At 40.0% G+C, this 144179-nt stretch overlaps 2 protein-coding genes and 1 pseudogene across 9 annotated transcripts in view; 2 read left to right on the forward strand and 1 right to left on the reverse strand.

The window, feature by feature from the left end:
• Positions 1–55191: 55191 nt before the first annotated feature.
• On the forward strand, positions 55192–120955 carry ELF2 (E74 like ETS transcription factor 2; the record flags this gene model as incomplete). 7 transcript variants are annotated; one of them, XM_079702798.1, is made up of 8 exons in its annotated part: positions 55192–55263; positions 69160–69325; positions 110204–110317; positions 111700–111873; positions 114472–114558; positions 117893–118085; positions 119245–119595; positions 120328–120955. In XM_079702798.1, 8 exons carry the CDS (start codon positions 55192–55194, stop codon positions 120953–120955), a joined length of 1785 nt encoding a protein of 594 aa, XP_079558924.1. The 7 variants fall into 7 exon arrangements, with proteins under 7 accessions (XP_079558924.1, XP_079558925.1, XP_079558926.1 ...); XM_079702799.1 differs by having other exon boundaries at positions 111736–111873; XM_079702800.1 differs by lacking the exon at positions 114472–114558.
• On the forward strand, positions 56223–61930 carry LOC307069080 (large ribosomal subunit protein uL4-like; annotated as a pseudogene). Its single transcript has 3 exons — positions 56223–56249; positions 59267–59429; positions 60608–61930. The product of its transcript is annotated as a large ribosomal subunit protein uL4-like (transcript).
• Positions 120956–131939: 10984 nt separating the features above from the next.
• The window catches only part of NOCT (nocturnin), a gene marked incomplete at its 5' end in the record, with an annotated part of 20897 nt that continues 8657 nt past the window's right edge, over positions 131940–144179 (reverse strand). Inside the window, 2 exons of the mRNA XM_079698742.1 lie at positions 131940–133920; positions 135024–135296. Of these exons, the coding sequence (XP_079554868.1) occupies positions 133097–133920; positions 135024–135296 (1097 nt within the window). The 3' untranslated portion in view covers positions 131940–133096. The remainder of the gene's footprint in view (positions 133921–135023; positions 135297–144179) is intronic.

Here is a 144179-nt window from a genome sequence, read left to right on the forward strand (position 1 = left end):
TGAATTCCTTGAAGATGAAACCCTTTTATAGGAACATTTTTGCAAAAGAATCAGAGTACACCCAGAACTGTCTGTAAATGACAAAAGACTTAAAAAGAGACAACTACTTTCTATAGACGAAAATAGAGCATAAAGAAGCTGTACATATTTTCAATTTCTGCTAAGTATGACTTTACAATTTTTAATGTGTTGTTAATCCCAAAGACATTAGGCTCATTTAAATATTCTAAAAGTAGTGAAAGATATGCACAAGGACGTTTATCTCAGCACTGCTCATAGTAGCTTCACAAATTGGAAACTGGTACGTGAATTATGATATATATATATTCAGGGTAATACTGTGCAATCATTAATAATGATGGTGATCCCCCATGTTTACTGACTTGAAAAGATTTCAGGCTTATGGCTGAGCAAAATAGGTCACAGAATACATGTAGAAGCTCGTTTACATAAAATCATTTTTATACATCTATGATTATGACAATGGCTGTCTCAGTAACAAGTGACTAGAGGATTTCACTTTGTGCTTTACACTTTTCTGCATTTGAATTCGTTAAAATGGGCATAAAAAATAAAAACAGTAAAGCTTTTCTTAAATGTAAATGATCCAATAAATTCCAAGTACTTTTTGCTCTGCCATTTCCACCTGGGCTCTGTTGGCAAAGACGTCTGAAATCACTGTACCTAGAAATGAAGAGAAAGCAGAGACTAGAGCACAGCTGTACTTTCTCCTCTCTTGTAAGCAGTTGAGTCTGCAGTCTAGAATAGGACCTCAACATACACAAAAATGTGTAATGTATTCTTCTTATCTGAAAGTTGGGAATATGTGGCCTATTTCTGTCTGGCTAGGAGATACACACAGAGAAGGGGGTCATCATTTCCCTGGTCCAGTGAAAAAAGGGCTCCTTAAGGCTCACTGCCACTAGATTGGAAAAGCAGCTGTGATCAAATAAGTACCCTAAGGCTATGGAACTCAATATCAAAGAATTCTTCTCAATCCCTTGACTCAAAATGACCCCTCCCTTCACATTCTTTTAATATTGCACCTAATTCATCTACCAGAAAACTTTCCAGTTCCTTCTCAACAATTCATTCCCGTCTTTTCTAAACCTGGCACTAAGGCACTGCTTCCATCAAGGATTTAGCAAAGTATGCAGATGCACATGTAAGATTTGTTGAGTTATGAGATCCGGGTGCCTCTTGGCCCAAAGATGCACAAAGGTTTGTAGGTGTTATAGGAAATGTATCTGAGAGTCTAAAAAGCATTTAATATCAAAATGTGTGTCCTGAGCTAAGTGCCTTAGTTGAGCCTCCTGTTTGTACAGTTATGAACATTTATCCAACTCTGGAGGTTTGCAAAGTCCATTTTCAAAATATAATATAGATTTGTAAACATTAAACTCCTGGTGGGAGTGCCGAGTAGGTACTCTCAAGCACTTCAAGTGGGAGTATAAATTTGTACAATCTTTCTGAAAGACAAAAACATTGCTATGGAGGAAATTGTGTCTCCTGTTGAAGCCCTCACCTTCCCCCTGCCCCCCAAGTGTGTCTGTATTTGGAGACGGGCCTATAAGGAGGTAATTAAGGTTAAATGAAGTCATAAGTGTGGGGTCCAATCCAATAAATCTGGTGTCTTTATAAGAAGAGGAAGAGACAACAGAACTGTAAAGGCCATGTGAAGACACAGGGAGAAGGCAGCTATCTAAAAGCCAGGAAGAGCTCTCATCAGAAACCACATTTGCTGGCACCTTGGTGATGGACCTCTGACCTCCAGAATGTTCTGTTGCTTAAGCCACCCAGTCTGTGGTATTTTGTTATGGTAGCCTGAGCAAACTAATACAGGTACCAAAACTTTTTAAAAAAATGCTTAATCTTTCACACAATTCTACTTCTAGGAATAATCTCTAAAGAAATCATCATGAATATACACAAGAATGTAAGTTCAAGGAGAGTCTTTGCAGTCCTATTTATAATATGAAAAAAATTAGAAACAAATATCCAGGTTCATGTGATTGAATAAATAAAGGTAGATTGAATAAATAAATGATGAAACTCAGTCTTTTAATATGCTGTGGAAAGATATTTAACATGGAAAAGGAGTCATAAACATATTATTAGGTGAAAAAACAAGGTTATAAAATAGTGAATACAATCCAACTATTAGGAAGAAATATTGTTACGCATAGAAAGAAGTGGAGATGGATTTATTTATATAAATATTTATTTTTATACCAAAATATTAAGAATAATAAGGTCAGGATGATAAATTAACCAGCAATTTTTAGTTTCTTCTTTTTGTTTATATATATGGGTTTTCCAAAAAAATCACAGTGAATACGTATTAATAATTTTTGGAATAAGAAAGAAGCCTACAAAGTTCATTAAATTCTTGCAGATATGAGCTTGATAGACTGAAACATCAAGCTGAAAAAATAGGTTGCGGGCTTCCCTGGTGGTGCAGTGGTTGAGAGTCCGCCTGCTGATGCAGGGGACACGGGTTCGTGCCCCGGTCCGGGAGGATCCCACATGCTGCGGAGCGGCTGGGCCCATGAGCCATGGCCGCTGAGCCTGCGCGTCCGGTGCCTGTGCTCTGCAACGGGAGAGGCCACAAAAGTGAGAGGCCCGCGTACCACACAAAAAAAAGGTTGCGTTTAGAGTCAAAACTGTAATTTTTCTGAAGGGAAACAAACTACCTGGATAGCAATCCTCAACTTTCAGGTGATGATAAACTCACCGAGAGCCATCAGTGTGATATGACTGCTAAAAAAGTTAATATAATCTTGGGTTGCACAATAGAAGTACAGTTTATCATACTTTGTTTAGTCCACACCTAGAGTATTACCACATTTAAAAAGGATGTCACAATTTAAAAACAGATAAACTGCGTCCATAGGAAAACAACTAAAACAGCGTAGGAACACATGGAGGTTGAATGAGGGTGCTTACTTCTCCAGAAAGAGAAGAGGAAGGTTGGACATGGAAGCTGGCAAATAGAGGGCTAGCACATGGAAGATGGAATTGATTTTGTTTTCTATTATGCCCTTGAGAGAAGAACTAGAATAAATCACTATTGGTTATAAGGGGGTAGCTTTCATATTAAATACAAGAAAACTTCCTAACAGTCATTGGTCTATGGTAACAGGATGGGCGGGGGTTGAGTAAGGGGTGAGATAAAGAAGATGTAGAAAGTTGTATATCCAGGTGGGAAATTAGACCAGGTAACCAGTCAGGTTCATTCTACACCCAGGGGTCCAGGTTATTTTTATTTTTTAAATTTATTTATTTTTTAAATATTTATTTATTTATTTGGTTGTGTCAGGTCTTTGTTGCAGCATGTGGGCTCCTTAGTTGTGGCAGGCCGGCCTTTAGTTGTGGCATGCATGTGGGATCTAGTTCCCGGACCAGGGATCAAACCCAGGCCCCCTGCATTGGGAGCATGGAGTCTTAACTACTGCACCACCAGGGAAGTCCCCCAGGTTATTTTCAGAGCATGCCTCTGAACCCAGGGGATGGGTCTGTGCTCATAATAAAGAAACACATCTCATACTGCTCAACAGTGACCAGTCAGGCAGCCCAACACCTGCAACTTCAGGCTGTCTCTCCCACTCCATACTGTCAGGCCTGTTTCTGATATATTTGTTTCTTCTTTTTTCCTTCCCCCATAGAAATATTTTTACAAAAATGATTTAAAAAGTATATATATGATCACTCCAAAACCCCTGCAGGCTCCTTTCTACTCTCCATTTCAGTATTCTTATATATAAGTGATACATCCTATCCCCAGTATGGGATAATTCTTCACTCAGTAATTATATTGGGTGCCTTTCAATGTTAGTACACATACTGGGTGTCTGAAAAGTTGGGAAGTCTAGGATAAATTTATTTTATTTTTTATTGTGCTAGATACACATAAAATTTACCATTTAACCATTTTTAGGGGTACAAGTCAGTGGCATTAAGTACATTCACAATGTTGTGCAACTGCATTCATGAAGATACATTTATTCTTAAACAGTATGCTAGTTACAATTTCAAAAAATATGCTCAATGCGTTGTTTTCAACCTTCAGACACCTTTTCAGGTACATTTAAAGCAATAGGTCGAAATGTCAATCTGAACAAACCAACATAAATCTGCTGTTTTCCCTGTGTTTCCAAGCCTTGTAAACACTGTAGTGCCAGAGTCAGGCGGAAGGTAGAAAGGAGTGAACAAGTGCTCTGTAGTCTTGGCTCAAACACTACTGCATATATGACCTTGGGCACATTATTTAACCTATTACTCTATCATTGTTTGACTCTTTTTTCTTCCGACATCCTAGTGACCTTCAGAGAGCTTTTCTCTTTTCTCTACTCCAGTAAATATAGCTTTACAAGTGGTTTCAACAGAGACTGGCCTGCATGGCATAATTTGAAAGATAGCAAGAGAATCACCCATCCAGACCATCTTCCCTAATGGTCTGCTGTGGTGCTTCACATTCCAACTTGACATCACTGCTTTGCTGAGCTGGCCTCATAAGAGTGCAACCCGTGCAGCTGCAGGGTCCTCACAGTTAGAAGGGCCCTGTGCTTGGTCTGATGGTCTGCTGTTCCTGTCTTGAAACTCTTAATTTTGAACAAGGTGCCCTGCATTTTCATTTTGCCCCGAGACCCACAAATTATGGAGCAAGTCCTGTTCCTTTGGGTGAAAGTGCTGTCCTCAGAAGGGCTTTATTTTAAGAGTGAATAATTTACCTGAAATGCATACCATATTGACACCAGTTAACGCACATTTTGTCACTTTAATTAATATGTTAATTAATTAATTAAGACAGCAGAGATCTGAAGGATTGAAGCATTGAGCCTCCAATTTTTTTTTTTTTTTTTGCGGTATGTGGGCCTCTCACTGTTGTGGTCTCTCCCGTTGCGGGGCACAGGCTCCGGGCGCGCAGGCCCAGCGGCCATGGCTCACGGGCCCAGCCGCTCCGCGGCATGTGGGATCTTCCCAGACCAGGGCACGAACCCATGTCCCCTGCATTGGCAGGCAGACCCTCAACCACTGCGCCACCAGGGAAGCCCAAGCCTCCAATTTTTGATGTGGAGAAGAAGCCTCCATAGGTCCAGAGCATGAATACTGCCTGCACAGGATACCATCAGGGCCTCTGAGAGGCGGGTGGGAGGGGCAGATGAAGGCACTAGACACCGAGGACTTGATGCATTTTTGTTGAATGACAGTACAATTAAATGAGTGAATGAATGAATGAAGAAATGAAGAAATGAATGAATGAAAGGTGCTAAGGGGAAGAATGAAGGAGACATGGAACTCAAGTTTGGATGTATGTATGTACGTGTTCTATGAGGCATAAACTCAAACACTGGCAGCTCCATCCCCAAGTCAGAGACTTAAACGGTTGCCTCGTCTCTGAGCTATTCTGCCTGTGGCGCGAGCTTCGGGAGAAGCTAAGCGTGCTCCCCTAGTCACAGCAGACAACATCCAGGGCTGGAGAACAAGCTGAAGACAGTGACCGAAGGCATGAGGAGGTGACCTGCCTCTGCGGCCGTGTGGCCAGCATGCTGCCCCAGGATCATACTCCACCGTAGGTGTGACAAACTGGCTCAAATAAAATCTCTCTTTGGGTAACTATAAATGCTAGATATCCCCAAAAGAAGGTGAGTCATTTTAGCTAAGGTTGCTGCTGTGAACACAAGTCCTGGTTCCCGTAGTTCCTTTGACCCAGTCTCCTGAAGCAGAAGCAGCTGGGGGAGGCAGTATCCAGAGGGACCCTCCTTTCTTGTCCCCACAAGTTCCCACACATGCTTACACCACGTCTTCTCGTTCGTTGAAGGTGATCCGTGTGTGGGTTCCTTTGATCTTAAACAAGCGAACTAATTCGGAGCACCCTACTGTTATAACAAACACCTTACATAGACGAGGTGGAAGCAACCTGAATGTCCATCAGCTGGTGAAAAGGATAAACCGAATGTGGTATACACGTAGAGTGGAATATGATTCAGCCTTAAAAAGGAAGGAAACCTTGTCACAGGCTACAACATGGATGAACCACGAGGACATTACGCCAAGTGAGATGAGCCAGTCACAAAAAGACAAGTACTGTAGGATTTCACTTACCCGAGGGATATAAAGTAGTCACACACACAGAAACACAAAGCAGAATGGTGGTTGTCAGGGGCTAGTGGGGAGGGGAAGTTGTCGAATGGGTACAGAGTTTCAGTTTTGCTGGTTGAAAAAGTTCTGGAGGTCTGTGCACAGCAATGTGAATGTATCAATACTTAACACTACTGAACTGTGCACTTAAAAACAGTTAAGATGGTAGATTTTCTATTATGTATTTATTAACACAATTTAAAAATTTAAACATTATTAGAAAAAAATCTTACATAGACCCTTCAGATCCGGGGACCATTTGATTTCACTGCAGCTGAAACTTTTCTCCTTATACATCTCGATCTTGATGGTTTATACGGTGTCTGTCTCTAAGCCCTTGGGGACAGTTATAGTGGTTACACTGCTGCTAAGCTTTTATAACAAAGAGAACCCTTTTTACTATGTCAAACATGAAATTGGGTTCCCAAATGGTTTCATTTTCAAATCCAAAAGGGATGGTTTAATTTTACATTTGGTTAGTAACACCTTTGGCTTTATAGTTTACAATCATTTTTATATGTTATCTCATTCGATCCTCATAACAGCAAACCTTGGGGAAGATAAGGTAGATATTATTATTTTCACTTCACAGATGAGAAAACTAAGGCTTAGAGAGTACATGTGGCTTGTCATAAGTCACAAATCCAGTTAGCAAATCTGAGTATGGAAACCTAGATCCCCAAACTCCCAGGACAGAGCTCTATGCTATGAAAATAATGAACATAGTAGGTACCAGTTCACATTCATTTTGGCGTCCTTAAAGCTTATATTTTGGTAAAAATCACAATTTCATGAGGAAGCAAATTTATCTCTTCACCATGAGAATCATATCTCTGGAACTTATCAGTTTGGGGAACATGAGAAATAACTAAGACACCTGTGTTCCACTGGTCCCAGTATAATTTAATTGGGGTCAAGTCAAGGACACTTTACAAACTTTTGTAAAGTGATGGCTAATTTACCCTCACTTCTCACAGTACAGAAGGTCAGATCTGGGAGTCTGGGACTGGGCTTTGTCCATTTGAGTCTGGGTCACAGGGAACAGGGCTAAAGTTGAGGGTCATGCTGGGCAAGAACCCTGAGTGGCCGTTCACAATGTGGCCTTGATGCTACCCTCATTCTCCATTCTATGAGTGTCTCTGTCCCAAATGCTGCTTTTTTTTCTTTTTCTAAAAAAATTTTATTGAAGTATAGTTGATTTACAGTGTTGTGTTAATTTCAGGTGTACAGTAAAGTGACTCAGTTATACATATACGTATATATATTCATTCTTTTTCAGATTCTTTTCTCATATAGGTTATCAGAGAATATCGAGCAGAGTTCCCTGTGCTCTACAGTAGGTCCTTGTTGGCTGTCTATCTTATATATAGTAGCGTGTGTATGTTCCTCCCAAGCTCCTGATTTATCCCTCCCCCACTGCCCGCCTCGACGGTTCCCCTTTGGGAACCATAAGTTTGTTTGCGATATCTGTAAGTCTGTTTCTGTTTTAAAAATAAGTTCGTTTGTGTCATTTTTTTTCCAATTAGATTCCACAGATGAGTGATATCATATGATATTTGTCTTTCTTTGTCTGACTTACTTCACTTAGTATAATCTCCAGGTCCACCCAAATGCTTCTGAACTGGCATTTTCCCCCTTCCTACCCAGTTATAATCAGATTAGAATGGAGAAAGTTATCCTCTGTCCCTCTCTGCCCCTTCAGCAACTAAAGAAGAAAGCAATGGAACTGTCATCAAGGACAGGGTACAAATTTAAACAAACATTCCCTTCTGTTAAAACAACTTAAAAAAATGTCAACATTAGCGTAGCGAGATAGATATACCCTGTGTAATGAGAAAGCAAGCGAACTTGGTTTTGTTGACTTTTTAATTTTTTTTTTTTTTGCGGTACGCGGGTCTTTCACTGTTGTGGCCTCTCCCGTTGCGGAGCACAGGCTCCGGACGCGCAGTCTCAGCGGCCATGGCTCACGGGCCCAGCCGCTCCACAGCATGTGGGATCTTCCCGGACCTGGGCACGAACCCGTGTCCCCTGAATCGGCAGGCGGACTCTCAACCACTGTGCCACCAGGGAAGCCGCCGGTTTTGTTGACTTTTAAAAGAGTGTTGATGTTCTCTAAATCAGAAATATTGGGAATTTAAAAGGTATTAGACATAGTTTGGGAAAAGGAAAGTGAGACAAATCTAATTTTCACAAAGTCCTTTAGAATTTGTTTGTTGACCCCGCATTTCTCAGAAGCTTCAGTTTACAAAATTTTTGACCTGCACACAAACCTACTAGATTTGCTCCCAATAATGTCAAGCTCTTCCAGAGCTGGTTTTCTTTGAGAACGAGGTAAATTGTTTGGATGCGCACTGAAAGTTTTAAACAGAAGAGGCCACTAAGTCAGAGAGCATCCAACACCACGCTCACCAGAAATGTGAGAGAGCCAGAGAGAGGAGAGGGAAGGAGGGGCGCACGTGGAGGAGGGAGAGGGAGAAAACCGAAGCGGAAGGATGGAGAGACAACTGATTGGTGGGGATTCATAACCAAACCCAATTGCAACTACAAGTCAGGAAGGAAGTGAATATTCATGTGATTTCTCTTTCATGCTAGAAAGCAACAGGGATTTGGTGCAAGGCTTGGGGCTTGAGGTTTTGTGCGTGGTACTCTGAAGAGAAGAGGGTGGCTTGAGAGGACTGAAAGAGGTAGATAGCGTGCTGAATCTAAATGCTACCTGTGAACAAAGTGTTTCTGTAAATTTTGTAAAATTCTATCCTAGAAGGAAAAATACTATACTGTTTTTGTCCACATTGGAATATTCCTTTTCAAATATTTTGGGTAAATTATTGGGAGAAGTGTCAGAGGATTTAGCTTTTCTGGTTAAACCTAAAAAGTAAAACTTCATAAAATGATGGCTTTGGAACAGATTTTGGAGTCATACAGTTCAAGACAAATATCCCAGTATCCCATCATAGGAATAATTTCTTGATTTTTAGGTTGGAGGTTTTCGTTTCCTGGGAAAATTGCCCACATTGTCCTTTACCCTCCTCTCCCCAGGATGTGCAGAAAAGGGTTAACTAAGCTCTTCCTGCTGTAAGAAAGTCTGTCCAGAGCAGCACTGACCATCGAAAATATAGTGCCAGTTATGAGTGTAATTGTCAATGTTTTAGTAGCCACATAAAAAAGTAAAAAGAAACAGGTGAAATTAATTGTCTTAGTATATTTTATTTAATTCATTATATCCAAAATATTATCAAGGCAATATGTCATCAGTAAAAAAACCTATTACTGAGCTATTTTACTTTTTTGGTATAAGTCTTTGAAATCCAGAGTATTTTACACTTACAGCGTATGTCAGTTTGGACAAGCCACAGTGAAAGTGCTCAAAAGCTGCATGTGGCTAGTGGCTACTGTATTGAATAGTGCAGATCTGGAACATATTATTTTTTGGTCATGAAAAAATAAGCAACCAATCAGTGAAGTGGCAAATTTAATAATGTGTCTAAAAGATGCACTGCCAGGACTTCCCTGGGGGCACAGTGGTTAAGAATCCGGGACACAGGTTTGATCCCTGGTACGGGAAGATAACACATGCAGCGCAGCAACTAAGCCTGTGCGGCACAGCTACTGAGCCTGTGTTCTAGAGCCCTCGAGCCACAACTGCTGAGCCTGTGTGCTGCAACTACTGAAGCCCGCGCACCTAAAGCCCGTGCTCCACAGCAAGAGAAGCCACCGCAATGAGAAGCCCGCGCACCGCAACAAAGAGTAGCCCCTGCTCGCTGCAACTAGAGAAAGCCCGAGCGCAGCAATGAAGACCCAATGCAGCCAAAAATAAATAAATATAAAATTTTATTTAAAAAAAAAAGCGCTGCCTATCTATAAGTCTAATTCTACCTTTTTTTCAATTGTTTTTATTGTGGTAAAATAAACAGTGTAAAATTTAACTATTTTTAAATGTACAGTCTACCTCAACTTTTAAAATAGTTTGTTGCGTAGTTACTAGAATACCAAATATCCTTTTCACTCAGAACATTTACATAGGGAGCTTCCCTGGTGGTCCAGGGGTTAACACTCCGCTCTTCCCATGCAGGGCGTGGGGTTCGATCCCTGGTGTGCCGCAACCAAAAAAAAAAAAAAAAAAAAAAAAAGATCCCGCATTCCGCAACTAAGATCCCGTGCAGGCAAATAAATAGATATTAAAAAAAAAAAAGAATGTTTACATAATTTCCCCCCTCCTGTGCATATAAGAACAAGAAAGTAAAGTTTCAATGTGAAAGTAATATTTTTTTCATTTTCAACAAAATTATTAAACTACTTTTGAAATACAAATTTGGGGAGTCATTTCCCCACTGTCTAAGAATCTCATAGACACCAAACTCAAAACCACTAAGGGAAAAGTCTAAGAGACGGGTATCTGAGGAACAATAGCTGCTTTCTAGACTAAAAACAGACGTTAAGGAAAAAATTTATATTAGTTTTGTAAATATTGAAATAGTATTTTAATTATATTGATGATGCTGTTATGGATCTTACATTTCTCTATAAAGATCAACATTTCTTTCACTGATATGGGTTCCTCTATTCTTCTTAAGTAATTAAATACAAATGGAACTAGAATATTCAGAATAGTATAACTCAAACGATCCAGTAAACACATTTTTTTAATTCTATTTTTCATTTCATCTACAATTTTACGTTCAGAACGGAGCGAATTGTATATGAATAATGTGGTATTAACCCTTATTGGAAAAACTTAACTTTTATATTTTCTGAGTTGTATGAACTTAACTTTCCTAAAACTTTTGTATTTTTGAGCCATCTCTCTGTAATTTTTGCTACCTCATGTTGCTCTGTACAGATGACTACGGTTTTTATGGATTCTTTGAACTCAGAATGGTGAAGCAAAATAAGAAATTATTGAACATGCTTGTCTGCTGAGGACACTTTGGTGGTTGCCCCCCCTGCTCCCACCCCAGTCCTTTACTCTGGGCACACCTAGAAGTCAGGTCGCATCAGATTCTTCTGCCCTAGTTACTCCGCAGCCGGGATCGCTGGGTTAAATATATTCTCCCGTTATCTCATCTGGCTTGAAATAACCTACTGAACTTACACCTAAATACCAGAAAAGTCAGTCTGGAACCAAATAATTTCCTGTACGGTTGTGCATCTGCTTGTCTTTGCTGCTAAGTTACCATGTCTCCTTTTTTTCTAAGATGATCTTTAGATACTGGCCATTTCATGGGTTTGCTCTCTTTGTCAATATTTATACTTACCAATGAGTTTTTATATTTGTTACTTCATAAAAATAAAGATTTAAAAAATTTTGCCTAAAGATTTCCCTCAGTAAAGAGAAGGGTATCCTACTCTCCCTTTAGGAGTTTCTTTACCCTCTACTCAGATCTGCCTAAAATCCTGCATTCAGTAAAATAATAAAGTGTAAATGCCTACTGTAAAAGACAGCAAGTGCTTCTTTCCTTTGCAGGTCCTTCTTCCCTCCCTCCCTCCCTTCCTTTCCTTTCTTTTCTTTTTTAAAATTTATTTTTAATTTTATTTTTTCCAGTTTTATTGAAATATAATTGACATATAACATTGTATAATCTTAAGGTGTACTACATAATGATTTGATATATGCATATATCACATCTTTCTTTTTCTACTCTCCATTCAATTTAAATGCCACTGAGTTCAATAATGTCCAAGCAGCCCTGGCAAAATTTTGGGCTCAGAAAGTTACCACGTGGAAACAGCAGCAGTTGTACCCTATCTATAAACTTACAATTCTGCCCATTCAACTAGGATATTTGTAGACACACAGAGCCTTAGTGGTACCCTCTACAAAGCACCCTCCAAGGTTCAATGCTTTAAGTCTACAGACTTGCTATCCCTGTCCAGGAAGAAGTGGTCTGTGCTCTGAGCGTTGCTTTCTCAGTTTTCCCTTTTGAACATTCCTTTTGAAAGAATGTTTATCTTATTTCCCCCCCCCCCCCATTGTATATTTAGGTGCATTGAGGAGATTTAGGTTTATTGTTTATTTGTAAGTTATAAGGAAACGAGGCCCCCTCATCCATCCTGATGGTGAATTGACATAACATAAAGATCCTGGAGCTGGGACAAGGATATGCGTGGCTACATAGCGGCTATACAAGGACATTTTTGGAATTGTATGTATGGGAAGAAGAGTATGTGTATTAGTGTATGTGGTAGGGAAGGCAGCAAAGGATATACTGAAAACGTTTTTTCTTCCAAAACTTTTCTATTCTTCTGGAAATAGCACTCGTGTTATTGGTAAGAATTGGTCCACTCTCTTATCTATGAGGCCCATGCACATGGTGAAGATGTGAGCCTGAAGGCCACAGTATCTCTCATGCAGCAGCTGGTTTGAGAGAATGAACTGAAACTGGCAAGAGAAGCAGAGAAGAAAGATGGAGAGGGAGCATCCTGAAAGTAAGAGGTTTTGATACAGTTGTCCTTCCCTGTCCTACAGTTCGACATGTGAGCCAATAAACTTATTGCAAAATTATGCAATAATTCTTATCATTCCCTTCTTATCATTTATTTCTGCTCTCATAAAAGTGGTCTGCCTGGCTTTGTAGGCAAAATGCTCTACTGTTTGACTTAAAAGTACTTAAAAATGTTTTTTTCTTATTTTCCCTCCATTTTGTTTAAAGATGCATAATATTTGGCTAAGCTGGCTCAAGTCAGCTTCTGTCTTGTGCCACTAGGAGTCCAGCTAATTCAATGTGTAAAGTGAAAAGTTCTTTCTTCTTTTATTTTTTTTTCCTGAAGCTACAATGACAGTTCTATAACCTTCACCTCTAACTCACCCTCAGCATACGCTATTCCTACCATACTGAGAATGATCTTTGCATTTCATGGAGGCTGGAGATCAATTTACTTTATAATTTTAAAAAGGCGTGGACTTCCCTGGTGGTGCAGTGGTTAAGAATCCACCTGCCAATGCAGGGGACATGGGTTTGAGCCCTGGTCTAGGAAGATCCCACATGCCACGGAGCAACTAAGCCCGTGTGCCACAGCTACTGAGGCCCGTGCACCTAGAGCCCGCAAGCCACAACTACTGAGCCCGTGTGCCACAACTACTGAAGCCCGTGCACCTAGAGCCCGTGCACCGCAACGAAGAGCAGCCCCCACTCGCCGCAACTAGAGAAAGCCCGCACGCAGCAACAAAGACCCAACACAGCCAAAACCAAACAAACAAATAACTAAATAATAAACAAATAAAAACTTCCCTGAAAACCATGAGGGACTTAGGGTTTTGGTTTTGGTTTTTTTTTTTTTTTTTTTTTTGAGGTATGTGGGCCTCTCACTGCTGTGGCCTCTCCCATTGCGGAGCACAGGCTCCGGACGCGCAGGCTCAACGGCCATGGCTCACGGGCCCAGCCGCTCCGCGGCATGTGGGATCCTCCCGGACCGGAGCACGAACCCGTGTCCCCTGCATCGGCAGGCGGACTCTCAACCACTGCGCCACCAGGGAAGCCCGGTTTTGGTTTTTTTTTAATAAAATTTATTTATTTATGGCTGCATTGGGTCTTCATCGTTGGGTCTTTTTTTTTTTTTTTTTTTTTTTTTTTTTGTGGTATGCGGGCCTCTCACTGTTGTGGCCTCTCCCGTTGCGGAGCACAGGCTCCGGATGCGCAGGCTCAGCAGCCATGGCTCACGGGCCCAGCCGCTCCGCGGCATATGGGATCCTCCCAGACCGGGGCACGAACCCGTATCCCCTGCATCGGCAGGCGGACTCTCAACCACTGCGCCACCAGGGAGGCCCCATCGTTGGGTCTTTGTTGTTGCATGCGGGCTTTCTCTAGCTGCGGCGAGCAGGGGCTATTCTTCGTTGTGGTGCGCGGGTTTCTCATTGCGGTGACTTGTCTTTGTTATGGAGCACGGGCTCTAGGCGCACAGGCTTCAGTAGTTGTGGCACGTGGGCTCAGTAGTTGTGGCGCATGGGCTTAGTTGCTCCGCAGCATGTGGGATCTTCCCCGACCAGGGATCAAACCCGTGTCCCCTGCGTTGGCAGGTGGATTCTTAACCACTGAGCCACCAGGGAAGTCCCAGGAGTTTGGGTTTTTTAAAAATAATAATAATAATTTTAAAAGGTGTGTATTTATCCTCTTGTGTTTTAAAACTTTAAAAATAGCCATGTGTTATTTTTGTAATAAGAAAAAAGCTAACTTTATTCTAAAAAACTAAATCTTCAGATAAGAAAGGATAAAATTCAAATATCTGTTTGAGGACCCTTGATTTCTGGATAGGTGTTAGAATAAAGTAAAACAATCTCTGTTTTAAAGTATTTTCCCACACTTTGCTCAAAATTGTTAACACAGCAAGGAAGTTCCCTTCTTATCATTTATTTCTGCTCTCATAAAAGTGGTCTGCCTGGCTTTGTAGGCAAAATGCTCTACTGTTTGACTTAAAAGTACTTAAAAATGTTTTTTTCTTATTTTCCCTCCATTTTGTTTAAAGATGCATAATTTTGTAAATAAGCTACCTTTATCTTACTATTACTACTAATGTAAACCAGATGGGATTGGGGCCTTCCCACCCTTCAGAGACTTAGGAAAAGTTGGTGCTGGCACCCACGTAAATTTATGGACTGTGTGAGTCCAGATCCAGCTTTGAGATTTCTGTGAATCCCTGGAAGCTTGCTTCCTCAGGGCTCCCTGTGTTGCTGCCTTAGGCCAAGATGGACGTTAGAAGCACTCTCTTCACTGTTTCCACTGAACTCCTTATCTGCCAAGTACTGCGTGAGGTTAATAACTTTGCCAAGGGTTTGTGAGGTCGCTGGACGGATGCATCTCACAGGGCACAGCCAGCTTTCTGTCATCTCAACAGCTCCGCCTCCCCAAAGCCTTCTCCATTGCAATCAACAAATCCCTCTCCTTGTTCTAGGCTGGGCAGTGCTTCCTCACACTTAGGTCTCAGCTTCCAAGCAGGCTCACCATGGAATTTTCCCAACAGAGGTGGGTCTCATTCCTAAGAGAAAAGATCACACAAGTTGCTAGGAGAATAATGTTTTCCCATTTGTTAAACTAAGACAGAGGAGTATTTGACACCTACCTGGGTCAACAGAGCTCTATCTGGCTGACACCTCTGTCATCTATCTCATTCACTGGAAAGGTGATTTCAGTGATGCTGCTGTCTGAGAGTCTCCCTTTCTCTCTCTCCATGTGGTCCCTTTGAAAGATGTGAGCTGTAAAAAGGGAAAAACCTTCCTAATAAGTACACGTATGGAAAGAATTATCTCTGATAATGGAGTCTTTTATTTTTATTTTTAAATTAATTTTTACTGGAATATAGTTGATTTACAATGTTGTGTTAGTTTCTGCTGTACAGCAAAGTGAATCAGCTACACATAAACACATATTGACAATGGGTCTTTTAACTAATAGACTCTAGTCCTCTCGTCACATTAACTTCCTAAGCATCATGTTTATTATTCGTCACCAAGGTTTTGAGGTCAGTTGGTATTATTATCTTTATTTAAAAGACAGGAGACCTAAGATAGAAAAAAAATTGTAATCAGTTACAAATCTAGGATTATATATTTCTTGGTGTCCTGGAATCATTTCCAAGGTGGTTTCAAACCACAGATCATGAATTACTAGCTTTAAAGATCAGTTTTTATGGTACAAATGTCCTCAGTAAAACTCAGAGAAGCCAAAGTCAACATTTACCCCCAAGTAATTCACATTCCAACTCTGGTACGTGAATAAGTCCTTATTCAGGAAGTTCTTCAGCGCCCCCTGGGGGAGTTCTTGCGATGAAGCGTTGTGCCCAAGACGGTAAAGACCGTTTCAGAGGGTAGGAGAGCCATTCAGGTATTCATGAATACACACTTCGTTTATTTCTTTATGAACTTGTAAAAATTAAATCCATGTAACGAGAATTTGGAGGGGGAAAACATTATCTGATTTTCGACTATCTTTTGAGTGACATATGCACCAGGCACTATTTTGAGTCACTGCAAGGACACAAAGTTGTGAAAGATAATGTCCCTGCCCCCAAGAAACTTGCAATAGGGAGGACACAGTAGTGAAATGATAATAATGATAATAATAATACCTAACCCTTACAGAGTACTTGCTCTGCGATAGTAAGTGCTTCTCATCTAATCTTTTACAAGCAGCAGAAGAAAGTAAGACAGAGAGATAAGTAATAATAACAGGTAATATTTATAGAGAACAGACTTGCGGTTGCCAAAGGGGAGGAGAGTGGGGGAAGGAAGGACTGGGAGATTGGGATTAGCAGATACAAACTAGTATATAGAGGATGGATAAACAACAAGGTCCTACTGTAGAGCACAGGGAACTATAGACAATATCCTGTGATAAACCATAATGGAGAAGAATGTGAAAAAGAATATATATATATGTAAAACTGAGTCACTTTGTTGTACAGCAGAAATTAAACACAACATTGTAAGTCAACTGTACTCCAATAAGATTTTTTAAAAACTTTTAAAAATAGGTAATATTTATTGAGCACTAACATATGCCAAGACACTTTTCTAAGTGCTTTATATATGTAAGCTCATCTAATTTTCATTGAAAGCCTAGAAGGTAAATAGTATTATTTTACAGGTTAACTATCAATAATTTAACCCTTACAACAAGCTTATTAATTGGGCCTTCTTACTGTTCCTTTTTGCAGATGTAAACTGAGGGGTAGAGAAAATAAGTGATTGAATAACTTGGCCATGGTTACATATCTAGTAAGTGGTGGAACCAGAAATCAAAATCCGATCACCTGTGCATTTAGTTTACAGGAAGTCAGCCACATGCACTGAGACTAAGAGAAGAATTTAAATGGGGAGTCACACGCTTCTCAGCTGCCACCCGCTTTGGAGGGATTGTGTTATGGGAGATGAAGAGCTGTCCTGGGAATTGCCTGGCGGCCCAGTGGTTAAGGCTCAGTGCTTTCACTGCTGTGGGCCTGGCTTGGGGAACTAAGATCCCACAAGCCTTGTGGCACAGCTAAAAAAAAAAAAGAACTGTCCTGCTCAGTTCCTGTGTCTTTCACAGCTTGGACATTTCGCCAAGCCATGGCTGACTTTAGCTTTGTAGTGCTGAAGGAGAGTGCCGTTGACCTAGGGAGAGCAGTAATTGCTCTCTAAATTGGCACCTTAGGAAATTTTGAGAGATTTTTTGCACTATAACATTTTTTGTCCTTGCTCGCTGACTTTGGAGCCTAACTCCTGTGTAAGATGTAAGGCTGCTGTATACAATGATGATAAACTGAGGACAAATATAGCATCACTAAGGAGGTAAGAACCCAAAGCTATGGTGAGTCAAAGCGGGGCAAAAATCGCACTTTGTCTGGGGGATGGAGGTTTGTTGGAAACTCAGGAAAAACTTCATGGAGGAGAGGATATTTGAGACAGACCCTGAAGGATCTGTACTTTGACAGCTTGAGCGAGAGAGGAGTTTCGTGTAGGAGGAGCATCCTGAGCGAAGGCAGGGGGGTGGGAAAGTTCAGGGCGCGATCCTGAGCTGCCCGCTGTGGCTGGTGCGAGGACTCCCTCGAGCAAGGCGGTGGCAAGTGAGCCTGGGAGCCGCCGTGGGTCCTTGCACAGAGGCTTCTGTAGGGGAGGGAAAAGTTTTCCTCTGCCCTCTTAGGCTCCCTGGCTGGGTCTGAAAAGTAAACTGACAAAGACAGATTAACAGGGGAAAAGTATACACATTTATTTAATATAAGTTTTACAGTACACGAGAGCTTTCATACAGAAATGAAGACCCAAAGAAACAGACCCGAGTGCATTTAGGCAATGTGGGATGAGGACTGGACAGTGGTGGAGCAGTATGACTGGGTAAGGAATGGAAGGTAATTGTAAGGAACAAGGGGAAACTTAACAAGCCCTCTGGTTATTATTCCTCTTGGTGTCCCTTTGTCATTGGAGATAAGGATGCTCCTTTCCGAGGGACACAGAGAGGGTACCTCTCATAGGAGGGTTTTATGGCCTGTTTCAGGAAAGAAGGGGTGGGAGAGAGTCAGAGTGACCATCTTGCTTCTGCTATTTAATCAAACTCCTTCGGCTTTACAATATTCAATACCATATTGAAGATTTTGGTGTCGTATTTTGGGGCAGTGTGTTCTGAACCCCACCACCTTCAATGCCAAGTTGATGAGTCTGTACTCAGAGGTTGTGAGCAATGACATCATCAGGACTCTGCTATAGGGAGATTAATCTGGCAGGGATGCATGAAACCAATTGGAATTGGGAATAGCATTTAGCATACTAGTTACAGGTCTAGTGCAGTAATCTGGGAAAAACGGAATAGAGACTTGTAGGAGATACTTTGGTTTGCAAAAAATGGGAAACAACTTGATGTAGCCTAAGCTGAAAAGGAGACTGTATTATAAAGGAACTGAGTGATTCAGAGAACCTTGGGGCAGGTGGGCAGCTGGGCCTCAAGTTAACAACATAAGCCCCAGTAACATACTCACATGGTCAAGTGTTTTGTAAAATCTGTTGAAGTAAAACATTTCAACCACAGTTGGTTAAGATCACTGTCTTCTCTACTCACTCACAACTGGATTCTGCACCAGCCCCTGCTGGCTGTTTTTTCTCTTGGGAGAGGGTTGCAGGCAGGGAAAGCTGCCTCAGCTTACCTGAAGCTGTGGACTACTTCAGTGTTTTGCAACAGTTACATGTTTCCTTTTTAGGTTCCTGTGTCAGATGAACCATCTCTAATCCTTTTATGGAGCATTTAAACACACCTGCCAACTTGGATTTCCCTTTAGGCTCTCCGTATAACAAGACAGTCTGTCCACTGTAAAACTGTTCAAGCCTTGCAGTCTGGGTACAATGACAAGATATAAAACATATTTTTTGAAGATTCAGAAGAGAAACTCATATACAAACAGGCTGTAAAATATTTATTCAAAAGGTTCATAAAGTTTGAATGTGCATTTTAACTGTAATTTGAAAAGACATTTTGGAACATTTCAAGAGAACAAATAAGAACTAGATTCCTGAGTTGAATAGATATGATGGGTACCTTTTTATCATTTTAAAATTTATGTATTGAATTTGTCTGTTTTTGAATATATATTTTTTATTTAGATAAAAATTAAAGGACTACGAGACAAAAGTGATAAAGATGATGGTTACATCAAAAATAGAAATTCAAGGGCTTCCCTGGTGGTTCAGTGGTTGAGAGTCCGCCTGCCGATGCGGGGACACAGGTTCATGCCCCGGGCTGGGAAGATCCCATGTGCCGCGGAGCGGCTGGGCCCGTGAGCCATGGCCGCTGAGCCTGCACATCCGGAGCCTGTGCTCCGGAACGGGAGAGGCCGCAGCAGTGAGAGGCCTGTGTACCACAAAAAAAAAAAAAAAAAAGAAATTCAAGATCATAATTTCAGATCATACCAAACCAAACATTCAAAGGAAAAGATAAATTTGAAAATAAGTAATGAGGAAGCTTTGGATTATACCAGAGTTGACAGAGAGGAATGAATTATACGGATACATTGGCAAAATATGTAGATACATGGCTGATATTACCTTAAATAGTGACATCCATAGAGAAAATATAAGACTCATCATCACTACTCACTGAACATCAAACAGCAACTAATTTTTTTTTGAGGTCCAAGAGGCTTTTAAATAATTTTTATTGAAGTATATTTGATTTACAATGTTGTGTTAATGTCTGCTGTACAGCAAAGTGACTAAGTTATACATATATATTCTTTTCCATTATGGTTTATCAAAGGATATGAAATATAGTTCCCTGTGCTATACAGTAGGACCTTGTTGTTTATCCATCCTATATATACTAGTTTTCAAATAGTAACTAATTAATGAGTGTTTTCAAGTCAAAGACTATCTAAGATTAGTCACTGCATAAGAAAACTGGAATACGCTGCAATCTTACTTCTATAAGAAAACTGGAATAAGCTGCAATCTTACTTCTATATGAAAGAAATGTGATAGAAGTTCCTGCAAATTGAAAACTATCCTAAAACTTATATGACATTATCAATAACAAGATATGAGGCTAATAGAAATTTCTCTAAAGTATCAGTAATAAAAACCAAATTTTAGGGGTTTCCCTGGTGGCGCAGTGGTTGAGAGTCCACCTGCCGATGCAGGGGACATGGGTTCGTACCCCGGTCCAGGAAGATCCCACATGCTGCGGAGCGGCTGGGCCCGTGAGCCATGGCCGCTGAGCCTGCGCATCCGGAGCCTGTGCTCCGCAACAGGAGAGGCCCGCGTACCGCAAAAAACCCCCAAAAACCAAATTTTAATATTATAAGCTAGAGGAGAAAATTCTTTCTATTCTCTCCATAAAAATAATATTGCAAAATCATCACATGAAGAAACGAGAGAGTATGTGGCCAATGAACTAAGAAAATTATTTTAGAGGCATGTCACGCAGTTGATTAATTAAAAATAGTACAGTATGTTTTAATTTTCTTTCTCCACTCAGGCAACCAAATAAAAATGCAGACTTTGTAAGTGGGCTCTGGAATTCTCTAGTGGAATATAAGCCACTTTTGGGCTTGTTGAATTGTGCACTGTGCTCCTTTGCCGACCTCGAATCACAGGAGAGCACAGAATAGGGAGAAGCCAGCCTGACCTCGCCTTCGGCCTTGGAGATGCTGTGGAGGAGAAGGTACTATTTGTGAAAGCCAGCTTTCCTCCTTGAAAGGAGGATAGCAATCCCTACTGCAAGGCCCAGACTGTGGGTTTCATGTGAGGGAGAGTTTATCCCGGCAGGCTGAGGAAGCTGAGCAGAGTGTTGAGAGTAGGGAGTCTGGAGCCAGCCTGCTTAGGTTTCCTGCCTGGCTCCACTATTCACTTGCTGGTGGTCTTGGAAAAGTTGTTCTACCCTTTCAGTTGTGTCAGTTTCATAATCTGCAAAATGATGATAATACCTTTCTGATTGGGTTGTTATGAGGATTAAAAAAAAAAGATTAAAAGGAAATACACGTTTGCTCAACACTACCTTTAATTAAGATGGTGCCAGATTTCCAAAGCATTTTGTTGGTATTTAGGACTCTGATCACATGTAAGTACAGATATTAGCAATTACTGTACTTATTCATAGACTCTTGAATATTAATTTGAACCATAGAACTATTTTTATTTCCCTCTCTCCTTTACGTTATGGGAGTTTCCAGTCTTTCCTATAGGTTCGCAGTATTTTAAAACTCTCAATACCTCTTCCCATTTATTCCATTCTTTTCTGTCTGGGATTCACTTTTTTTTTTTTTTTTTTGCTGTACGCGGGCCTCTCACTGTTGTGGCCTCTCGTGTTGCGGAGCACAGGCTCCGGATGCGCAGGCTCAGCGGCCATGGCTCACGGGCCCAGCCGCTCCTTGGCATGTGGGATCTTCCTGGACCGGGGCACGAACCCGTGTCCCCTGCATCGGCAGGCGGACTCTCAACCACTGCGCCACCAGGGAAGCCCTGGGATTCACATTTTAATTATGGTTCTCCTGTGACCTTTTATCCTCCATATTGATTGGCTTCTTATCCTGGCCTTAAATTTCCCTCTTTCTTTTTGCTTAGCAGTCAGTGTCATCAGCAGATATGGAAAGCCTACTCAGACACAATGCGGCAGACAGGAAGAACAGGAGCCACAGGGTGGAGTAGAGGGAACATGCTGGCAACCAGCGGAAAAGGGAGTGTCTGGAGAGGCAGATAGGGAGTGCGGCCAGAAACACTCAACCATCTGCAGCAGTGCCTGCTGTCACAGGCAGAACAGGGATGCCAAACAGAGGGGAACAGGGCTGCAAGGTGGCAGCAGTACCCGACGAATCTGGGGGGGAATGGGACATGAAGCTGGTGTCAAGGCTGAATCAGAGAGCAATACTTTCCATCTGTGATGTTTGAACATGAACAGTTGAAACAAGGCTGCATTTTATGTACGTGGTCAAGAGCACAGGCTCTGGAGAATTCAATCTCCAACTCCACTGTCTATTGTGTAACTTTGAACAAGTGGCTTAATGTCTCATAACTTCAGCATGAACTGTAGGATGGGATAATTATACAGAATTCATAAGATTTTTTTTTAACATTTATTTATTTGGTTGTGCCGGGTCTTAGTTGTGGCTTGCAGGCTCCTTAGTTGTGGCAGGTGGGCTCCTTAGTTGTGGCACGTGAACTCTTAGGTGCGGCATGCATGTGCGGCATGCATGTGGGATCTAGTTCCCTGACCAGGGATCGAACCCGGGCCCCCTGCATTGGGAGCTCAGGGTCTTAACCACTGCGCCACCAGGGAAGTCCCAGAATTCATAAGATAAATGAACACAAAGTATCCAGTGGTATACTAATAGGGGCCAATATTATAGTTATTATTGCTGTTATTGTTTACTACTGTTAAAATAATGCTACTCACTCTGATTAGCTGACCAGTAGGAAAAATCCCCAGAGAGGAAAGCAAATAAATAATGGGAAAAGCAAGGCCTTTGGTGTGCTTTTCTAATCTTTAGGGTGATCCAGGAAATGAATGGAAAGAAAAATTTCAATTAACTCATTTTGACTTAGCAGCATGGAAGAAACAGCTAAATGGCCTTGAAAACTAGTCAGCCTGCAGATATGGAAATTTATTTCAGATCTTTCTCCATGGAAGATATTTATCTTTGTGTTTTAATTAACTACTATAGCATTTATCCTGAATTTTATTAAGAAACCAATTTCATTCAGAAATTTTAAAGATTAATGTAATCTTAAATCACTAATAAAATGTCTTCATGTACATTTCATTTGGACTTTTAATTTTATAACAAAGATAAGGAGGCAAAATCTGCTTACAAAAATTGGTTTTGACATGGAAAATATTAGAAATCCTAACTAGAATAAAGTGTAGTCCATCTTAAACACTTCAAATATTTTTAAAAAGCAATAAAATGTTCTTTTTTTAAAAAAATATTTTTGGCTGCACCGTGTGGCATGTGGGATTCTAGTTCCCCAACCAGGGATGGAAACTGCGCCCCCAGCATTCGAAGTACGGCGTCCTAACCACTGGACCGCCAGGGCAGTCCCAAAATGTTCTTTAAAAGTAATTTATTTGTGGATGGAATTAATACAATGCTTCCAACTAAAGCACTATTCTAAAGAGACGACTGCTTTTTAAATATATCAAGAACTTAAATTATGAAATGACATTAAGTACTTATTTTACTAGAAAACATTACATGGTAAGATTACACCTGAAACTCATGATGATTTGGCTTCCCTTCTATATTAAAAACTTCATACTTTCTGCTTGTTTTACCTGATTGCATTTGATGGTACAACTGTCATTCTCAAGAACTGTTTCACTGGATTCTGGAAACTTAACATGTTCCTCCAAAATTATTTTGGTTTTCATCATTCTCTCAGGCAGGCCTCTTATAATTTGTTTAGTATACAGTGTTTAAGAGATTCTGACTCATAAAAGGCAAGATGGTACCTAAAACAAAACATGAGTTTGGGGACTGGGTTCTTTTGCAGACCCAGAATATGGGAGAGTTATGAATAATTATCTTTGGAGACGCCCAGAAAGGGGCCGTGAGAGGTGTGGATACAGTGGCTCACAAATAAGGTAGGTTAACACCGTAATATAACTGGATAGTTGCCCAGAACCGCTTATTCTTTAAAGAGAGACAAAAGAAGAGATTTTTCTGGCTGTCCTTATGAAGTCTACATGGTTATTGGTAATCTGGGATTTGCCCACCTGCAGTGAGGGAATCCAATAAGTTTAAAGCCTGTGTCAGTCACTCAAAATTCACAGCTGTGGCAGGGCCTTGTGACACACGGCTTCCAACACGGCCCTACTGATCCTCATCTTCTGGTGTTCACGTCTTTGTGTAGTGCCCTCCCACGCTGACTTACGAGTGCTTTGTATGACCAGTAGAACAGGGCATAATGAGTCATGGTGTATGGCTCCTGAGGCTGGTCAGAAAAGACAGCATGGCATTTCTTTGTTCTCTTGGGTTACTCACTTTGAAATGTTATAAGGGAATAGAGCCTTATTTAATCAGCTATAACTCAAAGTGCTCAAGGATTTGCCCAGAAAGAGAATTTACAATTTGGGAGGGACAAATGATTTATTGGCTACCACTCAGAGAATTTAGTCTTCTCCTTCATTCCTCGTGTTGAGTATCACTCCCACCCTTAAGACAGGTGCTAAGGGGTCCTTCTCCCACTTAATGTTCTGATGTAAAAGTGGGGACAGGGCTTCCCTGGTGGCGCAGTGGTTGAGAGTCCGCCTGCCAATGCAGGGGACGCGGGTTCGTGCCCCGGTCTGGGAAGATCCCACATGCCGCAGAGCGGCTGGGCCCGTGAGCCATGGCCGCTGAGCCTGCGCGTCCAGAGCCTGTGCTCCGCTACGGGAGAGGCCACAGCAGTGAGAGGCCCGCGTACCGCAAAAAAAAATGAAGACAGGCTGAGTAGTCCTAGAAAGATCTTAAAAAGAGACTTTCTTAGATAGAGAAAACAAAAGGGAAATAAACAGAGAAAAATACAAAATTACTGTACTTAGTACATATATTATATAATCTTACTAATATTTGGTCTCTCTCTCTCTCTCTATATATATATGCATGCATATGTACATAAATGCACAGAGAAAAGTCTGGAAGCTTAAATGCTAAACTATCATTTACGGTTACCCGTGGAACAGGGGAGGTATGGGATGGCTGGGTATGTGTGGAGGGTGAGGCATGGAAAGAAAAGCAGAGAAGGAAAGGAGACTTGGCTTTTATATATATATATATATATATTTTTTTTTTTTTTTTCGGTACGCGGGCCTCTCACTGTTGTGGCCTCTCCCTTGCGGACTCCGGACACGCAGGCTCAGCGGTCATGGCTCATGGGCCCAGCCGCTCCGTGGCATGTGGGATCTTCCCGGACCAGGGCACGAACCCGTGTCCCCTGCATCGGCAGGCGAACTCTCAACCACTGCGCCACCAGGGAAGCCCTCACTTGGCTTTTTTAAAAGTCTATTTTGTATTATCTGAAAATTGATGATGAGAATGTATCAATGAATCACTTGTATAATTAAAAAATGAACTGTGTAATATAAAAAACAGAAGTAAAAGCAATCTAGTTACCACATAGAGCTCTCCTATTCTGTGATTATTCTAGGACTACTGGCCACATCAGCCCTTTCCTACTGAATTCTTTAGAATGCTTTGCTACAAACTTTCTGGGTTTCTTTCTTCACTGGCTTCCAGAAGGGATGTGCCTTTCCAAGACCCACTGTCAAAGAGACATCAGAGACATCAAGTTTGGCACCTTCAAGGTCAAAAGAGTGGATTGTGGGACTTCCCTGGTGGCGCAGTGGTTAAGAATCTGCCTGCTAAGGCAGGGGACATGGGCTCGAGCCCTGGTCCGGGAAGATCCTACATGCTGCAGAGTGACTAAGCCGGTGTGCCACAACTACTGAGCCTGCGCTCTAGAGCCCGCGAGCCAGAAGTACTGAGCCCGCACCTGGAGCCCATGCTCCGCAACAAGAGAAGCCACCGCAATGAGAAGCCCGCGCACCGCAACAAAGAGTAGCCCCCCACTCGCCGCAACTAGAGAAAGCCCGCGCACAGCAACGAAGACCCAACGCAGCCAAAAAAAAAAAAAAAAAAAAAAAAAGGCAGATTGCTCCATTTCCTATTGTACCGGTCAGTGAGAGCAACACTAATTCCGGGTAGCAAAACACCCCAAAACACAGTGCTTAAAATAACAATCTTTTTTTTTTTTTTTTTTTGCAGGTCACTGGCTTCAAGCTGGGGGTGGTTCTAGACCTGCCCCATGTCTCTCATTCTTCTTGTACTAGCAGACTTCCCAGGCATGTTCTTCATATTGTGAAAGGCACGTGTGAGAGAGGCAAGCAGCAACATGCAATACCTCCTAAGGTCAGGCTCAGAACTGTCACACTATCACCCATATTCCTTTGGCCAAAAGCAAGTGGAACGATCTAAGCCCAACGTCTGTGGAGTGCAGAAACAGTCTGTCTCTAATGAGAGGAACTAAAAAACCACATTTCAAAGGGCGCGCATGGAGCAGTGAAAAATCGGGAAACCTAATGTTATTTACCACTGTTTCTTCCTGGGACTTTCCAGCTTACTTCCAATTGATGGTAGAGGAGATATATTTCTTCTCATGTTAGCTGCAAACAGGAATGATTTGACCCAGCAGGTGAGATCTGTTCCTAACTATAGAAATCAGGCGTTGTTGTTGCATGCTCCTTAATATGCCATGCTAGGGTCACGGAGATGCAGTAGTGCTGATTATTAAGTCCTTACAAATATCAAAGTGGACAATGGTTCCCTTAAGTGATAGGTTTTTTGTTTGTTTGTTAGCAGGAAATAGGGGATTAGGAATACTGCCCTAGAAAGGGTGCTGTTTGTAGTATTCTGTTTAATGTGCATAAAAGGTTTCAATGTTATAAGGCTTTATAAATTCTTTAGTTCAAGAGTGGCAAGAGTCGCTATGTTTTACAACTCAGGAATCCATAAAACTTCATCAGAGTTCAGGGGATCTCTCTGACTAACCCTATTTGCTATCCAGGTTTCCCCTACGTTTAAAAGTAAAAATCTCTTAAGAAAAGAAGTACCCAGAGTTGCTTTTTAGGATAGGAAAGAAAGAATCCCCCTCCTCCCCCCAACCCCCGCCTCCGCTCCCCGGTAAATAAACAGGCATTATTAGCTTTACAAAAGAAAGAGAAGATCATTAAATTCTTCGGCTCTTCAAGGACTTCAATCAGTAGGGCCTTTGACGTTTGAGCCCTACTCTAGGGTTATCTCCATGGTTCCCACGTCACTTTCAAGAACAGATACCACTTGTATTCCTCAGGGTTTCTTCTACGCTCAGGACTGGCTGTGGAGACGCAAAAAGAGTGAGTTTGGAGCCGGAAAACGAACCTGGCGAATCAGTACTGCGCCAGGTCCACCGGAGGGCGGCTGCAGGAGCCCGAAAGGGGACCAGAGTCGGTCCCCACGCGCACCGGGACAGTCACTGCTCTTTGTTAAACAAATACAAGCCAATGCGGCGGCGGCCAAGTGTAGTGGTGGGGGAAGAGATTGAGGCGTTTGTGTGCAGAACTGGGCGTAAGAAAGATCATTGAGGCGCTCCAAATGCAGGACAACCCCGGGCACCGTGTCACTGGCTTTTGTGCACTTGAAGGCGCGTGAGTGCCCTGCTCAGAGGTTCCCCTTTGTGTGAAAGTGGGGAAACCAGAAGCATGAGGCTACAGCTGGGTTTTCATTTTCGAATTCGCAGGCACCAAAATCCTCCCGCTCTCACCCACTCCCTCATTCTCGCACCGACGATCCTCGGACTTGGGGTGCTTCTCCGTCCGTCGCCGACCGAGCGAGCAGCGACAATGGCCCGGGGCGGGCGCCCGCAGCTCTCGGGTCAGAGCCAAGGGACCGCCCGCCGCGCTCCGCAGCTGCGCGCTGAGCCCCGCCGCCCGCCCGTCAGCAAACGCGGGCACCAACCGCCGCGCGGCCCGGCCGTTGGGCGGGTGGTAATTTCTGGGAATGGGGCGGGGTCCGCGGGGGTACGAGGCCGGGCATTTGCAAGCGAGCAGGAGAAGGAGGAGGAGGAGGAGGAGGCGGTGGCGCGGAGGGGCGCGAGGCGGTCGGGGCGGGGCTCCAAGAGCGTCACGGGCCGGGGCGGGGCCGGGGGCGGGGCCGGGGGCGGGGCCGGGCGCGCGCTCCGGCCCGCCCGTGGCCCCACCTTCTACTTAGCCCAGGCTTTGGAGTCGAGACAGGAGGGACCCGGGCTAGGAGTTTCAACGACCTCCGGCCCCCACTGACTGTTAGGCTGCCCGAGTGCAGAGCAATCCCTTGAGGAGAAGGGCGGGAGTCCGGAGCTGGGGATGGGGTGACAGCCGGCGCCCGCGTGGGACCTCAGAGGGTGGCGAGGGTGTGTGCGTGCGCTCCGGGCCGGCGGCCGCTGCAGGTGCACGCGCGCCCCTACACGCCTGCCCGCGCTTCGGAGCCCCCGCGCCAGTCCCGGGCCGGGGCCGGAGTCGGGAGCAGGATGGGGGAGCCCCGAGCAGGGAGCGGGACAAGTGGCGAGAGTCTACCTGAGAAGGCGGGCTTGGGAGAAGTTGGGGGCTACAGGGCGGGCGAGATTCGAGAGAGCCACCGAGGCCTGGTTGGGGGGCTGGTGAGGGCCGAGGGCGGCGGAGCCCCGCGGGGTATAAATAGACGGCCCGGGTTTGACAGGCGCGGCGGTGACTGGCAGTGCCGCCCCCCTCGCTGCGTGGGGAGGGGAGGAGCGCTCGGAGCGGGCGGGGTGGGGGAGGCGGACTCGACTGTCCTGTTGGCGGCGGTTGGAGGCCGAGGGGGAGGAGCCGAGGCGGGGGGTGGAGGGAGGGGGCCGGGAGCGGGGCGAGGGCGGGGGCCACCATTGCTCTCCGCGCCGGGCTCAGTGTCGCCGCCGTCGCCTCGGCGATTGTCGGGGGAGTCGGCGGGGCGGCGCGGGCGGGGGGCTCTGCGCGGGGCGGCGCGCCGCTGTTTTGTCTCCTCCTCTCCCAGTGGAGCGGCTCGGGCAGCCGGGGAGGCCCCGGCTCCCTCCGGACTCCCGGCCAACAGCGGCGGCGGCGGCGGTTAGTCCGCGGCCCTGCCGGGAGGGAAGGCGACGCGGCGGTCTTCCCGGGCGACGCGGAGAACAGGTAAGAGCGCGCGGGCCGCCGAGGCTGGTGCGAGGGAGCGCGGAGGGTGCGGCGAGAAAGCCTCGCTGTCCCGAGTGCCACCGCCTCCCTCCGCGCCCCCGCCCCACGCCTGTGTTATTGGCTCCGGGGTTTGCGGAGGGTTTTCCGGAGGCTGTGGCGGTGACACCGGCCGGGAGCTGAGGAAGCAGGCTGAGTGCCCCCGGGCAATGGTCGGGGAGCGGGACTTGGAGAAAGGGGAAGGCGGGCGGCGCGCCCGCCCGCGGAGAGCGCGGGGAGCCGGGCAGAGCTGCGCGAAGAGGTTACGGACCCCGGCGGGGGGGATGGGCCGCGCGCAGCTGGTCTCGCAGTGTTTACACCGCCGCGCGAGTCACCTCTGCCGAGAAGCGGACTGAACTGACCCGCCTTATCCCGCGAGGAGGCCAGGGCGGGGGTCCGGCTCCGGAGGAAGCGCGTCCTGGGAGGGTCGGGGAGGGCGGGAGGCTGCGGCCGGCGCCGGGGCAGGGCGGCGAGCCCGGGGCGGGACCTGGGAGGCTCCGGCCGCGTGGGGTGGCGTGGAGGGCTGGAGACCAGTTTCCTTCCCCGTCGGGCCTCATCGCCGCCTCTTACCTTTCCTGCCCTCCGCTGTTAGCTGGCACGGCAGGTTGTACTCGGTCATTCTTTTATTCTCGCTCTGCACGCCGTCCCCCTGCTGCCACTTCCCCCTATCCCCCCGGGAGTGGGGAGGCTGGGCTCTGATAGGAATCTGCTTTTTAAACAAAACAAAAACGGGCTCTGTAACACGCGCGTCCAGTGACCGCCTTCTGGATCCTCTCTTCGCGAAGCTGGCCCTCAGGGACCTTGCTCCTGGATGTTGGCGGGGGGTGGGGGGGGAGGACGCGGGAGGAGGACGGTAAGGGCTCGGCCAGGGCTGGTACTGACTGCCCGAGCAGCTTTGCGAGCTTTGCGAGCAGGGCAGCCGAGTCCCCTCTTGCTCTACTTGGGCATTTTTATTCCATGTCAATAAAGGAAAATATTCCACTACCCCAGGAGTAATCCAGATTGCATAGTTTCTAGTGTTTCCCATGTGCCAGCATCCCGGGCGCTCTTTTTTCTAGGAGCTGGCTACGGTGCAGAATAGCCTTTCTTTACGTTCTTAGTACTTCATTAAAGGAGTAAGAGGGGAACACTTTATTGTAAAACTGAATTTCACCCCCTTTTTTGTCTTCATGAACATTTATTTCAGCCGTGTGGTTTAAATTTTAATCCGGTGACGATAGAACAGTAATCTGGTGTTTGGTAATCAGATTTGCTTTTTCTTTTTATCTGTGGGTCTGTATGAGAGGTAAATGATGTACTTTGTCTAGTGCCATAATCACAGAATAGTGACAGAATGCACAGAAGAATGTATGCTTTACTAAGATAGGTTTGGATATTTGAGCTTCAGAGTTTCTTCCTTTCTTCCAAAGGTAGAATGACTTTATATAAGACTGGAAACTATTGAATTACATTTAAAGGGGTTTAGGAATAAAGTTTAAATATGATGTAATACAGTTTACACAGTGAACTCATATGAATATTATTGAGGTATCTCCTAGTAAACACACGAAGTAGAAAACTGATATATCTTGGGCATTTGAAATTTGAAAATTTAATATCAATCTGTTTTTTAAGCTTAGTGACTGAACTAATTGCTTTGATAAATCATTGCTTTTCATTTCAGACACATAAACTCATTTACGAAATAATCACAGTAGGTTGGAAAGAATTTGTAACTTTGAGATTTTTCTGTCCTAGGTAGATAGGTGGGTAACTGCAGCTGTGGTAGGGCGTTACCAGCGCTGATGGTTTCACCTGCTCACAGATCGTACACCGAGGTTTATTGCTGTTGTTGTTGATAACAGCTTTATTGAGATATAATTCACTTACCATTCGATTCACCAATTTAAAGTGTATAGTTCAGTGGTTTTTAATATATTCACAGAGTTGTGAAACTATCACCATCATCAATTTAAAAACATTTTCATCACCCCCCAAAAAGGAACCTCATACCCATTAGCTGTCACTCTCAATTTCCCCCCAGAACCCCCAGCCCTAGGCAGCCGCTAACTACTTTCTGTCTCTATAGATTTGCCTACTCTGGACATTTTCTATAAATGGAATAATACAACGTGTGATCTTTCATAATTGCGTTCTTTGATTTAGCATAATGTTTTCAGAGATCATCCACATTGTAACATGTCATTATTTCATTTCTTTTTACTGCTGAGTAATATTCCATTGTATGGATATACCACATATTATGTATCCATTAATTAGTTGATGGACATTTGAGTTTCTACTTTTTCGCTGTTACAAGTAATGCTGCTACGCACACTTGTGTACAAGTTTTTGTGTGGATATATTTTCATTTCTCTTGGATATATACACTTATAAAAAATAGCTTTTTGAGTTATCATTTAATATCAAAAAATTAATCCTGAGAGAAAATTCAGTGATTTTTTAATAAATACATTGAGTTCTTAAATTATCACCACAAGCCAATTTTAGAACGTGTCATCACTTCTGAAAATTCTCTCTAACCTCTTTGCCGTTAACCCTTATTCTCACTCCTGGCCCCAGGCAACCACTGATTTGTGTTTCGTTTCTGTAGATTTGCCTTTATCTTTTGTATAAATGGAAACATACAATATGTAGTCTTTTGCATCTGGCTTCTTTCACTTAGCATAGTGTTTTGGAGAGTCATCCATATTGTAGCATGTGTCAGTATTTTGTTTCTTTTTATTACTGAATAGTATTTTAATGTGTGGTTATACCATATTTTATCTGTTGACCAGTTGACGGACATTTGGATTGTTTCCAGTTTTTTGACTGTTGCAAATAATGAAGCTTGAAAGTTTGAGTGCGAGTCTTTATGTGGACATATGGTTTCATTCTCTTGGGTAGATGCCTAGGAATAGAATTGCTGGGTCATCTGTTTAACTTTTTAAGAAGCTGCCAAACTGTTTTTGAAAGTGGCCTTACATTTTATATTCCTAACAGCGATGTGTGAGAGTTAGTTTTTTCACACCTTTGTCAACACTTGTTATTGTCTGTCTGTTTTATTTTAGCCATGGTACTGGGTGTGAAGTGTTTAAATCATAGTGATTTTAATTTGCATTTTTCCTAACGATGTAAGGTGTTAAGCATTTTTTCATATGATATTCATTCATATATCCTTTTGGGTGAAATAGCTATTCAAATCTTTTGCCAGTTGTCTTACTATAATTTAGTTATAAGAGTTTTTTATACATTCTGGATGTAAGTCCTTTCTTAGATACATGATTTACAAATATTTTCTCCCAGTCTATGGCTTTTTTCTTTTTTTTTTTTTTTTGCGGTACGCGGGCCCCTCACTGTTGTGGCCTCTCCCGTTGCGGAGCACAGGCTCCGGATGCGCAGGCTCAGCAGCCATGGCTCACGGGCCCAGCCGCTCCGCGGCATATGGGATCCTCCCAGACCGGGGCACGAACCCGTATCCCCTGCATCGGCAGGCGGACTCTCAACCACTGCGCCACCAGGGAGGCCCAATGGCTTTTTTCTTTTCTTCATTTTTACTGGAGTCTTTTGAAGCACAAAAGTTTTAATTTTGATGGAGCTTAATTTCCCAATTTTTCTTTTATGGATCATGCTTTTGTTGTTTTAAGAACTCTCCCTCATCCAAGATCTTGAGGATTTTCTCCTTTGTTTTCTTCTAGATGTTTTATAGATTTTGCTATTATATGTAGATTTGTGATCTATTTTGAGTTAATTTTTGTGTATGGTGTGAAATAAGGGTCTAAATTCACCTGTTATATATGGGTTGTCTTAGCACCGTTTGTTGAAAAGACTGTCATTTCTCCATTGATTGTAATTGTAAATATTTAATTCTGGACTTTCAATTCTGTTTCATTATCTGTATGTCTGTCCTTTGGCTAGTACCATCCTGTCTTGATTACTGTGCATTATGGTAATTTATGAAACCAGGTAGTGTAAGCTCTTAAATTTTGTTCTTACTTTTGAAAATTGTGGCTATTGTGGGTTATATATAAAAATTTTGAAATCGACTTGTCAGTGTCTGTGAAAAAAGTTTTGGAATTTTGATGGGGAATGCATTGAATCTGTAGATAGTTTGGGATGAATTACCATCTTACAATATTGAGTTTCCTAATACATGAAGATGAAAATTTTTTTAAATTTATTGATCTTTAATTTTTCTAAGTGATGTTTTAAAATTTTCAGTGTACACATCTTTTACTTAAAAATTAAAAAAAATGTTATTGTGGTAAGAAAACTTAACATGAGATCTACCCTCTTTTTAAGAATACAGTACAGTGTTGCTAACTATAAACAGAGTTGTATAGCAGATTTCTATACATGGTAGAAGTTTGCTTTTTAATTCTGTTTTGTTCAGAGTTTTTATCATGAATGGGTATTAGATTTTATCAGATGCTTTTTCTGCATCTCTTAGTAAGACCAGCTGTCACGGTTTGCTCATGACTGTCCTGGTTTTAATGCCGGAACACCTGCATCTTGGGAAACCCTTCAGTCCCAGATAAACGAGAATGGTTGGTCACCTTAATGTCTGAGATGATCATGTGGTTTCTGTCCTTTATTCCACTAATATAGTGTATAATATTAATTGATTTTTAGCAAATAAACCAGCCTTACATTCCTGGGATAAATCCCACTTGGTCATGGTATATAATTCTTATTATATGTTGCTGGATTTAGTTTGCTAATGTTTAATTGAACATTTTTGTGTCTATATTTATGTAAGATACTGGTCTGTAGTTTTCTTGTGATGTCTTTGGATTTTGTAATATGGTAATACATATTAATCCCAGAATAAATTCGGAAGTGTTCCCTCTTCTATTTTCTGTAAGAGTTTGTGAAGGATTAGTATGGCTACCTCCTTGAATATATTTGATAGAAGTTGCCAGTAAGACATCTGGGCCTGGATTTTTCTTTTTGGGAGATTTTTAAACTACTAATTCAGTTTCTTTACTTGTTATAGATCTATTCAGATTTTTTACTAAGTTTTAAATTATTAGTTTTGGTAATTGTGTTTCTAGGGATTTGTCTATTTCATCTAAGCTATTTAATATTTTTGGCATATACTTTATAATATTCCTATATATGCTTTTAATTTTGCAAGCATAGGTAGTGTTGTTGCTTTTTCATTCCTAATTTTGGCAGCATGTGTCTTCTCTCTTTTTTACTTGGTCATTTTAGCTAAAGGTTTGTCAGTTTTGTTGCTCTTTTCAAGGTAAAAAGTTTTGGTTTAATTGTTTTTTTCTCAGTTGTTTTTCTGTTTTCTACTTCACTGATTTCCATTTTAAGCTTTATAGTTTTCTCCCTTCTTGCTTGAGATTTTGTTTGCTTTTCTCTTTCTGGTTTCTTAAGGTAGAAGCTTAGGTTATTGATTTGAGATCTTTCTTCTTTTCTGATATAGGCCTACATTTCCTTCCAAACATTGTTAGCTGCCATATGTTTTTATATGTTCTGCTTTTTAAAATTTTCATTCATATTTCCTAATTTCCTCTGTGATTTCTTCTTTGACCCATGGGTTATTTAGAAATGTATTGTTTAATTTCCAATTATTTGGGGATTCCCTAAATTTCATTGTTGCTGATTTCTAATTTAATTCCCCTGTAGTAAGAGAATATACTTTGTATTTTTCTCATTTTAAATTTATTGAGACATTCTTACTGCCTAGTATGTAATCTATTATGAAGAAAGTTTGGGACTTCCCTGGTAGTCCAGTGGTAAGTAATCCGCCTTCCAATGCAAGGGATACGGGTTCAATCCCTGGTCGTGGAACTAAGATCCCACGTGCCGTGGGGCAACTAAGCCCGTGGGGCAACTAAGCCCGTGTGCCTCAACAAGAGAGCCTGTGTGCCACAAACTATGGAGCCGATGCGCCCTGGAGCCCATGCGCCACAACTAAAGAGAGAAAAAAACCCACATGCCGGGCTTCCCTGGTGGCGCAGTGGTTGAGAGTCCGCCTGCCAATGCAGGGGACACGGGCTCGTGCCCCGGTCCGGGAAGATCCCACATGCCGCGGAGCTGCTGGGCCCGTGAGCCATGGCCGCTGAGCCTGCGCGTCCGGAGCCTGTGCTCTGCAAAGGGAGAGGCCACAACAGTGAGAGGCCCGCGTACCGCAAAAAAAAAAAAAAAAAAAAAAACACCCCACATGCCGCAACTAGAGAGAAGCCCGCATACCACAGCTAGAGAAGCCTGTGGGCGGCAACGAAATATCCCTCATGCTGCAACTAAAACCCGATGCAGCCCAATAAATAAATAAATAAATAAAATGAAAAGAAAGAAAAAAAGAATGTTCTATGAGTGCTAGAAAGGTTTTGTTGGGTGGAATGTTTTACAGGTGTCAAGTCAAGTTGGTTCTTTGTGCTTATTTTCTGTCTAGTTATTAATTATTGAGAGTGAGATTCTAAAATCTCTATTATTATTAAACTGTCTGTTTTTCCTTTCAGTTCTGTCAAATTTTTTTAATAAAGTTATTTATTTTATTTATTTATTTTTGGCTGCATTGGGTCTTCGTTGCTGCGCGCAGGGTTTCTCTAGTTGCAGTGAGTGGGGGCTACTCTTGTGGTGCGCGGGCTTCTCATTGCGGTGGCTTCTCTTATTGCGGAGCACGGGCTCTAGGTGTGCGGGCTTCAGTAGTTGCAGCACGTGGGCTCAGTAGTTGTGGCTCACGGGCTTTAGAGCGCAGGCTCAGTAGCTGTGGCTCACGGGCTCTAGAGCACAGGCTCAGTAGTTGTAGTGCACGGGGCTTAGTTGCTCCGCAGCATGTGGGATCTTCCCGGACCAGGGCTCGAACCCATGTCCCCTGCATTGGCAGCCAGATTCTCAACCAGTCCACCACCAGGGAAGGCCAGTTCTGTCAATTTTTGCTTCATATTTTTGGGGCACTGGTGCTAGGTATGATATACATATATAATAATACACATACATACACCTTATAGTAGTATTTTGTCTGGTGTTAGTGTAGCTACTCCAGCTCTGTTGTGCTTACTGTTTGCATTCTGTATCTTTTTCTGTCTTTTTACTTTCAACTTATTTGTTTTTGAATCTAAAGTGTATCTTACAGTATATAGTTAAAATGCCTATTTAGGGCTTCCCTGGTGGCGCAGTGGTTGAGAGTCCGCCTGCCGATGCAGGGGACACGGGTTCGTGCCCCGGTCTTGGAAGATCCCACATGCCGCAGAGCAGCTGAGCCCGTGAGCCATGGCCGCTGAGCCTGCGCGTCCGGAGCCTGTGCTCCGCAATGGGAGAGGCCACAGCAGTGAGAGGCCTGCGTACTGCCAAAAAAAAAAAAAAAAACTATTTAAAAAAATAGTTTGACCACTTCTGCCTTTTGATTGGAAGGTTTAATCCGTTCACATTTAATGTAATAGTTGATATTCAGATTTATGCAGTTTTGCTAGTTACTTTCCATACGTCTCATTTCTTTTTTATTTTATTTTATTTTTTTAATTTTTTAAAATAAATTTATTTATTTATTTATTTTTGGCTGTGTTGGGTCTTCGTTTCTGTGCGAGGGCTTTCTCTAATTGTGGCAAGCGGGGGCCACTTTTCATTGCGGTGCGCGGGCCTCTCACTATCGCAGCCTCTGTTGTTGCGGAGCACAGGCTCCAGACGTGCAGGCTCAGTAGTTGTGGCTCACGGGCCTAGTTGCTCCGAGGCATGTGGGATCTTCCCAGACCAGGTCTCAAACCCGTGTCCCCTGCATTAGCAGGCATATTCTCAACCACTGCGCCACCAGGGAAGCCCTCTTTTTTATTTTTTTGATTATCTTCTACTCCCTGTTCTGGAGTTACTAGATATTTTCCAGGGTATCATTTTAATTCCTTTGTTAGTTTCTTAACTGAATTTTTTAGTTATTTTCTTAGGTTGCTTTAGGGATTACAGTGTGTGTCTTAATTTATCACAGTTTACTTCAGAATTGACTAATTTAATTGTAGTAAAATATAGAAAATTTGCTCCATTTTCTCCCCCCTCCTGTCTGTTAGTATTGTCACGCATATTAAACTTTTATGTTCTAGAAGCCCAACAATACAGTTTTATAATATTTTAATGCAACTGTATGTCTTTAAAGATAGTTAAGGGAAGAACAAGTATTTTTAAAGTTTTTTTTTTTTTTTTTACCATGTATTTACCGTTTATGTGATCTTTATTTCTTTTTATGTATTTGAGTTATGGGCTGGTTATTCCTTTCAGTCTGGTGGACTTCCTTTTGGATTTCTTGTAAGGAAAGTCTGTTATTAATGAATTATCTCAGTCTTTGTTTCTTGGGATTGTTTTTATTTTGCCTTTATTTTTGAAGAATAGTTTTGCTGGATATAGAATTCTTTGTTACATTTGTTTCCTTTTAGCATTTTGAATATGTCATCTCCTGCTTTCTGGCCTTCATTGTTTCTGATGAGTTATTTTTCTTTTTGTGCGTTCAAGATTTCCTGTCTTTAGTCAACAGTTTTACTGTGGTATGTCTAGGTGTGGATCTCTATGTGTTAATCCTGCTTTGGATTCAGTAAACTTAAATGTAGAGATAACCATATTTTAAACATTTGGTAAGTTCTAAGTATAGTTTCTTCAAGTACTTTTTCTATCCTTTTCTCTCTTTCCTTTTCTTCTGGGACTCTCATTACATGTAAGTTGGCATGCTTGATGGTATTCCTAAGTCTCTGAGGCTCTGTTCATTACAAGATTTTTTTTTAAAAATTCTTTTCTGTTCTTCAGAATTGGTAATTTCTATTGGTATATCTTCAAGTGCATTGGCTCTTTCTTCTGTCATCTCCAACCTGCTTTTTGAACTCTGCTAGTGAATTTAAAATTTTGGTTCTTAATACTTTTCAACTCTAGAATTGTTATACTTTTCAACTCCAGGATTTCCATTTTATTCTTTTTTAAAATAATACCTGTATCTTTATTGACATGAGTTATATGAGTTACAGTTGTCATACTTTCCTTTAATTCTTTAAACGTGGTTTCTGTATTTGGAGATAAAATTAAATTTTAGATAGAAGATGATACCTAAACTATGTGTTAAATCCTAAAATGGAGTTTGCTTTATTTCTAAATTATATTCAATATTTTCATCTGTATTTCATGATATGTATGAAAGTATATTACTCATAAATGCTAAATTTCATCTGATAGTTTCTTTTCAAACATAATTAACAATTTACTTATAATTACTAGTGTTTATTGGAAAGTAGGATCAGTGTACAATTTGAAAGACATGCCATTAATTCTGAAACCTTAGTTCATTCCCTGAACTGATCATACAGTATAAAGTCTGCTTGTTTGTCCATATTTCTTGCTGCTTAATTCTCTCATGGTAAGTGCTAATTGGTAGGAAAAAATGGAAGAAGCCTAAGAGAGCAATATAATGAGTTAGAATGGTTATAAGATATCAAAATCTTCATATGAGCCTGTACATTTAGTAGTATAGTATTATTCATTTTAGGTCCTTGAGAGATTGTAGTAAATAAGATAAATGCAGTACTTGTTCTCATGGAACCTTATATTCTGTTAGAGGAGACATGCATTAAACATATAAACAAGATAATTTTAGAGAATGATAAATATAGTGAACAAATAAAATAGGGTAATGTGATCTCAAATAGAGAATGATGGGGCAGCTACCTGGAAATGTGATATAATTTGGGGGAGGAGAGCCATGAAGGAAATGTCTCTCTGAAGAGGTGGTATTTGAAGTGAGATCTGCATGATGTGTGAGGAGGATTCAGTCTGTGGATGATCTGGAAGACCCTTGTAGCCTAGAGAACAGGAGGTGCAGAATAAGCTTGGTGTGTTGTAGGAATAGGGCCAGTGTGGCTGGAGCTCAGCAAGCCAGTGAAAGAGAAATGAGGGATGAATGAGATCACAGAGGTGGGGTGGGCTACCCCTGGGTTGAACTTTATAAAGACCATGTTAAAGAGTTTAGATTTTTTTCTAAGTGTGGTGGGAAAACAGTGGAAAAATATTTCAGCGACTTCCATTCTTGACGCAAGAGTTAATTTACAGCCCAGTATATAATTTTATTCTTTTTTTTATTTTTACTTTTGGCTGCGTTGGGTCTTTGTTGCTGCGTGTGGGCTTTCTCTAGTTGCGGCGAGCGGGGGCTACTCTTTGTTGCAGTGTGAAGGCTTCTCATTGTGGTAGCTTCTCATGTTGCGGAGCATGGGCTCTAGGCGCACAGGCTTTAGTAGTTGCAGCATGCAGGCTCAGTAGTTGCAGCGTGTGGGCTCTGGAGCACAGGCTCAGTAGTTGCGGAGCACGGGCTTAGTTGCTCTGTGACATGTGGGATCTTCTTGGACCAGGGATCGAACCCGTATCTCCTGCATTGGCAGACGGATTCTTAAGCACTGAGCCACCAGGGAAGTCCTATAATTTTATTGTTTAACAGCTTCTGAGTGTGAATAAATATTTCTAGGGTTTTCTATGAATAATTTTAGCTTTATAAAGAATAGAAGGGAAAATAACTTCTTCCTTGAAATTTAACTATCTAAAAATAAGACAAAAACCCAATATCTGTAAAACTTTGAATTTGTAGTACAATTATAGCAATGGCAGAGATTCTTGCCCAGTGATTAGAGTTGGAGGTACAATGGAGAAGATGATATTTAGTCCTTTAAATAAAAATAAGCATGCATTTGTTCATTGATCTATTCATTATACATTCTACAGGCCCTGTAAGCACCCATGATCCAGGGCCTGTGGGGAAGGTATAAACCTTGGCTTAATTAGGTAAAGGGAGATAATCTTGTAAATAGTTATAGTTTAGGCCTCAGAGTGAGAGACTGGGTGCACATTTTCCCCCAGTTGCTTCTGCAGGGGCCTTTTTATTTAACATTATGAGAAAGTTTATATTTTGGTTCCAGGTAAATATGGGTAAATCTTAATTAGCATATAAAGTCTATACCTGAGAATCTTTGTTTCTTGCTAATACAGAATTACAGTCCAACATTTCTTTCTAAAAAACAAATAGAAAATAAGCTCTGAAATAAGTCAGAAAGAGAAAAACAAATGCCATATCTAACACATATATATGGAATCTAAAAAAAAAAAAGTTCTGAAAAACCTAGGGGCAAGACAGGAATAAAGATGCAGACATAGAGAATGGACTTGAGGACACGGGGAGGGGGAAGGGTAAGCTGGGACGAAGTGAGAGAGTGGTATGGACATATATACACTACCAAACGTAAAATAGATAGCTAGTGGGAAGCAGCCTCATAGCACAGGGAGATCAGCTCGGTGCTTTGTGACCACCTAGAGGGGTGGGATAGGGAGGGTGGGAGGGAGGGAGATGCAAGAGGGAGGAGATATGGGGATATATGTATATGTATAACTGATTCACTTTGTTATAAAGCAGAAACTAACACACCCTTATAAAGCAATTATACTCCAATAAAGATATTAAAAAAAAAAAAGTTCAACCCTAAAGAGACCAAAGGAGAAAGAATTTCTGATACTGCCACTTTCTCCCTAAGGCCTACAGAACTTATATGAGAGAATTTGTGAGTTAAATAATTAATTCCCTCCTCCTGCCACCCCCTTTTTTTGGAAAGGGAAAAAAGATATGTATGCTTATGTAGATAAGGGAGATGTAATTCCCATTTAGCATATTTTAAGCCTTCTAATCAGCTCATGTTATGAGTCAATAAAGGAAGTAGGTAGAAAAATCTCCCAGGGGTGGGATGGGAGAGGTTCTATATGATTCGTTCACAGTTACAGTGTTAAAAACACTTGTATAATCATGAGGCAGAAAAACTTTAAGAGCACAGAGTCTGGAGCCAGACGGCTTAGGTTGAAATTCTGACTTTCTCATTTGTTTGTTTGACCTTGAGTAAGTTACTTTAAAAAAAAAAATATATATCGCCCGGTGCCTCAGTCTCCCCAAATGTAAAATGGGGAATTATACCTGTTTTGTAGGATTGTGTAGATTAAATAGATTAATACATGTAGTGAGTTTAGAATAATGCTGGCATAGAGTAATTGCTCTATAAATGTTAACTACTGTTATCCCTTCATTGTTTGGAAGAAGAAGAAAATGTACTCTAAGCTAAGCTAGTTATCGAGTTACCTCTAGGATAAATTCACATTAATGAATTCATATCCTGTCAAACCAGATTATTAAAAAAGGTTGTTGTGAAGAGCAGTTCTTTGCTTCCTTTTAAGTCACGGTAGTGAAGAAGTTGGCGAAGGTTTTAGAATTATCTGCACTAGGGTCTTTTTTTTAAAAAAATAAATTTATTTATTATTTATTTATTTATGGCCGCGTTGGGTCTTCGTTGCTGCACGCGGGCTTTCTCTAGTTGCGGGGAGCGGGGGCTACTCTTCGTTGCGGTGCGCGGGCTCTAGGCCTGCACAGGCTTCAGTAGTTGTAGCTCACGGGCTCTAGAGTGCAGGCTCAGTAGCTGTGGCACGTGGGCTTAGTTGCTCCACAGCATGTGACATCTTCCCGGACCAGGGATTGAACCCATGTCCCCTGCATTGGCAGGCGGATTCTTAACTACTGCGCCACCAGGGAAGTCCTGCACTAGGGTCTTGAGGATGGCAGTTGCTGGACTGGCAATTTATCTCTCCTTCAAAAAGAAAACTTTTCCCAGTTTGCTTTGCTGAATAGAACCTAAGTAGATTTTAGGCTTCTTGATGACTGGGGATCTGCCATATACCCTGATCATCTCTAGCTTCAGCTTCCTGTAAAGCAGTTGCTTGACTACCTTAAGCCAGTTGAAACAAGTCTTTTAAGTCTTTTATGTGTCTCTCTTTGGATGTACAAGAGGCCATTGTGACCATATTTGAGACTTCTTAAACGTCTGTGCAATGGTCAGGGGATGAGCCGGTGACTTTGATTTTGCTACTTTTTTCCTAACCAGACCTCCTAGTACATATTCTCCTGTCTGATTCTTACTTGATTTGGAAGTGTGCTTATTCACAGAATATACAGGCTAAACATTTATTTCCACCATTTAGTATTTCTTACAAATAGTTCATAGAATAAGTCTAGAAATGAATATTCATATAAGTTTAGGGTTACTGATTAATAATGAGACCTTTGGGGACTTCCCTGGTGGTCCAGTAGTTAAAGCTCTGCTTCTGCTACAGGGGGCGTGGGTTTGATGCATGCTGTGTAGTGTGGCCAAAAAAAAAAAAAAAAATCAGACCTTCGTTGCTTATCTTCATCCTCAAGATAGGTTGGATTCTAAGATGTGCTTAATGTGATCTCTTCCTCCATATACTTATTATGGCCTTTATTATTACTGCCCTACAATTTGAGCCTGTATGAAATGGTAACAGATTAGGAGGATAAAAATATTAAAGGAGTATAGATAGCTAGGCAGCAGTATCATTTTTAGCTCCAGTGGTAATTGTGGGTAGCGCAGTCAGGTTGATTTTGTCTTGCCATCTCTTTGCTTATCAGTTCTTTAAATAACCCTAATGTTTGATTATTCAGAGTATTTTAAGATGATAATTCCCTCTTAGATTTTCACCATCACAAAATAAATTGAACAAACCAGGATTTGTTAGGTTATACCCAGGAACCTGGCCATTGTAGTTCTTTGGATGATGAAGAAAACAACCAAAACATGCCTGGCAAGAAAAGCATCAAAATACCTTAAACAGAACTTAGATGAAATCACAGATTATCTAAGTTCATTTCTTATCTATGTGTTATTCTATGACTGTGTGTCAAAACTCAGGGCCATGAGTAAATAAGGATTTTAAGATATTATTATCCATGGTATGGGACTCCTGAAATGCAGAATTGTTTTATGGTTGGCAGGTTATTGATATTTTACTTAATTTTCCAGTTAGCCTCTTCAATCTATTTATTTTATAAAGTGAGCTCTAAGATCTCTTCCAGTAATTTCATGTAATTTCTCTTATACTGTAAATTTCTAGCATGCCATTTAAAATATCTAGATCAATCACCTTGCCCTAAAGTAAGTCCCATGACATGACCACTTGCTGCCCAAATAATTTCCAGCCCTGACTTGTGGGCCCAAATATTTGTCAATTGTATACTACTCAGACTTAGTTCCATTTTCAGAGGGGGATTCTTCTTTCTTTAAAAGATTCATTAGTTTACTTTTTATCCCTTTAAAATGTACTAATTTTTGTTTTAACAAGTTAGAAGAATGAACATCTCAGTTTTGCATGAGGAGCAGTTAGGTTTTAGGTATAATCATCTGTTACTGCTTTATTCTTAATAGGAAGCTTTGGCAATATATACAGCTCTGATTGATCCTATCAAAGACATAATAATAATAAAGTTACATTCATTCAATACTCATAGTGTGCCAGGCACTTTATGTAAAGGATTAAAAGAACTAAACACACTGACTTCCTAGAGTTGTTTTACTATCTTATTATGGATGAGGATATTGAAGTTTAAAGAGATAAATAACTGCCCAAGATTATGTAGTCACAGGTAAAGCCAACATTCAACAAATATTTATTGAGCACCTACTGTATTCTGGGGATACAGTTGTCAGTAGGCTCTTAACTGTTAGTCATACTAGCTCTTAAATATAAAGCATACTGTTAAAATAGTCCTCATGTAATAGGGGGAATAATTATACCTATTTCACAGGGTTATTGTAAGGGTGAAAGGACAATGCATAAAAATGCTTGATTCAGTAACATAGAAATAGAAGAATACATAGTTGAGACTATTGAGGCTATTATTATATTAGCATTATAAACTACATATATAATTCCTGTCAGACTTGGTAGATAATTAAAAAAATAGAACAATGAAAATATGAATCAGAAGTATTTCAGGAATTGAGTTCCAAATTTAAAAGCTTTAATTTTACCAATAAAGTGGCTAAAGAATAATAAGGCTTTTTAGGGGGAGAATTTTCTGATTCCACAGGGAGGTACTAGTTGTGAGTCAAACTGTACATAAGTTTAGATTACAAGCTACAGTTCTTCTTAGTATGATGATAATGTTAATATTGAATAAGAATCTCTTTAATAGGTTAAATTCTAATTTGCAGCATTGTCCTCTCCTTCTTTTAAAGCCAAATTTATTGAAGTTTAGTTTACATGTAGTGAAATTCATCCTTACATTTCCCTGATTTTGACAAATTCATATCATTATGCAGTCACCACCACAGTCAAGATATAGAACATTGCTGTCACCCCCCAAAAGTTCCTTGTGCCCTTTGAGATAACGCCTTCCCACTGATTTGTTTTCTGTTCCTATAGTTTTACTTTTTCTTGAAATGTCCTGTAAATGGAATTGCTGTTCCTTTTTCTGATCCATTAGGTTGTTTAGATATATTTGCTGCAATAGCAGGTAAGGTAACTGTGACCCCCCTATGCTGACACAGCTTTCTTACAAATTAAGAATTGCATTAAGAAGCAATTAAGTCAAAAAATGAACACAACCTGTTGGAAAATTGTAAATAAGTTTGTGAAAGGATTAGTAAATATTATTCAATTTACAAAACATATTTAAAAAGAACCAATTCATGTGAATGGATTTCACACTTTCGATGGGAAACTAATAAAATCAGTTTTCAACCTCTCCTTGGACCCCAGTTACAAAATTAGATGAATCATAATCCTTGATTCATGACACAAATAATTTGCCCAGTAATGGCTGTTGTTTGTTTATTTTTAATAATATGATAAATACACATGAGTGCACATTCAGCATGAGAACTAGAGCATTTTGTTTGTTTGTTTTTGGCCGCGCCTCTCGGTTTGCAGGAGGGATCTTTAGTTCCCTAACCAGGGATTGAACTCTGGCCCAGGCAGTGAAAGCACTGAGTCCTAACTACTGGACCACCAGGGAACTCCTGAGAACTAGAACCTTGACAATAATTTATATCACATTTAGCCATGCATGCCTTAATATAATTTATTTTAAAATCTTTAATAGATTTTGGTTGTGTATATTTCTTATTAATTAGTAGGAGTTCTTTTTTTCCCGTTTTGGAGGGAGAGGAATTACTTTTCCTAGTGTCTTGTCTTTTGGTTTTGTTTTTGGTTTGCATTGTTATGAATTTTTAAAAAAAATTGGTGTAGTCAAGTTTAGTCATTCTTTGTTTTTTTTGCTTTCCATGTATTTAGTAATTTTTCCTTAACTATGAGTTCATGAAGATATTCTATATTTCCTTCTAATTTTGGAAAAAGTTTGTATATTTAGGTCTTTAGTACACCTGTAATTTATTTTGTGAATGGTGAGAGATGGTGATTTAATTTTTGTCTTGTATGGATAATCACTTGTCTCAGCATCATTTAATAGTCTTTTTTTCCCATTGATTTTAACACTGCCTCTTCCTACATTAAGTTTCCAATATGCATGGGCCTTTTTCTGGCCTCTATATTCTGTTCCATTGGTATATTTGGTTATGTCTACACCATTACTTATTGTCTAATTACCATAGACTAGACTAGGTAGGGCAGTTCTTCTCCAGAGGGTTTTGGCTCACTTTTGCCCTTTGTTCTTGTATATCGCCCCCCGCCTTTTTTTTTTTTTCTCTTAACTATCTTTGTCAAGGTTTTTGTAAAACTGTCTTGGGATTTTTGACTGGAAATATATTGAATTTGTTAGATGAATTTGTTGAGCATTGACATCTTTAAGATATTGAGCTTTCCTATCCAAGACTGCCAGGGAATTCCCAAGATTTCTTTAATTTCTTTCAATACATTTATTTCTCTCCGTAGAGTTCTTTGTTAGATTGAGTCTTAGGTATCTTCACATGGCTTGCGGGATTTTTTTTTCCCTGACCAGGGATTGAACCCAGGTCACAGCAGTGAAAGCGCTGAGTCCTCACCACTGCAGTTCCCTAACTGCCGGGGAATTCCCAAGTCTTAGGAGTCTTATATTTTTGTGGTTATTGTAAACGATATCCTTTTTAAAAATTACATTTTCTGGGCTTCCCTGGTGGCGCAGTAGTTGAGAGTCCGCCTGCCGATGCAGGGGACACGGGTTCGTGGCCCGGTCCGGGAGGATCCCACATGCCGCAGAGCGGCTGGGCCTGTGAGCCATGGCCGCTGAGCCTGCGCGTCCGGAGCCAGTGCTCCGCAACGGGAGAGGCCACAACAGTGAGAGGCCCGTGTACTGCAAAAAAAAAAAAATTACATTTTCTGTTTGTTGCGGGTACATAGAGAAACAGTTGATTTTTATATATGGTAAGTCCCCTACATACGAACGAGTTCCATTCCAAGTGCGTGTTTGTAAGTCCAGTTTGTTCGTTAGTCCAGCAAAGTTAGCCTAGGAACTCAGCTAACACAATCGGCTGTATAGTACTGTCCTGTAATAGGTTTATAATACTTTTCATATAAATAATACATAAAAAAGAAACACAAAAAATAAAACATTTTTTAATCTTACAGTACAGTACCCTGAAAAGTACAGTAGTACAGTACAACAGCTGGCATCCAGGGGCTGGCGTCGAGTGAACAGGCCAGGAGAGTTCCTGACTGGAGAAGGGAGAGGAGGTGGGAGATAGTAGAGCTGAATCAGGATGGTCCGCAATAAGAGATGGAGCGCAAGCTGCAATTTCACTCACGCCTGACGCTGATGGCCCAGGTTCTATATCTACCCTCTTGAAAAAATAATCCAGTGATGTCTGGGTGGTAGCTCTTTTTTTCTCGTCATAGATGACACGGTAGCACTGGATTGCATTCTGAACGGCTGCTGCAACCTTTGTGTACCGTTCTACATTTGGGTCCTGGGCTTGAAATAAAGATACCATACTACTGTACTCTGTACAGTACTGTACAGTAAAGTACACAAAAGCACAACCACTTGTAGAGGATGCACGCATGTGACAATGTACGCCAGACATGTGAACTAACTTACGTGATTGGACATGTGAATGCACTTTCTCATCTTTGAAAGTTCACAGCTTGAAGTTTCGTATGTAGGGGACTTAATGCATTCATCTGTATCCACACATCTTGCAAACCCTCTTCTAATATCTGAAGGTTCTTTTGGGTTTTCTATGTAGAGAGTCTTATCATCTACAAACAGTGGTAGCTTCATTTCTTCCTTTCCATTTCTTTTTTTTTTTTTAATTTTACTTAATTTTTGGCTGCGTTGGGTCTTCGTTGCTGTGTGCGGGCTTTCTCTAGTTGCGGTGAGCAGGGTCTGCTCTTCGTTGCGGTGTGTGGGTTTCTCATTGCGGTGGCTTCTCTTGTTGCGGAGCATGGGTTCCAGGTGTGTGGGCTTCAGTAGTTGCAGCACGTGGGCTCAGTAGTTGTGGCATGTGAGCCCTAGAGAACTTGGGCTTCAGTAGTTGCAGAGCATGGGCTCAGTAGTTGTGCCTCGCGGGCTCTAGAGCACAGGCTCAGTAGTTGTGGCGCGTTGGTTTAGTTGCTCCACGGCATGTGGGAGTCTTCCCGGACCAGAGATCGAGCCCTTGTCCCCTGCATTGGCAGGCGGATTCTTAAGCAATGCGCTGCCAGGGAAGTCCCTCTTCCTTTCCATTTCTTATGCCTTTTAATTTTCCTTATCAAACTCTGCTGGTCAGGATTGCCAGTGTGGTTTTGAATTGAAGTGGCAATTGTAGGTATATTTGCTCTGTTCCCAGTATTGGGGAAAAGTTTTAAATATTTTGCCATTGAGTCTTGGCTGCTTTTTTCTTTTAATTATAAAATGTATCCAGTGATTTTTATTGCATCTACCAAGATGATGTGTTAATAATTATCTATTGCTGCATAACAGATTACCTACAACATGGGTTGATGGGGATGTCGAGAAATTAGAACCTTCATACACTGCTGATGACAATGTAAAATGATGTAGTTTGGCATTTTCTCAAAATATTAAGCACAGAGTTACTGTGTGTTCTAGCAATTCCATTCCTAGGTATATACTAAGAGAAAAGAAAACATATGTTTACACAAAACCTTGTACATGAATTTTTATAGCAGCATCATTTTATAATAGGCAAAAAGTGGAAACAACTTTGCACCAGCTGATGAATAGATAAATAAAATGTGATATATTTATGCAATGGAATATTATTCAGCAGTAAAAGAATTGAAGTACTAACACATGTTACACATAGATGAATACTGAAAATGTACTAAGTGAAAGACACCAGTCACAGAAGTCCACATATTTAAAATTCTACTTATATGAAATGGCCAGAACAAGCAAATCTCTAGAGATAGGAAGTAGATTAGTATCGCCAAGGACGTGAGAGTGGGGGAGGGTGGGGAGTGACTGCTGATGGACGTGAGGGTTTTTTTTTGGGGGGGTGGCGTGCTGAGAATGTTCTAAAATTAGATTGTGGTGATGATGGCACTTCATTCATATACTAAAAGCCTTTAAATTATATGCTTTAAGTTGGTGAACTGTGTGATATGTGAATTATATCTCAATAAAGCTGTTTTACAAGGTAAGTACATATGTAGTTTTGTTAGATATTGACAAATTCTCCTCCCAAAGTGTTGTGTCACCTTGCTTCCCACCAGCAGTGTATAAATGTACACAGTTTTACCAACAGAATATAATGTTATATACATTTTAATTTTCACCAATCTGATAGATGAGAGAAATGGTATTTCAATTTTTAAAAACTTGCCTTTCTCTATGAGTGAATTTGAACATCTTTTCTTATGTTTAAGGGCTATTTTTGTATCTGGTTTTGTGAATTGTGTGTTTGTGTTTTTCATATTTTCATATTTTTTATACCACAGTTGTTTTTTATACCACAGTTTTTCATATTTTTCTCGTTTTTTTTTTTTTGGTCTTTTATTCCTATTTTAAGCATTCCTTATATATTAGTAATAGTAGCCTTTTGTAATATAGTATCATATTTCTAATATCATAGATTGAGTTTTCCTTGTTTTTGTACTTTGTGTAAATAAAATCATACACGTAAACTGTTTTTGATGAGAGTGTGATCTGTATTCTAAGCAACTAAATTATAGTCTGAGCTGCATTTACTTCTGAGTGATACTTAGGTTTGCTATCATTTCTCAGTTTTTTTCAGTCCCGACAGTTCACTTAGTATTCATCATTCAGAATTGTTTCTCTTATTGTTATGCCAGTTTCCACCCCTTCTTCTAACCCCAGACCAAGTGGTGGCTCCTTTCTGAAGTCTTTTCTAGAATTTTCCCATCCCCCCCCCCCCAGCCCTCCCCAGGGCCGACTGGGTGTTCTCTTTTTTAATGTTTCCACTGTACTTTGTAGTTTCCTTTATGGCGTTTACATTATGGTAATTGCTTCGAGTGCTTCTCCTTACTAGACTCTAAGCTGTTTGCAGGCTGAGTCCTAACTTTGTTTTTGTGTTCTTGGCATAGTGCTGTATTTGGTATACAGTTAAGTGCTTAATAAATGTTATTGAAAGAACTGGTATAGTAAGAGAGAGGAAAGAGGTGATGTTATTATAGGGGAAAAATTGTCCATGAGGGGCAGGTAGAATCTGAATAATCAAAGAAGAGGGCATTCCTGATGAGAGAAGGGAACCAGCAAAGGGATAGGTATGGGAATGAGCGTGGTCTGTGTAGTGAACAGTGAAGACATTTGTCTGATTGGAACATGTTTGTTTATCCTCGTATTCATCACATCTTTACTGTTTTTCTGCTATAGGAAAGGCAGTGGTTTAGGTGGTATCAACCACAGATTTTTAAAACCTGGATACACAGATGTTTAAAACTTGGTGCTTTGAGAAAATGGTAAGAAGGTAAGAATATTAAGAAGGTAAAGTGAAGCAGGATTTTAGGGAGCACTCAAGAAAGGCATAGGTGTTTGGCTTGCTGTGGTTGATGCGAGGTGGCACCTGGAAGCTGTTACTTCCCTGATGTTTGTGTGAGGGAAGTATATAATGTGGATTGGGGGAAGAGCGTTACAGAAAATGATACTGAGCCCTTCAGTGATGAGGTTGCTTTAGAGCTGAGACCTGTAAGACAGCTAGGAATTGGCCAAATGGGCAAACGGGAAGGGTGTCAAGACAAGAGAGAGAAGAATGTAGAGAACTGTAAACAGCTGTGGGGTGAACAACCAAGATGGAGGGAGTAAAGGAAATTGAGGCTGGACCAGTGAGCATGGATTCGACTGGTGACTTCTATACCGGAGCGTATCAGAGTGAACATTTCATAACTTCTGAAAAAGAGACCTAGACCCTTGCTCGTTTCTACTAAATCAGTATGCTTGCAGAGAGGTTGAAATTTCATCTCGCAGGTGATGATGAACTGCTGAAGAATTTTGAGAGGAGCCTGACATTATTCCATCTTGGATCACCCGGACAGTGCAGTTAGATGGACTGGAAGGGAGGGAAGATTAAAGGCCAAGAGGCAGAATCTGAGGCTCTTACAACTATAGAAAAATGATAATAAGGACCTCAACTAGGGCAGAGGATATGAGATCCTTGAGCAAGAGTCAAGAGTGAGAGAGGATGATGGTGTTGATGGGGAAGGAGTCACAGGTGGCTTCAGCCTCTGTTGTTTTAGGCAACCTGTGTAGGTGACAGGGTAGCTTATGGGGCTAATTAAGCACAGTAGGCGTGCTCATACCTTGGGGGAGGTAGCAGAGAAAAAGTTTAGTTTGGGACATATTGGACCTGTTTCACACTGTCATTCATACCATCTCATGGCTAGTCCAGGGGCTCTGACTGATTTCTCTGGATTCATTCTTGACTGTTCTCTTTCATTCACACCCCGCATCCAGTTGGCTATCAAACTTTGTCCATTTTACTTACAAAAATTTCTAGAAGTTGACCACTGTTCACTCTCTCCAGAACCCACTGCTCAGTCCTAGCCAGTGTCATTTCTCACCTAGTTATTATAGTAGCTTCCAAATTGATCTCCCTGCTTCTGGCCTTGTCCCCTTGTCTGTGCTCAACCCAGCAGCTGAATGACCGTTAGAATAATCAGGTCATCTCTCTGCAGAAAACCCTCCTTCTCCCTGGGTCAGAGTCCGAGTCCTCATAGAGGGCTTACCTGACCCCTTTCCTTACCTCTTGGTCATCCTCATCTATCCTTCCTTCCTCTTGCTCACTTCACTCCAGCCGTATTGGCCTCCTTGCTGATCTTTGAACTTTCAGGCTTATTCCCTCCTGAAGATCTTGAATGTTCTCTTTCTTTTCACGAGGGAGCTCTCCCCATGCCCCCCGTCACTGGCACAACTCCTTCCTACTTCCGAGTTTTCACTCATATGTCACTTTTTCAGTGAATTCTTCTCTGATTACCCAGTTTGAAATTGCAGCCCTCTTCCTTGCCGAATATTGTCTCCTTTTGGTTCATTTGCCTCCTTAGCCTTTATCACCGTCTACATGGGTGCTAAACATATTTTGCTATTTTCATCTCTCCCCACTGGAATTTAAGATACATAGGAACAAGGACTTCTGCTTTTTTCACCGCTGTACCTCTAGCGACCGAAAACTACTCGTATATAAAAGGTGCTCAGGGCTTCCCTGGTGGCGCAGTGGTTGAGAGTCCACCTGCCGATGCAGGGAACACGGGTTCGTGCCCCAGTCCGGGAAGATCCCACATACTGCGGAGCGGCTGGGCCTGTATGCCATGGCCGCTGAGCCTGCGCATCCGGAGCCTGTGCTCTGCAACGGGAGAGGCCACAACAGTGAGAGGCCCGCGTACCACAAAAATAAATAAATAAATAAATAAAAGGTGCTCAATTAGTGTTTGTTGAATGACTGAATTAATTAATGGAGTCCTTGGGATATCCTGGAATAGATGCTTGCTATTTATTTATACCCTATTTAATTTCACAAGGAAGTACAGGCAAGTAAATATCTAGCAGACAAACTGGAGCCCATAAAATGGTTTAGACTGGAAGAGAGATTTGAGTGAAGCCGTGGCAGTGTATGAGATGGTTTAGAGAGAGTGAAGAATCAGAAGAGGACTGGGGATGGGATCCTGGAAACACCTACCAGGATTGACCAGAGAGTTGCACTGTCCTTAGAGTTATCCAAGCGGGAACCCTGCTCTGGGTTTTGTGCTTTTAGAGGTCCTCATCTGGCCTTCCTGCAGCTAACCCCTGCTGATAGGATGAGGATTTTGAGGGGCCAGTCCATCTGGTACCCATTTCTAGATCAAGCTAAGAGTATTTGAATCCCAGAATTCCCTGCCCATGTAACCCTTCACAGGTCTCTTTCCTGATTCTCTCCTCTGTTAACTATACCACATGTATGGGCTTCTCTCGGCTTAAGGGATGGCCAAGTGGCAGCTGTTTGCAGGCATGTGGCCAGAGCTTAGACATGTTGTCTGGGATGTCCACATGTGTGTATGTGAGGCTCCTTGTAGTCTGGAGGGGAGCCAAAGGTGGCATGAGAAAAAGGGGCAGGCTGCAGGGAGATGGGGGAAGCACGGGCCTCCCATCCCCCCCTCCCCACCAACATAGATGTTGAGTCTGAGAATGCCAAATCAGAACTTAGCCTTGTAGGTTGTTATAAAAGTGTATATGTCAAGATAGGAGAGTAAAATAAAATTTACTAGCTTTTTAGTTTGGTCTATAACTTTAAAATACTTAGGCGTGTGGTATATGGGCTTACGTTTGTACTCTTCAAGCTCCTTGAGAACTAGGGGTGGGCCTGCAAGAGGGAATTGAAAAGGAATAGCTAGAGAGGGAGAAGATAAATTCAAGATGGAGTTTCAAGGAGGGAATGATCAACAGTGTCAAATGCTTCAGAGACATTAAGTCCTATGAAGACAGAAATGTATCCATTGGATTTGATAACCAGAATTTAGTAAAAATTTCAGTTGGTGGTGATGGCTGCCAAACTTCCATAGAAGGAGTACCTGAGAAATCCGGAAGTGGAGACAGGGTATAAAAGATTTTTTAGGTAGAACCTTATCTGAGAAAGGAAGGAACTAGAGTGGTAGCTGGAGAGGTAGGCAGGGTCATGGAGGAGTCATGTTTAAGATGAGAGAGTCTTGGGGCTTCCCTGGTGGTCCAGTGGTTAAGACTCCAGTTTCTACTGCAGGGGGCACGGGTTCCATCCCTGGTCTGGGAATTAAGATCCCTCATGCTGCATGCAGCACGGCCAAGAAATTAAAACAAAACAAAACAAAACAAACAAAAAAGTTGAGAGAGTCTTATAAATGTTTAGATGTTGAGGGAAAGAACCCAATGTTCAGAAAGAGAAGGTTAAGGAAAAAGAGGGAATAATTGATGGAATAAGGCCTAAGATCCAGTGCACAGATGAGCTTTAGAAAGGAGGAGGGCTGTTTGAGGAGGCTTGGGATGTTTAGATTTGTATGGGTGCTAAGTTTGGAGGGTGAGACAGCAAGAAAGTGAATAGCAGGAAAGTTATCAGGCAATAATATATCATTAGCATCGTTCAATAGTAGTTTTCTGGGTTAGTCTTTTTTTTCTAAATTTAAAAATTTTTTAGGTTTTTAAAATTAATTAACTAACTATTTTTTATTGAAGTATAGTTGATTGGGTTAATCTTCTTAAACTTGATTTTATACTCCTTGGGGATCTGGGGTTATACCTGCAGCCATGTGTTAAAATCCTGTTGGTTGATTGAAATATAGCCCATAATGTGGGGTATAGGCTATGTATGTTGGAATCTGTCATTACTCAATACTTGGTATTTAGTGGTGACCTAAAATTTTAAGTTTGGTAAAAACTTCTGGTTCCTCATTAGCCCAGGAGTAATTTCTTTATTATGTTCATTATAAAATGTGTACCATCAGGCTTTGGAGATGGTTTGTTGTAATAAGTACCTACTGTCAGAATCACACGTATTTTGGGCAAAATATTTTTTAATAGAATTATATTAATACTGTCTTTTTCCTCCCACTAGTAGTTCCAGAGAACTGCTGGTTTATATTTTAACTCTTGCCAAGTTGTGAAAATAGTGAAGGATGCTTAGACTACTTAACATTCAAATTGTAAGTAAAAGTTATTTCTGCTATTACTATCTATATGATTAGAAAACAGAAATTGAAAATAGTTGTTACCTTGTATGATAATAGTAAGCTTTAGTGTGATGGGATTGTGGATTTTTCTTAATTTTTATTCTTAAGATACAAATACTTTCTATCTCATTTTCTGTTGATAAGATCAAAAAGGAGACTAATAGTACTGAATGGGTCTTAAGTAGTGAGGTGAAATTTCTGCTTTTTTTTCAGGTATTTCTTTTTATTGTAGAAGTTTATGGAAATTCTTTAATATTTTATTTCCATACCTGTATGGTACCAGTGTTCAAATTTAATATAGGCCACATATTAATGGAATGATTAATTAGAAACGGTTATTCTTTTCTCTTTAAATATGATTAATTTTTCTGCATTCTTAAATTTTTATGGGAAAAGAATCCTGTCAGAAAGAAATCTCTGTAATTTCTCTATGAAATATTTAACATACACAGAATCAAATAAAATGTAACTTTTTAGAATTATTAGAATAATCTAATGCATAAATCTAGATGATGTACATACTCATATTCATCTCTAGTAGGGGAAAAAAGCTTTAATTATGTTTTCTTGAAACCCTTTGCTATACTGCATTTTGAACCAATAGCAAAAAAATTATTGAGGAAAGAATGATAAAGTATATTAAAGTAATTCCAAGTCATTTCACTACCTTATTTTCAAACTACTTTGTTTGAAAGTATAAGTTACTCAAATTAATCTGTTTTATAGACCTTGTATGAGTATTCAAAATGTGAACACAAAATGAGATTGCTACCATAAGCAAAAGATAATTCTAATTAATTATTCATATAAACAAACCAAATGAGCCAAAGAATGAAACATTTACAAACCAGGGACTTCCCTGGTGGTCCAGTGGTTCAGACTCCGTGCTCTGAACGGCGGGGTTGGGGGGGGCACGGATTCGACCCCTGGTCGGGGAACTAAGATCCTACATGCTGTGCGGCACGATCAAAAAAAAGAAATATTTACAAACCAATAAATCTTTTAATTTGTTAAATAGGTGAATAATTTTGGAAGTTGTCTCGGTCCAGCACGTTTTTTGTTTTCAGTGCATAAAATTTTTTTTTAATTTCAGGAATTTTTTACCAAAATACTTCAGGAATAATAGTACATCTTCATAAGGGGAGAAAGTTATAACATTTTATCTCTTAGAATATAAATGTCATAAGGTCACCAATGTGCAATAGCTTGGTAAGAATTTACTTCAGATTGTTCACGAACTTGACAGCTCTAAGCAGAATGCTCATTACTGCCCTCTTTTGACACAGGGCTGTATAAGCCTATCTCCTTTTAGTTTACAAAAATGTTAAAAATTAGATGCAAAATAGGTTGTGCTTTATATCCATTTTGTATATTTTTAATAATTTTTCAATTCTTCCTCTTTTTAAGGTCTCTGGTTATTCATCTTTAGAAGACTGGATTTCTGGATATCTACTTCACTCCTTCTCTGTTGACTTTTAAAACATGATAGTGCAAACCTGTAACACTGGCAGTCATCCATGAACCTTTAATTACGTCGACTGATTGCGTCTGAAGCTTCCTCAGGGAATAAACAATGACATCAGCAGTAGTTGACAGTGGAGGTTCTGTTTTGGAGCTTTCCAGCAGTGGAGTAGAAAATCAAGAGGTTAGGCATCCGGTGTATTACATTTCTGTTTTGTTCATAGAAATCAATGCATGAACTAATTTTGAATTTAATGGGGAACAGGTATTTGAGAGTAGAAATGTACAATGCATGAGACTCTATATGTATGTCCTGTGTCCTCATGTAATTAGGCAATAGAAGGTTGAGGAAGGGACTGCTGGGCCTGAGTTGCCTGAGTTGTTGGAACATTGCATATATTGGAATGAACTGGGAGGAAAAAATTGAAAGAAAGAATGCTGTAGTACTAGTCGAGAGATTTAAATTCCTAACAAAATCCATTGTTTTGGATTTGAGAGTGTATAGGCATACACTGTACCTAAATACCTAAGTTACATTCATCCTAATTTAGAATTTTGTATCTCCTTTAGCTGTTACCTTTGTCTTTTGGTTATTACATCTAATTCAGTAATTAGTAATTACATCTAATAGGAATCCATCATATTTTAATCATGTTATTTATACTTAAGAATTTGGATAATTTGTAAATCAGAAAGGAAATTCAGTTTTTTGGTTTTTTTTGTTTTGCGGTACGCGGGCCTCTCGCTGTTGTGGCCTCTCCCGTTGCGGAGCACAGGCTCCGGGATGCGCAGGCTCAGTGGCCATGGCTCACGGGCCCAGCCATTCCGCTGCATGTGGGATCTTCCCAGACCGGGGCACGAACCCGTAACCCCTGCATCGGCAGGCGGACTCTCAACCACTGCGCCACCAGGGAAGCCCGGAAATTCAGTTTTTGAAATTTTATACTTGAAGAATTTTGCAGCTTTGGCATATTTGGTTATTTTTTTTGTTATTGATAACATTAAAGAATAAGAGATGGGAGTAGAAAAATAACAGTACCAGAAATATATGGACTTCCAGGGCCTGGCTTCTTTTCCCACCATTCAGTAAAGATTGACTATTGGGAAGTATCTAAATTAAAATGGAATAATGCTGTCACAATAATGGACAAATATTTGGTCAGAGATAAGGTGAGAAAATGGAGAGTTTACTGTATTTAAAAAATCTGTTTTTTCTATATTCTGTGAAAGATACTGCTCTTACTGGTACTTAGTACCATGACTGAGAAACAAGTTAGGATGTCAGGCTGTGTGTTCTGGAATCTGGATTTTTCTTCTAGCTTGCTTGGTGTCTGTGCAGTCTTCCAAGATAGCTATGGGAAAATTCAGTGGGTTTGTTTTCAGTGGACTTGGTAACTGAAATGTTCCTGTTGTATTTGAATCTAAAACTGGTTCAAAGTCTTTAGCCACAGCTAAAGAACATGTTTTATTCTCATAATCAATTTCTGCTTCTTTCTTAAAGATTCACTTTCTGTATGATTACTTCCAGGTATGATTCTCCAAAGAAATGAGGGACTCGGGATTTCTGTCCCCTCCTATATCACCCAGACTAATTATTGCTTCTTCAAGTACTTTCTCTTTGCCCCATAGTTTTACTCCGTTGGTATTTAATTCTATGCGGGGAGCTGCTAAGAACAGTAGGCAGAATATATTTACCATATGCTGACTGGGTACTGCTATTATGAGAAAAAGAGTACGAGCTTATTTCTGGAAGACTCTATACTTTTCTTCATTTACATGGAACCCCAGGTGTTCAAGGCTTGAAGAACTGATTATTATGGAAGAAAGAATCTGATAAATGAAATAATTTTACCAGGGCATTATTGATTAATGATTTATGCAGTAGCCTTATAAGGTTGCCATAGGCATTTTAGGAAGTGTGGCACCAGAAAGGAGGAAACTGTTCTTGGGGACTTTTTCTTCAAATTATACCCAAGTAAGTGGTTGCCCACTTACTTTCGTTCATTTGTTCCTTCAACAAACATTAGTTGACCACTTACTGAATGTCAGTTACTCTTCTGGGCACTGGGGATAAAGTATTTCACAGTGGTTATGAAGAATAAATCAGGGCTAGAGACAGATGGAAAGTTGGTAGTGGTATTTTAATTAGGTGGACAAGGAAGCCTTCTCTGAAGAGGTGGCATTTTAGTTTAGACCTAAATAACATAAGAGATTGGGCTGTAGAAACACCTGGGGAAGAGAATTCCTGCAAGAAAGAAAAGCCACTAGTATCTAAAACATCTCCTGATTTTACAAAGTGAGTTTTGGGGATAGTGGTATTTGAAAGATAGAATTTTGTCTTATAAGCAGCTATTCAGGAATATATGTATAATATATATCTATACTATCTATACTCTAAAGTGTAGGGTGGGGTGGAAAAATGACCTGTCAAGATTTTATTACAATAGCTCCAGAACCTGAAGAAAAAATAAATGTTTAAAAAGTGGTGGGCAACACATTTTAAATCAACTATACTCCATTAAAAAAAATTTTTTTTAATTAAAAGGGAAGTGGTGGGCATTTGGAGAGTTGTTAGTGATTTTTAGGCTTTATTTTTTATAACTTTATTACTGTTTATAAAAGTAATACATTTTATTAAATTAGGATAATTCTATTTTCTGACAAAGATACCAAAAGAAAGTAAACTATAATCTTACTAATGAGTATAGGTACAAAAATCATAAATAAAATCATAATAAATTTATAAAATGCAGTCATATATTAAAAAATCCAATTACCAAATAGGATTTAGATAGATAGGGATAATTCAATTTTAAGAAAACCATTAATATAATATATATGCCTACTAATATGACATATGATATGTTAGGATAAAATACTTGATGAAATAGGATTTTATGAAATTCAGTATTCATCGTGATAAAGACTCTTAATAATATAGATGTATATTTCCTTAACATTATCAAAAAAAACTTAAAATCAAGAGCTAGAATCCTATTTAATGGTGAAGTACTGGAGTATTTTCTCTAAAATTGGAGAGAAAGTTAGTATGTGCACTACTATTACTATTATTTAACATTTTTCTGTAATCAGACCAGATAATGAAAAAATATATAAATATTATAAAGGAGACCAAATTATTATTTGCAGATAATATGATTTGCCACCTGGGAAAACCAAAGGGAATCCACGAAAAACACATTAGAACTAATAAGAGTGCCTAGTAGTTTGGTGGGTACAAAATTAATATAAAAATATCTAGCTTTCTTTTGTAAGGACTGTAATTAGTTAGAAGAGATCATGGAAAATAAGATCCCTTTCAGAAAATAAACAAAAAAATGTAAAATGTTGAGGAATAAATGTAAAAGATATATGGGACTTGTTTGAAGAAAACTGATTAATGATGCTTAAGCAGACTTTAGTAAACAGAGAGATATACTTCGTATTTGGGTAAGAGAAACGAGAAGGGTCAGTATTAGGCAGGATGTCAATTTCCTCCAATTAATCTATATATTTAATTCCATCTCTGTCAGATGCTAGGGCAAGTTTGGGGGAAGTTGGTCATATGGACCTAAAGATTATATGGGAGAGCAAACATAAAGGAGTAGCCAGAGCAGTTTTTGCAAAGGAAATGTATAGCAGGTACGTCTCATAGAAATGGGGAATTAATGCAGAAAAAATAAAAAAGGATTTAAGTATATTTTAAAAAACACAATGCGTGCACGTTTTAGAGGGTGTCTGCTTCCAGACAAACAAGATTGGGAGTTCTTCCACTTCACACTGTGGTGGAATAACTGAGACCAGATTTATACTCCCACCATAAACAACTAGGAAAATGAACAAAACATATGAAACCACAGTTCTGAGACATTCAGCTATGGTCTGAATGTTTGTGACCCCCACGAAATTCATATGTTGAATCCAGACTTCCAAAGATGATTATTATTAGGAAGGTATTCGGAAGTAGGGCTTTAGGGAGGTGATTAGGTCATGAGGGGGGAACCCTTACGAATGGGGTTAGAGCTTTTATAAAAGGCTCCAGAGAGATCTTTTGCCCCTTCTGTCATGTGAGGGTACACCAAGAAGCCTACAACCTGGAAGAAGGCCCCCACCCAGTCATACTGCTACCCTGATCTCGGACTCCCAGCTTCCAGAACCATGAGCAATAAATTTCTGCTGTTGTTCAGCCACCCAGTCCGGCCTTTTGTTATCATATCACGAATGGACTAAGACAGTTAGACGACAGGCAGTGCAAAGCTGTGCCTCCTGAGAAGAGAGAAGTGGTTGCGCTGACTTACTGCTTGGAACCACTTTCTGGACCACAGCGTGGGAAGGAGGAATCCAAGCAGGGTGTGATGGTGTCGCTGAGTTGAGGAAACAAAATTTGGATTTTGGAGAGGCTAATGCAACTAATTTGAGGGGCGGAGTATCTGAAAGGAAGAAGCTGCCCAGAGGAAGAATGTCGGAACTCAGCCTTGGGTTCCCCTAGTCTTTAGCTGAATGAGCCCCCAGGTGTAGTATGAAACTCTGTGAAGCCAGGCAAAGAATGATCAGAATGGTGTAAACTCAGTAATTTACTGAAAAAACCTACAGAATTCAGTCAGGGCTGGGAGATCCTAGAGTTCCAGTCAGCTGGAGTGGAGGGTCCTTGTTAACTGCCCAGGGCATTCATTGGAGACTCTGGAAGAGTCATGCCTTACAGTAGAGCTGAACTAGCCCTAGAATAAAGGGGAGTCCAGACTTGCCCTAAGAAGGGTTAAAAACAGGCCTTGAAAGTTGATCCGTAAGTAACGTAACTATCTGTCATAGTAAACGTTATTAAAATAAAACAATGTGTAAATTATACCCAACAATGTAAATTTTACATATGAAATACCCAATCATGTTAAATGCAAGGAAGCAGGAATAATATAACTTGGAGAAAAAATTGTCAATGAAAACAAATACAAATGGTAGATATGATGAAATTAGCAGATAAGATTTCAAAACAGCTACTATAAATACACTCAAGAAATGTAAAGAAAACATGAATCTCAGAGGAGAGGTGTAAATGACATAAAAACACCAAATGAAACTTCTAGAAATGAAATATATACTATATGAAAAGAAAAATTCACTGTGTAAGATTAAAAATAAATTTGGTACTGTGTAAGAAAAGACCAGTGAATTTGAAGAGGGCAATAGAAACTACTTTATGGAGCGAAGAGAGAAAAACTGAAAAAAGAAAAAAAAAAAGAACAATGACTTGGTTACCTGTGGGACAATATCAAGTTGTCTAACATAATGTAATTGGAGTACCAGAATGAGAGAACAGAAAAAACATGTGAAGAAATAATGGCTATAAAAATTTCCAAGTTTGATGAAAAATATAAACCCCCATAGATCTGAGAAACTTAAACCCTAAATGGGATAAAGCAGAGAGCAAATAGACTGGTACATCTGTATCAAATAGACTGGTACATTATTAGGTACATCATAATGAAACTGCTGAGAGCCAATTTCAGAAAGAAAATCTTAAAAGCTTCCAGAGAGCTTTTCCTTTGGGAGCCACTGGGTTGAGAGGAGCGTGGCCTTCTCCTCTCCCCGCCGTAGCGTGTGCTCACCCACTGATATCAGTGTACTCCAAAAACGGGGAGTCATCTGGCACAAATGTCACTTTGCCTGCTGTGTTCAAGCTCTGATTTGACCAGATATTGTGAACTTTGTTTGCACCAACTTGTGCAAAAACAGCACAGCCCTGTGCTGTCAGTGAATTAGCAGGTCATCGAACCAGTGCTGAATCTTGGGGTACTGGCAGAGCTGTGGCTCGAATTCCCAGAGTTTGAAGTGGCTGGACTCACCACTCTGGCCAGGGTGCTTTTGAAAATATGTGTCGTGGGGGCCACGTGTTTGCGCCCTCCAAGACCTGGCGACGCTGGCACCGCAGAGTGAACATAATGCAGAAGCGATACTCCATCTGCTCTGCACTGGCTGCTTCAGCGTTAACCAGCGCTGGTCATGTCTAAAGGCCATCATATTGAGGAAGTTCCTGAATTTCCTTTGGTGATTGAAGACAAAGTTGAAGGCTCCAAGAAGACCAAGCAGGCTGTTTTGCTTCTGAAGAAACTTAAGGCTTGGAATGATATCAGAAAGGGCTACGCCTCTTAGAGAATGAGAGCTGGCAAAAGCAAAATGAGAAACCGTCACCATATCCAGTGCAGGAGACCCTGCATCATCTGTAATGAGCGCGTCATCAAGGCCTTCAGAAACATCCCTGGAATTACTCTGCCTGATGTGAGCAAAAAACTGAACCTTTAGAAACTTGCTCCTGGTGGGCATGTGCTACGTTCCTGCATTTGGACTGAAAGTGCTTTCCGCAAGTTAGATGAGCTGTATGGCACTTGGCGTAAAGCTGCTCCCCTCAAGAGTAGCTACAGCCTCCCCATGCACAAGATGCTCAGTACAGACCTTAGCAGAATCTTGAAAAGCCCAGAGATCCAAAGAGCCTTCCGAGCACCATGCGAGAAGATTCATCACAGAGTCCCGAAGAAGAGTCCACTGAAAAACCTGAGAATCACTGAAGCTCAACCCGTATGCAAAGACCATGCGCTGGAACACCATTCTTCGCTAGGCCAAGAACCACAAAATACGGATGGATAGGGCAGCAGCAGCACTAGAAGCCAAATCAGATGAGAAGGGGGTTCCAGGCAAGACGCCTGTGGTGGGGAAGAAAGGAAAGAAAGCTGTTGGCATTAAGAAGCAGAAGAAGCCTTTGGTGGGAAAAAAAGGCTGCAGTGACCAAGAAACCAGCAGTTGAAAAGAAGCCTACAGAAAAGAAACCCACCACAGAAGAAAAGAAGGCTGCTGCATAAACTTAAATTTGTTTAACCTGTAATGGTCAAATCATTTTGGACAGCTAATTTTGAATAAAGACCTGATCAAAGAGGCAGTGAGAAATATGGGGGTGGGGGGGAAGAAAAAAGCTTCCAGAGGAAAAAACTCATTACATACAGAAGAACAAAGATAATGACTACAGACATCTTTATTAAAACTATGCAAGTCAGAAGATAATGACTTCCTTAAATTGCTGAAAAAATAAAACTTGTCAACCTACAATTATACATCCAGTGAAAATATCCTTCAAAGTGAAGCTTTTCTCAAACCCAAAGCTGAATTTATCACCAGCAGACGTGTGTTATGAGAAATGTTCAAAGAAGTTCTTTAGGCAGAAGGTAAATGATACCAAATTAAAACATATATACATAAAGCATTGAAAAGTGCTGGAGAAATGGTTAATGTGTGGGTAAAAATAAAATACTTTTTAAAATCAGTTTTAAAATTTTTGAAAAGAATTGTTTAAGATAAAAATAATAACAGTGAATTGTGGGGTTTACAGTGTGAAGAAGTAAAAGAAGTAAATGTATGACAGCAGTAGAACAAAGAATGGGAGGCAGGACATGACAGAATACTGCTGTAAACCTTTTTTTTTTTTTTTTTTTTGCGGTACGTGGGCCTCTCACTGTTGTGGCCTCTCCCTTTGCGGAGCACAGGCTCCGGACGCGCAGGTTCAGCGGCCATGGCTCACAGGCCCAGCCGCTCCGCGGCATGTGGAATCTTCCCGGACCGGGGCACGAACCCGCATCCCCTGCATCGGCAGGCGGACTCTCAACCACTGCACCACCCGGGAAGCCCTAACTTTTTACTTTAAGTATGATCCAAATATTGCATGGGGCATTCTTGATGTATTATTTGTTTATCCGAAATTCACATTTAAAGGGGTGTCTTGTGTCTGTATTTGCTAATTCTGACAGTCTTAGCTTATGGAGAGCTATGTAGGCTGTGCCAACACCTGCTGAAGCAGCATTCACGCATTTTAATCATTGAATATTTTGGTGACTTGAGCAAGAGTGTGGTGACCCTAAATAAAATAACCTGGTGGATATGTAAGTTTTTAGTATATTATTGTAAAACAAAGACCCACCCCCCGATTCGTCTCTTTTCCACCCTTCTTCCCCAGTAAAAATAGCTAACTCTGCCCTACAGTGCAAAGCAGTAATTACCTGCATATCTCTGTGCAGTGGCCTCTGGCCCCTATCATTTATCAGAAAAAAGCTCATGAAGTTACTTGCCATCATAGATTAACAAATGTTGAATTTATGAGTAACTGTTAATATTAAAATTTATTGAGCTTTATCTTTCTTTGAACCAAGCTACAAATACTTAAATGCCAGTTTAGTTTATATGAGGTGTGTATTGTTGAGGAGGATATGACTTGATATTAAAATGGATTTGATATAAAAATGGACTCTTGCTCTCAATCATCTTATTATCTTGTCAGGGAGTTGGATCTGTAAACAGGTAGTTATAATACCAGGGTAATGCAGAGTGGTAATAATAGGTAAATGACTTGTCATGGAAGTACTTGGTATGGAAAAATTGATTCAGATTAAGGAATTATAGAAGACTCCCTGGAACTGTGTGCTGAGTGGATGAAAAGGAGTTGGACAGATAATGGGAGGTAATTTCAGCAAAAATCATGGACACTTTCACTTTTGGGAACAGTAGATATTTACTGTCTCGCAGTTCTGGAGGCTAGAAGTTTGAAAACAAGGTTTGGCAGAGCTGGTTCTTTTTGAGGGCTGTGAGAGAGACTCTCTTCCATGCCTCTCTCCTAGCTTTTGGTAGCTCCAGGTGTTCCTTGGTTTGTAGATGATGTTCTCCCTGTGACATTGTCTCCCCTCTGTATGTATCTCTCTGTGTCCAAATTTCCCCTTGTTATAAAGACACAGTCATATTGGATTAGGGCTCATCCTAGTGATCCCATCTTAACTGGATCATCTGCAAAACCCTATTTTCAAATCAGCTCAGATTCACTGATTTGAATCAGTGAATCAGTATTTGGGGGTTAGGATTTCAGCATCTTTTAGGAGACACAGATCAACCCTTAGCAGGTAGGTTGAGGGTTATATTTCACAGAATGTTAAAAATCGTTGTTTAGAATGTTCAACTTTCCTTTTAGACAAAAGGGTATTCATGAAAACTTTTTGTATAAAGAAGTAATACAAAAAATTCTGATTGTAATGTGAAAAGATGCCCTCCAAAGTTGAGAGCAAGTAGTAGGTTTAAATACTATTACTATGGTTACAGTGTAATGATGGATACCACTAATTGAGTACTTACTTTGTGCTGCACACTGTGCTGAGTACTTCGTGGTATTTAATTTTCAAGGGACTTCGTGAAGTATGAGTTATTATTGTAACCTCTTTTTTTAAATATGAAGAAACTGAGGTTTAGAGAAGAACACAGGGTGGGGGAACAGGGAGAGATGTTGATAATTTGTTCCATTTAGACATATTAAGTTTGAAGTATTGGCTGAACATTCCTATAATGATGTTAAGTTGGTAGTTTAAAATTTGGTTCTGGAGTTCAGGAGATGGGCCAGAGTAGAAGATAGATATTTAGTAGTTGTTAGTACAGACGTGCTATTTGAAACCATAAGAACGGGTGGACTTGCCTGGGAAAGTAATATAGAGTAAAGAGAAAGGAGGTGCTGAGGACAGAACCTTGGTAATGTGGCTACATTTGAGTCAGTGGGAATGGAAGAAGAGTCAGGAGGAGATGCTTAAAAGCAGCGTGGTAGAAAGAGAACAAAAACGATGCAAGAAAGAATTTTTAAAATGAGGTGCTGGTCAGACCTTCCCTGGTGGTGCAGTGGTTAAGAATCCGCCTGCTAATGCAGGGGACATGGGTTCGAGCCCTGGTCCAGGAAGATCAACACGCTGCGGAGCAACTAAGCCCGTGCACCACAACTACTGAGCCTGCGCTCTAGAGCCCGCGAGCCACAACTACAGAGCCTGCATGCTACAACTACTGAAGCCCATGCACCTAGAGCCCGTGCTCCGCAACAAGAGAAGCCACTGCAATGAGAAGCCCACGCACCGCAACGAAGAGTAGCCCCTGCTCGCCGCAACTAGAGAAAGCCCGCGCGCAGCAACGAAGACCCAACACAGCCCAAAATAAAATAAATAAATTAATTAATTTTAAAAAATGAGGAGCTGGTCAGTGTATAAGAGTCTGCAGAAAAAGGTAAAGGAGGATGAAAACTGAAATAGAATTTGGTCCTTACTGACATTTTGAGAGAGTAGTATCAATGAGGTGGTAGAATCTAGAATACAAGGTACATGTAGATAAGGAGTCAAGGAGTTAGACTATTTTTTTGAGAGGTGTGTACAGGTATAAGAAGCAAAGATCTGTGGGCCTCCCTGGTGGCGCAGTGGTTGAGAGTCCGCCTGCCGATGCAGGGGATACGGGTTCGTGCCCCGGTCTGGGAGGATCCCATATGCCGCGGAGCGGCTGGGCCCGTGAGCCATGGCTGCTGAGCCTGCGCATCCGGAGCCTGTGCTCCGCAACGGGAGAGGCCACAACAGTGAGAGGCCCGCGTACCACAAAAAAAAAAAAAAAAAAAAAAAAAAAAAAAGAAGCAAAGATCTGGAGTTCATTTAAAAGAGAGAAGAGTTGAACTTTTTTAATAAAGATTTTTGCTTTTTTTATGGTTAAAGGTAAGGAACCATAGAAATACTGAAACAAGACAAAACCCAACTAAGGAATGGGTCCACAATCCTAGTTGGTGGGGAAGAGAATATAGATAGAGGGATTAGCCTGTACAGAATTCTAGTCCTCAAGTATTTCACAGTTTAGAAAATTTATTTCCTACCGGTTGGGTATGGGTGGGGGAGTTCACAGTAGAAGATAATCTGAGATTAATGTTACTATTAAAAATACTATTAGATTTTAGAAGAATGAAAGAAGTTACAAGTCCCTTGGACTATATATAAATATTCATTGCTTGGGTCAATACTAGTTTAAATGCTGCTTATGATATTGCTTTCTGAGTTTCTAATGAGTGGAGACCTCGTCAGTTTTTACCTATCCCATACTTCTCTTTAATAGCTGTTGTTTAGCTAGGTGGTACTGACTCTGGGCTGTGATTATAAAGCTGATCAAGGAGCATGAATGAAGATTCAACTGTCAGTGTACCCCATTTGTGAAAAAGAATTTTTTTCTAATGTTAGCAAGTTGGACTCATCTTTTGCCTTATACAGAGTAGGAAATTCAAGATTAATATTCAGTGTGTACTGGCTTTTTTAAAAGTCACTGTATCTTTGTTTTGTAGTTTATTTAAAAATTTTGTGCAATGTGTTATACAAAACAAGAGTGTATAAAATATATATGTTTCAACTTAAGAATAACAAAAAGGGGACATATTACCTATTGCTCAGGTTAAAAAGTAGAAATTATTAGTATTTTAGAATACTAAGTGTGCCCCACCTCCTATCCCCATCCCTGTTCCCAGAGGTGCCATTATCCTGACTTACTGTGTTTACATTCTTTTACTTTTCTTTACAGTTTTATTGTCTGTGGATATTTCCTAAGCAACTTATCGTTTACTTTGAAAAAATGAATAGTGTACTAAGCTAACTGAGTTAGGAAGGGGCAGCATTACCATAGTTAGATGAAAGCTTCCAGGAAACAAGCTGACTAGTCAGGGGTCAGGTTCACTGAGCTTGAAGAGTTTCTACTCAGGTAATCATTAAGCAGTGTAATGAGTTAATTTTGGAAACATAGGACGCCATCTTGGTCAGGTGTCTGTCATTGCTATAGTATGGGCCGGGTATTGCAGGTTTGTTCAGCAAGTATATGGTCACATGAAAAGAGTGCTGTTCTTTATTTCTGGTTTCTGAGCTCTTTGTGGTCTTCCAACACTTAGGAATTGATTAAAGCAGAATCTTTACGTCATCTGGGAGGTGAAAATGAGTGGTCTCAGCTGATCCAGGAAGTAAGGCAAGGTGGAGTGAGTAGGTACATCAAGACAAGCCAGATATAAAGAAAAATCTGGAATAGGCCTATCTGGGCATCCTGTCCTTAGGAACAGTGTCAGTGGTTGTCTTGGTGATGACAGTTTCAGGAGTCGTGTCACTGCGACTGAACTAGTTGCCCTTTAAATCCAGTGCACGGCTGGCATCCTGGAGCTTCTCTTCACAATCCAGTCCTCCTAAAGATTACTACCGTCTCTCTCCCATATTGCACTTTCTATATTCTGTATCCGAAGTTACCGTCTTCACTAAAAATTTACTTTTTAGTGGAATACTTTCTCCAGTTGCTTCTTGAGAAAAGATGCATGGAAGGTAAACATTTTGAGGTCTTTTATGTCTGAGAAAATATGTTACTTTCATAAGATGGTTTGGGTGAAGAATTCTAGGTTGGAAATAATTTTCCTTTATAATTTTGAAGAAGTGTCTCCATTGTCATCTTCCTTCCAATATGACTGTTGAGAAGACTGAAGTCTGAGTCTTGATTCTTTGTATGTGACCTGTATTTTCTTTCAAGAATCTTATAGAATCTTCTTTTTGTTCCCTGATTGTGATATTTCACAATGGTGTGCCTCAGTGTAGGTCTCATTCTTTATTTGTTTATACTAAACACTTGGTAGACCGTTTCAAATGGGCAGCTCATATCCTTCAGCTCTAGGAAAATTTCTGAAATTCTTTCATTTCCTTCCAACCTCCCCCGCCCCTGTCTCTGGAACTCCTGTTATTCAGATATTGGTCCTCCTGGACTGGTCCTCTAATAGTGTTCCTGTTTCTCTCCCTGTGACTTTTTGGGTTTTTTTGCCCCGAGGCATGTGGGATCCTAGTTCCCTGACCCCCTGCATTTGAAGAGCAGTCTTTTTTTTTTTTAAATGTATGTATTTATTTATTTATTTTTGGCGGCGTCAGGTCTTAGTTGAGGCACGCAGGATCTTTCACTGTGGTGCGCAGGCTCTTCATTGTGCTGTGTGGGCTTCTGTCTAGTTGTGGCACACGGGCTCAGTAGTTGCTGAGTGCGGGCTCTCTCCGTGTGGTGCGTGGGCTCAGTAGTTGCGGCGCAGGCTTAGTCGCCCCACGGCATGTGGGATCTTAGTTCCCCAACCAGGGATTGAGCCTGCGTCCCTGGCATTGGAAGGCAGATTCTTAACGACTGGACTGCCAGGGAAGCGCCCCGCTTTTCTCCTATGTCTTTTTTTCTCTGGTTCCTGGAAGACTTGCCTCAATTTTATTCTCCATGCCTCTTTTTTCATTTCAGCTATTGTGTTTTTAATTTCTAAGAACTCTTTATTTTTTTAATGTTCTTTATTAAATTGTATTCTGTTCCTGTTTTATGGATATAGCTTCTCTTATCTCTGTGAAAAATATGAATATATAAATGTATATGTATGTAAATGATATGTTTTGTGTTAGAGGCGTTTCCTTGGGTGTTTCCTTGGGTGACAGTAATACTTGGCTGTATGCTCATGATTAAAGGTGGAGGATGAAAAAGCTGATTGGGAACTCTATTTTTGGTACAGCACTGATACTAGCAAATGTGCCTTTATACCTCAAAGATGCTCTTGTTTTTCTCTCTCCAGAAAGTAACTCTCCAATCTTCTGCTGAGGTGGGGAAGGGCCCGTTGCCTAGCATCATGGAGGAGGGAGCAGGTCTAGGAATAAAAGTGCTTTTCAAACAACTTTCATGGAATCTTCCTTGTTTTAACCCCCCTCTTCTTTGTCCGTCACCTCCTGCTCCTCTATTTCCAGAAGTAATTGGTATTGCCTTCTGTGGATTCTCCGGTGTAAAGTGTGTTGTGTCTCATTTATTTTTTGCTGCCAGGCTATGATTTGGCTTTCCTGGGTCTGCTAAACCACTTAATAATATTCATCCATCCACTATCAGTCTTCCAAGATTTTGTTGCTCTTATCTCTTCTTATGAGTTTATGTCTAAAAAAGTCTTTTATAGCATTTTAGTGGGCTTTCATGAGAGAGTGAAATTATATGCATGTTTTTAATTTGCCATCTTAATCCTAAAGCCCTGATGATTTAAAATGTTTAATATGTCTCACCTCTTGAGACGTGAAAAGATTATTAAAATTAGCCCTTTTCATCTCTCACTTTGGTTTTTACATTCATATTTATAATACATGACACTTGTTTGAACTCCTTGAGACTATATGAACTCAAGGATTTATAAGTGAATCCAGAATTTGTGAATAAAGAGGTTGATTGTTTTTTAAATTTGCTCTTGTAGGAAAGTGGAAAGGTTTCTGAATATCCAGCAGTGATTGTGGAACCAGTTCCAAGTGCCAGATTAGAGCAGGGCTATGCAGCCCAGGTTCTGGTTTATGATGATGAGACTTACATGATGCAAGATGTGGCAGAAGAACAAGAAGTTGAGACCGAGAATGTGGAAACAGGTAGACATCTCATTAATTGTTCATTATTTATAACTTTCTCATTTTGTAAGTGTCAACATTACTATTGCCAGTTGAATAATATACTGAAAAACCTCTTTTTAATGCTATTTAGTATAGCTTGGAAACAAGTGAAATATCTCTTGTTTAAGGGAATTTATATATATAAAGTTCTACATTATAATTCTTTGAAGTCCAACAGAGTCTCATATCATGGACCCTAAGGACAAAATTACAGACCCATAATAATAAAACAATTTTTGTCATTTTTTTTTTCTGGGGGTGGAAATATTGACTAGTTGTTATTTATTTGTAGAAGTCAATAGACTAGTATACTAGATTTTTTTTAATTCAAAAAATAAATACAGTTTTCTCATTCCATAGTAGATTAGAGTTTCTTTTAACCAATATCGGAGCAGTATGATTTCTTTTTTCCTAGGTCAGAAGCATCTTTGTAGTAGTCTATCAGATTCCTCTTTCCTTTTTGTCTTCTTAGAAATTTTGGTATTTCAATATGTCTGTGGTGAGATAACTGTATGTTTAATTGGGCATTAGTATGTATAATTCTTGGAGAAACCTTTTCATTTTTGCCATTGACCATAAAGAAAAAAGAGTTTTTTACCAGAAGGATTATAATGACAATTTTATAATAATAAACATTAAATTTATCTGTATCAGTTAATAGAGAAAAAGAATCCTTATATTTGGCTTACAATCCTAATACAAATTCTTAATACTTTAGATAAATTTCTTTAAATGTAGCAAAGTCTCATGATGAAAAATTTTGTGTATTTGATGGCTTTCTGCCTGTTGAGGCCCAGTAGCACTCCCTAGTTCTTTTTTTTTTTTTGGTTGAGCTGAGGGGTTGGAAGTTACCTTGCTCTTTGGAGCAGTGATGACAACAGTGCCAGCAAACCCCACGTGCAGTGGTAATCTAGTCATTTTATCGAAACAGGTAGCTAAACACTTCATAAAGTCTTTGTGATTGTAGTCTGGAGTGGTACTTGATTTACAGTGCAAGTGGCAGGAAGATAACGTATGTTTTCTTTTGAGAGTTTGGAGAGCTTTCCAGTCCGAAGCTAGAAGGTTAGTGGTAGAGATGAATTTTCTTCTTGAGGAAAAGAATAAGAAGAACTTACAAAAGTATTATGCAGGATGATATCTTGAAGTAGATATTGTAACTGATTTTATTATAGGAGTATAACTAAATAGAAAACTAATGGGACAAGAAAAAAGCATGATAGCTTAAGTTGAATGAAGAAAGTAGAACTGATTGAAATTTCTGGAAAATGTTCTGATCAAAAAAAAAAAAGGGAAGACTGATTTTGGTAGCAAATTGGAAACTGAAAAATGAAAACTACAGTGCCAAATTTGCGTCAGTAGAAATTTAAATTCATGTTAAAATACCAGAGCATGTTGACCAAATCTTATTCGTTGTACACTTGATGGTCAGCAGTTCATTAATTTAAATTAATCTGGTAAAAACAATTCCAAATAGGAAGCAAATATAATCCATGTAAGGGATTTTATTTTCTTCGTCTTCTTGAACTCTCTGAGGGTGATGATATCATTTGCAGGGCAAAAATATGAGTGATTATAATATTGAAAAAGAGGATGTACAAAGTCTGGATAAAAGAACAATTACTTTTGTGGTATTTTAAAAGTAGCTTTTGAATACTTGATAATGTTTTTTAGGTTTATTTTTCTTCAACACTAAAAGGAAATTTTGGTAAATAACTTACATTATTCTAAAATAGTCTAAAAGTAACCTGAGAAGTTCATCTTACATTTTCTTTTTAATTCCATTCTGGCTCATGGATTTTTTAAAACCCACTTTACCTCTAAAATCCATATTACTTCTAAAAACAAGACTAGTGTAGTGTAGCTATTCTTGGCTCTCCTGATAGAAGAACACTGTAAAATGCAGAATTCAGATACAGCTCTTTTAAAGGCAATGCCAAATTCAGACTGAAAACTACTTGCTCGTACATCCGTAATCAGAACAGTTTAATACACTCACATTTATTCATCATAAGGCCTGCAGAACTTGGAGACTACAATATACTAATTTATTTAAAAATAGCATGGCTCATAGTAACTTAGTAAGATTGTTAATATACATAGTTTAGTTTAGAATCTGTTAATCTGAGCTTAATTTTGTTTCTACTTAAAGACTAAAATGCATTTTTAAATGAGTTGAAATATAAATAAATTTTCATTCTCCTGATACCTAGAACCTATGTAGATGAAGAAAGGTTGTTATGACTTAATATAATGCATATTTCCTTTTAGGTAGTGGATTAGGATTGGGTTCATTTCTTGTGGTGATAATAAATTTTTAGCTTAAATCCCAGATATATGTAGGTTTTGGAGAGGAAGATGACTGGGAAGTAAAGGAAAGGAATATTTATAAGATGGCTACAGCAGTTTCTGTTTGGTGAATTGGTGGAAATGAGATCTGTAGAGAATAAGATTTCCTTTTGTACGTCTAGGAAATATTCCCTGGAATGCTCCTACATTATAATTTAGATTATATTAGTCTAAAAAGTGTTCATAATTATATTTATTGATCTGTTATATCAGTTCTCTGCATGTTGTCATTGAAGTTTTTTTTTCTTTTATTCCTGTATACCCATGCATATATATCCATACCAGAAGCAGTATTCATGGTGTCATCCAGGCAGGAGTACTAAAGTCATATAATGATGTACATTTAGCTGGCTTCATTATTTTGTGTATAAAATGATTTCTTATTTTGTTAGTAGTAATTATAGGCTATCTTGCTTCACTTTCTTATAGACTGAACATCTACATTTCCCTCACAGAGCTTGTGTGTAATAGTAATCCTCTCTTAAATTATATAGGAAAAACCAAGTATATTTTAAAACTTTAAAAATAGACATATTCATCTAAACCTGTAAATTGCTTTTTGATAATAACTGAAGTTTAGTAATCATAAAGAGCCTTTGAGGAGTAGTAACGAAGCATGCATGAAGGGTGGTCTCGACTCTGGCAGGCCGAAGTACCTCTGCCAGTGGCTGCAGAGTCCAGCAGTTTCTGGAGGCCTCTGGAGAGTGATGTGGTGAGTTGGGGGTGAAGAGGAGTCTCTTGGATTCCCTACTAAGATGTGGAAATTCAGTTTTTACGTTCACTCCTTAAATATATATATATATATAATATTTATATTATATATATATAAATTTTAATGAGTTATTACAGATTTTAATGAGTTTAATTACAGATTACCATGTAAAAAGTAACAAGTTTATACCAATGCAATCAATAATAGATAAGTTTTGCTGGAAATCTTTTAAGACTTGGCTGCAAAGATTGAGCTGTTGAGAATCTGCTTCTTCATCTTGCACCTTAACTTAAACTATATTTATCCTCATAACCTTCCACTTTAATTTATGAGAATATATCAATAAATACTTTGTATTTGTTATGTGCTGGGGCACTGTGTTCAACATGTTTTTTTTCCCTCAAGGTGGTAGTAATTTATATTTTGTGGAGATAAAATGTATATATTATAATCAAAATATAAAGCAGTGTAGAATCAGTTGAGCACCATTTACAAATTCAAAGAAATTTTCAGAAGAGGAAAGTTCAATTTACAGCATTAGGGAGTGTTTTAGAGAAAGGAGGAGGACAAATGGTAGGATTTGGTTGGGCAGATAGCAGGTAGGCGAAAGGCACGTAGACTGAGGGAAATATAGGTAACAAATGGGTGGGGTGTAGAACTTTGAGATATGTTTAGAAGATACTGAGTAAATAAGATATTAATAGGAGGTTCCGTTAAGAACTGTGACTAGATTGTGATTTGAACCTAAGGGTTAGTAATTAGCCATATAAGACACAAAGATTTGGAAGGTTTTGAGTAGAAAGTACTAAGTGATTAGTATCTCAGTAGATAGAGCATGAATTGTAGGGAAAAGATGAGGCAGAAAGACTAGCTCTTGTAGTATGTATGACTCAGGGATGGCTTGAGAAGTATTAAAACAAGGTAGAAGCAATAAGAACAGAAGTGGCTTATATAAGCACTTCTACTATGTAAGATCTAATAAGACTAGGCATGATAGATTAGGGGAGAAACATAGATAGGTAAGGTATTACTCAGTTTTTTGACCCTAATAATGGCGAAATTATCATAAAAGGTTTTGAGGAAGGCAAGACTGGGGAAGCAGATAAGTTTGATAATAAGCATGTTGATTTTGATTTGAAGCAGAGCATCAAAGGGGAAATAATTAGGTATTTAAAGATGTACAAATGTATGTTCAGTGCCCCATCACAAAAGAGAGGGCATATTCAAATAAGGATAATTTAAGGAATGTTTTAATAAATGGCTAGTTACAAATGTGTCGGCAAGTGTAGGGTAACCATAAGTGATGCGGTGGTACTCCAGAGCTAGCAGTAGCAGAGCTGTTTCTGTCCTTTGGCCCAGGGGCCAAACAGAGGGAAGGGTTACTGGAACCCAGAAGGAGAGCCCTGGAGAGGGGGTTACCTTGAGAGAATCTGGGACCTTTGGTCAAAGGACATAGCTGACTTGAGGGCAGTGCCACAGAGAGGGAGCCAGGGAAGTCAGCCTCCTGGGACAGAGTGAAGGGTGGAGTATAGATCCGTAGGGGTAAATGGAAGGTTATCTAGTACAACTGAAGCTTAGTACAGAAAGGTCAAGCAGAGACCAACTTGGGATCATCCTCACTGAAGCCATGGAAACAAATGAAAACTCCAAGGGGAAAGGAACTTGAGAGATTTCCCCAAGGGGAAGATTTTTAAATTCTATATTTGTCACTCTGTGATAGAGAACAAAGGACACAGAATTAAGAAATTAACTTTAGGGAATGTTTACATTTTGAAGACAAGAAGAAGAGACAAATAGTAGTCAAATATAATAAAAAATCCTGGGTGACTAATCCTGAGCTTAAATTTTTTTTTTTTCTTTTAAGCCTTTTAAGTGGCTCTCTTTAGTAGGAAAGGGAAGACTATTGATTGGGTTAGTTAGTCCTGGTTTCAGGTTTCCACCTTATCACTTACTTGGCAGTATTTAACTGTTTCAGAGTCTGTCTCACTGTCGTAAAATAGGAATTCAGTGTTGTGAGGATTATATAAAATAAACTTATAAAGCACAGCGCTTGTGATGTAAGTGCTCTGTAAGTGTTCCTTAACTTCATTAAAACCTTTCCTTGTGCCTTCAGATATGGAGAAGGTCTTTTATACATTAAAACAACATTTGTTTAATACTTCTCTGTTGTAGTTTTCTCTTTCCGTTCACTTTGACTTTTTAAAACGACAAATGTTTTATACCTTAAGTCTTTTCTTTTTCCTCCTCATTCCTTCCTTAACTTACTGTGCTCTGGGATCTGCATTTATCATTCTCCTGAAGCTCTTTGTTTATCAGATTTCCAAGTCCACTCCTCTACCAAATTCATTGACTCACGGAATCATCCAGAAGTAGAGCCTTTTAAATCTGGCCTTCTTATCTACAGAAACACTGTATTCTAGCAGTTTTCCTTTCTGCCCTTCTCATGGCTGTGCTATTTATGCTTCTGAGCTTTTGCTCAAATATAGTTTTCTATCAAGAATGTCTTTAAGTATTATCCATTCCTTCAGGCCCAACCGCATGAAGCTGTCCACAGCAATTGTGGCCTACGTTAAACACTCCCTTTCCTGATCTTCTGTGAGACCATCTGGATTTAGACACATGATCATTGACTTTCTTACACTGTTCTTACACTGTGTGTATACTCCTTTAGTTTTCAAAGTGAGCATACAAGCCCCTGAGTACAGAGCCCATATTTTTATTTTGTTGAATATAGCATATAATACAGAGTTTAACACATAGCTGTTAAGAAATACAGACTGAAGCAAATTGAGTTTTGACTTAGAATTGCAGTATAATGAAGAAGCATCTATGTAAAATCTTAAATATGTTTTTTTTGTTTATATGCTAAATATTGAATACCGTAGGGTTATTTAAAATATAAAAAGGCAGTCATCCAAAAAACATAAATATGGTCATCCAAAATATATCAAAGCCATAATGTTGTCACACTTAGATTAACTTCATCTTAAAATCACAGTAAGTTTTAGTCATTCTTGCTTACACCTAAATTTGATTTTTTTTTAATAATAAAAGCAATACGTGTTCATTGGAAAAACTGGGAAGTATTACAAAGAATAAACAGTGAAAATCACCCATAATCTTACCAGTGAGGGGACAGTAACTACCACTTTTCTAAATTTCCCGCTGGTCTTTTTTTAATGTATGTTTTAAGCATAATTAACATCATGTTACATAATACATGTAGACTTATTTATTAATCTTTACTAACAAACATTGGCTCAAAGGGATCTGGTAGCTTCCTACTCCTCTCTTCTGCTCATTGGGAACAGGATTTTGGTTTTTAACCAAGTATCAAAACATAAAAGGTTGGTCTTATTAGTTAAAGTAATTATCAAGAGAACTTAGAAAACTTTTTTTTTTTTCTGATCTACAAAATTGTGTTTAGAGGTTAGCTGAAAAGATAGATGAATGATAAGAATTTTTATATACTTCAACAAGAAAGTAGTGCTTTTTTTAAATAAATGAAAGTTCAGGTTTTTGAAATGCAGTTTTAAAAAATAAAACCAGATTTCTATTGAAAAATAAGATAAGGAACCAAATTTCTTTCTTGAAGACTCTCAAGACTAGGTTGACCTCATGATGAGCTGTGATAACTTTTGTATGTGTTATACCATCAGAAATCCTCCCTGTGGCACAAAAGGACTCTTTTAATTAGAAAATATTGTTGCCACAGGGAGGTAGAAGATCGACATGAAAAACTGGGGATCTGAAAAGGAGCCCCTACCCTAGGATTACCTGAAGGTGAAACAGATTGAGCCAGAAGGAAGACAATGCTGGTAGGTTGGTCTTTAATTTATTAAGAATGTTTGCAATTTTACATTTAACTACAATGATTTCAGCTATGTTTCCGTATTTTTGTTTAAAGGGTGACAACGATCCCTCCTTGTGGAGGGAGAAAGATTATAATAGTATTTTTCCCCCTAAGGAATCTGCTTGCTGTCTAAGTTAATCCCCTGCCGTGTCCCTAATATCTGTTTCGTCTATAGACAGAACTCTAGGTCTGTCTCCCGCCTTCACTTCCTTCGAAGTTACCACTGACTGAACATCTTCAAGTCTTTTTTTTTTCAATTTGTGTTATTTCTGCCTCTAAACTATACTTTTTCCTAAAATAATTTTTTAAGAAGTGTTTTCTTTCAATTATCTATTTTCTTGAATTTAGCCTGGTCACTAGTTTTCTAAAAAGGTAAAATGTGAATCTTAAGTTTATTTAGTTTTGATTCTAGAATTGTGTGAATTATAATTATACTATTATTTAGATTAGTTGGAAAGCCTTACTAGAGAGAAGTTTTTAATATTTTATTAACAGTATTTCATTTAAGATGCCATCAGTTGTAAGAAACGTTATTTTTAGACCACTAAAAGAAAAACCTGCTGGCAATTACAAATTTTAGGATATCGTCAATTGTAAAATACATCCTGATTTCAGAGATGTCAAAATGTGAAAAAATGTATGTCTTAGAGTTAATGAAATATGTTATCATGCAATTCTGAATCGTCCTGAAATTCCCATTATCTGGGAATTGGATATTAAAGTATCAGGTTCATGAAAAATGGAGGTGAGTTGCAGTTGTGGAGTCCCTGCATGTGCTGAGTATGATCTCTAAATTCTTTACTGTCGTTTAAGAGGGGGTATTTAAAAAACCATCTAACTATACTGTTTAACAGTGTACAAAGTAACCATATAAGGTATTAAATTACGGAGGGTATAGAAGATGAAAACGTATTTTAATAAGATGCTTTTACTTAATCAGTAGGTCGAGCTTGGGAATTACCTGGTGGTCCAGTGGTTAGGACTCGGTGCTTTCTTGGGCCCTGGTCAGGGAACTAAGATCCCACAAGCAGCACGGCCAAAAAAAAAAAAAAAAAAGTAGAGTTTTATCATAATTGTCAGTTTTTAATTGGATTTTGTGATCTAGAAAGAAAATGAAATGAAGCTTCTTCTGCTTTCTAAACTATCATTTTAAAACAGGATCCTTCAAGGGCTCTTTAAAGTAGCCACTGATTTTTAGTGCGCCTTGAATATATCTTTTACAGATTATTAATTATGTGAAGGAGAGTGGCCAAAAGCAAAGAACTACCCTGTCAATTAATAAAACAAATGAAAAGGAATGATTTTAAATGGTATTTGTATACTTCTCAGGAAACATCTATTTTATATAAAAGGAAAGATAAGTATATCCAGACAGTTGATCATTAGAGGATATTTGTTTAACTTGGGAAACTAGTAGCATTCATTCCTTTGCACTCAGACTTGTTTTTTTAAACACTAATTAACTTCCAATTTTATATATAACAAACAGTGTGTCTAAGTAATACAGTTTTGTTAATTCAGACTGAGGACAGGGCTAAATACAGATTATATGAAATTTTAAATGAGTAGCACACAAGGTTATAAGTGTTGCCAAGTCGGGAATAGCTCAGACTTCTTAGATATACAAACAGGAATGCTTTAAAACATGTCTCTAGGCAAATCCATGCATTGATTCCTCAACCAGCTCTTACTGAGCACCAGCAGCATGTCAGGCTCAGCGGAATACCTTGTGGGGAACCCTGTCTGTGTCCTCACCAGGCTTTCAGCTTCGTGGAGAAGATGAACAGTCAAACACGTTGTTACAATAAAATGTGATGAGTTAACGTTGTGATAGGATTAATGAAAGGTTTAGAGAGTATACAGTAGGGGAATGGCCAGGAGGTCAGAGAATGCCTCCCTGTGGAAGTGACATTTAAACAGGTTTGAAGGGTCTGAAGCAATTAGCCAAGCAGAGAATAGCATGTCTGAAAGTCTGGAGGAAGGAGAGCATGGCCTATTTGATTTGCAGAAAGGAATTCAACATGGCTAGAATATGGATTATGAGAAGGAAAGGGGATGAAAATGAGGCTAAAGAGGTAAAATCTTAACTGGTGAGGACTCTGAAAGCTTTGTACCTGTTTTTGGGGGCCTTATCTAAAGGGCAGTGGGAAGCCTTTTAAGAGTTTTAAACAAAGTATGTTTTTTATACAAATTTTGTTGTTTCCAAAATACTGAGTACTGTAAAATGAAAAGTAAAGGAAGACAATCAAAGCATTACCTAAAATAAAGACTGAACTCCTTAGCTCCTCATTCACAGTTCCCTAATTTTAAGCTAGTTGACTATTCTTATTCATTTTCCACTAAATTGTCGGCCTCTGCAGATGTGGGCTATAGATGTGCTCATTGCCCATACTAAGCTAAAAGTTACAGAGATTAAGGTATTTGTACAACTAGAGTTTCTTTTTGGAATCAAAAGGTGGGTGCTTTGGTATAATGCTGTTTCAGGAGAAGGAATCATTGTCCCTAATGCATCCCCCATGCCCCTTTGCAAACTTGGAAAAGGGTCTATACGTTTTCTCAGATTTGTGAAGGGGCCCAAAACTTAGAGGAGGTCAGGAACACTTTTAACACGGCTATTAACTGTTAACTTTTGTGTGTTTTTAAAATCTTTTTATATTGTGGGCTTCTTTGGCCATATGGTGAAGCCTGTGGACCTTCTCTCAGAACAATGTTTTTAAATATATGAAATACCTAGGATTGCCAAGGAACCAAATATATTGAAATGTAGCTTTCAGACTATTTTTAATTGTGACATATTAATACATATGTTTCTTTAATAATGCATTAAATAATGAGATCTAGTGGCAGACCTAATTTACTGCTGTAATTTCTAAGTAGTGACCATAAAGTATATTTTGAGATGTATGTAACAACTATAATATGATATGAAAATATTTTATGATTTCTGTTAGTCGTGAGTCAACAGATACTGTGAAAACTACTGTGGTTTGTACTTTTGTTTAAAACTAAAGTGCTAAATTTCAGTTGGAATCTGAAAAACAGTTTTCCCAGATCTCATCCATGTCTTATTTTACCTGTACTCCATATTCTGCCTTATTTCTGCTTTCTTTCCTTAATAACTCATAGTAGGGATCTGAATACAGTTTTATGATCTCTGATAAGGAAAAAAAACCTCTCAACTATATACTGGTAGTTTTTCATGTCACTTAATGGATTGACTTAATTTAACTTCTTTTAAAAACATTTTAATGTTTGAACATTAAGTACATTTCTTTAAAGCCTCATCTAATATTTTATGACCTTTTTGTTGGCTTGAGATCCCTTCTATTTCCATGAGAAAAATTTCTGTGGCCAGTGGCTCTCAGAATTGAGCATACATCAGAATCATCTGGAGTGCTTGTTAAAACACAGATCACTAGCCCCACCTCCAGGATTTGTGACTTAGTGAGCTGGAATTCAAGAATTTGCATTTTAAAAAATATAATTTTATTTATTTATTTATTTTTGGCTGCGTTGGGTCTTTGTTGCTGCACACGGGCTTTCTCTAGTTGCAGCGAGCGGGGGCTACTCTTCGCTGCGGTGCGCTGGTTTCTCATTGCAGTGGCTTCTTTTGTTGTGGAGCACGGGCTCTAGGCGCGCGGGCTTCAGTAGTTGTGGCACGCAGTCTTAGTAGTTGTGGCACACGGGCTTAGTTGCTCCATGGCATGTGGGATCTTCCCAGACCAGGGCTTGAACCCGTGTCCCCTGCATTGGCAGGTGTAGTCTTAACCACGGCGCCACCAGGGAAGTCCTGAGAATTTGCATTTTTAACAAGTCCCCAGGTGATGCTGATGTCAATACTGCTGGCCCAGGGATCATACTTTGAGAACCATTACCTCGGCTGTTGGGAGTGATAGCACCAAAAGAGAGCTTCTTCCATCGTGAGAACTCAGTTAATCCTGTAGTTTCTTACTGTGTATAGTATACCCATCACAAAGATTGCTGTTGTGGGTGAAGAGATACTAAAGTTCTTTCAGGCTTATATGAGGTGTTGTAATGCATTGCTGCTGTTAATTAATTCACCAGTAAACATTCATTGAGCATCTGCTATATACCAGGCACTATTTATTTATTTATTTTATTTTTAAATTTTTATTTATTTATTTATTTTTTATTTTATTTTATTTTTTTTATTAGTTTCTGCTTTATAACAAAGTGAATCAGTCATACATATACATCTGTTCCCATATCCCTTCCCTCATGCATCTCCCTCCCTCCCACCCTCCCCATCCCACCCCTCCAGGCGGTCACAAAGCACCGAGCTGATCTCCCTGTGCTCTGCGGCTGCTTCCCGCTATCTATCTACCTTACGTTTGGTAGTGTATATATGTCCATGCCTCTCTTTCGCTTTGTCACAGCTTACCCTTCCCCCTCCCCATATCCTCAAGTCCATTCTCAAGTAGGTCTGTGTCTTTATTCCCGTTTTACCCCTAGGTTCTTCATGACATTTTTTTTTTTTTAATTCCATATATATGTGTTAGCATACGGTATTTGTCTTTCTCTTTCTGACTTACTTCACTCTGTATGACAGACTCTAGGTCTATCCACCTCATTACAAATAGCTCAGTTTCGTTTCTTTTTATGGCTGAGTAATATTCCATTGTATATATGTGCCACATCTTCTTTATCCATTCATCCGATGATGGACACTTAGATTGTTTCCAGCTCCGGGCTATTGTGAATAGAGCTGCAATGAACATTTTGGTACATGTCTCTTTTCGAATTATGGTTTTCTCAGGGTATATGCCTAGTACTGGGATTTCTGGGTCATATGGTAGTTCTATTTGTAGTTTTTTAAGGAACCTCCATACTGTTCTCCATAGTGGCTGTACCAATTCACATTCCCACCAGCAGTGCAAGAGTGTTCCCTTTTCTCCACACCCTCTCCAGCATTTATTGTTTCTAGATTTCTTGATGATGGCCATTCTGACTGGTGTGAGATGATATCTCATTGTAGTTTTGATTTGCATTTCTCTAATGATTAATGATGTTGAGCATTCTTTCATGTGTTTGTTGGCAGTCTGTATATCTTCTTTGGAGAAATGCCTATTTAAGTCTTCTGCCCATTTTTGGATTGGGTTGTTTGGTTTTTTGCTATTGAGCTGCATGAGCTGTTTATAAATTTTGGAGATTAATCCTTTGTCAATTGCTTCATTTGCAAATATTTTCTCCCATTCTGAGGGTTGTCTTTTGGTCTTGTTTATGGTTTCCTTTGCTGTGCAAAAGCTTTGAAGTTTCATTAGGTCCCATTTGTTTATCTTTGTTTTTAGTTCCATTTCTCTAGGAGGTGGGTCCAAAAGGATCTTGCTGTGATTTATGTCATAGAGTGTTCTACCTATGTTTTCCTCTAAGAGTTTGATAGTTTCTGGCCTTACATTTAGGTCTTTAATCCATTTTGAGCTTATTTTTGTGTATGGTGTTAGGGAATGATCTAATCTCATACTTTTACATGTCCCTGTCCAGTTTTCCCAGCACCACTTATTGAAGAGGCTGTCCTTTCTCCACTGTACATTCCTGCCTCCTTTATCAAAGATAAGTTGGCCATATGTGCGTGGGTTTATTTCTGGGCTTTCTATCCTGTTCCATTGATCTATCTTTCTGTTTTTATGCCAGTACCACACTGTCTTAATTACTGTAGCTTTGTAGTATAGTCTGAAGTCAGGGAGCCTGATTCCTCCAGCTCCGTTTTTGGTTCTCAAGATTGCTTTGGCTATTCGGGGTCTTTTGTTTTTCCAAACAAATTTTGAAATTTTTTGTTCTAGTTCTGTGAAAAATGCCAGTGGTAGTTTGATAGGGATTGCATTGAATCTGTAGATTGCTTTGGGTAGTAGAGTCATTTTCACAATATTGATTCTTCCAATCCAGGAGCATGGTATATCTCTCCATCTATTTGTATCATCTTTAATTTCTTTCATCAGTGTCTTATAATTTTCTGCATACAGGTCTTTTGTCTCCTTAGGTAGGTTTATTCCTAGATATTTTATTCTTTTTGTTGCAATGGTAAATGAGAGTGTTTTCTTGATTTCATTTTCAGATTTTTCATCATTAGTGTACAGGAATGCCAGAGATTTCTGTACATTAATTTTGTATCCTGCTACTTTACCAAATTCATTGATTAGCTCTAGTAGTTTTTCGGTAGCATCTTTAGGATTCTCTATGTATAGTATCATGTCATCTCCAAACAGTGACAGCTTTACTTCTTCTTTTCCAATTTGGATTCCTTTTATTTCCTTTTCTTCTCTGATTGCTGTGGCTAAAACTTCCAAAACTATGTTGAATAAGAGTGGTGAGAGTGGGCAGCCTTGTCTTGTTCCTGATCTTAGTGGAAATGGTTTCAGTTTTTCACCATTGAGGACAATGTTGGCTGTGGGTTTGTCATATATGGCCTTTATTATGTTGAGGAAAGTTCCCTCTATGCCTACTTTCTGCAGGGTTTTTATCATAAATGGGTGTTGAATTTTGTCGAAAGCTTTCTCTGCATCTGTTGAGATGATCATATGGTTTTTCTCCTTCAACTTGTTAATATGGTGTATCACATTGATTGATTTGCGTATATTGAAGAATCCTTGCATTCCTGGAATAAACCCCACTTGATCATGGTGTATGATCCTTTTAATGTGCTGTTGGATTCTGTTTGCTAGTATTTTGTTGAGGATTTTTGCATCTATGTTCATCAGTGATATTGGCCTGTAGTTTTCTTTCTTTGTGACATCCTTGCCTGGTTTTGGTATCAAGGTGATGGTGGCCTCGTAGAATGAGTTTGGGAGTGTTCCTTCCTCTGATATTGTTTGGAAGAGTTTGAGAAGGATGGGTGTTAGCTCTTCTCTAAATGTTTGATAGAATTCGCCTGTGAAGCCAGGCACTATTTAGAGCATGGGACTAGATCAATAGACAAGAGGGGCAGTGTCTGCATTCATGCAATACTTAGACTCTAGTGAAGAAAACATGTAAATTCACCATAGCGTAAAATTGCTTTGTCACAAATCAGAATACATAAATTAACAACTCCTGAGATTGTTGTTTAGAGTTAATATTAGCAATTAAGTTAAAATAATAAATTCGTGAATCATTTCTTTTCAAGCAGTTGAAACAGCAGATAAATTCTCCCTTCTCCTCCTCCATATGTCAGTCTTTAAGTACAGTTGAGATAATGGTAAACTTAATATTTATCATGTACAAAGTACCTATTCTATGCACAGTACTGCTCCTAGGGAGTAAGTGATTCATAGTTGAATAAAACATGGTGGCTGGCCTCAAAGAAGGTTACCAACTAAGCTGAGAAAAACAAGCATTTGAGGAAATAATAGTATGAAGTAGATAGGGTTGGGGAAAGGTGAGGAAAGACAAAGAATTGCCAGGTATAGTAGTTAATTTATAAGTTCCAGATTGCATTATTGCTATTGTAATGGGTCATATTTAAATTTTATCATAAGGGCATAGTTGACTGTTAAGGCAGAGGGGTTTAGGGACAGAGAAGCAAGTCAAATGGAATTAAGCATTCCTAAATCTCACTTTTTTAAAAAAATGTGTGTACAGTACCATCAAAAACATGAGTGACTTTCCCATTCACAAAAAATAAGGGGACAGTGCTAAGAAGTAACAGTGTTTGCGGTGGTTAGTTACAATTTGGTAATGGGATTAGGAGATGAGGTAGGACTAATTTTTATTTAAAATTTTTTCTACATTTCTGTAATTTTTTTTCCATTGAGTATATCAAGGGAAGAAGGAATGTAGCCGGTTTCCTCTCTTTCCATTAGACATTATTAAGGTGTAGAGTACCAGTTTTTATAATAGATATCCCATATTCTCCAAGTTTATGTTCAGCATTTGGTCATAACTGGATGTTTGATTTCTTTTTACTTTGTAGATCAGCCAAAATACATACATTACTTAAAAGGAATGAACAATTAAATCTTTAAATTTAGCGAAAAATGCTTTTCATATGTTTTCTATAAGACTGAGTCATGATAAGTAGTAGTTATCCTCCAGGACTTACTTAAGAATATATTTGAACAGTATGAATTATTTGTTAGCTAGAACTTAGAGATTTTCTTATCACTAGATGAGCTTGCAAAAGATGACCCTAGAAAGTTTTACATCAAAAAAAAGGAGTTATGTCTCTGGTTAGCAAAATGGGACTTCTTGGTGTGCATGGTGTTTGACAAGACTTTTAGGAGAATCTGAATCCTGGTTTTTTTGTTTTTGTTTTTTTAATATATATATATATCACCTTTCCCCTCCTGCAACTTAATCCTCATAAAATAAAGATTTAGAATAATAACTTACAATGAAAAAATTCTTTTGAAGAGGGAATCAAGGATTTGGTTCAAGAGGAGAAAGAACTCAAACAGGTAGCATCTATTACTATTTGGATTTACAACAGTAAGCTTTAGCCGTTTGGTTTGGAAAAAACAATGCTGGCAGAATCACATTTGTTTTAAATTCCATTGCTACATTACAGGCCTGCTTAGGAGGCCCTCAGAAGTGCCAGTTATCTATTTGAGGTAAGAAGACACCGATTATTATGTCTAGGCTTCATCTGCAGGCTATGTTCTGGGAGGAGAGGCCTCCACACACAAAAAAGGAAGAACTTTTGGTGAACCTCATCCATGGGAATAAAAGTAAGGGGCAGAAGCCAGTGCATTCAGTTTACCAACTCACAAAGGGAGTCAGGAGTTTTTCAATAGAATTAGTAGCAAGCACTTTAACAAAAAGAATCCCTATATACTTGTTTTTGGCGGCTGCAAGAAATGGGGAGGCTAATGAAAGACTAGTTAATTCTACAGTTAATCTTAGGGGAAACAGAATCCCCAGAGATAGAATAGTTGAAAGGAGAAGAAAGCAGACTGAATTTCCTTCCAAGGAAAGAAAAGAGCTTGAGGAGTTGCCCTGGCTTTGAGGCCATTTGCGAGGTTATCCGAGGCTGCCCTTGGTGCGTGTCGCACTTTTTTTGTGTGGGCTAGAACAAGAAATTAGATGTAGCCTTGACTGTAAAGGAACTTGTTTCTATTGGGGAAAATATATAAGAAAACAACTCTTTATAACCTAAAGACTGTTGTGAGAGTGCGGAGGAGAGAGCTGTTAGCTCCTATAATGGAAAGTTCATATTTTAGCTGAGCCTGGAAAGATAAGCTTTCACTTGGGAAGTGTTAAAGAAAAAAAATTCAATGACAGTCATTAAAGTACAGTAAGGAAGACTTTATTCAAGGTTGGGGGGTGCGGGTATTGTGAGAAGTCGTCATTTCCACCCTTTTGTCCCTTACCTCCTAGTACATTACCAAATCATGTCAGTTTTACCTTCAAATGTATCATAAGTCTACCAATTTCTTTCCAACTTTATTGCTACTAGCCTAGTCCAACCTGTAGTTATTTTTTATATGAGCTACTGCTTTGGCCTTTGGCCTTCTAATAGGTCTTGTGTTCATTCCTGCCCATCACCCCCAGAACCCCAAGCAACCCATTCTTCACATTGTAGGCCAGGTGATTTAAAAAATATATTGGGTTGGCCAAAAATTTCCTTTGGTTTTTAAGTAAAAAGACATTTTTCATTTTCACCAAGAACTTTATTGAACAATGTGTTCACCTCCACTACCTTCTGCCATTTTTCAGGTAACTTCATAATTCCATCCTCCCAAAACTTTTTATCTTTTTGAGCAAAGAACTGTTCCAGGTGCCTTTTACAGTCTTCCAGGGAATCAAAATTTTTTCCATTAAGAGAATTTTCTGAAGACCGAAATAAATGGAAATCCGTAGGTGCAATGTCTAGTGACTATGGCAGATGCATCAGGACTTCCCAGCCAAGCTGTAACAGTTTTTGCCTGGTCATCAAAGAAACATGCGGTCTTGCATTATCCTGATGCAAGATTATGGGTTTTCTGTTGACTAATTCCGGATGCTTTTCATAGAGTGCTGCTTTCAGTTGGTGTAATTGGGAGCAGTACTTGTTGGAATGAATCGTTTGGTTTTGCGGAAGGAGCTCATAGTAGAGGACTCCCTTCCAATCCCACCATATACACAACATCACCTTCTTTGGATGAAGACCGGCCTTTGGTGTGGTTGGTGGTGTCATTTCGCTTGCCCCACGATCTCTTCCGTTCCACATTATTGTACAGTATCCACTTTTTTTTTTTTTTTTTTTTTACGGTATGCGGGCCTCTCACTGTTGTGGCCTCTCCTGTTGCGGAGCACAGGCTCCAGACGCGCAGGCTCAGCGGCCATGGCTCACGGACCCAGCCGTTCCGCAGCATGTGGGATCCTCCCGGACCGGGGCACGAACCCGTGTCCCTTGCATCGGCAGGCACACTCTTAACCACTGCGCCACCAGGGAAGCCCCCAGTATCCACTTTTCATCGCCCATCATAATTTGCTTTAAAAACGGAACGTTTTCGTTACGTTATCGCATGCGGCAAGATGGTCAAGAAGGTTTTTTCCGCTTAACTTACGTGGAACCCAAACATCAAAGCGATTAACATAACCAAGCTGGTGCAAATGATTTTCAACGCTTGATTTGGATATTTTGAGTATGTCAGCCATCTCCCGCGTGGTATAATGTTGATTGTTCTCAGTGTCTCGATTTGTTCGCTGTCAAGTTCAGCTGGTCTACCCGACCATGGAGCATTGTCCACTGAGAAATCTCCAGCATGAAACTTCACAGACCACTTTTGATACGTTCCATCAATCACGGCACCTTCTCCATACACTGCACAAATCTTATTTTTTGAGTTTCAGTTGCGTTTTTACCTTTCTTGAAATAATAAAGCATGATATGCCGAAAATGTTGCTTTTTTTCCTTCCATCTTCAGTATTAAAATCGCTACACAAAAATTCACCAATCTTGATAATTTTTTTTTAAATGCATGCTGATATGAGAGCTGTCACAATACAGTCTAACAGAATTGTTTTGAATGAATTTAAAGACAACTAAGCGCTACTAGAGCCATCTTACGGAAAAAACCGAACGAACTTTTTGACCAACCCAATATGTATAAATTGAATCATGATATTCCCTTCCATAAAACCTTCTAGTGGTTCTAATTGCACACAGTATACTGGTCAGGATTTTTAACATGGCCTTCAAGACACTGAATAATTGGGCTCTCCTCTCATCCATCTAGAGACAGTAACAGCAATAATAGCAACAAAAAACAGAACCCTAACATTAATATTTCTTTACTGTATTGCCAGGAATAGTTCTTAGAGCTTTATACAATAATAGATTTAATACTTTCAGCAATCCTAGGCTGAATAGCCTTTCTAAGGCTAGACATCTATTTATGTGGTGGAGCAAGGACTTCAAGTCAGCTAGTACATCAGCTAGGGCTCCAGAGCCCAAGCTCTTAAGCATTATACTCTGATGAATTACACAGTACCCTCACCCCAGACATACACACACACTGTTGTCTTTTTGCCTTTCCATCAATCCAGACTTTACCTTCCCAGGGTGCTCTTGTATGCTGTTTTCTTTCTGGAACATACTGCTTTTCATTTTTCAGCTTTTCATTCCTGGTCATCTTTTGGGTATCAGTTTGAAAGTCACTTTCTCGGAGGGAGATAGGGGCTTTAGCTGATACTCTTCAGTCTCAACTAGGGCTGTTCTGTTATTTTCGTCAGAGACTTGCATTCCCTTTTCTTTTTTGGTTAGCACCTACAACTTGTGATACAGTAAACTCCCATGATGAAGTAGTAAGTAATTCTAAAAAATTCAAATCACATAAAAATGGCATTCTTGTGAGTTTAATAAAACGACCCGAGTCAGTCTTTGTGGAGGAGGAAAGTCGTGTGTGGAATGGGTTCCAGGATTCAGAATAAGGTATCCAAGTCAGTCTGAGGTCAGACTTTGGTGGTTTGGTGCCACCTGCTGGTAGCTGTGTAGTCCAGTGACTGCTGTGGGAGATGGGAGCCAATTCCCAGTTAAAATTTATCAGAATTCATGTATTCATGAAGTTTTACTTTATTCTATTTGTGTTTATTGTTTAGTCTTTCCACTCAATGCTTCATAAGTCCAGAGACCATATGCATTGTGTTTACTGGTATTGCTCAAAGCCAGGCACCAAGTAGGTTTTGAATAACGTATTTGTTGAATGAGTGAGTGAATCAGAAAACATCATGAACCGGAACAGAATTTCAGAAATTTTGTATTTTATTTAGAAACTGACAAGTAATGTAGTTTAACTGGAGATAAGGCTTTGTAGAGGCATATGGTTGAGAAAAGTAAGCCTAGAAAGATAGAGTGGAACCAGATTTTGGTGGCCTTTGAATTAAATAGTTAGGAACTGTGTGAAACATGATCTGGAGAAGATGAGAAGTGAAAAGGACATTTATTTTAAGCAACTAGAGCATACTAAAATAATAGAAATAGAAGGTCTGGCTTCCAAAATACTAAGTTGGGGGGTAGGTTAGGGAGTAAACTAAACTTTCAACCAATCTAACAGAAAGGCAACAAAGAGCAGAAAAAAACTATGGAAATACAAATCATAAATCAAGACAGTAGGGACTTCCCTGGTGGCTCGGTGGTTAAGAATCTGCCTGCCAATGCAGGGGACGCGGGTTTGAGCCCTGGTCTGGGAAGATCCCACATGCTGAGGAGCAACTAAGCCCGTGTGCCACAACTACTGAGCCTGTGCTCTAGAGCCCGCGAGCCACAACTACTGAAGCCCATGCACCTAGAGCCTGTGCTCTGCAACAGGAGAAGCCACCGCAATGAGAAGTCCGTGCACCGCAACGAAGAGTAGTCCCCGCTTGCTGCAACTAGAGAAAGCGCACGTGCAGCAGTGAAGACCCAAAGCAGCCATAAATAAATAAATAAATGAATGAATGAATGAATGAATAAATAAATAAATAAATAAAACATTTATTTAAAAAATCAAGACTGTAGAAATAGTCCAAAACATCAATTATATTAAAATTACCAATTGTGATCTTAACACGAGTCTGTGCTGTTTTTAACAGATACACAAAACAAAATTAAATTAAAAGAATGGAAAAATATATTTATCAGAGAAATACCAGATAAATCTGCTGTAATAAAGTAGAATTCAGGGTGCAGATCTTTAATTGGGACTAAGAGAGGCTCTTCAAACTGCTAAAAGGAACAGTCCAGAAAATATAATCATCATAAACTTATGTGCATCTAACAACATTGCCTTGAAATATCATTTAAAGTAAAAACTTTCAGGAATTCCCTGGCTGTCCAGTGGTTAGGACTCTGCGCTTCCACTGCAGGAAGATCCACTAAGATACCGTAAGCCACATGGTGCGGCTAAGTAAGTAAGTAAGTAAATAAATAAATAAAGTAAAAACTTTCAGAATTGCAAGGCGAAGTGGACATGTCTACAAAACTGGGACTTCAAAACACCTCTGTTGGGAAACACTAGTCTGCCATCTCCATGGTCTGCTGGCTTTCTGAATAAAGTCATATTCCTTGCCTCAAAAAAAAAAAAGAAAAAAAAACTCTGTCAAAATTGAAAAATCAGGCAGACACAAAATTTAAAATGACATCAAAGAATTGAACCACAGGATTAACAAATTTTATAAGCTGGAGATCTATAGAACACTGTAGTTAACTGAATAAAATACAACTTTGTACATTTTCTTTTTCCAGTTATATACAGGTCAGCTTTTAACTGTGTACTATGTCATAGAAGAATCTCAACAATGTCTGGAAAATCAGTGTCATTCAAAATATACTGTTTCATCATAATGCAACAAAGTTAGAAATCAACAATGAAAAGACAACCAAAACACTTATAATTTTGGCAACTAAAAACTCACAAATTGGAAATTCCCTGGTGGTCCAGTGGTTAGGACTCGGTGATTTCACTGCCGTGGGCTGTGGACCTGGGTTCAACCCCTGGTCAGGGAACTAAGATCCCGCAAGCCGTGCAGTGTGGCCAAAATAAAAATAAAATAATAAAAACTCACTAATTAGGGCTTCCCTGGTGGCGTAGTGGTTGAGAGTCTGCCTGCTGATGCAGGGGACACGGGTTCGTGCCCTGGTCCAGGAAGATCCCACATGCCACGGAGCGGCTGGGCCTGTGAGCCATGGCCACTGAGCCTGCGCGTCTGGAGCCTGTGCTCTGCAACTGGAGAGGCAACAACAGTGAGAGACCCGCGTACCGCAAAAAAAACCCCCCAGAAAACAAAAAAATACCCCTCACTAATTAATGGATGAAAGAGGAAATGAAATTTATAAAATATTTGTAGCTAAATAACAGAGCACTGCATGCAAAAATTTTAGATGTGCCTTAAGCAGAACTCACTGAAAATTTTTTTTTTTTTTTTTTTTTGGGCAGTACGTGGGCTTCTTTCTCACTGTTGTGGCCTCTCCCGTTGCGGAGCACAGGCTCCGGACGCGCAGGCTCAGCGGCCATGGCTCACGGGCCCAGCCGCTCCGCGGCATGTGGGATCTTCCCGGACAGGGGCACGAACCTGTGTCCCCTGCATCGGGAAAGGTTGATAAAATGAGTATCTGCTCAACTCTAGATGTTAATAAAGGACCAACAGAATCCAAATTGAGTAGAAGAAATACTAAGTCTATATTAATTAAATAGAAAATAGAACAGAATAGATTATTAATACCATAAAATTAATAAAAATGGATGAATCTCTATAAAGACAGATCAAGGAAAAATGAGTACTATTAAAAACAAAAATACAGGGCTTTCCAGGTGGCGCAGTGGTTGAGAGTCCGCCTGCCGATGCAGGGGACACGGGTTCGTGCCCCGGTCCGGGAAGATCCCACATGCCGCGGAGCGGCTGGGCCCGTGAGCCATGGCCGCTGAGCCTGCACGTCCGGAGCCTGCGCTCCGCAACGGGGGAGGCCACAACAGTGAGAGGCCCGTGTAACGCAAAAAAAAAAAAAAAAAAAAAAATGACCAACAGAATAGAGAGTTTAAAAACCATAAGAAAATACTATAAACAACCTATTGCCAGAAAATTTGAAAACCTACAAAGTGAGCAACTAAAAAAATACATATATATATATGTATATATATATAAATTACAGCTGACTCAAGAGGAAATAGAAAACCTAGGCAAATTAATAACCATTTAAGGTCTTTAATTTTACATATGCATTCCCTCATTCAAATAAAATCTATCAGACCCAGTTCTATTTCTAAAATTTCAAGGGATGCATAATCCCTATCATGTACAAACTGTCATAGAAAACAGTAGAAGAGGGAAAGCTTTTCAACTCATTTTATGAAGCTAGTATAACCTTAACCTTAACACTGATCTAGTATAGAAAAAGAAAATTTCTTGCTGAATTTATGTATGATCATAGCTACAAATGTTCTAAATTAAGAATAGCAAATTAGGACTTCCCTGGTGGCGCAGTGGTTAAGAATCCGCCTGGCAATGCAGGGGACATGGGTTCGAGCCCTGGTCCGGGAGGATCCCACATGCCACGGAGCAGCTAAGCCCGTGTGCCACAACTACTGAGCGTGCGCTCTAGAGCCTGTGAGCCAGAACTACTGAGCCCACGTGCTGCAGCTAGTGAGGCCTGCGTGCCTAGAGCCCGTGCTCCACAACGAGAGAAGCCACCGCAATGAGAAGTCCGCGCACCGCAACGAAGAGCAGCCCCCACTCACCACAACTAGAGAGAACCTGCGCACAGCAACGAAGACCCAATGCAGCCAAAAAATAAATATATTTTTTTAAAAAAATAGAAAAATAAAGTAAGTTATTTCATGGATGGAAAAGCGTTAAAAAAAAAGAGCAAATCAAATCCAGCACTCATTAAAAAATACGTAATGACTAAATGCATACTAGAAAGGCAAGGAAGGCTAAATATTAGAAAATTTATTAATGTAATTTACCATATGAATAGATTAAAGGAGAAAGCCCATATTATCATCTCAGTAGATGCAAAGACATTTGCTAAAATTCATCATCTTCTGAAGATAAAGACTCTTAATCTGGGCTTCCCTGGTGGCTCAGTGGTTAAGAATCTGCCTGCCAGTTCAGGGGACACGGGTTTGAGCCCTGGTCCCGGAAGATCCCACATGCCGCGGAGCAGCTAAGCCCATGCGCCATGACTACTGAGCCTGCGCTCTAGAGCCCGCGAACCACAACTACTGAGCCCACGTGCCACGACTACTGAAGCCCGTGCGCCTAGAGCCCGTGCTCCAGAACAAGAGAAGCCACTGCAATGAGCAGCCCGCGCAGCGCAACAAAGAGTAGCCCCCCGATCGCCGCAACTAGAGAAAGCCTGCGCACAGCAACGAAGACCCAAGGCAGCTCCCCCCCCGAAAAAGACTCAGTCTGGATTGGGACTTGATAAGGGATATATATTAAAAATCTATAGCAAATTTCATAATTAATGGGGAAACTATTCCATTTACCATGTTTATTAACTAGCGTTATACTGGCAGGCCTAGCAAATGCAAATAAGGCAAGAAAAATAAATAAAAGACAAAGATCAGAAGGGAACAAACAACAGAAACACTGTTATTTGCGAGGTTTACACACAAAATTTAAAAGAGTGTATAGACTTTAAAACTACTTAGAAGGTTCATCAGTGTTGCTGTATACAAGACTAGTAATCAGAAAATGAAATGAAAAACATCCCATTCATAATAGTTTTTAAAACTTAATTAGGTATCTGGGAATAAATCTAACAATAATATGCAATACCTATAAAAATAAGAATTTTGCTTTATGGAGGGACATAAATAAATGAAGAGATACACAACTTCCTTAAGAGGAAATAGAAAACCTAAAGAGACCAAAACCATTTCATTGACTTTATTCTTTAACCCACAAACACATGGAAAACTGGACATGGTAAAGCTGTTAATTCTTCCCCTATTAATCTATAAATTCAATATAGTTCCAGTCAAAATTCCAAGAGGACTTGTTGGTGGAATTTGACAAACTCTTAGAGGTCCAAAAATAATCTAGATAATTCTGCAAAAGAACAAAGTGTGTGGTACTTGCCCTCCTATTCATAAAGAATGATTCTAAAACTATACAGTATTTTAAAATCTGTTATTGGCCCACAGATGAATAGTTGAGTAGGATAGACAAGAGAGCCCAGAAAGAGTAAGCATGTATTTATGCCTAGTATATAATAGACACGGATTTATAGAAAGGAAGAACTATTCGGTAGATTATATTAGGATAGCTAGTTTTTTATAAAGAGAAAAGTAAAGCTAGAGCCCTGTTTCATACCCTCTTTTATTTATTTTTTCAATTGATTTATTTATTCTTCTTTATCTTTTTTATTTATATAAAAATCCAATCTCCCTCCCTCATAAGCATCAAATTTAATTTGATTAATAGGTACTTTTTTAGTGTATTAAGTGTATATATTTTGTTGTATAAATTTAAAGTTTATAGAAATGGTACTATGTATCTTACTGTTTCCTACTTTTTTTTAGTAAATACTATTCTTTTTTTTTTTTTTTTTTTTGCGGTACGCGGGCCTCTCACCGCTGTGGCCACTCCCGTTGCAGAGCACAGGCTCCGGACACGCAGGCCCAGCGGCCATGGCTCACGGGCCCAGCCGCTCCGTGGCATGTGGGATCCTCCCAGACCAGGGCACGAACCCGTGTCCCCTGCATCGGCAGGCGGACTCTCAACCACTGCGCCACCAGGGAAGCCCAATACTATTCTTAATATCCATGCATGTTGCTTTGTATGTATATAATCTGTTGCTTCTGACTGCTGCATAATGCTCCCTGATTGACATCCACCACATTTTACTCTCCTGTTTGTGGTTGTCTGTGGATCAGCTGGGAGCTTATTGGTCTAGGATGGCCTCAGCTGAGGCAGCTCAGCCCTCCTCCTCTCCAGTCTCCAGTCACCTTCTTTCTTTTTTATTCCTTATGATGTTCGTCAAGAACTCCAGCATGTTTAAGAATAGTTATATTAATTGGCATTCCTGGTTATTTTTTTTTTGGTTGTGGATTTTCTCTTAAATTTTTTTTTTAATTAGAAATTTTTTTAATGCGGTATAGTTGACTTATAATATTATATGTTTCACAACATAGTGATTCACAATTTTTTGTTTTTTTGGCTGCATTGGGTCTTCGTTGCTGTGCTCGGGCTTTAGTTGGGGTGACCGGGGGCTACTCTTCATTGTGGTGCGCAGGCTTCTCATTGCGGTGGCTTCTCTTGTTGTGGAGCATGGGCTCTAGTCACTTGGGCTTCAGTAGTTGCAGCACATGGGCTCAGTAGTTGCAGCACATGGTCTCAGTAGTTGCAGCATGCGGGCTCAGTAGTGGCACATGGGCTCAGTAGTTGTGGCTTGCAGGCTCAGTAGTTGTGGCACACGGGCTTAGTTGCTCTGTGGCATGTGGGATCTTCCCAGACCAGGGATCGAACCCGTGTCCCTTGCATTGGCAGGTGGATTCTTAACTACTGTGCCACCAGGGAAGTCCCGTGATTCACAATTATTAAAGGTTATACTCTTATTTATAGTCATTATAAATGATTGGCTATATTTCCTATGCTTGATAATATATCCTTGTAGCTTATTTATCTTATACATAGTAGTTTGTACCTGTTAATCCCCTACTCCTGTCTTGCCCCTCCCCCTTCCCACTGGTATGTTTTCTGTATCTGTGAGTCTGTTTCTTTTTTGTTATATTCACTAGTTTAATTTTTTTAGATTCCTTATATAAGTGATATTATACAGTATTTTTCTTTCTCTGGCTTATTCCACCAAGTAGAATACCCTCCAAGTCCATCCATGTTGTTGCAAATGGCAAAATTTCATTCTTTTTTTATGGCTGAGTAGTATTTCATTGTGTGTGTGTGTGTGTGTGTGTGTGTGTGTGTGCGCGCACATAAACACACCACATCTTCTTTATCCATTCATCTGTTAATGGACACTTTGGCTGCTTCTGTATCTTGGGTGTTGTAAATAATGCTGCTTTGAACATTGGGGAGTATATATCTTTTTTAATTAATGTTTTTGTTTTCTTTGAATATATACCCAAGAGTGGGATTGCTGGATCATACGGTAGTTCTATTTTTAGTTTTTTGAGGAACCTCCATACTGTTTTCCACAGTGGCTGCACCAGTTTACATTCCCATTGGCAGTCCTGTTTTTTTCCTAATCTTGAAGGGACTGTATCTGAAGTTTCAACTTGAAGTTTAATGTTTGTTGTAAGTTTTAGTATATAACATGTACCGGGTTAAGGAATTTCCATGTAGTCCTTTGGTTTTGTTTTTGTGTTAGTTATACATGGAATCCTGTCAGATACTTTTTCAGCATTCTTTGATAAGTCATGATTTTTCTTCTGGAATATATTAATGTGATCAATTAATTAATGAATTCTCAGGCATCGAATTCTCCTTGCGTTTGAGGATACATGTTACTCATCATTTTGCTCTGTTTTACTTTAAGTTAAGGACCTTTCATAAGTAATATGGAACTATAATTTCTTTTCTTGTATTGTCCTTATCTAATCTTGGAATCAAGATTACACTAGGCTCATAAAATAATCTAGGTTGCTTTCACTTTTTTTTCCTCCTATTTTCTGTAACAATTTCTGTAAGATAAGAATTAATTTAAAAATTTGCTAGAATTTGCCTAAAAGGACATTTAAGCCTGTAATTTTTTTTTTGTAGAGAGGAGGTTTTGGGCTACATTTTCATTTCTTTGCTGCTTACTATTCTATTCAGTTTTTTCTTTTTATAGTTTATACAGCTTCTTTATACAGTCCATCCAGATTTCAACTTTATTAGTGTATAATTGTTCATAATACTGATTTATTATTTTTATATGTATTGTATCTGTGGTTATTTCTCCCCTTTTGTTCTGTATCTTATTTGTACCTTCTTTTCTTGGTTATCCTTGCAGAGGTCTATCTATTTTATTAATCTTTCTAAAATCAACTTATGGTTTTGTGAATCTTTTCTAGTTTTAAAAATTATTGCTCTCTATTTCATTTTTCCTGCTCTATTATTTCTTTCCTTCTTTTTTCTTTGGGTTTGTTCTGTTGATTTTTCCATTTTTATCAACTGAATGTTTAGCTTATATATTTTTAAACCTTTTCATTTCCTGGCATCTGAGTACTGTTTTAGCTGTGTCACATATAGTTTGACATGTTGTATTTTTATTGTAATTCATTTCTAAATATTTCTCATTTCCTTTATGATTTCCTTTTTATTCCATGGGCTATTTAACATACACTGTAAGGGAAAGCACATATTAATTTGGCTGGATCAAAACTTAAAATTTTTGTAGGATAGAGGATACCGTAGACCAACCAAAGTAAAAGTCAAACAACAGGCTGACAGAAGATAGTTGGAACACATATCTGAATTATTGTCTAGTGTATGTTAACATTCTACAGATAAGTAAGACAAAAAAAGTGTCATAGAAAAATGACAAAGGATATGAATAGGAAATTCATAGGGGAAATGTTAATGGCCAATAAGTATATGAAAAAAATGTTTATCCTCAGCACTTACTAAGTACATGCAAATTAATACAACAGTGAAAAATTTCCTGCCGTCCAACAGATGGCAAACATTTTTTAAAGTTTGATTATATCTTGTATTGACAAGAATGTAAGAAAAATGGGAGCACTAACACATCACTAGTGGGATTTTAGACCTACATAGCTACTTTGGAAAGAGTAACATATAAATTTAAAATGCACTTATTCTATGACCTAAAAATTCTCTCTGTAGGTGTATACTGTGGAGAGACTCTAGCATACATGCTTAAGAAAAAATAGATAAGAATTTTTTGCAGCATTGTTTATAAAAGTGAAAAATGGAAACAACTTTATTTGCCTATCAGTAGATAAGTTTTTGAACAAAATGGGGTGTATGTATGCACTGGGATAATTTGAAGTATGTAAAAAGCAAAGCTATATTTACTTATACCAACATGGATAGAATATGAATCTTGAATGAAAAAAATTTTAGAATGGCATATATAGTATGTCATTTATGTACCCAAAGCATGCAAAGTAATACTGTATGTCATTCTGGGATACATGCACACACACACATGCATAAATGTACACAGATGTGAAAACATAGACTGGAAGAATATACACAAAACTCATGATAGTGGTTTCTTTGGAGAGAGAGAATGGTGAATGAGGACTGGGGGTAGTTCTCAAAGGTGTTATTATCTCCACATGTAATGTGTTATTTCTTAGGGAAAAACAGCACCTTAAAGTATAGATGACAAAATGATAACAGTTGTTTGTTCTGGATGCGGGGGTCGTGACTGTTTGTTATATATATATATTTTTGGTAATTTCACATACATTTAAAATCCTCCTCAAAAATTGTACAAGAGATAACTTCCTAAACAAGGAACACAGATGACTCAAGATTTCTAGCTTGGGATGAAGGTGATGTTATTGATAGAGGAAACAAAGGAGATTTGTAGATAAAAGACCTTTAGGTACCAGTGGGTTATCCAAATAAAGACGTTTACCATACAATTGGAAATTAGAACGTAGCACTAAAAAAAATAATAATGAGTCAAGCCTAGAGATGCTGATTTTTGAGTCAGTTCAGAAATCATATATATTGAAAGCCCTGGTGGTGAATGGATACTAACTACCATTCTTGAGAGAGTGGAGAATGAAGAGAGAAAGTGGCTAAGGCTCATGCTTTGGAAGAACAGTCAGATTTGAAGGTTGTGCCCAAGTAGGCGAAGTCAATGGAAAAAAAACAAATAGGAAAAAAACAAAGCCAGACTATATTTTATATTAACTATCTTTTGCTGATTAACAAATCATCCCAAATTTAGCAGTTTAAGACAATAAACATTATATCAATATTACATAGTTTTTGAGATTAAGGATTGGGGATTGGCTTACTTGCATGGTTCGTAACTCAGGATCTTTCATGAAGCTGGAATCATCTGAAGGCTTGATTAGGGCTGGAGGGCTTGTGTCCTAGAGAGTTCAGTCACATGACTGTTGGCAGGATGCCATTGTTCCTTGCCTAATGGGCAGTTGGCTTCCTCTGAGTGACCCAAAGCAAGAGATCAAGCAGACAGTTTCTGAAGTCACACACCATCACTTCAGCTCTATTCTCTTTGTTAGAAGTGTCATTAAGTTCAGCCTACAGTCAAAGGGAGAGAGGGGAATTAGATTCCACCTCTTGAAGGGAGGAATATAAAAGAATTTTCAGAAAAGAAAATCAGTAGGTACTAAATGCATCATAGCAGATACACAGGCCTTGTTACTTTGTTGCTTGGGGAGTGTTTGAGAGGAAGGGCTCTAGAGTTCGAGTTCGTGGGTTCAAATCCTGGCTCTGCTCCTGAACACTCTGACCTTCGTCAAGATTCCTCATCTGTGATATGAGCACAATAGTAATATCTATTACAGGAATGTAGAGAGGAATAAGTGAAAAAAATGAAGGTAAAGCACTTATCTTGGTGGCTTTTATTTCAATAAGAGTTAGCTGTTATTTACCTACTAGATCACAGCAATAACTTTGATGTAGAGTCTGCCTTTCTGTAATGTTATTAGCAGAATATGCTCTAAGGTATCCACCAGGCTAACCTACCTAGTCTTATTCAATTTTTAAAATTCTGCTTGTTAGTACTTGAGAAAATTCTGCTTAACCTTGAAGACTTGAGAAATGCCGATGTGTGTGTGTGAATGTGTGTATATATACACACATACACATGTTATGTACACATATATTCACATATACTACATGGCTTGAGTCATATTGTGTGGAAGAAATGCATATACAGTAAGTCCCCTATATATGAACCTTCAAGTTGCGAACTTTCAAAAATGCGAACATGCATTGCATCAGTGTCAGACGTGAGTGAAATTGCAGCTTGCCCTCTGATTGTGTTAGTTGGGTACCTAGGCTAACTTTGTTGGACTTACAAACAAATTGGACTTACAAACGCGCTTTCGGAATGGAACTCATTTGTATGTAGGGGACATACTGTATATTTTAATCCTGCCACATTTATATTTTTAATATTTTACCATGTTAAAAATTCTTCAAACATGTTTTTATTAAAACAATCCATTGCATTTTTTGATTATTTCCTCAGGCTAGGCCCCGGAAATGAAATTCCTAGATCAGTATATATTGATATTTACCTCTTTAAGACTCTTGATATATAATGCTCATTGCTTTCTTGAAAGTTTGTACCAGTTTATATTTCCAGCAGCAGCCTCACCTTGCTTGCTAGTCCTAGTATAGTATTACTGGTCTCTAAAAAGTATTGGTGGCTTTTGAAAGCCTAGTTATAGTAGCAAGACAGAATTGCATTAAACCCCAGGGAATTGTGTTTTTATAAGAGCTTTAAATATATAGGAATATTTTCCAGCCTTTCTGCATTAATTTCTATTTATATATATATATATACACACATATGCATAAATACTATATATGTGTATATACTAACTGTGAAGTATTATGCAGGAATAGATACAGCTGCTGTTCACTTGGAACTTAAAATATAAGGCTGACATGAGTCCATATAATTAAGATGTACCAAGAGTGAAATACACAGACACACACCATTATCTTTCTTTAAAAGCTAACCCTCAAGAAGCAAAGAGTGCGGTAAAAGTTATGTCAGGCTTCAAACTGACTCCCACAGTGAGAAGAGTGTTTCTTTTTGAGCCAAGTCAAGCTGTCGCCTCCAGAAGAAACACACCTTTGGCTTACATTACTCTCTTCCTTTCTAAATACACGAATATCTATGATTGATAAGAGTGGAAATTCAGATTTGCTATCAATTTCAGTGTTCTGCCTAAAGCTAGCAGTTAGCCCCTGAGCATGCCTCATCATCCTCTCACCTGGAAACTGTCTCAGTTTATGATGCTGCCGGTCAATGGATGATCCTTAGTTTAAATTGACTAGAAATAAAAAATAAAAGCTACCAGTCATACAGTTTCTTTTGTCTAATAGGTGGCAAGTTTACCTAACACAAGGAAGAGATCCCTGTTTGGTTTCAGGGGGGCTGTACTTTGGAAATGGCGTATGGGTTCTTTTTTGGGAAGCTGGGGATCATGGTGGTAGGGCTAGGGGAAAGGCCCCAAAGAATAAATGAGTATTTAGAAGAAATGAAAAAAGCAAAGTCATGGGCTGTGGAATCAACTCTGAAGTTGCACATGTTGGGCAAACATTTGTAAAACGATATAGTATTTATATTACCCCTGGAAAACATTTTTTTCTCTAGTTATCATCACAGTTCATTCAATTTAAGTCATAAAAATTACACCTTATTTAAAATTTTTAACGACCAAATCTTTTTTTGTGTTTATTCAGCAAATAACTTTTTGAACACTTATTCTGTAGGAGGCACTGTTTTACGTTGTGTGGAGAAACAACTATAGACAACCTTTTGTTTCAGTTTTTTTTATATTATGAAATTTTGAACCCAGGGAAGCATTTTTTGTGTTTGTTTCAATGAAGCTTCATCTGGGTCATTTTATAGGCTTGGTTTCCTGTGTTGTCAGTAAGTCTATAGTCACTAAACGGCAATCTAGCTCCCGCGTCTACTGTATTTAATATGTACGTTATTTGTAATAAGGTTAGTTTTATCAAAAAGATCTTTAAAAGTAGATGATGATATAAGTGAATACGTTCGTTTCCGAGCGAACCAAATAGCCAACTGGGGGAGGATAATCTAATCTCTCAGAGGTTGGCATGTTCTGTTTGCTAATAAACACCTGTCTAGTGTGCTTTTCCATACCTCTGTAGAGGGAAGAGGGCGAAGTCGGTCCCTGAGAGTGGTTGGAAGCCCCTTACTTTGTACCAGGAAAGCCTTGGTAATATTTTGTAGGTATGACTTTTGGGGTTGGTATGCCTGTTTTACAGAGCAGCGCTTTCAAGTGAACGGCTTACACGCAGCCTACGCTTTGACACGGCCCAACAAGTTAATTAATTAGCCACCTTTCCGTCCAGCTGCGGGACTGGGCATTAGAACTCTTCCAGAAAGAAAATTTGATTAATGGCTCTCTTCTAGCGTGGGGACGACTGCAGACTTCTCTTCCGCAGAGCGTGAAACGTGCGTCTTCCTGCCGAGGGGCCTCGTCCCAGCCGCGGCCCCTCGGACGACTCCCTGCCTCAGGTGTCCTCCGCGCCACGGGCCGCGGCCGCTCTCTGGGGCGGGCGTCCGGGACTTCCTGTCTGGGCGCGGGGCGGAAGGATCGCGTTGCCAGCCGAGGCGGCCGCCGCCGCCGCCCCTGCCGTTAGGTGGTGGGGTTTCTCAGCCCGGCGGCGGGAGGCGGGCCGGCCTCGGCTTCCTGTCGGAGGACGCGCAAGGATCCGGGCGTCGGAGTGTGTGCGAGTGCGTGAGTGTGTGTCGGCCGCACGGCGTGTGTCTCCGGCCGCGGGTTCCGCCTCCTCCCCTGCCGCCGCTGCTCACGGTGTAAGTCAATGTGAAGCAGCAGCTCCAGCCCCGGGATAAACATGGCGACGTCTCTGCATGAGGGACCCACGAACCAGCTGGATCTGCTCATCCGGGCTGGTAAGGACAGGGGAACTTTCCTCCCGTGCATCGGTGCAGCAGGAGAGGGGGTGCACAGGGGGCGGGGTGGCTCCCCTGTGGCGGTCAGTGCAGGGGGTCCGGTGTCCCCTTCGGTAACCGGGGCGGCCGGGGGAAAGGGGGGTTGTGAATGAAGTAATGGAGGCGACGAATCAGGAAGTGATCACCTTGGAGAGTAACCTGCCTCAAATCCGGCGCTGTCGCTTCAGGGTGGGTTTGTGGAGCAGCGGCGGCGGCTGCCGGGCGGAGCGCTGGCAGCGGGTGCCGGGCAGCCGAGCCGCAGTTAAGTTGGGGACTCGGGGGCGGACGAGTTGTGCGCTTCACCCCAGTTGCCGAGGAACCAGGAAGTGAGTGAGGCTGTTGTCTCCCGGCTGCGCCTGCCACGCTGTCTGGCCGCAGAGGCCGCTGCTGCCCGCGGTCGGGGGCGGCGGGCTTCTCCGGTGGACGCTCGCCACCCCCGCCCCGTTCTCCTTTCAGACTTGGTCCGCAAGTCCTGGACTTCCGCGCGGACGAGGCAGCGCCGGGCCACGTCCGGTAGACCGATACCCGCCAAAAAATTGCTCTGACCCTCCTCCTCACATCCCCACCTTGTGCGGGCTCGGGAGTAACGGTTCTCGAGAGGGTCCCTTAATAACGTGGAGCGGCCTGGGGGGGTGTTTCTCTCGGGGGCCCGCCTCCCTTTCCTGGTTCAGTGGGCGGCTGTGGAGAAGTAGGCTTATGCCCCTTGCCTCGTGGGTGGGTTTTTCAGGGGGGAGGATGGGAAAGACACGGAGTATGTTTTGTACCCCTGCACTGGAGCGTTGGGGCGTCAGAGAAGAACGTTTATTTTTGTAAACAGCGGGTGAAGGTGGAGGAGCGGGGCGGGCGGGAGGGAGTCTTGGCCCCAGGGAAGTCTCCTCACGGAATTGCCCCCTTTCCCCCTCCCCCCCAAGCCTCCCACCACAGCGGAAGCGCCTCGGAGAGGACAGAACGGCCGGGATTGACAGGCCTCGGGTTCCAATCCGCTCGCCGCGATGTTCCGAATAAGAGCGTTGGTTTCTGGGGGCGGGACTCCTGGCCCGCGCTGGGCCAATGAAGATTGGGCGGGAGTGAAGCTGACAATGTACGCATGGAATTGGAGGGAAGAGGAGTGTAAACACGGAAGTGGCCGCGGCGGTGGGGGATGTGCGGCGCCACTGCTGCAGCGGAAGGGCATGGACTTAAGTTACATAGAGAAGGCGGCTTTACTTAATAGCAGACAGCGCAGCGAGGGCCCTGAGTCGGCGTAGCGGAGCTTGAGTACGGTTTACCTACTGCAGTGAGCGTCAGTGTTCCTTTCCCTGGCTTCTCTTTCATATCGCCATCGATGGGAATTGGAAGATGGGGAAGAGTCACCGACGAGGATTGCTGTAAAGGATCTTACCGGCTGTTTTCCATCCACTGTTTTTAGGTTGGGGAGTTAGTCGTTTGGTTGGTGAAACTCTTGTGATTCAGTTCGTTTGGGAGAAATCATAAACTTACATGTACCCTTAACAGAACTTAATCTGTAAAATAGAACGCTACACGGTCCCAAAGAAAAAAAATCACAGTTTACTGAGTAGTGATTAAAATGCATTTGACAGTTACTTTCTGATTAGAGCAAGAACTTAAATATTAAGGAAAAGGAGGCAGAGCACAATGAGAACTTGGTCTCTTTGTGTACGTTCAGACCATTAATACTGTATGAATTAAGGGATGGAATTTTTGGCTTTATATTATTGGTACTAACAATACTTTATGGATTGTTTGGGTCAGTAGTGCTGAACATGGACCTTTCCGGAAATGTTCCCAGTGGTTGTGAGAACCTTAGAATACTCCACGCAGTTAGAATTTTGTAAAGGTAAAGGTAAGAGGGCTTAATTTTGGCAAGAGAAGGTATTTTTGTCATAAGCTTTTGGAATTATCGTCACAACTGAACGTTACCTGTAGATATTTTGCTTGGAGTGGATACATATACACAGTTTAACATATAGACACTCTACAGTTCAAAAATACAAAAGTTTTATCTTCTTTTGATCAGGTTTTTTTTTTTTTTTTTTTTAAGTTAAATGTTGTTTTCCAGTTCTGCATTTCCTTAGTACATAGAAACCTTACGGTTGAAATTTCCTTTGTGATTATAATGTTCTGTAAAGAATACATATTACATATAATTGTTTTCAAATTATTTTCTCAGTCATGTTTGTGTAATCTGAAGTTCCTTTATAAACCCTATTTTAGAAGGAAATTTGAGACAGGTTTGCTGATTTATCCAAGGTTTATTCAGTGAGTTAAAAGTGGAGGAGGAAAGGTGGCCCAGAAAATGAAGAATCATGGATCTAAATTTTTATTGCTGCCAATTTCCAATGATGTTGGGAGGGTAATGTTTGTAAGGTTTGTATTTGTATATGGACTTAATGGTATCTTTTCATTCCCTTGAGGGAAGTCATCAAGTGTTAGACATAATTCTTGCTCATGAAGATTTAGTCTAATTGAGGAGACAGATGAAAATCTGTATAATATATAAATGTTAATATAACTGCAGGGATTGCTGTATGGGTTCCTGGTAAGTGTAGAATGCTATTAAGGAAAAATTCTAGAGGAGATAAGCTTTAACTTGAATATTGTTAGCATAACTGTTGTTTCTAAATAAGTATAAAGCACTTAGAATTACCATTACTGTTAGACGTTAAGATGCTAGAGGATATAGTTTTGCTTTTATTTTCCTCCCTTCAGAGACTTAACTATCAACTTTAGCTATCAGCTTTCGCTTTAGTTATCAACATGTATGTTGTCAGAGGCATTTGAATAAAGAATGAAATACATAAGCTTATTTACTAAAAATCACTTTCATTTTCACATATAAAATATTTTGTGTGGTAAAGACTTGACATACTTTATAAAACTTTCACTGGCAACATGGTGTCGGAGAAAGAGCCTTGAGAGAGCCTTGACCCTGAAGTCAGGAGATAAGGATCTTCATCTAGCTGTCACTAAACTAGCTCTTTAAGGCTTCGTTTTCTGTAAGAGAACAGCATTGACTAGGTGATCCCTAATAACTTTTAAAACTCTGAAACTATAGGTGGCTCAGAAATATTTAATGGAAAGCGAAGGTTCTCTTTTTGCTTGGATTTCTTTACATTACACTCTATGAGTGAATTTGTCTGTAAGGTCGTTATGTAATGGGGAGGTGTTAATTTCTTTTGCCAATCTTTGGACCAAATTGGAGCTTGAGGCCATGTCTGTACGTTGAATAAGACTATGATATAGTTTATTTAGTAAATTAAGCTCATTTCTAGTCTGCAGGAAAATATGAATGTTACTTTATTAATACTTAGCGAAAGCGTTGTGTACATGTGGTCTGACTTTTCTGGAAGATTTTCAATTTAAAATATTCTGCCTTCTTATTCTCAAGTGTACATTCCTTGACTTTTTTCTTCCTTTTTTTGAAAAATTGAAAATTGAGAAAGTGGAGAATTTGAGAATTGAGAAATAGGGTAACTCTTAGGAAAGAAGTATTGTTCTACTTTAACATGGTTATTGAATGGAAGGGGGAAATTCTTCTGGAAATGCACCCTTAAGTATTTTTACGGACAGAACAAATCTGTCTAGTTTGTCAAACTTCATCATGAAATTTGAACTTGAAAATCTTCTAATTTACTGTAAACTGCAATATCTAGTGTCAATCTTGAAAAGAACATCAATTTGAAAAAAAAATTTATCAGGCTATGAAAAGATGAAGCGTGTGTTGAAATAAAGTTGGAAGAATGGCATAAATTTTTTAAAACTTTATTTGAAAATGTGTTTAAGAAATTACTCTTTAGAATTCATTGCAGCATTAGTACTAAAATTCATACAGAAATTGAGTTAAAGAGTAACATCAGTGTGTAAAGAGTCATTCAGGGTAATCCAACATCAGTTTCCTTTAGGGACAAATTTAATTGGTAGAGAGGCAGGCAGGAGAGTGTTTTTGATTTATGAAGAGTAAAAAAAAAATCATTCATGTGTAAGTCGACAAAGTACTGTTGTACTTATGGAAATGGAATCATAATTGTTCATCTACACACTGATTTTATGTTTAGAAGCTAAAACTTACAGAAACATGAGGATGGAATTTGGGTGTTGTTGATTACATTTGATAATAAATTACAGCTGCAGTTCTTTAATACTAAAATCTCTGGTATGGGGGATTCTGGGAGTTCCCCAGACTCTTTCAGGGGGTCCGTGAAGTCAGATTGGTTTCATGGTAACGCTAAGACATTATTTGCCTTTTCACTTTCACAAGTGTTCACAGAAGTTTTCTAGAGGCTACATGGCTTGATAGAACAGATCGGATGAAAAAGCAAGTATGAGAATCCAACTGTTTTCTACCATGTATTAAAAAGATTTGCAAAAATGTAAAATAAAGCTACTCTCTAAATTTTTCTTTGTTTTAGAAAAGTTATTTTTCATAAACATATTACTTAAAGTTTTCTTAGTTTTAATTTCAAATAGGATAAGTATCTAAACAGGACTTACATAAGCAGAATCTCTTTGTGGTCCTCAGTAATCTGAGTGTAAAAGGGTCCTTTGACCAGAAAAGTTTGAGAATAGCTGGATTACAGTTTTATTTAGTCTATACTTTTCAGTACCATAGCCACTAGCCTCATGTGGTGATTGAGTATTTGAAATGTGGCTGATTCACCAAATTTTTAATTTAATTTAAACATAAAAACTGAAGCAGTGGAAAAGTTTACATGTTCTTTACATGTAAACCTCTTTTACATGTTGAAATGCCAGTGTTTTGGATATATACTGGGTTAAATGAAAGGTATTAATTTCCCCTTCTGCTTATTTTCTTAACGTGGCTCCTGGACCTTTAAAAATTACACGTGGCTCTCGTTATATTTTTATCAGACAGCGCTACTGTAGAAAATGATTTTATTCTCTTTCCCTTTTTAACCTGATAATGCAGCTGTATAGATTAGAAAAGTCAAAGGGGAACGGATACAGATGGAGTGCCCCAGACCTTTACCTTTCTGTTTGTGTTCTTCACTCGCCTATTAACTGTTTCAGTCCTGGGGCGTTAGAGAATAAGCTGTGGTGAGTCAGGTGTGGTAGCTGTGTGATGCCTTTGTAAATATTAGTTTATGGTCTTGCTTGTAGGGGAATACTACTATCACCTAATGAAGTGTTTTCTAGTTTTTTCCTATTGCTCTCAAATTAAATTGCTGTTAATGTTTATTTTTGACTTTTAAGAACGTTGTTATGAACTAGATCCATTGCCAGCATTCTCTTCTGCAAAGCTGAGAGGTATGTCTCTTGTCAGACTTAATTACCAAGTTTGGTATTTAGTAACAGCTGTCGAGTGAGTCTGGAATAGTCTCCATACAAACACCAGTTGATTAGAAAGCTAGAAATGGAACAATAAGACTCTTAACCAATGGTAAAGGAGGGCATAAGCAAATTTAATTTTTGACACTGATTAAAATTAAAGTGGTTTGGAAATTTATTTGGTATATTTATTTCTTCAAGGAATATTGACCAGCAGTGCCACTGACTAGGGGCAACTAGAAGTTGATACCTGCCAGATTACTTTTAGCTGCATTGTTTCTATTTTTCAAATGAGTTGCTTATTTTTTTAAACTCCCATAAATTTCATACGCAGGCCTAGAAAGACACCAGAAAATCAAGTTTTAAATAAGAGATAAACAAGGAATTTTCAGCCCTCGCTTGTAAGTTTGCTTACTTTGATGGCACAACAATGTTATATTCATATTTATCCTTAGGAATTGTGCCGAATTTTAGTTTAAATTGTATTTGAATTATTGATCTGAATAAAATAGTATTGAAAAGTTTTTAAAAATTATGGAAACTTGAATAGGAAAAGTATTTCTTAAATTTCTGTTACCAAAAACTGCTTGTTGACTTATGTCAACAAAAGAAAAGTAAAAAGAGATAGAGCTCACTTTTAACAAATTGGGTTAAGTATTCTTGGAAACTGTCAAATTATTTTGCATCTTTATTTTGTTTTGAAATATTTTACTTCCATTTATGTTTTTGATACTCTGAACTATTCGTATAAGCTTCACGAGGCCAGAGATCTGTTCACACTTGTATCTCAGGTTTATAGCACAGGGTAAAACCCTTAACAATCCTTTGTTGACTGTACATAGAGTATTAGATCTGATTGATAGTTCATAGAGAATTTATGCATTTTTAAAAATATAGTCTCATCCTAAATTTAAAGTATAAATGAGTTAATTTTCTGCTTAAATTTGTGTGGATTCTATTTGTTTTACTCTGAATATAAAATATTTCAGGGAAACAGTATTTTGAACTTAGGGAGAAAGGGGAGGTTGAGGTCGGAAATAATAGCAAGAAAATTTTCACTGACATAACTAACATGAAATCATAGTTTTGAAAACATACCTCAAACTGCACAAGAGCTCAGGGCAGCATAATATATAGCTGTTGGTAAATTTCATTTTGTTTATAACTTAAAACATTAAAATATCTGGTAAAATTCTATTGCTGTATTATTATCAAATACTCAAAGCTCTTACTTTAATATGGTAGAGTTTTTAGGGTGTGTCTTAATACAATTACATAAGGAATTAGTTTACCCAGGATGGTTTATTAATAGCACCTAAGACAACAGCTAAATTGCAACACAAGCAGACTTTAAAGAGAATGAAGTTCCTAGAATAAACTTTTAAAAACCTGAGAATCTGCTTCCCAAGGTTCTTTAGTGCACGTGAGTACTGCAGGGGGAGGTACTTTGAAAAAAATACTTGAGAATGGTAATATATTTTATACTCACTAATAGTAAATTTCTTAAAGTTGAGCTAGAAGGACTGATTGAATCCTGTGCTTCAGTGAAGCTGCAGATAAGAGTAAGCAGGGTCACCTAAAGATAGATTTACTTAGAGGTTTGGCTGCCTCTCTGGAACTGTTTAGCTTTGAGCAGATTTCCATAAATGGAAAGAGCAACTGGAGAGACCCGGTACCTTGGTTGAGAGTGTGGATGTCGTGCAGCAGGTGGTGAAGCGGTCACTGGATTTTCTGTGAACGCTCTCCAGATGGCCGGTGTGGAAGGCCGAGGCCTTAGCACTCGGTGAATTTTGAGACTAAGTGGAAAAGTTGTTTTCAATTAAAAGTTTACTGGAAACAATTTTAAAAGATTCATATCTTTAGTGTTGTAGAACTTGTAAATTTATAACATGGCTTTATGAAATTTGTATAAATATTTTCTTTTAGTCCTTTAGAGGACATCTTGAGAAAAATTTATCAAATTAGAGACTGTTAACATATTCATGTTTCAGAACCTCTTACCAAGCAGAATATTTCAAGTCAGGATGTGAAATTAATTATATCATTAGGATAATGAGTTTGTGCTTGAATTGCTATTTTTCCTGTAAGGTCTATGGGTTGTCCTTAACTTCAAAACATGAAAGAAACACTTGCATGCCTCCTTTATGAAAGGTCTGTTAGGAACCATAACAGATGTAAAGATGAATTAAGATAGCCCTCCCTGATCTCACGGAGCTTAAATGGTGATAAGAAATTATCACCATTTATTGAATTCTTATCTATATGTGAGATATTTTACATGTTTTTTAAGGGAATCACTGCATTTAATTCTCACAACTGTATGAGGTAAGTAATATTCCTGTTTGGTGAAAGAGGAAACTGAGCCTTACAAGAAATTAAATTGCTGGCCTAAGGTAACAGAAATTCTAAGTGGTAGAGACTAGAGCCCAAGCTTTCGGGCCTGGAAAACCAAACCACTGCTGTACACTTTACTGTTTCACAAATAATTTAATCAGCAAAGCATAAAGTAAGTGTTAGAAGAGAGTTACAAGAGGTGGTAGAACTAGAAAAGGCTTCATGGAGAGGAAAAAAAAACATAGGCGCTCTCTCTCTCTCTCTTTTTTTTCTTTCTTTCTTTCTAAATTTCTTGGGTAAAACCCAGCAAAGTCCAGAGAGATCTTGAAGAAGAAAGCAGTTACTGTGAAGAAAATTCCCAAGTTCTCTGGTGCACTCACTAGGAGGGTCTGTAAGAATTGAACTAATTGATTAAACTAATTTAGAAATACGAGTTCCTGACTGATTCTGCTAGGTGTTTACTTAGTAGCAGTATATTAAAATTACAATTGACCTCATAGAACAGTTAATCTACAACCATTCTCCCTCCCCTACCCCGCAAGTTAGTTTTGGCCTAAAATTGATACAGGGTTCAAATTTCAAGGGTCTTTGTTTTCCTTTGGATAAGATTCAGAAATTTCTAATCAATCTCAGTAGTTGCTTTATAATCAACATTCATTTTACAAAGTATAGATACTAGGTTGTTTTGGTTTTAAAATTATTTCTGTAAGTAATTTATATGGGCTAATATGTATTAATGACTCATTTAGAGTTATTAACGTGAGAGTTTAATAACGTGTTCAGTGCATTTTTATTGAGTAGAACTTATTTTCCCCCCAGTGGAAGCATCAGTTCATAGCAGTAATGCACACTGTACAGATAAGACAATTGAAGCTGCTGAAGCCCTGCTTCATATGGAATCTCCTACCTGCTTGAGAGATTCAAGAAGTCCTGGTATGTGAACTGTTCTTTTTTATATTAAACATATCACATCACTTTATGTATCTAGAAAGAAAGTTTTTGTTTTTGTCTTTGGTAATCCAAGGGGATTGTTGGTGTTCTCAAAGTCTATAATACATAAATACCTGTGACAGTAGTAATTGATTTTTATTTGTCAATGTTCCCAAATCTTAAATACTTTAAATCCTTAATTTTCAAAATAAATGAAACAGAAACGTCCACTATAGACAGACAAACAGATGGCTGTTACATTGCTGTTTATACCATCATGTCTTATTTCCTCAACTCTGGGTAAATTATAAACCTTAAGAGAATGGCAGCTGGGAGCATTTGCCACCTGTGACCACGTTCAGTCCTTCCTTCAGTGGTAAATGGGCAGTGACCCCAGGGAGTGCTCCCTGAGGGAGGGCGGACGCAGCTTCCAGTGTTTCCTCACACTCCCTTCAGGCTGCACGTTTTCCTTTTTTTTTTTTGGCCCCCTTTTTAAAGACTGCCTTTGAGAGTCTTTTTGTCCTAATTTTAATTTGTCCTGATTTTAATGCCCAAATGTTAATTTGACTTAATACAGTTAAGATTGGCCCTTTCTTTTAGGGATTTACAACATATGTTAAGATCAACCGTACTTTTTAGTTAGAGTAGGAATCCTGTGTATTATTCAGGGATATGAGAAGAAGATTAGGGCATATTGGTCATATTAATCCATGAGAGTATGTATTAATTGAAATAGAAATGTCATATCCTGGTTATTCATGCACATTGAAAGGAAGCCAGAGCAACATTTTATGTAATAGAAAATCTGTATGGACCATTTTAGTGACCCAAAATATCAGGGACTGTTCCAGTAAATAAAATATTAAATATTGAAAGATGATATTCATTTGGCTGTAATGAGCAGGTTTTCTTTTCATATTTTGAAATGAACTGTGCTTACTTTTCCCTAAATGTACGTTTATTACTATAATGTTATAGCAGGTGCATGTTCTTCCTAGTTAGAGAATAATGATGAGTGAGTGTAAGGAAAGTAATTATTAACTCACTATTATACTCTTTTATTTTCAAATGTTTTCCGAATTGTCAAAATAATCCAAAGTCTTCTACAGTGAACTTGAAAGTATCTAAAAGTGTGAAGCACAGGGGTTGACTACTTATGATCTCCCCCTTTACCCGGAAGATTAACATTTCCTTCAAGTCGATTTTCTTTGCATTTATTTACTTACATACTTTAGACCATATTGTATATTCAACAAATGAACTTCGAGTTTTTATCCTGCTTTGATGAATTCTTAATAACCTCACCTCTACTAAATATTGAATTGTCCGTATTGAGAGGCATTAATGGGGGTGGGAAATTTTAATTTTTCAACTTTTTTTTATAGTGGAAGTGTTTGTCCCTCCTTGTGTATCAACTCCAGAATTTATCCATGCTGCTATGAGGCCAGATGTCATTACAGAAACTGTAGTGGAGGTGTCAACTGAAGAATCTGAACCAATGGATACCTCTCCTCTTCCTACGTCACCGGATAGCCATGAACCAATGAAAAAGAAGAAAGGTAGAGTGTATTTATAAATTTCTGGGATATTGGGTGAAATTTTTTCTGGTATCTTTCTCCCCCCATCACAGGACATAGGAAATAGATGCTGTAGATTTATGATTGATGTTATCTTAATTAGATATTCTCAAAGAATTAAGATTTTGTCTTTTAACATGTTCATACTGTTTAAAGGAGTTAGATTTGAGCCCTAAAAGTAGGTGCCTGCAGAATGAGATTATAATAGGTGCTTGATACACAGAAGGAAGGTCAGAGGTTCACTGCCCATTTTTCTACTTTCTGATCCTTTTAGGTATTTGGTTACTTAAAAAAAAAAATTATTCCTGACTTTCTCTATTTTTCATAATCTTACCTTCCTACTCTTTTTGTGGGCGTTAAAGTAAAAAGCCCAATTTTCTTCCCCTTGTCTTCGGCCTTAAAACACCAAGATTGCCCATAGGGACTTGTGAGGGGAATGGACTCACCTTTTGGGTAAAGAGCGTTTCCACTTGTTACTTGACGCCTGCTGAGACTTGTGCTCATCTGACCCCAGCGGGTGAGGCACAGGCTCCAGTCCATCTCCAGCATCCTGAGTGGGTTCTTTTTCTCTTTGAATCAAAGGTAAAACTTGAAAGAAATGAAATTCTGTATAAATGGGTACTCATCTAATTCCGCTTTCTTCCTTATCTCTTTCTTCACATTTTGGAATGGGGGAAAAGAAAAATCAAAGGCAACAATAAGGGAAAACTTGTTTTAGAAATAATGGTATTATCTTTGATCTGTTAGGTAGCAGTGTTTCAAATTGCTGTGATGGTCACAGGTCTGTGCCTCATTTGCTGTGAGGTACACAGTGGAGAATAAGACAGAGCACCTTCCCTCTTACAATATAGATAATATGTATTTGAGAAAGGCATGAATGAGAGAGTTTAGAAGGAAGAATTACCTCCTGCTGTAAATGTTTAAAAACAAAAGGAATACATATAAATAGCCCTGTTTACCCACTGCCCTCTATAGCCTTCGGCTGGTTGTGTCTTACGGAAGCTATTACAAAATACTTAAGAAAATTTTAGATTTAAATGAAGAGGGAAAAGACTATGAAAAGCTGAGATCATTTAGGGAACCAAGACCTCTAGATAAACAGGTTGATCTGCCTATGTGGTGGTATGGTATAAACCAGGAAATAATTTGCCAATTTAATACTAATCTTATTACGTATTTGAAAATAGGTGGTCTTAATGAATGACAATTTAAAAATTACATGCAACATCGTTAATTATTCATTTGTGGTTAAGTACCTTTGGGACATACAAAGTTAGGTAGGTATTTTTTATAGTAGAGGCTTCTTTTTATTTCTAGAGCCTTTAATATACTAATGTGCATTGTAAATCTCCAAGAGAAGACAGCATGTGGTTCTAAAAGTTAATTTGACTGTAGAACCGTTTTTCCTACTGATGAATAACCTATTTCTCACGTAATACCATTTGGGAAATGCTGCTTTATAAGAAAATAAGCCTTTTGGGGCTAATCTTTCCATTAAGGAAGTTGGGCTTTTGTGATTGAATTTAGGAGATGGTGAAGACGTCAGTCTTATTAACTGACTGATTTGTACATATAAGTATTATTTAAATTGAGAAATTAAGCTCTGTTTTAACAAGGGGGGCCAGTAAACTTTCTGTTTTAATTTTTGCCAAAGCATATGTCTTAATGAAATCCTAGAATATAATAACTATGCTTTTTGACATATAAATTAAGGCACTTTAATTTAGCTCTAGATAATCCTTGCTAATGAAGAGTAGAGACATCAGAAATCCCAGATGTTAGGACAAATCACCAAATCAGTAATAGTATATGTAATATTCCCAGTCTCTTTCCTGAGGCTTCCCCTCACTGCCAGCATTGATCCGGCAGGGCTGAGGGTTGAATACAACACATTTCAGGCTTAAGCTTTCTTTACTGTAGAGAAGTATAGCTCTTGCTTTTTCTGTTCATTGTGGATGCTAGTCTCTCTCAGAGAGCCTTATGGCAGAAGTGAGGGGAAACAAAAAGGAAGGGCGCAAACATCTACTAGACCTACGAAGTAATCGCTTGGAAGATTTTTTTATCCTTATAATGTACCTGCACGTTGAGGTGGGGAAATTTATGCTGAAATTCTGGTGAATTGATTGGCTCAGAGCAGTAGAGAGTGTTTAAAATAATATTTTTTACTTTTCCTCATTTGAGCTCAAAGGGCTTCGCAGATTATCAGATCCTCTGCAATCGGTAGGTAAAGCTTTTTCTAACAATTCTGTAGAACAGAAAACAAAAGTTTGTACTAGAATTTGTTTCCATTGCTACATTATTGGAAAAGGTTAGCAAATTGAGGCTCTGACCATGTAAATAATGGGTTAGTAGTGCCTGACTTGCCATGTACATTGACATTACTATCCACTAACTGCTGTAATCTAAAATTGCAGAAGTGCTTTTCATGTTCTTTTAAAAGCAACTTTTATATACACTGAATATATTAATACATAGATTAGTATCCAGTTTCATGAATAATTTGTTATCAAAAAGCCTGCTATCATGCTTCTGTTATTTTTCCTGTTTTCAACGTGTGGTTTCAATATCTTTTATTTCCAGTTGGCCGTAAACCAAAGACCCAGCAATCGCCAATTTCCAATGGGTCTCCTGAGTTAGGTATAAAGAAGAAACCCAGAGAAGGAAAAGGTAATTTGGGGAGGGCTGTTTTGTAGGTGAGATGGTGTTTTTTTAAATCAAGTACATTTGCAGGAAAATTACTTCTGGTACATGCACATGTGAGAGTACTGTCTTTGGTAGTAGTTCTTTTTTGCGGTATGCGGGCCTCTCACTGTTGTGGCCTCTCCCGTTGTGGAGCACAGGCTCCGGACGCGTAGGCTCAGTGGCCATGGCTCATGGGCCCAGCCGCTCCGCGGCATGTGGGATCTTCCCAGACGGGGGCACGAACCCGTGTCCCCTGCATCGGCAGGCAGACGCTCAACCACTGCGCCACCAGGGAAGCCCTGGTAGTAGTTCTTAATCAGGGCTGTATGAGCATCACATGCGGAGCTTTTTCAAACTATCTATGCCTGGTCCTTACCCCACTGAGATAAAACTGTAGGGAGTGGAGGTGGGCAAGCGTTTGAATTTGGAAAAGGCCCTAACTGCAATCTGATACACAGCTGTATTAAGAGCTGTTGTTCTGGAGGATGTGTGTATGTATAACGGCAGGCATCCTCATGGAGAGTCACTTAGAATTGAAAGTTTTACAAAACTAAGACTTCATTTCTCCATACTCTCTTAACTGATAGAAGCAAGGTGAATTTAGCTTTTCTTAACTGATTCAATGCAAGGTGAATTTAGTTTTCCAACCAGCAGATTTCAGTCATGTCAGTAAGGATCTTAGAACAAAAACTTAACATGTTTGCTTTAGAGTTTGTATATTCTCATTAAGCACAAAAATAACAATAAGCCTTCTACATTCTCTGCTGTGGTAATTTGTTGCATAAGTTGATTTCAAGTGATCTTAGTAAGGGTTTTAGGTGTGTTCTGATAATCTGATAACCAAAATTTTATCACTTCCATGAATGTTTTCAATAGTTGGATACATTTTGGATTCGTATATTCAAATTTATTGCATCCTCAATGGGTAGTCTGATATATCTCATTTTAAATAATAAAAGCAAAAATTAAATCTCTAGTAAAAAAAAAAATTAAGGGCTTCCTTGGTGGCGCAGTGGTTGAGAGTCCACCTGCCGATGCAGGGGACGCGGGTTCGTGCCCCGGTCCGGGAAGATCCCACATGCCACGGAGCGGCTGGGCCCGTGAACCATGGCCACTGAGCCTGCGCGTCCGGAGCCTGTGCTTTGCAACGGAAGAGGCCACAACAGTGAGAAACCCACGTACCGCAAAAAAAAAAAAATTAAGTCTAGTAAGCCTACCAAGAAATTTAGACAAAAAAATAAAAAATAAAAAAATCCAGTTACAGTAAACCCTTATTTATTTAGGAACTGTTTATTCAATTTGGGACAGATTTAGGATACTTTTATTTTCTTCTGTGTCTATGGTTGTTTTACATTTCTGGTATCTTAGGTTTTATCTTTTAATTTATATTGAAAACTTTAAAACTTACATAATAGTAGTATTACTAAGTTGAACTGTAAATATACAATTATTACTTTAAAAAATTATTTACTTATTTTATTTATTTTTGGCTGCGTTGGGTCTTTGTTGCTGTGTGCGGGCTTTCTGTAGTTGCAGCGCGTGGGCTTCTCATTGCGGTGGCTTCTCTTGTTGCGGACCACCGGCTCTAGGTGTGCGGGCCTCAGTAGTTGTGGCCCGCGGGCTCTAGAGCGCAGGCTCAGTAGTTGTGGCGCACGGGCTTAGTTGCTCCACGGCATGTGGGTTCTTCCCGGACCAGGGCTTGAACCCATGTCCCTTGCATTGGCAGGCGGATTCTTAACCACTGCGCCACCAGGGAAGTCTCAGTTATTACTTTTAAAAAAATTATTCCCATCATCAGTGGTGTCTCTTGTATTCAAAGACCTTATGTTTAAAACTGGAAAAAAATTTTGTGATAACCTATTTTTACCAGTCAAAATCACCTTTCATTAAAATTTCAGTTTTGTATTAAACTTGAGGCAACCTGTTGAAATGTGAAGATTAAAGTGATTACAGTCACCCCTGGATTAAAAATCCAGTCAGTGTTTCCTCTTCTGCAAAATTATAATGATAATGTCTGCATAGATTTAGTGAACTACCTTGTCTGATAAAGAAGGCTTCCCTTTCGAACTTGTTTTCCTTAAAACCAGAAATAGAATTGTTAATTTTAACTTGGGGATGGGAACTAGGGCGAAGCATTTAAAGACAACCTAAAGAATGTTGATGAGTCTGATTAATTCAGTAGACACAGAAGTACTCAAATCCCACTGTGTGCAAGGCATTGTCTGTTGTGCAAAAATTTCTTCCAGAATAAGTTCTTATAATCTCTAGGTCATAAAATAAAACTGCCCCAGCTACATATCTTGATTCAGTTGAGAGTGATGTAGTTGAAAGTTATGCACGGTTTGACACTAAGAGTTTTTAGGTATTGGTGCTGATGGACAAAATGTAACATAGTAAAGTTGAAGAGATACAAATAACATTGTAAAGTTGAAGGTTAATTTTTTTAAAGTCAGTAGATGTACACGGGGCTCAACTATGGGTTAATGGATTGACTGAATTTTCAGGGAAATACAGGATGAAAATGAAATGCTAGAGGAGAAAAACATCAGCGTTTCGATTGAGTAGCAGCAGTGGCTTGATGTGGAAGCCTCCCACCCTCAAGGTTCTTCTCATGTAGCCCGTAACTTGGATCTGGATTTGATGATAGTAAAGGGTTATTGAGTAGGAGCCTGGAGATGACCTGGTGGCTCACTGGTGGCATATGTATTCTGATCTTCTTCTCGGGACTCTCTTCTGTTCTTTCATCAATTTAAGAACCTCTGCACCTAGAGGCTTACAAAGGGAATAAAAGAAAAACAGCAGCCTGTTTTTAGTCTTCTAGTCTTCTCACAACCACTGCCCACTACTCTTCCCCAACCTTCCAAGAAAAGAAAAGAAAAGAAAAGAAGAGTGATGCTCTCTTCCCTTTGGGACTCAGTTTCTTATTTTACCTACCTAGAGTCCTTCCTTTCCTTCTATGCAAATCTTAGCCATCTTCCAAGACTTGATAATGTCTTAACAATCCACTTTATGTTCACTCCTGAAACCTCAGACATTATTTTCTATCATTCATTTGAAATATAATTGTGCCTGGCCTTATGTTATAGCTTATATTGTTTCAAACTATTGTTTATTTTTGAATTGTTGTTATTTACTAGACAACACAATTTGACACTGTACAAATGATTGCCGATCTAGTCAAGTATTTCATGACAGACTCTCAGTACATTTGTGCTTCACCAATGGTAAATTAATTGATTTTTTTTATCCAGCATAAGTAAATATTTGCTTTTAATTATGTTAATTAATCTTTAATCAATATCTATGATTGTTTTCAAAGGAAACACAACCTATTTGTGGGAGTTTCTTTTAGATCTACTTCAAGATAAAAATACTTGTCCCCGGTATATTAAGTGGACTCAGAGAGAAAAAGGCATATTCAAGCTTGTGGATTCAAAGGCTGTCTCTAAGCTTTGGGGAAAGCATAAGAACAAGCCAGACATGAACTATGAAACTATGGGACGAGCTCTGAGGTAAGAACCCAAAAGAAAGAGTTTTCAGACAAAACTTACATATCTCTTAATATTGTCTATTAACTATTTAAAGAGAAGCTGTTAAAATCCCTTGCTTGTAATTTGGGGGGGATTTTCTAGAGGAGCTTCTTGTATATGGACGCAGGTGGGGAGACAGGAGTTTGGTCTAGACGGCTAAAATTTCCAACACCATTGGAAAATCCACTTTTGTGGGAAATGTGCACCTTTCAGAAAATTAAACCCAAACAAAATACAGTTTCCAAATTGTGAATTTGCTCTTTAGTTCCTGCAAACTTACTATAATGGATTTATCTTGATATGAAACTTTCTCTTAAGTTTTGTCAGTTGGAGGAACCCACATAACTTTGTAATGCACGTGGCTTATTCTAATTAAGGGTATTTTGTAAATGAACATAGTTTAGTGACAGTATTCATATATACCACAGATTCACTTCTATTAAGCACGGCTTAGGTAATTTTTCCATGTAACATCAGATTGTTTTTATAACCTGTGTAAATCAGAACTAAGTTTTTACCAGTGTCTGTAAAATTCAGTCGTCCCTCAGTATCTGAGGGGGATTGGTTCCAGGACCCCCCGCAGATACCAAAATCCATGGATGCTCAAATCCCTTCTATAAAGTGGCGTAGTGTTTGCCTATAACCCACCTACATCCCCTGTATACTTGAAATCATCTCTAGATTACATGTAATACCTAACACAGGGTAAATGCTGTGTAAATAATTGCTATCACATGGCAAACTCAAGTTTTGCTGTTTTGTGGAATTCTTTTTTCCCCGAGTATTTTCGATCCATGGGTTAGTTAAATCCATGGATGAGGAACCCAGGGACGTGGAGGGCCAGCTGTACAGTAAGATATTCTGTATTTAGGTTAAATTACTTCCTTTAAGAATGAGCTTTTAGCTACTTTACAGATCTCAAGGTTATATAAGACCAGTGGCACCAGGTTCTAATTTCATTCCTACTTCAAATTCTTAGCCTTTTGAACAATCCAGGCAGTGTGAGTTCCTCCTTATCTCTTACTAGAATCAGTGAATGTTTCTGTTAGCATCTCTTCTACATGGTGTTTTTGTTGGAGGGTAGGGAGGTGGGGAGAACAAATGTAATGTACTTGATTTATTTAGTACTTTTTCCTGACAGATATTATTACCAAAGGGGTATTCTCGCAAAGGTTGAAGGACAGAGGCTTGTATATCAGTTCAAGGATATGCCCAAGAACATAGTGGTCATAGATGATGACAAAAGTGAAACCTGTAATGAAGATTTAGCAGCAGCTGCTGATGAAAAATCATTAGAACGAGTGTCACTGTCTGCAGAAAGTCTCTTGAAAGCAGCAACTTCTGTGCGTGGTGGGAAAAACTCATCTCCTCTGAACTGCTCCAAAGCAGAGAAGGGTGTAGCTAGAGTTGTGAACATCACTCCCCCTGGTCAGGATGCGTCGTCCAGGTCTCCTACTACTACCGCATCTGTATCAGCAACAGCAGCTCCAAGGTAAGTGAGGGAAACCATTAGTTGTAACGGGTTTAATTTTTAGAAAACTCTTTGGCAGAAATGATATGTTCCCTTTTTTAATATTTGCATTCTAAGAACTCACTGTTGTCAGGACTTTGAAAAGTGCTTGGCATTTTAAAATATATTTTGTTGTTGTTAAAGTAGATGTCTCCTCTAACCTGAGTGGATTTTTAGGGTCTTACGGATGGAATTTAATGTAGGCTTTAGGGATTGATTGATTGATGGCTGGCTGGCTGGCTGGCTGGCTGGCCGGCTGGCCGGCTGTGTTGGGTCTTCATTTCTGTGCGAGGGCTTTCTCTAGTTGCGGCGAGCAGGGGCCACTCTTCATTGCGGTGCATGGGCCTCTCACTGTCGCGGCCTCTCCTGTTGCAGAGCACAGGCTCCAAACACACAGGCTCAGTAGTTGTGGCTCACGGGCCCAGTTGCTCCGCAGCATGTGATATCTTCCCAGACCAGGGCTCGAACCCGTGTCACCTGCATTGGCAGGCAGATTCTTAACCACTGCGCCACCAGGGAAGCCCTAGGCTTTAGTTTTTAAAATATATTTGTCTCATGGTATTTCATACTCTAAACTTAAGGGGGTTTTGGTACATTTGTAAAATTTGGGAGCACTAGTTTTATGTTTTGAATTTGCATTCATCTTTTTGCTCAAGAGACCTATTTTATAGTTTAACATGAAATATAATCAACTTTATTTTTTACCTCTACTAGGACAGTTCGTGTGGCAATGCAAGTGCCTGTTGTAATGACATCGTTGGGGCAGAAAATTTCAACTGTGGCCGTTCAGTCAGTTAATGCAGGTGCACCCCTGATAACCAGCACTAGCCCAACAACAGCGGCCTCTCCGAAGGTGGTGATTCAGACAATCCCTACTGTGATGCCAGCCTCCACTGAAAATGGAGACAAAATCACCATGCAGCCTGCCAAAATTATTACCATCCCAGCTACACAGCTCGCACAGTGTCAGCTGCAGACAAAATCAAACCTGCCTGGATCAGGAAGCATTAACATTGTTGGAACGCCACTGGCGGTGAGAGCGCTCACCCCGGTTTCAATAGCCCATGGCGCGCCTGTCATGAGGCTGGCAGTGCCGCCTCAACAGGCATCTGGCCAGACTCCTCCCCGAGTTATCAGCGCCGTCATAAAAGGGCCAGAGATTAAATCGGAAGCAGTGGCCAAAAAGCAGGAACATGATGTGAAAACTTTGCAGCTGGTACAGGAGGAAAAACCAGCAGATGGAAATAAGACAGTGACCCACGTAGTGGTTGTCAGTGCGCCTTCAGCTCTTGCCCTTCCTGTAACTATGAAAACCGAAGGACTAGTGACATGTGAGAAATAAAAGAGCAGCTCTCCCATGGACGTTAGAATGTTAGTGACAGTCCTGACATTAAGCATTTGCAAGGATGTCATCAAGAGAAGTCAAAAGACTTTAAAACATTTTTAATGCATATAAGAAAACAATCAAACTTACTGGAAATAAATTACCTATCCCATGTTTCAGTGGGAAGTGAACTACATGTTGAGACGCTGACAGAAAACTGCCTCTTACAGTAGGAAACAACTGAACCCGTCAATAAGAAAAAGGATTGAAAGGGACCAAGCAACTCACTACAATATCAAGTTACACTAAGACTTGGAACACTAACATTCTGTAAGAGGTTATCTAGTTTTCAGTGGGGAGGGATTGGGATGGGTGATCTCATTGTTACATATAGCAATTTTTGATGCATTTTATATGCATACCAGCAATTATTACTGTGTTCACACAGAATTCACTTAACTGGTGCTATGTGAAGACTGCTAATATAGGTATTTTAGAATGTGAATTGAAGAATGGATCCAAAAGCTTCAGAAAGAGATAGCAAAAAAGATCTAGTGCGATTTTTTTTTTTTTATCATATAGCTTAAGCTGAAAACAAAGGCCTTAGACTAATTTTCGGTTTTCTTTATTGAAATAAGCTAATGGCTTGTTTGTGTAAAGCTTTTTTATTAAAAGAAAAATTTTAAAAATCTTGTACCTAGCACAGTATTGTTATAGAATATACATGTAACATTTTATATGGTAGTTTAAGTCTGTCAGTTTCTTAATTGTGGACAAATTAACAGTTGGCTCTGGCCTTCCTTTTGCTGTAAATGTGCCTGTGTCACTCACTTCGCCCTGGCATCTGCGCAGACATAATCCGTTTCAGTTCTCCTGTCACTTGGAAGTTAAGGCTCAGCATGAATTTTTGTCAGGTAGCTCTAATGCCTGGCGTTTTCTTTCTTCCTTTCTTTTTTTTTTTTTTTTTGTTTAGTTGAAGTTTAAGGGGAAAGTACCAGTGTTCAGATTTGAACTATAATAGTTTGTATATTCAACATTTGAAGTATATTCTATTTTGTTGTACTCTTGTTTCAAAGTGTATTCAAGTAGGTTTTCTGAAATATAGAAATGAAATTTATCTTGTCTCTGGTGATATTTATAACAATATTCAAAAGCTACTATAAACATACTGTTTTAGTTACAAAGTAACAGAAGTCCTATTTCTCCTTCCCAACTACTGCGTGAAGAAATTCTACTTCTGTTTTGTTCCATTACATTAATATTTAGCAAGTAATCTGCATGTTTCCACTTCCTTTCTAATTACTATCATGTAATTATTATAATGTTCTACTTACATAATGAATTTATTATTTTAATGTTGGCCACACTTAATTTATACTTCCAATCAGACCATTTGTTTCTCATTCAGACCTTTTGAGGGTGAGGAAGAATGAATAATACTCGAGCCCTTGTACAAATTAGGAAGTGGAGGGACCAGAGGAACGTAATTTCACACCAAACTAGGTCCTGTGACTCCACACTTTAATGCTCTTTCTACTACAAAGAAAAGTCTATTTTTACATCTTTTAGAAATTTAAATAAACCGATACTTAATATTTTGTGGCCTTTAATTGCGCTTTTGGTCAGACACTACTTAGGTCAACAAAGATTTTTATAACAGCTCCCTTTGTAACCTTTTATCTTTTCCATAAACATACTTGATGGTACCTTTTAATAAAAGCTCAGAGAAGAACTCACTTGATTCTTATCCCATCTGGGGGTTAATCTCAAATTCTACCTCCTTTAAAAACACTTCCTAAATATTTCAGCTTTCAAAATCTGTATCATATGCCTTGACGCTTAACTGTATTGTCTTTATTGCACTGAAGTTTCATTGAGTTACGTCTCCCATAATCCTCTTCTAGGGCAAAGGTTGTAACTTGCATCATGCCTACACCCCTCCCCAAATGCTGAGCATTTTAGGCACTTGGACATTTATGGATTTTGTTAATAATGTATTTGCTACGAATCTGAATCACATGGAGGATAACTAATGAAACATTTTTTTTTATCTTATGCAAATATATAATTTTCACATTAAAATACAAACTCTCTCTGAAATAAATCCACATTGTAGAACTTGTTTAGCTCCACGGAGAATTCTACCATTGCTTGAACTTCAGTCATTTTTAATTTATACTCAGAAGACAAATCTGGTAACAGCACCTCTGCTGATCAAAACTTCATTTTAATAGCATTAAATAACCAATGTTGTACTTCCAGTTACTGACTCTTGCTAAAAAAATATTGTTCCCCCCTTAGAAAGGCTCCATGTTGGCAATCAATACATCATTTCTCAATGAATAAAGCACATTCACTTTTTCTTCTCAAAAGTGTCAAACTTCATGGCCTATATTTAAACTTGTATAATTCTAAAGTCCACACCTTGTTTTAGGAAATAGATTCAGTAGTCATCAAGCCATGAGATAAATAGGCCCCTACTACAAGAAAACCTGACATAGACAACGTAAGGAAGAATTTACTGTTTGTGGACTGTTTTGAGATTCCAGAATGAAACACATAATCCAGTTGTTCTTCGGCTCTCTCGCCCGGCTCGGCCTCCGCCGCCGCCCGTCGGACGAAGGAGCCCGTGCTGTCGCTGCAAGAAGGCGGCCCCGCCCGGGTCAGCACCATCCCGCCGCGGGCCCCTCACATCGCCATCGTAGCACCGCAACCTCCGCCGCTCGAAACATTTTAAATGAGCAGTTCTTTCTGCCTGTGCTGTACTACTGATTGGTTTTAATTAGGTTAAGCCAAGGCTACTTGCTTACCTCCACCACTCTAACCTGAAAATTTTTGTCTCTCTTTCAGCGTAAGTTCACCTAAGGTCTAGATTTAGAAACACATGTTGACAGTATATACCGATCAGAGTGTTTCTTCTGATTGGACTTAGCAGCGGTATGGCGTTTAATCGCAACCCTTCCAACTGTTAGTTAGTCATTATAACTTACATTTGCTTTTTGTGTCCAGTGTATCAGAGAAGAACCACATAACAATGACTTGACGCGGCTACATTTTCCAGTCTGGCCAGGCTTTTGAACAGTGACCAGCAGTCGGCCCATTTATTCCTCGGGTCGCCTTCCAGCAGCAGTCCCAGCCTTTTCGCCACCACCCTGCTTACCAAATGGCCAGTATACCTCTTCAGAGAGAACACTGAGGTCGTGAGCTGTGAACTCCGTTTCTGGACCCCTTGCTGCAAAAGCATCTACGTATTCCAGCCTCCATCCTTAACAAACAGCCGTCTTGGGAAGGAGGCAGGTGTGCCTCCCCCTGTACTCACCATCTTCCCCCCTTTCACACCTCCTTGGTTGCCTTGTTCCAACAGCCCATATTCTTCAGAAGCTTGCCGTCAGTTCTGCTTAGAAACAGTTCCCACTGGTGTCTCCAGCAACCCAACAGTCACATCAAACAGAGGCTTCATCTTTTCATGTGATCAGCCTACTTCTTAAAATTCCCCTTTGATTTCCCGTGACACCCCCCCTTCTGGTTTACTTCCTGCCTGACCAACTCTACTTTCTTAGCCTACTTTGTATTCCTTCAGCTTTCCCATTTAAAGATAGTACTTACCACGGGGCTCTTTTCCTCGTAGAGTAGTTATATTTATCATTACGATTTTGCTTCAACGTAACTGTTAGATAACCTCATCCACGCATGTGGTTCTTACTACCAAATCTATTGTTCTAGGCTAGACTGAAAGTCTTAGATGGGTTTAATTCCCTGCCGGCTGTTTCCTCCTGAGTGTCCAATGGAACTCTCCTCTCGAAAATCTATTCCTCTTAGCTTAACAAATGACACTGCGTGAAGGCCATTCGAGACCCTTTGCTTCCTATATCCAGTCTTTTACCAAGTCCTGTTGATGGTACCTTCTAAACAGCTTCCTTTCCCATCCTCCCTACCTTACTGCTTTGTCTTCTCAAGCCTCTCTCTAGTCCGACTCCCATGCTACCAGATGAGAGCTTTCTAAAATGTGTACTTCCATCACTTCCTTGCGACTGCTTTAAATTCTTCAACGGCATCTCTTGCTAAAAAGATAAATATCCAAAGCGTAGAACTCTTATTAAAGTCCTTTGACCTAGCACCTGCCTACGTTCCCAAGCCTTACTCTCTGGCCACCCCTGTTTTGGGCATCTCCGGGCCACGGACACATTGACATGTATTTTCCCCAAATATTTTAGGCACTCATACCTCGTTGGGCCATGCCACTGATGGCTTCTCTCTGGACCGCTCTTTCTTCCTTCACCTAGATTTGAGTTGGAGGTGACAGACATCAAAATATTTCTGAAATAAATAGGCTTGGAAGCCATTCAGGGTGGGGAGTGGTCTTAACTCTGGGTGAATTCTGAGTAAAAGATTGGAAAGCATCAAGTATATAAAGACAACACGGGCTAGGGGAGAGGAAGAGTAACCCAGCAATGGAGACCAGGGACTATTCATGGTTAACAGGACAGCTCAGGTCAAGATAACAGTGGGCAACAGTATCAAGTGTTCCAGGAAGGGCCAAGCAAATAAGAAGCCACCAACACTGATACAGTGACGAGAGGGGCAGTTCCAGTAAGGGGTTGGCCATGAAACCAGAATGTAAGGGACAACGGCACCTGGTTCGTTACCAGCCACTCGCCTCTGACACCTGGCATGCTTCAGAGAGTGCGTCTCTGATCACTGTATACGAACAAGTCATGTTTAACGATAACAAAAACAAAATTTGGGCTTTTACGTACAAAGCATCCCGTGATCCTTTAAGCCCCCTGGTCTATCTTATGGGAGGGCATTACAGAGCATATTTTTGGGAGGCAAGAGGAACCCTACTTTTAGTTCCACAGCCAACACAGCAAGTTCACAGTGCAGGTCCTTTGTGGTTGTGGTTCATCTGTCCTTCAGCCCCTTGGTTATATCGTCGTCCTCCACAGTTGTAACCTTTTCTGTGTGGACTCGGTGCACAGTGCTGCCAGTCCTCATGAGAATAAGATACTCTTCCCCCTTTGCAAGTGCACTGACTCGCCTCCTGCACCACACCAAGAAACCTCTGAAAAACAAGTGCAGCAGAGACTCATGGGCATACCTCCTTTTACTGTGCTGCACTCTGCAGATGCTTTGTTTTATACAAATTGAAGGTCTGTGGCAGCACCGCTGTCAAGCAAGTCTATCGGCGCCCTTATTCCAACAGCATTTGCTCACTTTGTGTCTGTGTCTTTGGTAACGCTCACGGTATTTCAAACCCTCCAAAAAAGATTATGGCTTACTGAAGGGTCAGATGATGGCTAAATTTTGTTAGCAATGAAGTATTTTTCAATTAAAGTATATACACTGCTTTTTTTTGGACATAATGTTATCGCACACTTAGTAGACTATAGTATCGTCACTTTTATATGCACTGGGACACCAAAAATTCATGTCTTGCTTTATTGCGATACTCATTCTGGTGGTCTGGAGCTGAACCCCCAGTGTCTCTGAGGTATGCTGTATTTGATTGGACACGAATCTACTTCACTTTTTAACGCATCCATAACTATCTTTTTTAACACTGCACCTCAGCAGTTATGCTGTGGGTTCAGGACTTATAAATGATATATTACAACTTCCCAAGTGAGAACATACAAACAAAACATGAGTATTTAATGCAAAATACTCCATATCAAAACCAAACTATAAATAGACTGTAAACTAAGAGCAGAGTTGTCTTCTCCCAGAATATCGTTTCCTCCCATCCCATTGTATGTTTAACTTTTAGAAAATTTTGTCTAAAAGATTTTAATGACATGATACTGTCATAAAAGGTGGATACTAAACTTTTACAGAATCTGCAAATTATTTGGATTGTAGGACATGAAATCACTGGAATACTGTGGTAGCTTCGCTGCACATTAGATCACCTGGGTAGATTTTAAAATCCTGTTGCACAGGTCACATCCCATACCAGTTAAATTACAATGTGTGGGGCTTCCCTGGTGGCACAGTGGTTAAGAATCTGCCTGCCAATGCAGGGGACACGGGTTCGAGCCCTGGTCCGGGAAGATCCCACATGCCGCGGAGCAACTAAGCCCGTGCGCCACAATTACTGAGCCTGCGCACCACAACTATGGAGCCTGCATGCTACAACTACTGAAGCCTGTGCGCCTAGAGCCCGTGCTCCACAACAAGAGAAGCCACCGCAGTGAGAAGCCCGCGCACCGCAACAAAGAGTAGCCCCCGCTCGCTGTAACTAGAGAAAAGCCCGTGCACAGCAACCAAGACCCAACGCAACCAAAAATGAATAAATAAATAAATTAAAAAGAAAATTACGGTGTGTGGGAATGGGAGCTGGGCATCAGTATTTTAAAAAATATCTCAGTGTGATTTCACTACGCAGCCAGGTTTGGGAACCACTGCCATCCAGATGCAGTAAGGAAAGTTTTACACTTAGAGATCTGTCTTAATCTAAGCTTTTCTAAAATGTTCAACAGAAAAAGGTAGTTTGAGATATACCTATTAACTATTACACATGGCTTTTAAAAAATGTACATACTGTATATTTCATTGATTCTAAAGCCTTTTTCTCATACTTAATATCTCTTTAATTAGGATGAATCTTTTAAAGTCTTAGGAAACAGTACACTGTGTTAATGTGCCTTGTCTCTTAAAAAAAATTACTTTCAGGAAGCTATATATTAATGCCACCAATGCTACCATTGTTCAAAAAATACTTTTGAATTGCTTCTTGGAGCAGAACCTAAAATTTTAAAACATGTTTAATAGAGACAGGTTTCCTGCCGAGGAAGATTTGTTTTAGAAATAGCCAAGTCACTTGAGGTTAAGAAACTGACACAAATTAAGCTAGGTACTGCCACATCTGTTTCAAAACGAAATGTGGCTCTGAAGTTCAGTTTTTTTTTTTCTTGAAACCTTCATAAAACTGGATAGGGAAGCTGTTCCCCAAAGTTTCAAAAACATTTTTTGACCAGTGGCAGCAGTAACTCAAATTGTTTTGAAGTGCAAACCAGTTTTAAGAGATTTCCTGGTCTATTCCCTGTATTATAAATAAACTAAGGTTCAGAAAAACTTGACTCGTCAGTTTCAGTTCAGTTTGTCAGTGGCAGGCCTAGATTCACAACTTCTTCTCTGGCCTCAACCTCCTTTCCCTCCCATCCAAAAAAAGGCAGGGGGGCTTCCCTGGTGGCACAGTGGTTAAGAATCCGCCTGCCAATGCAGGGGACACGGGTTCGAGCCCTGGTCCGGGAAGATCCCAAATGCCGCGGAGCAACGAAGCCCGTGCGCCACAACTACTGAGCCTGCGCTCTACAGCCCGCGAGCCACAACTACTGAGCCCACGTGCCACAACTACTGAAGCCCACGCGCCTAGAGCCCGTGCTCCGCAACAAGAGAAACCACTGCAATGAGAAGCCCACGCACCGCAACGAAGAGTAGCCCCTGCTTGCTGCAACTAGAGAAATCCCGCGCACAGCAATGAAGACCCAACACAGCCAAAAATAAACAAACAACAAAAAAAGGCAGGGCTTGGGGTAGAACAGGTTAGTGTCTGAATAAGTCTATCCCACCATGCAATGATCTTACTTTCTCACAAAGTAAATTGTGAAATGTTGCAGAATTTTGCTGGGTGTTCCTTTCAGGTTTACCAATGTAAGGCAGATGTCGCGGTATCCCGTGTCCAGCTTCCCATCATATCTCCTGACTGGTGTTTCCTCCCTATGATTCAGAACTGTGTAATCATATTTCAATACATATGCAAGTGGTCTACATCTAGAAGCCTGAATCTGTTCAGTGTGGCAATTTAACTTATACTCTGCTTTATTATCAAAAGAATTTCAGGTAGTTTACATATCGTAAGAATAAATGAAAGTTAACAGAAACAAGCAGGTACGAGACAATGATGCAAGGGAAAAAAAGGCAGGATGGCAAAAGAAAATAGAATACATGCTATAGAATGTTACACAGCAATTAAAATGCAGCTATAAGGTTTGGTTTTGAATGTCTCGGCAGCCAAAGCAAAAAAGAATTCAACGTACCGAGATTCATGTCTCAGTTTACCAGCTGCTTAGAAGAAGCAAAGCTTTCCCTAACATTCTGTCAAGAGGAATGGGTCTGTCTACATGCCTAATAAATATTTTCTTAGAAGTGAGCTTTCCACAAAAATCTGGGGAGCTAGGGCCCCAAAGGCAGATATTTCTATTTTACAAATCAAAGTAGGGTTGAAATCCTCTCCTGAAGTTAAAGAACCGAATCACCAACCCACAGTCTCACAACTTCCTGGAGGAAGAGTTAAGGAAAAAATCTTGCCATTCTATCAGCCCCTCACCTATTTGGGGCTTAATTTTCTTTTTTTTTAAAAAAAATTTATTTATTTATTTTTGGCTGTGTTCGGGTCTTTGTTGTTGCGCGCGGGCTTTCTCTAGTTGCGGCGAGCGAGGGCTACTCTTCGTTGTGGTGCGCTGGCTTCTCCTGTTGCGGAGCTCGGGTTCTAGGCGTGCGGGCTTCAGTAGTTGTGGCACGTGGGCTCAGTAGTTGTGGCTTGCGGGCTCTAGAGCGCAGGCTCAGTAGTTGTGGCCCATGGGCTTCGTTGCTCCGTGGCATGTGGGATCTTCCTGGACCAGGGATCGAACCCGTGTCCCCTGCGTTGGCAGGCGGACTCTTAACCACTGTGCCACCAGGGAAGTCCCTTAATTTTCTATTAACACTATTAATTCTGCCCTTTAAAATTGAAGGATTATTCCCCTTGGAATGATCTGAAGAATGGCTTGTTAGGACATCCATGAATACATTAGGACATCCAGAACAGTGCCCTTCCTTTTCTTGCTCTGAATCTTAAGCATTGTTTACTCAACGACTTACATATGTATTATATTACAATTTACAATATCGTTTTACAAACACCTCACAAATCTATGAGGTTGACAGGGCAGGTATGATGCTATACTCTCTGGATGAGAAAACTGAGGCCCTAGAGATCGAACCACAGTGGTCACAGCTAAGTCTTTTTACTTAACAGCCCATGCCCTTGTACATGATTTGCTTTTATAAGCCCAGCTCCAGACCTCTGCCATTCCGGTATCCATCCACTCTAGATAAAGGCCTGCCTGTGCCATATTTTTCTACCTGTCATGTAAAAAAGTTCATCAGAGCTCCTTATGCAAGCACGTTCATTTTTATGGACGCCTTTCCTTTTTTAAAAAATTGAAATCAATTATGATTATGAGCATGTGTTTTTCTCTCTTTTTAGAATTTAAATCTTGGAAATCTCTCAAGTCTAAGACACATCGTGTAATTAGATGCAACATTCCCTTCATTATAAAATTTTGCATGTTTTAAAAGAATGATTCAAATACAGAATATTTGCATCAATTTCCTCCTTTAGTTTGAAACACTACTACAGCTCTTACTGCTTCCTTTAAAAAAAGCCACCATCAAACTATGCAAACGGTATCAGATGTTCTAGTTTTAGCAGTACTGCTTTACTGTATCAGAATAACTGAAATCTGCTCTACAGCCACTATTCAGCCTCTGTATCTTGCTTCTAACTCTATACTGTATGACTTATGTGTTTGACCATTTTGCATTCAACAAATCTCTTCCACCCCCAGAATATTACTTTTCTCCCCATTTGTACTCACTCAAGGCCAAGGGCACATGGTGGTGGGGAAGGAAGTGAGCCCTTTGGGGTCATGACAGACCTGAGGGTGAATCCTGTCTCTACCTATTAGCTGAGACTTTGGTCAAATTATTTGGACCTTTTAAGCCCCATTTTAAACTAAGAGTAGTTTTTTTTTTTTTTTTTTTTTAAACTAAGAGTAGTTTTAAGATCATATGTAAAGCTCTCAGAACCAAAGATAAGGAACTCAAATGTTATACAGATATACACCATTATGCTTTACTTAAGTAAATGAGGCGGCCATTCCTACTACCTCGTAGAATGGAATCTACTGAAATATGGCATGGAGGAAGAAAAAAAAATCCACTCTCACTCTGTCATCAAGAATCTGCACAATTTCTAAGACTCTAATTACAACCACAATCAAAATATTATGGGATATAAAAGGAAAAGCTGGATCAAAAGGTACACAGGGATGGAATAAGAGAAACTCAGTAATGGAACATACTTTAAAAAATTTAGAATAGAGATTTGTTATTTACTGTTATGCCTTCAGGTTACCCTGATGGTCCACAAGGCAGAGCTGCCTGCAAAGAAAGACTAGAGGGGAAGTAAAAATAAAATATAAAAGTGCCACCTATCAAGATTTATATACTACTAAAAACCTGTTTACATAAAACGCTCACGTGATTACATTTTAAATGCAGACAAATACAAACAACAAAAGCATACTGGTAAGTGCTTAGGCCTGCGGCCGTGGTAATGCTGAAGGATGACTTGTTGGTATTCCAGAAGCCCTTCTGCTCAGCGGCATTCCCATCCACCCCCAGTTCCACCCCCAAACCATAGCCTGTTAACTTGTATACTGGTGGACATTTGAAATCCAGACACTCTTTTGGCTTTCATTCTCATCCAGATTTGCTTATGATATGGGTATGATAATTTCTCTTCAGGTTGGTGTGTTTCGCGGTAGGTAAACAATATTCAATGCCTGCTGTACGAATCAGTATTCTGTTTCTCAACAACATATGAATTAGTCATGCTAAGACCTGAACCAGATGACAATTGGTACAGATGTTCTTCCCAACTGCCATTCCTTCCAGGTAGCCCCAAGATTTCGTGTATACAATATACTGAAAACCTCATTTGTCTCCAAAGTGGTTCCAATGCAGAAATGTCTGGAGGAACTACTTTGGGGACCCCAACCCTGTCACCAAGTGACACCTCATAAGCACAGCACAGATGCCTTCAACGTGCAGCTACAGACCACCTTTGTCCAGTTTAAAAATGAAAAGGACGGTGTGGGCACCGCATTAAGAGGATTAAAAGATCCAGTCTATTTTCAGATTCTCTTTGCATTGAAAAGACAAGATATGAAAACACTAGCTTTAAAGACCATTTATTTATTGATCTTAAATATTTACAACTCATGGGTTAAAATATCTATCCATTTATTACCAATGGGCTATTTTTTGGGGATTTTTTGTTAGGAAGGGGTTTCACCTGTTATCTTTACCACTTTTATTTCTGAGGGAAGAGAATTCCAGGTTATCTTTCTAACTATATTCTGCTTTCTAGTTGTTTTAAACCAGTCATCTGGCTATCTTAGTAAATCTCAACGACAGCCTCATTAACAGGTTAGAAATAGTTTCCCATCTCTGAAAAGAAGGTCCCACGGACTTAGCCACTGCCACATATCAGCTCCTAAACAACCTACTGTGCAAAGCATATTCAATACATATAATGACACTTCTGAGTGACAGCAAATGTACACCGATAGCATTCCGATGGAAAACCAGAAATGGAATTTCTTCAAGAAACATAATAATGGGGGACACGGAGGCACAGCAAGGATTTGTGAAGAATGTATCAAGGAGAACTGATATTTCCACTTAAATAGCAAACAAAAACCCCTCCAGCCTAAACAGTTCCTTTGTACACTACTATTTTATTAGACCCCAAGTAAGAACATCTTTAACGCTTTAAGAAGATTACTATAAATTACTCTATAACTTATGTTTTGCATGGTTTTTAAATGTTCATAATGCTATAATTTATTTACTTAATTTTACACGAAGATATAAAAAAATAAATATTGCCATGCATAACTTGTTGATATTTTTAAAAAACCACAAATAAATAACTCGAAATGTTGTCTAGAGAAATTGTTCCTGCATACTTGTTAATTACAGGGGACTCGAGCAAGTCTATTTTAATATAGGATCCTCAAACTGAAAAAGCTTCCAAACAAAGCCAAATATAATGCCCTTAAATGATCAAAATGTAATTAATGCTAAGGGAAAGAAAACAATACAAACCAAAACTGGAGTGCAAACACCTTTTTCGCTGCAGGTTTTAATGGAAAAGGTTTGTGAGCAAATGGGGTTCCTTCCCAAGGGCATGCTGGAAACATGGAAAGTGAAGTGAGAGGAACTGGGGAGCCTTCCTCAGTCAACCTCTTATCCTATTTCAGCTTCCTGAAACGTCCCTGGTTAAGTCTTGTGATTAAAGAGACACAGACAAGCATTTATAAATGTCCATCAAGGTTCCTCGTTAAAGCTAAAGTCACACACTAGGGACAGGTGGTCCGAAGGGTAATTGAAGGACGGTAGTCGGTTGGGTCCAATCTGCTCCTCGGTGAGCAGATCCAGGGCTGACCTCACGCTGAGTGCATGCTTGGAATACCAGATATAATCCAGAGTGTGGCGGCACTCGCCCGAGGTCCGGATCTTCCAGGTCGTGTACGGAGGTTCCGACTGCCCATCCGCGCTCAGCAGCTTGTAAGCGCTGTTCAGGTTGAGGCTGGAGGATGCGAAGTGTCTGTAGACCTCCTCTGTTGGCTCTGCGTTGAAGTCCCCACAAACGATAAGGGGGATCTTGGCTCCCTGGGTGAAGCTCTGCAGCTTCTGGAGAAGGTCACAGCCTTGAGCCGATCGAAACCGCTCCCAGCCAGTGCGAGCCTTTAGGTGGGTGACGGCGATGCAGAACTGCCGGCTGGACTCCTTGCACTCTAGGGTCTGGGCAATGGCCACCTGGTTGGTTTTCAACGTCATGGCCGTCAGCCTGATGTTGGCACTGTTGACTAGCTTGAATCGGTTTTGGAGAAAAAACAAGGCACAGCCATCTGGTCCGTTGTTGTGTTCCACATCCAGACAAGGTGACCAGGGCTTGGGGAAAAACGCGCCCTGATAGCCCAGTCTACTGAGGAGGGGGTGGAAGGTGTCAAAGTAGTGGTCCACCTCTTGGAGGCACAGTATATCGGGCTGGTAGGCTAGGATTTCTTCCAGGATGAGGCATTTCCTTTCTTCCCACTTGAGTGCTTCAAGGGGGCACTGTACAAAGTTGTCTTTGCCTTCTCCAAGAGCTGAAAGAAAAAAGCCGGTCAGTGGTCAGCTACTAAGAACCGCTACTAAGTACCTGCGAGTCTCCTTAGGTTTGAGGCTACCCAAGACCTTCAGAGTGCTTCCCCTGCTTCAGATGCTCTGGGTGGTTCTCCTCCTACTGCACCGACCTACCAAACTGAATAACCTCTTACCATCCAGATGAAGCAAGCAACTAACTGACCCCTTCGTATTAAAACTATTTCTTGTCACTATATTCTAGGACATAAGATCTTCTTAAGTTTTACCTTTAGACAGTGTTCTGTGGCGTCCAACAGATCTAAACTATGCCAGATGAAGTAAATACACAACTCTATAGAGTGCTTTCAACACTGACTTATAATAAGCCACACTAGGCCTTTATAGACACCACTTAGAATAAATGACACCCATTTAAAATGGGCAGCTTTTCCCTACACCTGGAAAAAACAAATGAATCAAAGATTGGAAAGTCAGGGAGTATGCCCTTCTTTTCCAGAAAAAATGGTGACCCTGGTTTCTTCTTAAAATTTCAACTGCAACATGATCGGCAATAAAGTTGACTGACACACCTGTTTTTTAACTGAGCCGACCCAGGAAAGGAGTCCTTTCTACCGTACAAAGTAATATCTTAAAGCACAGAGAACTGAAGCAACATCTCTGGCCTCAAATTATGAAGAGGCGTCTGGATGAGAACCTGGCCTCAGGAGTACCCCGACTCAGCACCACCCCTACACAGCCCCCATTCCCTGCAGAAGGTTCAGGGTCACCCGTTCGGTAGACTCAGTCTCCCCCTTCCAGGTGCTATCTTAGTGCTGTGGACTCAAAGCGGGAGACAACTGGTGAAAGCTTATGGGCTAACAAGAGACAGGAAGCACGTGCCGGGAAGCAGACACTTTCCCCGAACACGGAAAGTCTGCACACGTGGAGGGTAAGGAGTACGTCTTCAGCTGATGGATAGAGGGCAGTGAAGGCCAGACGACACCCCTTCCTAGCCTCCCCGTGTGGGAGCTCCCCAGGCCCGCCCCCGCAGGCCCGCCCCGCCCTCTCCCTGTGCACAGGGCGGGGCACAGGGCGGGGCAGGAAGGCGGTCACAGCGCAGGCGTACCTTGGGCAAGGATGTTCCACTGCATGACCCGGATAGGTGCGTGGTTACTACTGGGGCCATCGGCCCTCAGATCCACGAAACCCCGCTGGAACCGGGGAGGCCGAGTGTGCAAGACGGCCCTGCACTCCTCAAGGAGCTCTTTAGGATCAATGGGCTCCAGATGTTCCGGGTCGGGTGCCACCAGATACTCTGGGTGCTGGGAGGCGGAGCTGCCGTCCAGGGTCTTGGTGAGAGCGCTGTAGAGCCGGCTCGTGCCGCTTCCCATGGGACACGCTGCGGGGAAGGAAAGCACAGTCACTCGCCCGGCTCCTCGCCCGCTCGGCTCAGCCAGAAGATAAGGCACTTACTGTCCACGGAAGCCGCAAGCTCGCGAGCTCACTTTAGGGCGATGTTGCCACGTTCGCGTTCTACAGGGTGGATCAAAGGAGTTTCCGGGTTCTCGCTTTCTCTTAGGGCGGGTACTTGAAATATCGCTGTTGAGATACCTCGATCTTTATGGCTTATTCTAACCTAGAATCTGTCTTTATAATTTACAGACACAGCCTTATGAAAGCATAGCTAAACAAAATCCATATTCCTTTTTCTGTGCATTTTAAGTGAGAACGTGAAGACCAGTGTGTACAGAGCCAGATATCAGAAAGCCCAGTTAATCCTGGAGAACAGATTCGGTTAGAGCAGGCTGTTGCCCTAGCCATGTCACCTATACAGATCCCTCTGCTATGGCGAGAATCGGCTGGATTAAATCCATATCCCACTTCTCGTACATGTTAACTGTACACCAGGGATCTGGCTTTCTGTGGGACTCTGAACATCACTGAGCAGTGTGGTCTGTAATCTAATATCGATTGCCAGATTTTTAACAAATCAGAAAAGGGGTTGGGAGCAGAGGCAGTTGTCCACATTTTCTGGGATCCTGGGAGAAGAAAGGGTGCAGGAAGCACTGTCAGTGCACTTCCTAGGGCTTCCTCTTGTTATCTAACTGGACAATAACTCACTAAGGAGACTACAGCACAACCTTCAACAAGTCCGCATGAGGAGAGTTGTGCCCGGCACCTCGCTTGTAAGTAGCCGCCTGCTCCTTTAAAGGTCAGCCTTGTTTCCTCTTCATTATAGTGTGAATTAGGGGCACGTTCTACCTGGAACCACCTCCTCGATTCTGCGCCTGGTTCCTGGTATGGAGGAACCTGGATTTCCCTACACCCCGTCCAAGTCCTGGCCTCCTCTTGAAGGACACAAAGTTTCCTTCATAAAACGTATTATTTGGCAAGCTGATTGCATCTGAAACTAGCAGTTGATCGAGAACTTGCTGTAGCACGTCACAAAAGCAGATTAAAGTGTTCACCACCAAGGGTTAACAAGCATGCAAGCATGCTTTCTATTGTTCCCTTTCATCAACTCAAAAGTAGTGCCCCAACAAGAAAGCTAGATGAAGGCAAAGAAACACACCAGTTTTCCCAACATACATTTCTGTGCACGTGCAACTGCCAGCAAGCCTGTTCTCACAAACGCACATGCATGAACACACGCACACACCTGTTCCGAAACTGTTTGATTTGAATATATTAAATTCCTTTAAATAAATTTGTTTGCCTATCTGAGTACATGGGTCCAGAGGAATTTTCTTCTTGGCTGGCAGTACAACTCTGAAAATCTTTCTTCTGTACTTCTAATTTTTTTGGGTTTTTTTAAGGCAGTAAAAATATTACTCAGCCATTAAAGGAAACAAAATTGAGTTATTTGTAGTGAGGTGGATGGACCTAGAGTCTGTCATAGAGAGTGAAGTAAGTCAGAAAGAGAAAAACAAATACCGCATGCTAACACATATATATGGACTCTAAAAAAAAAAAAAGATTTTGATGAACCTAGCTGCAGGGCAGGAATAAAGACGCAGATGTAGAGAATGGACTTGAGGACATGGGGAGTGGGAAAGGTAAGCTGGGACGAAGTGAGATAGTGGCATGGACATATATACACTACCGAATGTAAAACAGCTTGCTAGTGGGAAGCAGCCACATAGCACAGGGAGATCAGCTCGGTGCTTTGTGACCACCTAGAGGGGTGGGGTAGGGAGGGTGGGAGGGAGACGCAAGAGGGAGGGGATATGGGGATATATGTATGTGTATAGCTGATTCACTTGGTTATACAGCAGAAACTAACACACATACACAAATAAAATAAATAAATAAATAGATAAATAAATAAAAGGCAGTAAAAAGTCCTACTGGGGGACTTCCCTGGTGGCACAGTGGTTAAGAATCCGCCTGCCAACGCAGGGGACATGGGTTCGAGCCCTGGTCTGGGGAGATCCCACATGCTGCAGAGCAACCAAGCCTGTGCACCACAACTACTGAGCCTGCGCTCTAGAGCCCGTGTGCCTAGAGCCTGTGCTCCGCAGCAAGAGAAGCCACCGCAATGAGAAGCCCATGCACCGCAATGAAGAGTAGCCCCCACTCACTGCAACTAGAGAAAGCCCGTGCACATCACGGAAGACCCAACACAGCCCCCCCTCCCAAAAAAAAAAAAAAAAAGTCCTACTGGTTTCTCAAGTGTGGTTTCCAGATCAGCAGCATCACCCTAACGGTCGACCAAACTGTCACAGGGCGTCACAGCAAATCCACAGGGGCTCCAGTGTGTGGCATTTGTCAGGCTCTAGGCAAATGACCAACCTGATGCAGCTCACTTTCAACAGGACTGCTCTACATCCTTTTAATGCCATCATATCCTTGCCAAGCTGAGCTCTGGGGTAGTTGCTGTGATAAAAAGCAAGTACCATGTGAAAAGGAATGTGAAAAAGAGGGTAGCACAGTGTCCAACAGGAGTCGAAGGTTTGAGGAGTTTCGTGAAGCCAGAAAGACTATCCTGAGCCACACTTCTTTCTAAAAACGTAGAAAAACCTTCACATGAAATGAATAAGGAACAGGTTCACGTCTGTTCAGACAATAAACGTGTGCTGGAAAGATACAGTGAGAAAGCCAATCAAGATTATATCCTATTGCAAAATGAGCTAAAAGACAATGACAGAATAGCCTAAATTAGAAAACTCAGAAGTGAGGCAACACAAGAAATTAGTAACAAAAAACATAACAAAAAGAAATGAGGAGATAAAGCATTTAAGAGACAGTGGCAAACATTATGTACTAATTTTAAGTGAAGATGCAACATATGGATAAACAGGGGTTCTTGTAGCAGGAAAACCAATGCCAGGAAATGAAACAAATACTAAAAAACTATAAATCGAGAAAACTTTTAGGAGTACAAAGTTTCAGTCATGCAGGATGAATTCAGTTCTGGAGGTTTAACGTACAGCATGGTGACTATAGTTAACAATAATGTATTCCATACTTGAAATCCTCTGAGCGAGGAGATCTAAAGTGATCTCACGTCCCCACTCCCTCAAGCACACAGGGTAACTATGAGAGTGAGATATGTTAATTAGCTTGACTGAGGTAATTATTTCACAACGTTTACAAATATCAAAATATCGTGTGGTTTACCTTAAATACATACAATTTTTGTTAATTATACCTCAATAAAGCTGGAAAAAATAAAGTGAATGGTTTAAAAGGTAAAAATTATGAGGTTAAAAAAACATGTATCATGGACACACGTACCTGAGAATATCAACCCAGAATGACCAACACCAACTGGGCTGTAAAGAAAAAGAAAAAGAAAAAATCCCTTGGGCTCTAGGCAAAAACAGCAAAAACAAAACAGCAAGGACAATTAGAGTATCACCGGACTTCAACTGCAATGTTTTATACCAGGAAGAAAATGAAGTTACGTATTTCAAATATATGTCAAACTTTATATATATGGCTCATCAGTACACGAGCCAAGGACTTTATATCCAGCAAAACTGGAATACTGATGCCAGGAGCACTTCTTCCAGAAACTACTAGAGTAGGGGATGGCAAACTGCAGCCAGATGTATTTTAGTACAGTCCTCAAGCAAAGAATGGTTTTAAAGAGATGTTACACACACACACACACACACACAATACGCAACAGGATTGTTTTTGTCCCTCAAAGCCTAAATGTTTACTATCCTGCCCTTTTCAGAAAGGTCTTTGCCACCCCTGGAACTAGAGAACAAGATTTAGACCAAAATGACCAGAGACACTGATTTAAAAACTGGTGGTACTATATTAAACATATAGCCACTTAGAAAATCAAGTCTAAATGAGGTTAAAAGACAGAGTACAATATGCAATGGCTATGCAATCTGATAATGAACCAATGAAGATTTAGTACACCCAAAAAAAGCATGGAGGTGGGGGGAAGCAAGGACCAGAAAGAAGCAAGCATATTCAATTAAAAATTGTTTAACTGTTTTTAGGGAATTCCCTGGCGGTCCAGTGGTTAGGACTCTGCTCTTCCACTGCAGGGAGCATGGGTTTGATCCCTGGTTGGAGAACTAAAGATTCCCGTAAGCGACATGGGAAACGGTGGTGGTGAATTTAACGACAGCGATTTTTGATTTTTGGTGGAGGTGTTGGGAAAATAGGGAACAGGACAGAGAGTAGAGATGTATTTTGAGAAAATCTTGCCCCCCTCCCCCAAAAAAGGAGAGAAATGGAATGGTGGCTGGAGATGGAGGCATGAGAATTTGGGGAAGCTGCAGTATCATGTTTGTTTGCTAACGGGGGTGACACAGCAGAGGGAGAAACCCACGAAGCAGGAGACTTCAGGCATGACGACATGAGGAAGCCGACAAGTCCTCCCCCCACACAATTATCAACCCGGGCGCGAGTGTCAAAACCAGCCATTTCAGTGCTCTGGATGTAGACCAAAGGCATACAACGAACTGAGAAGCTTTTATTCACGAAAGCTATTGAACTTCAGTTAAGGACAGTGCTAGCCTGTGCCCGGTCCTGCCGGGGCTGGTCCCACCCCTCCCCCTCAGCTCCATGGAAGTATTCAACTAGGGCAGCAAAGGTACTAAATTAAAATCTGCCCAAAAGAAAGGCCCAGGCCCTGATGGCTTCGCTGGTGAGTCTATCAAATATTTAAATAAGAAGCAGCAATCCTTCACAAACTCCCACTTACTGCTTCCCACGTATAGCCACTCTCGAAGACAGTTTGACAGTTTGGCAGTTTTTACAATACACATAGAATTCATGCCTCTAGGTATTTACCTAAGTGAACTCCAGTTCATTCAGGAATATGTATGCAGGGACTTCCCTGGTGGCACAGTGGTTAAGAATCCGCCTGCCAATGCAGGGGACACGGGTTCAACCCCTGGTCCTTGGCATGTGGAAGATCCCACATGATGCGGAGCAATGAAGCCCGTGCGCCACAACTACTGAGCCTGCACTCTAGAGCCCGCGAGCCACAACTACTGAGCCCGCGTGTCTAGAGCCCGTGCTCCGCAACAAGGGAAGCCACCACAATGAGAAGCCCGCGCACCGCAACGAAGAGTAGCCCCCACTCACCTCAACTAGAGAAAACCCGTGTGCAGCTATGAAGATCCAACGCAGCCAAAAATAAATAAAATAAATTAAAAAAAAAAAAAAGGAATCCCATGATACTGAGCTGGAGTCAGAGACATCAGCCTGAATTCATGTTTCACTTACTATACATATATAGATGTGTAGATACAGAGATAATTAGTGACGTGGACGGCTCTGTTTTTCCACTTGCTGTCTGCCATGAGCTAATCATTTGTTTAGTTAATGCTACCATCCACCTGCTTTATTCCCATGCTACAAATGTCTATTTTATATCTTTATATGTCCAGGGTTATTGTGAGGATAGAAACATAAATCTAAAACATTTTGGTAAAATATAACATTACTTCTTAAGGAATTTTGTTTGATTTTTTTGTGGGACCCTAGGAGGTCCTGATGCCTTGTCATGCCCCGGCAGATAAGGTACTTCTGTGGCAATGAACGCTTTCAGTTAAAACTGTCATTTTTACATGATGCTATGTAAACATATATAAGAAATACACATGAATATTTATATATTTACATGTATAACATAAGCTATATTTAGCCAACAAGTATAAAAATTGAAACGGACACATTCTACACTCACAACTCAGCGCGCGCACACGGCATACATAGATATCTAAGAGGAGGTTCACAGAACAGCTTTTTTCTGCATGACATCTGGGCCATTTTCTGGTGTATTCCATTTCTTTTTTAAAAAATGCTAGTTGTGACCCGACTACGTTTGGTTTCCGACCCACTGATGAGGCACTGCTCCAGCAGCAGCTCGGGGCGTGGTTCATGGGCCACTGGGGATGTGTGAGACTCTTGGAGCCATGCACGGCCAAGGTTTTCATGACGCTGAGACCCCACGTGTCGTGTTCTCTGTCTTGGTGCTTGTTCTCCGCACAGCCGTGGTGACCGCTGCCCTGTCAGCACGTCTCGGGCACCGAGCGGCCCCAGGCTCCACTAGTGGCCACTGTGCGCATCCCCATCACTCAGGGTTTTAGTTTAAAAGTGCCTGTTTTACTTTAAAATGTCCCTTAGTGAGGTAGTAGTAAGTATCTCTGTTAAATGTGCAGCCTCGATGGCATATCTTTAATATGTGACAAAATGGAGCGTCCACAGAAACACTTACGCTGCACGCAAAATACGCTGCCTTAAGGAAAAGCGCTCGGGTGAGCGTCTGAGCTGCAAAATGAACTCGTCCCTGTCTTCATGGAATACCATTTCACCTCGAAGAACCGACAAACTATAGTTCATCACATATGGACACGAGGCAGACACTTACCCACTAAAATGTAAGAAGAAGTCAGCCTGTCACAACTGACAGCGTTTTTGCCCACGAGGAAAACTTCTGGAAAACATATCCGCCATCAGATATGGCAATTCTGGAAAACATATCAGGAGCCTGACAGGTCCCCAATACTTAAAAAATGTTTCTGACAAGATTGGTGGTGAGAGTAGCTACAGTTATTTCTATATTGTGTAACACTTGGAAGATCTGCATAACCCAGTGAAACACCACTTCCCAAATAACCAATACCAAAACTTCATTGATATATATGGTATCAGATTCCACGTCACAAATAACTACGTATTAACATAGAGACTACCACAAAAAAAGACTATCCACAATTATCTTATAAGGCTATTAAAATACTTTTTTCCAATTATATTATCTGTGAGAGACTAAATTTTCTTCATATATTTTAACCAAGCTATATCACAACAGATTGAATGGAGAAGCAGATACGAGAATACAGCTGTCTCCTATTAAGCCAGACTTTAAAGAGATTTCCAAAACTGTCAAACAATGCCACTCTTTCACTAACTTTCTTTTTGTCTTGGAAAACAGTTCAAAAGTGTTACTTAGGTTAACACTGATTTTACTATTAAATGACTTGATAAACATTTAAAAATTCTCATCTTACTTTCTAACATGATATATAAACATAGGTCATATTAATTATTTATACATTAACCCACATAAACAAAATTCTGTGGGACCTTCCGTATTTTTTAAGATTGCGAAGGGGTCCAGAGAACAAAAGGTGAGACTGTCTCTTCTAGACCAACCGTCAACTGAGTGTAGACATCCCGTTCCAGGGGATACAAGCAAAGCAATCCCCGGGGAGAAAATGAGAACTAAAAAAGGTGAAATGAAATAACAGAAAGTAGACATGTCTGTAATTCACACAGCGCACGTATCTGAATTTTTCTCAAACTGACAGAGCATCTGATCACAAAAGGTGGGAGAGGTCACTGCTGCTGGGCCGCCTCCATGGCACTCCAGAGACTAGTCCTATCTTCAAATCACGGACAAGCTTCCCTGACCTCTGGCCTTATATTTCTAAGCTAGATTTTCCATAGCTCAAAAATATTCTTCTCATAAAGTCAGGTTACTGAACCAAATCAGAAGGGATCTGGGGAAGTCCCAATTCATTTCTTCCTGTCTTCAGTTATTCTTTTCAGCTTTTATCCTAAGAACATACGAGCTTACTCAGTTATTTTTCAAGGCTTTATTTCCTAAAACTTTCTGGTAACATACAGACATCAATTCAAAGGAAGTGCTAGGGAATTAATAACTCAAAGTGGACACCATGGAGACTTCACAAGCTATTTTTGTACTTATAACACCGTCGTAGCAAGGCTCAGAGCCACCCAAGAACTGCTAGGTGGTAAGGCAAGTTATTTAAATTTGAGAACAAAGGAATGCTGAAGAGCATGTGACACCCTTCTGCCCCTCCCCCACCCTGAGGATGATGCCCATGACAGCTAATGACTGCTGAATGCTTACTATGCACCACTCGCAAATTAAGTCATTCTCACTCCATTCCTAGGAGGTAGCCACTCTGATTATTCCCCTTTTACAAGGAGGGATCACTTAGTAACAATTCTCTCACCTGTTTTAAAAGCCTTTTTTTTTTTTCTTTTAGAGTATCGACCGTTTAAAAAATCTTTTCACACGTAAATACAAGTCCAATTCCAAAATTGCTTGCCTTTCTGCTGAAGTTTTATACCTTGATAGGGGTTGCCATTCAGGGCTTTAAAACGATCATCAAAGGTTCAGGACAGCAATATGGAAAGCCACTTTCCTGAGGCAAGGCAGCACAAACAATTCATCCAGGTGGTTGCCAAGATACTGGAAAGCATGAAATCTTGACAAAACCTCTACTGAACTTTTATTTGGCACTCATACTAGCTTCTGGGTCGAATTTTACATGTGTTTGGAGTGTTATTTATTTGACCCCATATTATATTCGGTTTTTGCCCCAAATTCATTTTTTTCCAGCCACTTTACTAGAGAAAGTATCAGCCATCATTTCAATGTAATGCACATGATGTAATTTATACAGGCAAAAGGCAGATGACAACAGCTTTATTTCTCACGCCTTTATTTCTCATTTAGCTGCACCACTCCCATCTCTTGCCACTTCCCAATCCTGTAAGCATATTTCCATATACACAGAGAACTGGATGCCTGCATTCCGTGATATAATGACGGTGAATAAATAAGTCACTCCTATTTTGCTTTATAGGAATAACTCTTCTTACCTTTGTTAATAGCCTTTAAAGGTCTGCCAGAGAATTCAGATTATTTAGGTTCCAGAAATACAGCAGTGATATGTAAACTTCCCCCATTTTGTCATCCCTTTATTTTCCTAATAAAGCAAAAGTGGGCTAATTATTAAAATACAGAATACATTTACTCTTTAAGCTACTG

Source organism: Hyperoodon ampullatus (assembly GCF_949752795.1).
Source record: "Hyperoodon ampullatus genome assembly, chromosome: 1".
Classification (NCBI taxonomy): Eukaryota; Metazoa; Chordata; class Mammalia; order Artiodactyla; family Ziphiidae; genus Hyperoodon; species Hyperoodon ampullatus.